Source organism: Seriola aureovittata, chromosome 15, assembly GCF_021018895.1.
Source record: "Seriola aureovittata isolate HTS-2021-v1 ecotype China chromosome 15, ASM2101889v1, whole genome shotgun sequence".
Lineage (NCBI taxonomy): Eukaryota > Metazoa > Chordata > Actinopteri > Carangiformes > Carangidae > Seriola > Seriola aureovittata.
In genome coordinates, this window is record NC_079378.1 from 24,223,299 (window position 1) to 24,331,835 (window position 108,537).

The following is a 108,537-nucleotide window of genomic DNA, read 5'->3' on the forward strand; positions in this document are numbered from 1 at the left end:
CTTTTCTTGACTGAAACAAATTCATGGATGTTTTTTTTGTCCAATGGGGGGGGACAGTTCCCTCAAAGTTAGGAAATACACCAAGGGAGCATTTTATTAGGAACACCACACTGATGCTTATCTGGATTCCACCAGATGTTGAAACTTTCCTCTGAGACTCTGTTGCATGTTGATACGACTGCATTACATCATTTCTGTAGATGTGCCAGCTAGACATTTAAGCTGGGGCGGCACGGTGGTACAGTGGTTAGAACTATCACATCACAGCGAGATGGTTCTAGGTTCCAGCCCCGGGCCTTAGGCCTTTCTGTGTGGAGTTTGCATGTTCTCCTCCTGCCTCACTGAACTCACTGTCACTGTCTCACCTGACGTGGCGTCTGCTGTTGTAGTCCATCCACCTCAAGGTCGGACGTGTTGACGTCTGAGATGCTTTTCTGCTCACCACACCCACAATCATGTCACAATCAGTCACTGAGATCACATGATCACTTGTTCTGATGTTTTATGTGCACTTTAACTGAAGCTCCTGACCTCCATCGACATGATATAATGAATTTATGGAGGTAGATTTGTTTCAATATTATTATGATCTATAAATATAAAACAACTTCCACAAATACAACAAATACATTTACAAATCCACATATCTTGCAGATACAAAACGGATTTGCAAATACACAAATAAATTCCACAAATGTTTTGAAACAAACTTTCTGCTCACTTTCGGAAAACACGTGAGCACCTGCTGACAACGCCATTTCCGCTTTTCAAAGTAAGAGCACGTAGTCTTCTATGTGTTGTTTTTTCCCCCAAAATAATCGGCGACAAGTAACGTGCACTGGATCTTTGTGTCATTTACACCCTGGTGAAACAAACAGCTGCCACTGCCACAGATAGACAAGCAAGTGACAAGGAAGTGACGTCAGAACTGATGACCTGCCTTGATGAGAGGACTGGAAGACAACATTTTCGTTTTCATTTTGACCCCACAAAAGCGTAGTGACATGTAATGCAATGGATGTTAACATCACTCTTAATATAGGGACAAATATGTAATATATATGGAATACTTCATAGTGTATATTAATATGGGATATTAAGGCATAAAAATGTCAGTATAGTGAGGCGTAAACATCAAGAAACTTCACAGTAGTGAGGCATGAAGTTTGATTGAAAAGTAATAGTATAGTAAGGCATAAAAACATTTTAAAAACGTCATAATATAGTAATGAATAAAAACGTCATAAAAATGTCAGTATAGTGAGGGATAAAATATCAACAAAAAGTCATAGTATATTAAGACATACAATGTTATACTAGAGTAAGGCATGAAATGTCAAAAAACGTCATGGTATAATTGTCATGGTTTGCTATGGCAGACACTTTTTGTTAGTTTTGTTTTGGACTTTCTCACTTCCTGTTTTATTTTGTAATAAGGTTTCCTTGTGTGTCTCAGTGTTTTGCTTCCTGTCTTGGTCCTGTTTCTGTGTGGTGATTGTCTGCCCTGCCTTAATGTGTTTCACCTGTGTTCAATCACCTTGCCTCCCTTGTCTATATAGTCTTTGTGCTCCCCTTGTCTGTGTTGGTTCGTCTGTTTATTTCTGGGTTCATCCTCATCAGTTCACGTCATCTGTTCATGTCTGGTTCGTCTCCAAGCTGTTCACACGTCCTGTTCATCTCCGGGTTTGTCCTTGTTCTGTTCTCATCCCCTGTGGTTCCCTGTGCCTGTTTTTTGAAGTTCTTTTGTTAAATAAACCTGCCTGCACCGTCCCCAATGTGTTGGCTGCATTTGGGTCCTACTTACCTCAAAACCTTGACAATAATAAGGCATAAAACGTCAAATATCATAGTATAGTAAGGCATAAAAATGCCAAAAAACTACAAAAAATAGTATGGAAGAAAAATGCCAAAAAACATCATGGTATATTAAGGCTTAAAAGGTCATGTAAAGGTCATAGCATGGTCAGGCATCAAAGAGATAGTATAGTAAGGCATAAAAATGCTAAAAAAAAAACGTCATAGTATATTAAGACTTAAAAGGTAAAAAAAAAACGCCATAGTATGTTCAGGCATCAATCAAGATAGCATAGTATGACAAAAAACTACAAAAAATAGTATGTCAGAAAAATGCCAAAAATAGTCATAAGGCATAAAACGTCAAAAATACATCATAGTATATTAAGGCATAAAAAGTTAAAAAAGCGTCATAGCATGGGCAGGCATCAAACGAGATAGTATAGTATGGCATAAAAATGCCAAAAACTATAAAAATAGTATGTCAGAAAAATGCCAAAAAAATAGTAATAGTATATAGTATGGCATTAAACATCAAAAATACATCATAGTATATTAAGGCATAAAAAGTCATAAAAGCGTCATAGCATGGTCAGGCATCAAATGAGATAGTACAGTAAGGCATAAAAATGCCAAAAAACATCTTAGTATAGTATTGCAAAAAACGTCAAAAATACATCATCGTATATTAAGCCTTAAAAGGTCATATGAAGGTCATAGCATGGTCAGGCATCAAACGAGATAGTATAGTAAGGCATCAAACAAGATAGTATAGTAAGGCATAAAAATGCCAAAAAACTATCTTGTAGTATAGTGAGACAGAAAATCTCCAAAAACTTCATAGTATAGTAAGGTATAAAAATGTGACAAATGTCATAGTATACTAAGGCATAAAATGTCAAAAAACATCATAGTACAGTATTGTATTAAAACGTCAAAAAACGTCATGGTAAAATAAGGCATAAAAACTTCAAAATACGTCATAGTATAGTACAGCACAGAGTCATAAAAACCTAACCCCGCTTGGAACCCATGCAGGTATAGGAAGCACATGGAAAAAAACACTCAAAATGGTCAATGGCAGAGTTTAAACCTTTCATTGTTAGGCAACAGTTGCAACTGCTGCACTGCTATATCACTCCATGAAAATGGTCATAGTAGAATAAAGCATATAAATGTCATAGTACAGAAAGGCATAAAATGTCCTGAAAATATCATAGTGTAAAAAAGGATAAAATGTTATTAAAACGTTATAGTCTAGTAAGGCATAAAAACATCCTTAAAACGTCATAGTATAATCAGGCATAAAAACATTATAAATACTTCATAGTATAGTAAGACATAAGAACACAATGACAGGCATCAAATGTCATAAAAATAATGTGCATGTCTTGCAGGTGCACATGCAAAATCCACACAGATTGGCCTGAGGCAGGTTTTGAACCCAGAACTCTGTCATTGTGACGCAAGAGTTGCAACCACTGCACTCCTCTGCGACCCCATAATTAAGGTCATTGTAGAGTAAAGCATATGTCATAGTATAGTAAGGCAAGGAAACGTCATAGTATATTAAGGCATAAAAAGTCATTGTATAATTTAACTTAATATTTCTTCACTTTAGCCTTTAAATTTTGAGCTTTGCACCACATTTATGAACTGCTCAGCACTTCAAATATCTGCCTATTTAATGACTTATATTATTCCTTATTTTATTTCATTTTACTTTAATCTTTTTCATTTTAGATCAAGGTTTTTAACAATGTTTTATGTTCATTTAATGTCTTTTCTCTTCACTTCATGTGAAGCACTTGGTGCATGTAATTTCTTTGTTGTGAAGCACTTTGTGCTACATTTCTTGTATGAAAGGTGTTATACAAATAAAGCTTATTATTATTATTATTATCATTATTATTATTATTATTATTATTATCATTATTAGTAGTAGTATTAGTAGTAGTAGTAGTAGTAGTAGTAGTAGTAGTAGTATTAGTAGTAGTAGTAGTAGTAGTATTCTCTCCAGGTAGAACAGTTGTAAAATGCAAACACCAACAAACAATAAACAAAAAATAACAATCCATAAATCTCAGAGCGAACAGCAACAGCGGCTCTTGGCATGAGAGTGCGCACCGTCTCCAGCTGTGTGCCTCAGGTATGTGTTTGTGCGTCAGGTGATTATTTCAATGTTGATCAATTTTATTCTGCAAAGTGTTAAAATACATATCTATGGTGTTGTATTTCAGCACTGTAGCCCAGAGAAAACTGTCCATTTGGACAGAAGATGACAGAAGACTGCAGCAGCACTAAATAAATCAATGCTAATAATAGTGTATTTATCAGTAATTATTTTGGGACTTTCAGGATTTTGAGACATTCACCTACAGAAATATGTTATTGTTCGCGTGAAAAACAAAATCTCTACAAAGCCACTGAACTGATTATGAGAGAGAATCTTCATGCCGCCACTTTGCACAGTTACATGTACAGCCTGGCTCCAGACCTCTGAATCATCGCCCACCTCTTAAAGTGAAATGTAATGGAACTTCATTCTGATTATCATGCTGGTATATCCAGCACGTAGCATATGGCTGGTGGCTTGTCATGGAAATGTGGTGTGAAAAATGCAATCTGGGTTACAGCACAGAGCAGTGAATGGTTGGTTTTCAACCATCTGGGTTAGTGTGTTAGCCACTGACGGTTAAGCAGAGGCTGTGGTCTATTCTGGTTTACTGTGATGTCAGTGGTTGGGGATTCCCTGCAGTCTGGTCAAACTGTGTCAAGATGTTATCTTCAGTGTGAATTACTGTTTTATATTATGTTGTATTATTACTGAAGCAGTTTGTTTTTAAAGCAGCAAACACACGTCACTTAATGTTAAGTTAATTAGAAACACTGGTACCTGAACCTCAGGGACTCACCTGGTGTTCTGTGCTTATCAGCAGGGCCAGCACAAGGCTTCAACGGACCCTAACCAGAATTTGATTTGGGGGCCCCGGACCACCTCAACACTGCCAATTCTATTGACCCTTGTCAATACTTGATCACACACACCCATGATCAATTTTACTGTAGGTGTGTTGCGAGGCAGCAGGAAGTGATTAAACCAGTTGTATTAGCTAGCCAGCCTGTAAGCTTAATGTTGCATTTTTGCATGATTACCATTTACATGATATATCACACACACACACACACACACACACACACACACACACACACACACACACACACACACACAAACATTTTAAGCTCTCATGTGTGACATATCCAGCGCTCTTGGTGGCCCTCTGGTGGCCTTGGGGTTCCCTGGGCAGGCACCCAGTCTGCTTCTGCCTCGGGCCGGCTGTCCTCATCAGTTTCTTGTTTTCACCTCCTTGAACAGGCAAAGTGTCCCTTCAATGTTTTGGTGTCCGTCAGCTGAGAGAGGCCCTCGCTCTGTATATAAACTGCAGTTAGACGTCATAGCGTCTGCAGTCTGCCAGACGACCCTGAGCTGAGAGGGTTTGGCTCCATCTGCAGCCAGTGGCTCAGAAATCATAAACACTGCAGGAGTGAGTCTGGACCAAAACCATCAGAGGAAGTCCAAGAGGGTTAGTCCTCTGGTCCTTAGGGTGGACACTTTAATTTTCTGAGTTTGCTCTCATTAAAACCAACTTGAACTTCAGTCAGTTGATATTTCTACCCTTATGCAGCTGCTGTATAACAACACTCAAGCATCTTCAATGAATTCTGCTGTGTGCTGCTTTCTAAGAAAAGAAATGATTGTCACGTTTGACCCTTCACAGTCGGTTCAGATTATCCATGAATATTTAGGGATGAATGAAATGTGAGGAAACTCTTCTGAACATGAAATTGAAAGAACACAGAATTTACTGCTTTGTGTTGAAGATTTGAGGTTCAACCTTTTCACCCATTGATGGATTAAATTTGAGATTTTATCTGAATATTCTGAAAAAGTGGTTGTAATATCAAATACATAAAATATCAAATGTCATATTGCTTTGTGTTTTGATGGATATTCATTGTATATATATATATATATATCCTGTAAATTTCTGTATCCACTTGGAAATGATTTATACAATATGTTTAGTAGATAAGATAATGGTAAGTTTAGTTATGTTTCCTTGGTGATCTATTGGTCACATGATTGATCAGTGGACTGTGTTTGAGGACATGTGGAAACAATCTCAGACACTAAACTTGGTGAAGGAGACATGGACATGACATGTACATTGACCAAGAGAAGAATATAATGCGATTATATGGATGGAAACCTCTCAGTTTCTACTACATGCAACAACTGCTGCTGTTATATAAAAACACAGCGGAATCGAACCTGTTGTTGAAACACGGACGGCCGTTACAGTCAGACCCACAGAGTCTGTAGAGTCGCGCTCGTTTCATTGCTGGATTTAGACTTCCCACAAGTGGTGATAATAAGTGTCTGCAAGTCCTGGTGTATTTTTACATTCCTGTGTGTCGCACTGCAAAGACATGACACAAGAACTTGTGTGGAAAATAATTCAGCTAAATGTCAGTATAATGTACTAATGCTAATAATGTACTACAGCTAATGATGCAATGTGGGCTGATGTTAATATATATTTCTAGCTTGTTTATTTATAGTCCAATAAAAAGTATTCATTGTTATTATGATTTAATCTTTCAAATTTCAGTGATAGAAGTTTTTTTTTTAAATGTTCCTGTTTCTGTGATTAAATTTATCTTATTCCCCTTTTTTATTTTATTTAAAACAGCTGATCTCTGCAGGTGATGGATACATCAGGAGGAATGAAAATGTCTATCTAATATCACAAAGTTTAAAAGAAACATGTATTACTGCAGAATAAATGTATTAATATCATCTACCTACCGTCCTGTCATATCTTGAAGGATCGTCTGTTTGGTCTGTTACAGTGATGAAGACTGACACTGTCCTCTGTTTAACTCATCTGGTTCACATGTGCATGTGTGAGCCCATGAACATTTTAATTGGCATTAGTGCAAATGAAGACTGACAGATTTTAAATTGTCCACAAGATGGCAACATATGAGAGGCAGAGGCAGCAACAGCTGGTCTCATTAGGTGTCTAACAGCGGCACTGATACACAAATGACTCACCCTCAAAACACAAATCTAAATTCCTCCAGTGGTTTTGTTTGCTGTGCATGAAGGATGTGATGCTCACTCACCTGATGGAGAGAAAACATCATCACAGAGGATTCAGAGGAACTGCTGTGTGTAAAAAAAGTAAAGGTCAATTCTTTTAATCTGCACCTAGATTTGAAGATCTACAACAGGGGGCATTATGGCAGCAAACTGGACTGATACCTCATTAACCCCAGTCACATTAGCTCAGTGGGTCTTAAGGCAGAGTGTGGTCACAGCTGCAGCAGAGCAGTGAGCAGCTGAGGGCAGTGTTTAGTGGAATCCAGACCATCCCAAGGGTAGAGAAGGGTGTGGAAGTCATCAGCTCTGCTACCAGCACGCTGAAAAACAAAGGTGGGATCAATTTAACGTCCCCTGACCTGCTGCACCTCCGGACCTAAATGAAATGTTTTCCTCTAACTGCTTTATTGATCACTTTAACGATGAGTGAGATAAAAAATCAAAGTCATGTAGCAGAGCTCTCGCAGGGCTCAATGTGGCATGGAGGCATTAACACTAAATGCATAAATTTAGGCTTGCAGCTCCTCAGTGACGAGCTTATAACAGCAAACAGCTTTGTGATGTGGTTAATGGTGCACAGATTCTGCTGGTCAGGAACCTCTCGGCCTCCTGGCTGAGCTTCTTGTCTGACAGGACACAGCACGTCCTGACATGATACCTTATATCACTGTGATACAGAAGGATTATGATGCATTTTCTGACCGTGCGGACATCTGCACAAGCAATGAAGTTCACAGATGTTGGCTTGTTGTGTCAGACGAACAAAAAAGACACAAACAGATGTGAGTGTTTTAAACTGTTTTAAATAAGCTCATAGAAACAAAGAGACTCTCTATTGACCTTGATGGTGGAAGGCAACAGTGACTACACACAACTCACACTGTCACCAGTCACAGAAGCATCAGTAAGCGCTTTACTGAATATTATTCTACTTTTAATTGATTTATTACAAGCAAGCAAGGTCTGAGAGATCTGAGCGTCTGATTGACCGAAGGCTCAGAAAATGAAGGTGGAAACACTGCATGGATCTAAATGTGCAGAAATATTTTCTATCATACGAGTGTGTGCCAAAAAGTGGCTCGTTGGGACCACAGCGATAAAACACCCTTAACATCCATTGGTACAATGTAGGAGAGCTGTTACCATAGCAACACAAACAACTCCAGTAAGGTTGCTTTTTGGCTTTTAACCAGAAATCAAATGCTCTGTGCCTTTTAAATACAGTTCAGACAGTCCTGGAAGACATCTTCATGTTTCCTGTTGCTGATGTTATGCAGCAGAAACTTCTCTTTAACCAGTATCACTAGTTATTGAAAAGAACAAGGATAAGAATAAGGATTTATATGAAACTTGTCTCCTATCTGAGAGTCCATTTAGCTGCCCTTTAAAAGAAACCAAAATAAACAAACAGCTGTGTAATAACACAGCTGGAACACAAACTGAGGGTAAAAAACATGACACATCAGGACACTGCACACTGCACTGAGACAGCAGGCATTCAGTGTGTGTAATTTAATAAATGCGTCCCAGCACCTGTCCCTCTCTCTAAAAAGAAATCCCACCACAGTGAATCTCATGGACGGCTCTTGGCAAAGAAAAGCACAATCTGTTTTTAGGTAATTTACTTTTAATTTCCATGTCACCCTGATGCTGCTGTTTCAAGCATCTGTACGCTTAAACAGTTTGTGATGTCCTCAAAGATTTAGATAGATCGTGATTTACTTGGTCTTTAGTCGCCTGAGGAATGTGGACAGTCTTTGTTAGGAGAAATAAAGACACGTTTTTATAGGTTCATCCACTTGTTGCCATCCTTACCTGCCGAGTTATATTTCTTCCATCTCCTATTCAGGTTTTAACTTCTCGTCTTCTTCCTCAAACATCAAAAGTCAGGGTCAGAATAACACCACCTAAGCTAGCACAAAGTCAGTCACTTGCTCAAGAGCGCTTAAAGGAGCTTTTTGTAACTTTTGCTATCGCTACATCGCTAACGTTAGCATAAACAGCTGCTTATTTACCAGTCTAGAAGAAACGTTGTGAGTTCAGTATCAAACTTCATTGTTATATTCACAAAGAGCTGTGTCCAGTGGTGGAGAGCAACGTCAACTATTGTTCCTATCACTTCTTTCCAGCTGAAGTTAGCATGCTAACCAGGTAGCCCTGGCCCATTCCTGCCAGTCGTGTCACTTTCCGATAGCGACTCGCTGCAGCCTCCAATCTGCCCTGAAGACATAGTCTGCTCAGAGGACGTAAACTCTTTCATTATTAAAACAACGGCTGAAGCTCTCATTGAAGTGACAATCACCACCACCAGATCCACCAGTGTAACAAGCCTTAGCTGCCTTTAAAGGCAGGAAAAACACATGCTGTGAGAAGAGGTTTTAGGGACTTTTGCATGTTTATCATAAAAAAAAGTTTTGCAAAAGCCCAGACTGTTTGTCTCTGCGAGAGACAACAAAATCTCTTTTTTTGTAACAATATTGTTTCATATACGTTGATGCAATGAGGAGCCAAACAAAATGCATCAAAGTGCTGCAGTCCATGGCCAGAGGGCACAGATGGAGTGGAAATCACAGAAGACCAAGTAGCTGCTTTACAGAAAATAAATCACAAACGCTTGGGCTTGTGGCTGCAACAACATGAATTTCTCTTATATTACATCAGAAAACTAAGGTCCACATATTCCAGCAGTTATTGGACACTCAAGCTGCCCCTCCCACTTCCAAAAAACTCTTTTCTTCATCAATAACGGCATGAGAGAGATAAATATGAGTGATACTCTTCAATGAACTCTTCAAATGAATCCCTACAGATTTTACATGTGGTTTCAAACCATCACACCGGTCCGTGGTGCTGTCCGTGGTGCTGTCCGTGGTGCTGTCCGTGGTGCTGAATGACTGAAATATACTGTATCTGCTGATTAGAACTCACTGGAGAATGTGATACTGTGTGTGTGTGTGTGTGTGTGTGTGTGTGTGTGTGTGTGGGGAAGGACCCATCAGTATCATGAGAGACACTGAGCAGCACCTGCTTCTCTCTCAAGCTATGGGCACATGTACAGTATCACTATCTGACTCTACTGCACAGTGAATGAATGATAAAGCTGCAGTGGTGTTAATCTTGAAAAGATGAACCTCTCTGCTGCAACACATCTGCTGAAATCAATGAGGGTGGATTATTTTACTTGTGTGTCGAAAGGCAGGTTTGGGCACTTATCTGTTTTATCAGCAGTGTCCAGGATGTGTTGGAATGAACACCGTGGTTTACACGACCACAGTCTCCACAGGCAACAACACAAACCCTTCCATGGGTTTCAGCTTGTGGCTTTAAGGTTGTCTCTGCAGGAACAGAAGATTCCAGCAAGCTGCTCCTCCTCATGGTGTTTGGGGTGTTTCCCCTCCTCTGGTGTTTCCTGTCCTCCAGATCTCAGTGTAATCTCTTTTATTTCTCTCCGAGGTTTGCCATAACCATCCCTTCAGCTGGGTAATCTGCAGCCTCAATTCCACCGTTATCACAGGCAATCATCCACCAATAAAAACTAAATGAATTTTATCCAAATGAAAGCTATATTTTTTTAGCTTTACTAGCAGTGTAGCTCTGGGGATGGCGATGTTGTTTTTCACACTGTGGTCCAACACTCCAGTCATGGCACGTAGAGGATTAATCCTAATGATGCTGGCGATCACCTCACAGGCCAAAATATCCACTTGCCTTCAGTTAATGACTGAAAACAGGATCACATGCACTTTGAAATGACTGAGCATGCTAATATGCTAAATGAGACATCAGCATGTTGACACTGAATAATTGTAAATGTAAATACATGTAAACATACTATCTGAGGGCATGTTAGCATTCTACCATGAGGATTCAGCTAAAAGCGTAGCTTAGCTTATGTAGCCTAAGTACAGCATAAATTATCGAACGTTCAGCCAAGTCTGACGATATAGAGAAATACATTTATTTTATTACTGCATTTCTCTAAAGATGAGGGCTCATATCAAAATGGTCAAAATCAAGAGGCGACGATGTCCCGACTTTAAGTCCTTAATATCACCCAAACCCCTAAAACACTGGGACCTACAATTCCCATAATGCAACTCGGCAGCATCTTTATTAGACTGTTGAATACCTTCATCTTTTGAATGCCCGTGGTTTCTTGTCAAATATTTGAGGTCTCAAGCCTAATAAAGTATCTATCTATCTATCTATCTATCTATCTATCTATCTATCTATCTATCTATCTATCTATCTATCTATCTATCTATCCATCTATCTATCTCAAGAAAGTTCTGATGACATCACTATGACATCATCTGGGTTATTTTCTCAGGCTTTAGAAAGACCTACAGAAGACATGTGTCTACTCATGACAAGGTGACTGACCTTTGTGTTTAGTTTCTGACCCAGGCTTTAAAGTTGTGTATCAATGTTTCACCAGTGCAGGAATCTTTACAACTGATCATGTTCTTAACTTCTATTAGTTTTATAATAATATGAATTCATATCAGAATTAATGTCAGGGTGAAACTCAGTATGTGTGTGTGTGTGTGTTTTCTTCTGTAGTACATCTCTGTCAATAACCATCCAGACTTTAACAAAAATCAACCCACAGCAGACCAACAGGCAACAACATCTGGGACTGACTCAAAACGAATATCACATCTCCAGTTTTTAGGTTACAGCAGGTTATCTGTATCTGTGCTGATGGTTGACAGCGATAATGAGCAAAATAAAAGAGGGTTGAGGAGTGAAATGGTCATTCATACTAGACTCCTGATGCGCAGTCAGGAGGACCTGCCGTGCGTGTAGCGCTGTTTCTGAACGTCTCCTCCCCTGTTTCTGCAGTGTTACTGCTTTTCCATCTCGCTCATCGTTTCTTGTGCCAATGCTGCCCACCGCAAGAGTAAGACAAGACTTCCATTTGCATAGCACCACACACTCCTCTTTCTTGTCTGCCACCATCCTTCTGCTATCCATCTTGTCCTGATCCGTGTACTGTGTGGTTTGCGTCCTCTCAATCCCTCACCATTCATTCACGCCTACTCTCATGTGCAGTCCAGTTTGGCTCTTTGCGTTATCCAGCTCAGACAGAAAAGCAAGGGAATTTTTTTCCGGAGAGGGAAAACACCCTCAGAGCCTTTTAAAAAAATGACTATTTTGAAGAATTTCTGACTGATACAAGCGGGACCAATGAGGACAGACACAGTAATTTAATTTATTATTTTACGCATCAACAATCGCACGTAGCCTGGAGAGGATAAAGCTGAGAACGCATTGTGGTTTTTGAAAAATTACTTAGCTTTGCGGAAGGTGTCGCCGCGCTGGAACAAGGGGGGATTTAATAAGAGGAACTAATCCGACAGTGTTAAGTTTGCTGAGGTAGGTGCGGGTACCTGTCAGGAAAAAAATAGCGAAGAAGCACCGTGGAAAGCTACGCGTCATTTCCAAGACACCAGCGCAACAAGCCAACACCATTACACCAGCCTGCTGTGTGAATGGCACACGGGGTGTCTTCCTGTGTTGAACTGGTGCAGGGTAGCCACGCTGTGACCACGGTCCAGCTGAGATTCAGGGCTTTCTGTGAGTATCTGTGGGACTGCTGTGCGCACTAAATGGAGCGGTCTGTTTGTCTCTCTGCAGCCTGCTGATGGGATAATCGCCCTTTTTCCTGCATCTGTAATGTCCAATAATCCAGTTGTCTCAGAACCCATTTGTAACTTAATATATTGCTTTGTCTTTAGTCTGCAAAACTGATGTTTCATTTGTTTCTTTTTCCACTCCAGCTGCTAAATCTACAGCCCCACATATCTGGCTTTTAATAAGCTTCTTAAAACTCTCTGATGTGGAATCCTTTCTGGTTAGTTCTGATGCTGATTTTAAAACTCTCCCCACGATTTGTTAATTTAAGAGAAGCTGTCTTTCCACAGAGCAATATGAAAGATAAGTTCATCTCCTGAGGCCATAACTTCCACACGGAGCTGACTCACTGACAACTGCACCCAGGTGAGTAATACACTTTCTTATAACATCAAGAACAGGAAACATAAACCAACACATAAAGCATATTCCTGCATGAGCACCTGGAGTTTTCTGAAGCTCATACCTGAATGCAAAGTTGAAAACCAATAGTACTTGTCATCTTTGCTTAGATTTCTGTTTACTCATGGAAACCTAGTGTTTGGTCAACACAGGGAATTATGTTTTCTGCTAATAGCCAGTTTCCTCTTTTGTTTACACCTTGTTTCTGCTTCATTTTCCTTCTGTTTCTTATTTTAATGACTTTTCATTCCCAAGATCGTAGATGTGACATTTATGAGGACTCTCATTACTAATTGAGACTGCCAGCATTTAAAAAAACAAACACCTTCTCTCACAAAACCAGCGCTGGCATCAAAAATATGAGTCATTATGTACAAGTGTTTACTTGCCAACCTGAGACCCCTGCTTACCAAACAGGAACACTTCTGAGGATTAAATCAGAGGTATTTATTTAAATATTTGGATAATTTTGGAATGACAAGATTACATGAGAAACTGTATGAGATGGAAAGGTCACATGTTGCTGGGCTTGTCAGCAGTTGAAGTGAGATTGCTCTTAAAAAAGGATAAATGTTAAATAATAGAAGAGGATTAAGAGAATATTAGTAGGGGATTGTGGTTTTGGACCGGTGATATTCCAGCAGGGGGTTTGCATTCTATGAAATGTCTGGTAAAACTGGAGATGTGCATTATAGATTATAAAAAGCTGTTGTTGTGTTAACCAGAAATGACTGTTCTTAAGGGAAAACTGACAGAGTACTTCTAAAAGTATGTTCCCTTGTTAGCTCACTGCTACCTGGTGATCTCAGCGAGGAATGAAACCACTAGAAAGGACACGTTTGTCTCTATAGTAGCTACAGTCAAAAATAAAAAATAAAAAGCTTCATCTCTGCATTCCCACCAGTTGGAGAGCGTTTACCATAGAAACGTCACCCACTCAAAATTTGTGCAGGGTTGTTTGCCAGGGGAAAGCATTATATTATATTATATTATATTATATTATATTATACATTATTGTTGTTCTATCATTGTGGAATATTTAATTCTCTCAAATTACACGAAATACACATCTTGTTCTCTTGGCTCTAACACTATGGGCTGTTGCAGGAGTTGCTGTCCATGGTGCTGATCTTTCCACTCAGCAGACAGGTGTTGAGTTGTTGCATGAAGCTGTTGTTTTGCACAAACGCAATCTGTTCTTCATTTATTTATAAGGTAACCAGAAAAAAAAAAAAAACCCTTAATTTCTAGAGCCGTGCTGCACTGCTTCACCCTGAAATGTAGCCTTGATGGAAACTGATGGAGAACGTGCACTCTTGTTATGCAGGTCAGAGTGGAGATTGCAGCTTTTTCTCAGCTGCATGTCAATGAGAGCATGTGCTGTACATAAAGCATTGTCACATCCTCTCTGCTTCAGGTAGGCAACCTATTTTTGAGACAGAGATGGTCTTAAAAATTTAATTAGGAAGCACTAGATTACATTCCCTGGTGTTTCTTTCCTCTCTTTCTCTCCGTTCACACTGATGCAGATGTTAATCCTCTGGAGAGTATTGATGCTGTTCTCCCTCAATTGTTCACTCAAACTGTGAAGATGGTTGTGCTGCTGCTGCCAAGAAAAACACTGAAATTATTTTAAGATGTCCCCTGACATATTTTAAATGGCTTATGTAAAATGAGAAAAAATATTTGCTAGACTTTTCGAGTATTGAATAGAGCTTTGCTGCACTTCCATGAGAGAACAGGGTTGTTTCTCCTTTAAATAATCTTATAATATCTATATCAGGAGGTCTGGGCTGCCTCAGAACAACTGCTCTTTTCTTGTTAGACTCATTGTCAGTGAAGATTATTTTTGGAATCCCATCTAACCTGACAGAACACTGTGGACTGAGTCAGTGTTTCCCTCAATACTACAGGTGCAGAGGGTAACGTTTTTACCGCTGCTCAGCACACAATGACCACAGTACATGTGTGGGAGTCTGACATGATAGTTCAATGCCAGTGACTCAACGACTAGTAGGTGCCAATATTTTTAGCTTTCCAAATTCGGACCATCCAAGCCGTTGGATCCCACATCATTTGCATACGAAAGAGCATGACTGAGAGGACTTTTGTGATGTTAACCCTTTCCTTGAGTTATTTCAAGAACAGCTGAACTGTAACAATCTGCTTTCTTTTTCTTTTTCAGAGGTTTGTAAAGACCTTCACATGTGACGAGGATTGAACATCAGACGACTCCAAGCCTCATCAGCTCGCCATGTTACTGCACAAGCGTATCCTGAACTGCTCTCCACCTGTCAGCCCATGTATTTTCATGTCTCTTCTGCTGGTTCTGCTCCCGGGAGTCACTCATTTCTCCCAGGGCAGCGCCGGCCATGAAGATGCCGGCAGCGCAGCAGGCAACTGCTCCAGTGACAACAACTGCTCTGAAGGTGTGGTGCTGCCCATGTGGAACCCCCAAAACCCTGCGGTGGGTGACAAGGTGGCGCGCGCCATTGTTTACTTTGCAGCACTTATATACATGTTCCTGGGCATGTCCATCATCGCGGACCGCTTCATGTCTTCTATCGAGGTCATCACCTCTCAGGAAAAGGAGATCACCATCAAGAAGCCCAACGGTGAGACGACGACGACTACTGTGCGCATCTGGAATGAGACGGTGTCCAACCTGACCCTGATGGCGCTGGGCTCATCAGCACCTGAGATCCTGCTGTCTGTCATCGAGGTGGTCGGCCATAACTTTGAGTCCGGATCTCTGGGTCCCAGCACCATCGTGGGCAGCGCTGCGTTCAACATGTTCATTATCATCGCTATCTGTGTCTATGTGGTGCCAGAAAACGAGACGCGCAAGATAAAGCACCTGCGAGTGTTTTTTGTCACCGCCGCCTGGAGCGTGTTCGCCTACATCTGGCTGTATCTCATCCTGTCGGTGTTCTCCCCCGGAGAGGTGGAGGTTTGGGAGGCCGTTCTCACCTTCCTCTTCTTCCCTCTCTGTGTGCTGCAAGCCTGGATCGCAGACCGGCGCCTGCTCTTCTACAAGTACGTCAACAAGCGTTATCGCGCTGACAAGACCCGCGGCATTATCATCGAGTCAGAGGGAGATGCCATGTTCACTAAAATGGACTTGGAGATGGACGGCCAGGGTGTGAACTCCCACACTCATCCCAAAGAGGCTCTGGATGGGATGCTGGAGGGGGTGGAGGAAGGTGGAGGGATGAGCGCGGAGCAAGATCAAGAGGAAGAAGCCCGACGGGAGATGGCCCGCACTCTGAAGGACTTAAAGCAGAGGCATCCGGAGAAGGACATGGAGCAGCTGATTGAGATGGCCAACTACCAAGTGCTCGTCCAGCAACAGAAGAGTCGGGCCTTCTATCGCATCCAAGCCACTCGCATGATGATCGGAGCTGGGAACATCCTGAAAAAGCACGCCGCCGACCAGGCCAGGAAGGTGGTGAGCTGTCATGAGGCCAGCGGGCAAGAGGAAGATCCCAACACCATCTACCTGCAGTTCGACCCCTCTCACTACCAGTGCTTTGAGAACTGTGGCTCACTGAAGCTGTCGGTGAGCCGGCATGGAGGAGAGAGCGGCTGCACGGTGAAGGTAAGAGGCAAAGTAATGATTGGAATATTGTAAATGCTCGGGGTCAATTTAAATTCAACTGAAATATTAATAATTCAGCATTTTATTATAACCCCGGTCACTAAATATTTAATAAAGTTCTCTCCCTCCCTGTGCCACACAGGTGGACTACCGGACAGAGGACGGGACTGCCAACGCAGGCTCAGACTATGAGTTTGCTGAGGGCACCTTGGTCTTCAAACCTGGCGAGACGACAAAGGAATTCACTGTTGGCGTTATCGATGATGACATTTTTGAAGAGGATGAGCACTTCTACGTGCGCCTCAGTAACCCACGTATAGTGCACCGGGCTGAGGTCTCCGTCCTGGAGCCGAGCTCCATCACCTCCAGCAACAGCACGGTGGGCATCTCCTCCCACGTTCCTCCAAAGGCAGCCCTGGGCAACGCTCACACCGCCACGGTTACCATCTACGACGACGACCACGCTGGCATTTTCACGTTTGAAAATAACTCCATGAGGGTCAGCGAGAGCGTAGGCAACATGCAGGTGAAGGTTCACCGGACGTCCGGAGCGAGGGGGAAAGTCGCGGTGCCTTACCACACCGCCGAGGGCACCGCCAAGGCCGGGGAGGACTACGAGGAGGTGTCGGGCAAGTTGGAGTTTCAGAACGATGAGACCATGTGAGCAGATCTTCTTTCTTGATGCGATGTCTTGTTGTTGCCTCTAATAACTTGATCAAACATCTCAGCCCACACGTTGGTTTGTTAAACAGTCCTGCTAGATTACTGTAGGTTGTCTATTCACCCCGAAAGGATAAAAAGACGGTTTTAATGAGTCACAGATACGTTCACTCTGACAAGTTGAGATCTTACAGAGGGACGATGTGGGAGGATAAGAGGATATAATTGTGAGGCAGATAATGAAACAATGTGGCTGATGTAAATGAAGAAGAACAAGGAGAAGGAGAAGAAGCAGCTTTCTATGAATGAGTGCAGAATTAACAGGCAGAGCTGTGCTATCTCTGCGGAGGTTATATGGGAGTTCATTGTATTGCAGAGCAATGAAAACTCCACTGCAGGAAACAAAGGAAGTGTATGTGAGTGACAGAGCAGAGGAAGGAAAATCAGACCAGTGATTTCCACAGAAACAAGGAGGGGATGAGGGTTGTGCAGCTCCTGAAACAGGTGCATGTGTGATCATTTTTACAATAGGGTTCATGGAGGTAGCAGCAGAGCAGCTGATGAAAAGAGCAGGGAGGAAAGGTGAAAGTACGATGTCTTTCCAGCTCTTCTCCTGAGCGCTGTGTGGAAGGGCTGGCTGAATGATGAGCAGGCTTCACTTGTTGTGGTGGGTTTTTTTTATGATGAGATGAGCAAAGAACCTGGCAATTATCCACAGCTGTGATTTTTTTTTCTTTCTTAAAAAAGAAAATGCCCTCAACCACATCAATCTCATCGCAAAATGATGAACAGCAAAACGAAGGACTAAACAAAGGAATAAAATGTGTCAGATGAATCCGTCTGCATGAAGAGGATTCAGGGCTGGTGTGTAGGTGTATTGTGTAGGTCGGCAAAGTGGGAGGAAAGGCAGGTGAATACGTGGTGTCAGAGAGAATGCACATCTTCCTATTTGTCCTTTTTTCTCTCGCAGTGCAGGTGAGATCTGAATATGTTTCTCTCTGTTTTTGTCAGGTTGCTCATGCACATTTATCTGCTTGCTTTTTGCAAGTTTGCCTGTGTATTGTAGGGTGTGTGTGTGTGTGTGTGTCTGTGCTGAATCCACTTTAAACCCACATCAAACCCACATCAAACAAAATGTTGTTCCAAAGGGGGTACTAAAAAGAGCTTCTAGAGTTTCCACAGCAATTAAAGAGAGTGAGATGGGTTAAACGCGTCCCAGAAGTTCTCAACACAGCGCAAAGAGCTGCAGAAGGTGCAGTTAATGAGACAATGGTGTGCAACAATGTGAAATGAGAGGTCGGCAGCTTGTTTCTGCACTCAAATGGAGACTGAGCATTAGATGAAATCCTTACCTACTCAGCCAAGACTCTGTTCATCAGACTATAGCAAGCTGTCGTTGACACAAGCATCATGCACACTTCATATTATCTGTACCCGAACTCCCCGTGACAGTTGCCATTCAGCAGAGAGGAAGGAGTGTGGAGAGCAGGATCCAGCGGAGCAGGACACTGTGCCAGGAGAAACTGATGAAAATAAACAGGAAATGCCAAAGCTGTGCTCAGCTTCTCCTGTGCTCCTTTGAATAGCAAACCAGGACTTAAAGGGGAATGCGGGAGTAGGCCACTCTGATCACAGGTAGGAGGGTTTGACTCAGACCTTGAGTCAGAATTGCCAGGTCTAGCTGGGTCAAGTCACAGCAGCATACTTATCTTTTTAGGCAGCTGAATGTTAAATCTAAAGCACCTGCTCTTAGAGAAGGACATTTTATTGGGCATTCATCTCCATTTGCAACAGAGATATTTATCAAAGCTGGAGTGGAGCCATCCAACTAAAGTTCCCCAGTTGAAGAGATTTTTAAGAGCTCAAGTCCTCCAACAAGATTACATTTTGTTCCTACTTTATGCTTCTCAGATGCTGGAGTCAGACTGAATTTTTCATGAGGTTGGTTAATTTGCAGCGCTCAGTCTATCCTGTGAAAAGATGCAGGTGAAACCCCATCACAGAGTCTCTGCATCGTCATCTCAGAGCATTTCGGCTTCTGTGGGTGCGTGTCTGTTTGCATCTCTGAGAACATGCTGTGTGTTAAATTCATATCTGTGCTCCTTACTGCTCAGCAGGCTGCCAAAGTTCATCCTTCAAATGGAGCTGGCTTCTCTTCCCCAAGTGTTTCCCTGGGCGTTCAGGACAAAGAGCTGACACTCAGCAGCAGGCCTGCGGGCAGCTCTTTGTCTTTTCCTGTGTGTTTGTTACAGTGTCCCTGTCTTTGTGTGTGTGTGTGTGTGTGTGTATATACATCTGCCTGTCCCAGTTGATGTTTGAGCATGCAGAGGAGCAAAAGAGGAGGAAGCCAAGATTTTAAGCTTTTGACACAGAGCCAAGAAGAACGGTTTAACATGTAGGCGTACAGTTTAATAATAATTTACCATCTAAATTCTGCACTGCAGTAAATAGATTATGATGTACAGACACAAACCTCTGAGCCAAAATAAACAGGCTGACATAGAGAACCGTTTTACATTCTGTGTGTATGGATTAGAGGAAGATCTGCACAGACCCTTTGATGCCTGTGTGTAGCTTCCTCCTGTATCTCTTTTTACGCCTCAAAATGTGTGGCACTATACACTAGTTGAGGCAGAAGTGGATAACGGGGGCAGTTACATAAGCTTAGATGAAAGAGATGTGAGGAGATCACTTCTGAAAAGGGAAATCAATACCCTGATATTCTTTATTTCGCATGCCTAATGTTGTCAGGATCAATAACATCCTGAACTTCCTGACAAACACGGATGAAAGTGGAGCAGCAGAGCCATGGTTGGATAACGTCGACACATTCCTGGCGGTTTTAAAACCTTTGCTTCCTCTGTATTCTCATCAGGGGGGAAGAGAAGGTCCGCCGATATGAAGCTTTCATTTTAAAACAATCAGTCTTTCGTTTCATGTTCACAGCAGTTCATCACATCTAATTGATATAATTAGGCTACACTTTCTAGCCTCGCACGACGTGGCTCACTGGGTGGCAGCATTTGTCGGTCGGCCGCTTTGATCCAGACTGAAACATCCCAATAACCATCGGTTGGTTTTCCACGTTGAACAGACATTCATGATCCCCACAGGATGAATCTGAAAGACAAAGAAAGAAAAATGTGTTTTACCCACTTAAAAAATGCCCACAAAAAAAACTAAGATCAGTTGAAGTGTTCACTTTATTCAGAACATTTTCACCTCTTACATTTTTCAACTGTTGAATTACCGTAATCCTACACACAAGCACAACTACGTCAGCTCTGAAGAGCAAGTTTAGAGTGAGCTGCTCCACCGTCGCCACCTGGCAGTGCCTGACTCCGCCCCTAAATCCCAGCTAATCCAAAAGAGCAAAGAGATGCATTCACTCACCCACCTGTCACTCAAAGAGGCCACGCCCTCAATCCTCCATAACTTTAGTCCTTAATAAAACAAACAGGTGAGTTATATAAACAGGTGTCATCAAGGAGGAAATTAGCTCTAGAGACCAAAACAGTTTTGTACCAGGCTGTAAACATGTTTATTTCTGCTGTAAAGTTGGACATTTTAACATGGGAGTCTGTGAAGATTGAGTCTAGTCTAGTGGTCATTAGAGGAACTGCAGTTTTTATCACATTGTATGTTAGCGTGCTGATGTTAGCCTTGAGCTCAAAGCAGCACTGTGCCTCAGAGTCTTGTTATGTTGTATATTGAGTTTCTTCTCATCTCCCTCGTCTCCTCTGTGCTCATTAGTTCCAGTATCATAAAGCATCGTTTCACTGTTATGTTGCCACGCAGAAAAAGTAAAAGTTATCGGAGGTGGGTCATATATCATTATCAATGTCTAAATCTTTTTTTCCCATATAAATATCCTGTACATAATAAGATAATAACACTAACAGAGGAGACTAAATAGTGTTTGTATTTTATCTGCTGCAGACATGAGAAACACACTTCTTATTCAGCTACACTGCAATGTCTCTGGAGCCGGCAGACTCAGTAACTTGCTCAAGGACACTTCAGCATGGCAGATAGGTGCTGACACACTAGTTTGATGAGCTGAATGGCAGTGCCCCCCTCAGACGTGAGCATTTGACATACTGCCATGCATACTGTAGAGGCATTCACTCATTCTCCCTGCTGGCTTCATTTTTGTCAGGGTCTCATGAGGGCTGGAGTCGGCATGCAGAGGGCAGAGAGAAGAGCTGCTCTCCCAGCCTGAACGTAGAGGCATAAAATCACTCACACAATGCCTGTAGGCAGTTCGGAGTCTCCAGCCCTCATGACTTACTCTATATGTCTTTTGACCGTGGGAGGAGACTGGAGCATCCTCACCAAACCAACCCAGGATGTGGAGGAGAGGGAGACTCCAAATAATGAAGGTTCCTGAGCTACTTTTAGAATCACAGCTGCCTGGGTCCTTCTTTCTAGAGATGAGTCAAACACATCACCCCAGGACCCCAGCTCATGTTCACGGGTTAATCCAAGTTAATCCAGCTAATTAATTTACAGATGAAGCACAATACACAAATTCAATACGCTCAGGAAAAGTGAGATGCCCTCAACACTTTTATTAGCAGTTGTAAGAAGACGCAGCCAGACTTTCTGCAGTCTGCCGTTTTTCCTCTCATGCAGAGATTATAACTGCTCAGGTAGAACAGAGATTAGTCCACAGTGCTCAGACAATACAGTCATCTCCTGCACATACGTGTTTGTGTGTGTGACAGATACAATAGCAGGATGTTACTCAGTATGACTTCTCAGAAACTATCCCAGCAACACAGTGAAATGTGATACGTAGTAATTGAGTCTGACTGTGCCTGTTGCAATGAGCTGCAGAGATTAGGAGCTCAGGAGGCAGAGCTGGGGGTGTTATCCACGATCATCCTGATTCTTACAGTAACACTCACTCAAATTTATCGCCAAATTAAAAGGATAGTTTGATATTTTGGAAAAAGTGCTTCTTTGTTTTCTGGCTAAATTGTGGTTTCAGCAGAGCGACACGTGCTGGAACTGTTTCCTAGAAGTCAGGAAATAGTCTCAGCTGCTGGTTGACAGATTTGTCAGCTTTGTATTGTTAAAGCTAAGCTAACCTAGCCACCTGCTAGCTCTAGCTTTGTATTTAGTGTACAGACATGAGAGTCCTATTGATCTTCTTGTCTAACTCTCTGCAAGACAGCGCATTTCTTAAAATGTTGAACTATTCCTTTAACCAGTTTGTTAGCATGTTGGCTAACAGGTAGCTTTATTATGACCTATAGTGACATTTTGTTGCTAGGTGACATCTAGTGGTCGTAGTAATTATGACAGGAGCAAAGGGAAAAGTGTTATGACGTAGTATAAAGAGAGAAAGTCCACGTCAGGAGGAGGTGGTGGTGGATGGATGGGTCAACAAAAAACAGGAATATGACACAGGTGGTCCATTGTGAAACCAGCTGTTTATATTGTAACCATGACAACAAAGACGTCTAATGTTGAGGAAGTACTTTTTTTTTTAACCCAAATCTCGATCTTTTCCTAAACCTAACCAAGCCATGACCGCTATTGTAGTAACCATGGCAACAAATGTAGGTTGCTGTCGGTACAGTCCATGAATTTTATTACTGTAACCATGACAACCATGGTCTGCTACTTCAGGAGAGACTCCTATGGGTCGTATGGGAGGGCTGAAAGAAACGTCCTGTGTGCTTGTTCAGGTTGGAGGAGTTGCTGGTTTGTTACCGGTCGTCTTCCAACATGAGGTAAAGTTACCAAATCAGACATAGATAATTAAGCAATAATACTGCAATAGTTTGATATGTTGATTTGTGCCTCACACTACACTACCCATGAGCCTCAGTGACAATTCTTATTCACAATAGATTCACTTGTCCAATTGTGAATTATTTATTGGATCTACGATGCTCAGCGATCTTCACTCTGCCATCAGCTGAAGGCTGAAGCTCCATGGGACTGATGTACTTGATTATTTCACTGAAGCAGATATTTTTAAATTTTTCCTTGTAGTTGCTCAGTTGTTGTATTTATGGTTCAGTCTTGAAAAAAAATATATATATAAAAACTATATTTGTAAGACTAATTCATGATAACAGTTTAGTCTCAGTTGATTTGTTCATCTTTGGTCTTGTTATCATCCACCTTTTGTCTGAAATTATTTCAAATGATCGCTGGACTCCGGCAGAGGTCGAGATTTAAACGACCAGCTAACGAGCCCGATGCAGCACGTGAACCCTCCTCCCTGCTGCCTTTCATGTCTAGTTTAGTCAGAGGTCCACGAAACGTGAATGTTTGTCCGAGCGCTGACAGATACATTCTGTTCATGTTGAAACGCTGCAGCAGGACAAACAGTATCTGCCCCAAGTGTGATGTAATGTCAAGATGGCTGCTGCGTGAAAACGGTCCATAGCAACTGAACAGTCATATCTTATTTTAAGGCCTCTCCATGATGCTTCAAAGTAAACTCACCTTGCAACTGTACATATAGCACTTGAAAAAGCAGCTTGTTCAAAAGATGAAGTCTTTTGTTTCCATTGTGAGGACTCGAGGCTGAGCTGCGGTTCCCTCTCGCTCCCACCGGCATGACTTTCTCTGACATTTGACAGCCGGTGACGTATCATTCATGTTTAAAATAAACTTCTTCTCTTCTGCAAGCAAAAGCTGTTCCTGCGTGTTGTCGAATCCTGAGTGAATATGTGTAGACAGAAATAGACAGCCACCCACATATCATTAGGGAGATGGAGGGAGAAGGGCGAGAAAGACTCACTGTGACAGTGTGAGAGAACGAAGCGGGCTGAGGAAAACATGTCGACCACAGACTGATGCCACAGCCTAACGTGCGTTTGTCGGGTTAACACTGGCTTTAACCTGCGTGCAGCCGTAGATGGGCAGCGCTTAATTTCCACAGACAACAAGATAAAAATAATTCAATTTCTCATGACTTAAAAGTTGAAGTGTGTGGGAGGGGTGTGGGCTATTTCCCTCTCTATACTCTAATCGGATTAATGGTGTAGAAGGAGTTCGCCCTCTTGTGGGATGCTGGGAAAAAAAATGCATTTCAATATGTCATATAGTACATAGTGTTCTGCACTACAGTGTATTTGTTAATTTCCTTAAAATCTTGAGCTGCCATCTTCTTATCTAACAGCTCTGATTCATGATTCATTGTGTAGGCAGTCTATCTCTTGGCTGCACTGGTCTCATTCGAGTGTGTACAAAAGCACAAGCATTAGAAGCTGCTTTCACTGGTTGCCTGGGATCTATTTTTGATTGGCTTTAGGTAACAAAAAAAAGGTTCGCTCACGTTCCCTGAATAAAGCTAATTAATGAATAAATCTCTCCTTTTGGCTCCATCCTTTTCTTCTTTCTCTTGACCTCACTTTTAGGAAGCTGTTGAATGTGAAGATCATCGACGATGAGGAGTACGAGAAGAACAAGACCTTCACGATTGTGTTGGAGGAGCCCATCCTGCTGGAGGTGGGACAGAGACACGGTGAGGTGAAGGCCGCAGCTGCGAGCTACAGCAGCAGTGTGGTCCTCATTATTTTATGGCTTAAAATACATATTAATTAGCAGCCACTCTCCTTTATATTTTATTTAGATTTTTGGGGCTTGTGCAGTTTAAATCTGAAAGGTTTGGATGGTGGTAAATCCTCACAAACAGGATGGAAGCCAGCAGGACTGAGGTGAAGGAAAGAGCAGCAGCAGGGTTTTTCTTTTTATTCCTGCAAAGAAAAAAGAAAAAACGGTTTCAAAGAGGTGACAAAAATATAGTACAAATCTTACAAGCAGCTTCTCTGGTGCAGCAGACTCCAACAACAGCGGTGACACAACCTGACCACCCCCCCCCGGACACACAATGCTGCTCTCTCACCTGGTATAAATGTCAACTCTACACTGGAGGCTCATGACCACTCCCACTAACTTTAGCAAACAACGTCAACATTTACATACACACAGTACACATGACCTCTGTCTAATGCAGGACAAATAAATGACAACAAACTCAAGAAATACTAATACTAATACCAGTAGCCCCCGGAAGTCGATCTCAAAGGGACGGTTCAAAAATAAAAGCACAACATAACAAGAATCTACTTCCTGTATTAGATTATTTATAATAACATCAATAATAATAATAATAATAATAATAATAACAATAATAATAATTAAAATACATTTTTCATCCTCCACATCAGAAACACAGATTATGTCAAGCGAAAACAAAAGCAGCCAAAATGCCCATCCTGCTAGCTTAGCTTAGCTTAGCTTAGCTAGCTGGACACCAGGGCTCACCTGTTCGGTTTCCTCCTCGTTGGTAATCGTGGAAATTCGAAATCGAAGCAGTTGAAGTTATAAGCAGAGTTAGAAGTTTTTTGTGTTTGAGTTTTTGTTGTTTTTTGTTTTTCTGACAGACACACACACACACACACACACACACACACACACACACACACACACACACACACACACACACACACACACACGTGTGATGTACCTAAGGTTCGATCCCACGTCTCCTGGTTGGCGTCCTTCCTCTCTGGATCAGCTCTGATGACTCTGTGGACCTGACTCACCTGCAGCAGGTGCGCATCAGCTGACAGAGGAGGGCACGTGGGTATTCCATCAGCGCCTCTAATGCGATCTGTGCTGACTTGAAAAAAGCCCTGTTACAATTAACGTCAACTTTCGCTTCGGGCTCGAGCTGCTCCATTAACGCAGTTCAGCCGATGCTCGTCAACGTCAACTCAAACCAGGCCTGGACAAGCTGCAGTATGCGCGCGCACTATACAAGCAGACCAGAACAGTCGATTGTGGAAAAGAAGATGACGTCACAGAAAGAAGGGAAAGCAAGAGCAGAGGAGCAAACCTGCTGATTAGTGTCACCACCTGCCCTGTACAACACCTGCATAATGTAAACACCAGTTATAACCTACAGGTGAACTGGAAAAGTTTATCAGTGAGCAGTAACTGACGAGCTCTGTGTGCTCTGAGAAAACACACCTGTGCTCACCTTCTCAGGTGAGGTCAGTCTGAAGCTCTTCGATAGCTCACCTGACAGAGTGCATGTCATCAGTGTTAACTTATAGGTAACCCCAGTGAGTCAGGTTGGAGTCTGACCCGTGGTCCTTCCTTCAGATCAGTCTCTCACTGTCATCAGAATAAAGGCAATAAGTGTTTAATTGTATATTGCCAAATGTCTCTTATTATAATCAACGTTAGCCCATTTCACACAATAACCAATGTTGGTAAAGAGGCAACAATCAGCAGATTGATCATGCTAATTGATCCACTGCCTAGATTTGGGGCTGAAGGTTAAGAGTTAATTATTCTATAAGTCATAAATATGATCGATAGCCTTCATTATTAATACGACAATTCACAGTTTAAAACCTCTAGATAAATAACCAAATCAATCTGTCCTGTATAATTCATAAACATATACAGCTGCACATTTAAAGAAAAAATGTTTCAGACTTTCCTCTGAGGGGGGGTCGGCCTCTGTATTGAGTCTCACATGGAATGAAGTAATGCGAGACTATGAGACTATCTAAGTCTGTCCCACGTCAGCAGTGTATCAAATCATATCAGGGTCCTTTTCACATAGACTAATTAATTAATTAATTAACACAGTGACAATAAAAATCAATAAGTGCTGGAAAATAGGAACAAGACAATAAATAAATAAATATCAAGTGAAAAAGTAAAACTATCTCTCCCTAAATTAAAAGAATAAGTAAGCAATGAAATAAATAAATAAGCAATGAATAAAGTATCCAAATAAATAAGTATCCAATAGATAAATAAATATATAGCATTATTTCAAACTCCATTCCACCTGTTGAGTTTCTATTTGTCTATTCCATGGTGACACTTGTTTGTCAATCATCCCCTGAGGGCGGGATCATTAGAACGATTATGATTGTTATTCGAGATTCAGACAAAAGCTTGAGTTGGACCCATGCACTGTATGTACTGCTCATGAAAGACCGGCTCTCATTATCATTAGATACTGTGTCGTGTTTTGTAACGAATCTCTTCCTCGGTCCACTGGCTGACAGTTTCTTCTGCCGCAGGAGACACCAACGATAACAAGACAGTGGTGGGACCCGAGGACGTGTCAAAGATGGGCTGCCCCTGTCTGGGAGAGCACACGAAGCTGGAGGTGGTCATCGAGGAGTCTTATGAATTTAAGGTAACTCAAAAACTCCTTTGGATTTTCACAACATTCTAATCCTTAAACTGTTTCATAGACGCTATGAGAGCACACAAACAAACCGAACAGCATGACATCAACAAGTATTCTCTCTGAATTATTCATCAGCACAGTGTTCATCCCCGACCTCCGAAGATGCTTTAACCTCATTCAATTTGTTCATGGTCGACAGAGACAAAGTAAAACGTCAATATTTCTCATTAAATACGTGTTGTAAGTGTTATTTCATATTATGCTGCGTATAACTGCTTGAGATTAATATTTAATGCAACCACAGATGGATGATAAATTATTAGTTACGTGCACATAAGTAATGGCTCCTGCCAGTGGAGACCTTCACTCCTCACGTTCTCCAGCCTGAACAGTCTGATACGTTGAGAAGATTGTCAATTAACTGTAAGTAACTGTAGTTTTAAAGGGTTCTCCACTTGTTTTGTCCTGTCCCTGTAAAGCTATAAAAATCCAAGTTATTATTATTATTATTGTTGTTGTCTTCCACTGCCATAAAGTTGGGGGAAACTGTCAAGATGCAAAAATGACTGAATCAATGAACAAATGCTTAAAATCTGACTCATTGATCCTGATTCACAACTCAAATAGTGCTGGATCCTACATTTCCCATAATGCAAATTTATTAGAGCCTCCCAGTGACATCACCAGGGTTCATTTTTCAGATATTTTCCAATTGTTGTCACAAGTTTGTGAAGTAAATCTCATGATGAGTGAACTGAGCTTCATGTGTAAAGTTGGTTTAATCACCAAAGTTGAAGCTCCATATTTGTGGACTGAGGCTTTGATACTTTCACAGTATTAATATAGAACCTAGACCTGATCTATAATCACACTACACATGGACAGAGACCTTTACACTGGATGGAGCTTTAAGCTGTAACATGACTTTACTGTTACTTAGGGCTCCAGTATCATGTGCTCTGTTCTCTGCACTGGTGTAAAGCAGCTTTACACGGGCAAAGTGCCTTTATCCTGAGGGACCGTGGGGTTTCCTGCTCCCCTGCATCTGTTCTGGTGACTCACGATGCACCGCAGTGGGAGAAGAAGAGACACAGTTAATTCCATCTTAATTCACCACATCAGTGCCTCAGGTCTCATACGACAGTGTTAATATCTCATACCTGTGGACAGAAGAAAGGCCTCCAACCTGTCTGTCTGCTGTCTGCGTCTCCGTGTCCTCCTGCAGAGCACCGTGGACAAGCTGATCAAGAAGACGAACCTGGCTCTGGTGGTGGGGAGCAGCAGCTGGAGAGAGCAGTTTGTCAGCGCTGTCACTGTCAGCGCAGGTGAGTCGTGGCGTCCCAAAGTGTCTCACCTGTTCATCCCTCTGAGACCGGGCCTGTGGAAGACTGGGCCCGCGGGCCGGATCTGGCCCACCTGCTGCCTCTCACCGGCCTCGCTCTTGTTTTGTTTTGGGTTTTTTTTTTTTTTTTGCATGTTTGTGTGTGTGTGTTTTTTTAAAGGTACTTCTTTAATATAATCCCAAATGCTCCAGTTTGACATTGGCTGCATTTTTAAAAAAAGCCCAATTTAGCATAATGAATGAAGGAGCTTAGAAAAACAAAGCCTGTTTTAATACATTTTGGCAGTTCTGTGCTTGTTCTCTGCCTCTTTCTAATCCAGACAAGTTATTAAAAATGTATGACATGGTGAATGCCTCATGTGGCGCACCATAAAAACTAAACCGGCCAGCTCTGCCTGAACAATTAATGGCTCTGAAGAATTTATGTCAATGTACTGTATGTGGTATGGTGAACCCTTTTTATTTTGCCCTTTCGAAAGCCATTCATTTGGCTTTGTGAACCTTTTAGATCTGCACTAGTGCACAAAGCATTTGGGCTAAAAGCTGACTTACCAGAGACGTATAATCTAGTTAATATTCTCTCTTCTCTCTCTGGTTGAGGTCAGTCAGATTTGCATGCGGAGAGTGAATATATAAATAGAAGGTACACTTCCTGCCTATGTGTACGTCTCAATCACTGAGTCATTGCTATATTTACAGATTTAATGTAATGATTTGAAAAGGTTAGCTCCCACACATTCGTCAGATGGATTTGCTGTGGCGCCGTAAGTTTATTCTTGGCTGGATTTTATTGTAAGAGATGTTATTAGAGTTTGATTCAAGCAAGACGCTGGAGCTCTTCACAGTTTCACCATCTTTTTTATGATTTATCATCATTTGAATAAGATGGGATAAAACCACAGGTCTGAATCGGGTTTGTATTCTGCAGGATACGGTCTTCAAGAGGCATTTCTGTGCATGTGTTTTGTAGGCCATGCATCTCTTCTCTGTCTTTGCCAGGTGACGACGACGAGGAGGAGAGCGGGGAGGAACGCTTGCCATCCTGCTTCGACTACATTATGCACTTCCTGACAGTTTTCTGGAAAGTCCTCTTCGCCTTTGTCCCGCCCACTGAGTACTGGAACGGCTGGGCCTGCTTCTTTGTCTCCATTTCCCTCATTGGCGTTCTGACGGCTGTGACCGGGGACTTGGCCTCTCATTTTGGCTGCACCGTCGGCCTCAAAGACTCGGTCACCGCCGTGGTGTTCGTGGCCCTCGGCACCTCAGTTCCAGGTGGGCGTGCGTGTTGTCTCTCAGCTCCGAACACTAAACATGTCCCGGGTTTCCTGGGGGGTTTGCCCGTGCAGGAGAAGCAGCTGCTTGAGGAGAAGTGTAACCTCTGCCTCCTCCTGTGCTGTCAGAGGAATTCTCTCCAGAGCTCTTGAACATTAACAAGCTGTAAACAAAGAAAAACACTGCTTCACTTGTTATTCTCTCCATGGTGCCTAATTGTATTCCCATTTCACTGTGTCCTAAACACTGCCACAGAGAGGCACAAATGAGCGCATGAAAATTAGGTTTTGACAGGTTTTAGCTCAGTAACACACACGCTCTCCTTCAAGCTGCAGACTTGTTATTCTGGGAACTGCCCAACACCAATAAGAAGCAATAATCACAGCGTGGGAGGAACCTCAGGACCTGAGATATGAGTTTACTTTGGTGGGCACAGGTTCAGGATTGTGTGTGGATTTAAAATAAGTTGATTATAGAATATTTTAGTTTAATATGTAAAAGTTGCTCAAAGATAAATATTGTGGAGTGATGAGGTGTTTCAAAAAATCGTTTATCTTATCTTATCTGACTCTGTGACAAAGGTGACGAACTCTCAGTACCACCTCCTGGATCGCTAATTATTTCACAAAGGGATTTTCACAACCTGGCAGCTGTAAACTTGATCTTACTAGTGGCCGACAGATACCTGCAGGTACGAACGGGGTCCAAGCCCCCTGAGCCATTCACACCCGGCCCCCCGTCCAGGCAGCGCAGGTCAGAACTGTTCGTGGCGCCGCCTAGTGGCCAATTAGTGCCAAATTATGTACGGACCCTCAGAGTGACGTGAGGAACTACTGTCCTAAGTTTTGTGTCGAAAGAAGTGAAGTGAAGAAGTGAAGATATGCAAGAGGAAGTTGTCCCTTTGTAACTGCTAGTCCTCATCCAACTTTTGATCTCGAGCATCTGCAGATTCTAGCTTCAAAGTTTTGTGCTGATCGGACTCACAGCCTAGAAGGAGTTCGAAAAATTACATTTCACGTATTTCATGGTATTTCAAGACAGGCAAAAATGGGCGTGGCCTATATCAGAAGACTCAGCTGACACATCCATGTAAGGTTTGTGAATGTGCCATTTTTGCCCAGGGAAAAAGTAGTAGCATTTTAAACAAAGTTTATAGATATATTGATGCGAATTGATCCACATATTGAGAACTGATCATAGATTGCAGTGAGGCAAACATCTGTCAGATTTATTTTGAATTTTTAAAGTTTGAACGATGAAACATGAAGGAATTTAGATTTCCTGTGAGCTACGAAGCATTAGTAAATGTAAATTATATATAACTCATAAATAAAACCATTAGCTCCGTCCGCGTCTCCATGGCTTATTGGTTCAAACATGAATCACAATGTTCCTGGTTTGAATCCAGCCGTGGACGTTTGTCGTTTCTACTATCACTGTCTGATAAAGGCATAAAATTCCCCCAGAAATGATAAAATTACACATATAAGCCTTTAGTTATACTTACAAATATTTATACAAGTTGCCTTGTTATTAAGTTTTTGCCACCAACAGCTTTTAAGCTCCGTATGACTTTATTTTAAATTGTGTGACGCCCTCTGTGTCAGCTCTGATCTCTACAACTTCACCTGCTTCTCTCTTTATGCTTCATCCTTATTTCTCTTGCTTCCACAGATACGTTTGCCAGTAAAGTTGCCGCCATCCAGGACCAATATGCTGACGCCTCCATCGGGAACGTGACCGGCAGCAACGCGGTGAACGTGTTCCTGGGCATCGGGGTGGCGTGGACCATCGCGGCCGTTTACTGGCAGACCAAAGGCAAAGTGTTCAAGGTGCACCCGGGCTCCCTGGCCTTCTCCGTCACCCTCTTCACCATCATGGCGCTCTTAGTAGTGCTGGTGCTGCTCTACCGCCGGCGTGCCAGCGTGTCGGGCGGGGAGCTCGGGGGCCCACGGACAGCCAAGCTCCTCTCCTTCTTCCTCTTCCTGTCCCTCTGGTCCATCTACATCCTGTTGGCCTCCCTGGAGGCGTACTGCCACGTGCCTGGCTTCTGAGACAGACACGACTCCTCTCCTGGTTTTTACTCTACTGAACGTGTTTTCGCTCTGTTTTTGTCTATTTTCACAAAAGTTTATATCTATTTGTATCATTAGTTATTATTGATACTGCACAATATCTGATTGACTTTGAATCTTTTGGACTTTGGAACTTTGCTACCATCCACTGCGCTGTGAAGGATAGCTTTAGCCACTGAAATTCAACCTGCTCTCAACGTTTCCTCCTTTTTTGAAGCATTACACTCCACAGGACGTTATGACCTAATCATTACTATCAGCGTCAAACCTTCCGTCACTTGACATGTAAAACTTCTGGCGTCATGTCCTCCCTGTGTGGGCAATTAATTTGAGTTTGTAAGTGTTAAGAAAGCACAAGAGTGAAGCGAGATTTGAGGGATGTTTAAGAAAAGCTAAAGCTGGTGCATGGGATGACATTATACTTGACATTCACATAAAGGGAAAGACGTTACTGAAGCCGAAACACCCTGTAAAACATAGCCATGTGTTGATATTTATTACTCAATCTATACATTAATTATTCATTGTGTATCATGTATAAGATGAACATTGTGCGTGGGGGTTTTGTGAAAGAGTACGTGTGTTTATTTTTGCACGTTATCAGAGTTTTTGGTAATCTACTTTAAAGTACTGTGTGTGATATTTTGACATGGCTGTTGATGTGTTGATGTATTCCTGTACATGTGAATCACAGCTGTATCATAATCTCTTCACTGCCTGGCGCCCTCTCCCACAAAGCTTTCCTCAGTCAGTATCAAGTTCGACACAGCCAGCGTTTACAAACGCCTTTTTTTAAGAACATAAGTCAACCTGGAGCAGAGTGGCTGCTTTAAACCGTACTATGAACTATAAAGTCTTTGAGCACATTTATTTAACTTTTGTGCGTGTGTGTGTGTGTGTGCGCGTGTGTGTGCGTGCGTGCAAGGCATGGCACTATCTCGTCACAGGTGCAGTCTGAGTGAGGATACGGAAAGGACTCCAGTTTTCTTATCAGTCACACTGACACTGTGAACATTTTTCAGCAACATCACTTTTAGAAGAAGCACAGCGGAGAGCAAAGGGCCACTTCTTCAAATCACGTCCTTATCACAGCACAATCACCAAACAGGTCCATCAACCGAGATGAAAAACGTGCTAAAAGAGACGGCGTGTACAGTATTTCCTGAGAGTGTCTCCTTGTGTCACGCAGCAGTTGATATTGAAGTTTGTTTTTTATTTAACCTAGAATCTGTAGAGCCATATTTATTGTAACAGTATTACAGTAGAGGTATTTATATGATCCGTTTTAGTTTTATTGATATGCACGTTTAATGTATAAAAAGTGGAAATAAATGTTGCTGATTTATGATGCAGTAAGACGCCGTGTTGTCTTAATTTCACCTGTCGAGAGACATTAACCTGTTTATTTCATAAAGGTAGGTTTAACATTATGTCTCTACAACAATAACTCACAAATGTTATGACCTGATTTGGATTTGGGATCAATCAGAATATCTTATACTCAAGTGAGGTTTTTCAAAAACCAGCTGCATGGTAGAAAAGTGAAAAGAAAAAACACCTAAACGGATAAAACAGGATTTTCTGACAAGTTAATGCAACCAACTGCAACACCTCTACAAACACCGCACTCTGTCTGACAGTGATGGAAGAAGTCCTCACATCCTCCACCTCAGTAAAAGTACCAGTACACCAACACAAAAATAACCTCACATCCAAAAGCACAAACGTATTATCAGCAACATATATATCTATATATATATGTATGGCAGCTTCAGAATTGCATGTTATTACTGCTGCATCACTTCACATGAAGACATAATTTCTGTTGTAGGTGGAGCCAGTTTTAGGGGCCCCTCCAAGCAGGGGTGGACAGTATAAAGTACTTTTACTTGAGTACTGAGTATCTACTTTGACTCCACTACATCTTTATGAAGTACTCTTACTTTGAAGCAGAGCTTTTAGTCAGGGAAAGAATTTTATTTTATTTTGAAAATGTGATTAGATACACTGTGTTCATCACAGGAGAGAAAACAATCAAATACTCCAGAACTCAACTCTAGTAAAAATGTGACTGAACAACTTTCACTTGTATTGGAGTCACATTTGACCAGGACTCATCATGCAGCTGCACTTTGTCCACCGCGGCTCCACGGGGCCACAAGACGAGTCTCAGGGTCGTAAAACGATTAGAGATAAATTTATGTTCAGTTTTTGGACTTTTTCTTTCTTTCTTTTTTTGTAAAATAATCTGATGATTTTACCACTTTGGACCTTGAATAGTTATTTGAATGAAACATGTTTGTACTACAGGACAGCAGTTAGCTGGCCGACCTCCCACCACAGCTTTAATAGAACTGTCATAATAATCCTCAGTGGTGTTTGTTTTCAGCACATGAAGTGAATCAGATTATAATTACCAAGACTCACACATTAATCATCAAACACACGGAGGGATGTCTGTGGGAGTGGGGCAGCAGGACGCCACATCTCTATCACGTGATCGTGTAATTACATAATATACAATAATACCGTGTCACTGTATTTTCCACTTTCCTCAGAAGCTGCGAGACGTGAGGCTCAGGACACGGAGTGTGGACTGTGGTGTTCTCAGATCAGATTACTTTCATAAAGACCTCAGTCGAGAGAAAGTGGAGGCGATGATGAGTCGTTGAAGAAAAAGACCTCTGTGATTTTTAAAGTGTCTGTGTTTCATCATGCTGACGGCTCTTTAGCCTGATGCTCAGCAGCAGGAACAAATTACAGAAAATAATGAGGAAGAGAGAAAACAGGGTTTTGATTTATATAAATTGTTTAATCACTTTCCCTGCTGGAGCTTACACGGTGTCTTGATGAGTGTTCCTTTTTTATTGCCACCATAAAGATGTCCTAACTCCAGGCGTATTGGCGGGAAATGAACACCCACCGTGGCAAAGGATTATTATTTTTTTCGTACAGGCACACTGTCACTTGTGTGAATTCTCGGAGCGTGAGATTACTTTGTGCTCCCTCAAAAACCTAAAAACGTGGATTTCCATTTTATGGATTGTCTGTCAGCTGAGAGAGGAGCTCCTTCCTCAACTCTCTGCACGGGTTTGTATTAAAGGTCTCTCCAGCTGTAGAGGATGAAGGTCTGCGGCAGTGGTGGTGCAAATCTATTATAGATTTTAAATGTTCTTGGTCTTTCAGTCTGATTTTTCATTTCAGTCCAGTTTTATGAGTGCATGAGTAGCTTCACCTGGAGTAGTTTCACCTGGAGTAGTTTGTGGTAAGAGATATTCACATTATGAGGAAAACGTTGATTTAAAGAAGCCAAAAAGGGTAGGACGAAAGAATGCATGACTTTAAATATGATCTACAAAACCACTGTTTATTAAAAATCACATATTATACAACTTTCTATCCTTCAAACCAACAAACAAGCACCGGCCAGAAGCAGCATACAGAATACATGGAGTCCCATTCTACAGCCAACAAGCCGTTAACAGCGTGAAAGTGATTAAGTGTAAATGCACAAATTAAAGTAACATAAAGAGTGAGGTGTTGAGAACATAGTCCAAGTGAGTTCTTGCTGGAGGACTGCTGATCAGAGCGAGCACACACAAGCTGCCAATATTAAGGTTTTAAAAACACGGCGTGTCAGTGTGGAGAGTGGGCAGCAGCAGCTAATGTGAAGTCACTCGCCAGAAGCACCAACTGAAGAAACTAAACATCTCCTGCACATTGTTGTTGCAGCACTATAGCGCAGCACAACAACAGCTTTGGGCTTCTTTGGCGATGTGTTCCCTCACAGCACACAACACACAGTCCAGTTGCTCGTTCTGCATGTTGCCGTGGTTACAGTGGCGTTCTCAAGGTGTTCTTTCAACACTCCATTAAGGGGATATCCCGGGATTATCGGAGCTCTCCCGATCATCAAAGGCGCCACAAAATTTCACACGATCGATGATTCTGGACACTAACGCCTCTAACGCCAGTCCTGCAGCCCTGTCTGACTGTTCAGCAATGCTAAGCCGCCAAAACAACTTAGCTTTAAACGCTTGTTAGCTACTTTGCCGTTTGCACTTTGGTGTTTAAGGTCCTGAGTGTAGGCCCGCCCTCGATCACCTGCCAGCCTCAAATATGGAAGTCCGTAGAAAACTGTCCAATCACATTATAAGAAAAACTTAAAAACAATTCCAATTGGCTTCTGATAAAAGAAGGCGTGGCCAAATCTTGAAGTCCACCAATTGAAACGCAGCCTCAGGTCACCTGCTCTGCAAAAGTTTGAGGAGCCTCACACACACACACTCATTTATACAGGAAGTATACGTGATTTAAATAAATACAGTTTAAAAGCGGGTAAAAAATACTAAGATAGATACAGGGAGAAGTAGGATGAGTAAACAATTTTAACTTCATAAGTGTTTTTTAATTAATTTATGTTTAATATTATAAATTCTGTCTCATCTGCATAATTGAAGGGGATGTTTCTGTTTTCAACAGAAGCAAAAAATGAATCGAAGGTCTTAGATTTTCGCCCTCTACTAGACCGATAGGCCGCAACATGGAGGATGATATGGTCATAGTTGATATAGTTGATATTCAGTGGAACACATTTATGACAAATTTGCAATTAATCAAATTACATTGACCCATTTAATACGTAAGAGTTAATCACGCTTTTGTGGCCCCAGGGGGTCTGGGGCCCCGGGGCAGTTGCCTGATTGGTAATCCAGCCTTGGCCCAGTTTCAACAAAAATAACTAAAACAATGTCAAGCTGGAAACATCGCTACAGACATTAAGCCAGAGGCGGATTATTTTAAATATGAATTTTCATTCTAATTCTATTATAAAACTAAATAACTGAAATAAAAATGTTTAATAATCTCCAGTGAAATAACTGTTAAGATCTGATGACATTTATGAAAAGCTGGATCTCCTAAATTACTGTTTGATTTTCAACGGTTCCTTTGTGAAACCATTCATTTCACCAAGGTTTCCACATATTGGATTATCATTTGTCATCCATATTTCTTCGCTCTACCATTTTGCTGTATTGAGTGGAATATGGACTTCATATGCATACAGATGCTGGGGCGGGATGGGCACTGTGCTTGCCGTGCATGCTTGGATATGCTGCAGCCCCCTGTGAATGAAGAGGCAGGTAAAGAGAATGGCTGATAGGCAACTGGCTCTTCACTCTGCATACACTATTAAACACCACAGATCAGCACGGCGCCTCTGGCTGTGTCTTCAGTGCACTTCACGTCTGCTCTTGAAAAGTTGCTGCGATGCGGCTCGATGGCGCAGCTCTGAGTCTCAGGCCGAGGCCCAGCACGCTGCTGCGTGTGAAGGAGAGGACAGTAATTAGTCAGATACAGACCCACACAGCTACAGCTGCGCTTATTAACTCACCTCAGCTCCGCTCCATTAGCCACTCTACCACCCCCTCCCCTGCAGCTGAGCAGAAACCATGCCCCCCCCCCCCCCACAATTATGTAATACTTAATTGATCCTAAGTCCTTTTGTTCTCTTTATGCTCTTATATGGTTCAGCTACAGAGTGACTGTGTGACTTCCACCAAACAGACTCAGTGGACAGTTTTCTGGTCTGACACTTATATGGTTAAAGCTGGACTGATAAAGATTTTGATACTAACAATGGATCAAATGACCATGTTTAATGTGACAGGTGCTGTTTGTAGTGATGACCCGACAGACAGTTATCACCCAACTCAGCCACGGAGCTTTTCAAGTGTCGTTTCTGGTTCAGTCCCGCTGTCGTCTGTGTTTCCCCTGCAGTAGTAAGCAGCTGTTGTCAGTGAATAAGCTCTGATTAACACACTGAACGCTACCTGCAGCACCAGATAACAGACAGACTCGGCACATACTCTGTGAACATAGAGCAGCCTGATATTTCCCCCGTGAGTTTCAGGAGGCTAAAAGAGGAGTGAGTATTGGACTTGTATTCACCAGGTGGCCGCAAACAGACTCAAAATGAAGCTAATGATGCTAATCTCGCCTCAGGTTTGCTGGATGTGTAAATAGGCAGCTGTTTGCTAACAAGTTCACCACCACAACAACAGGATGATGTCAGTCATAGCTTGTTTCACTGCCCCCTAGTGGCAAAGAAAATCTGTTCATCTGTATTTTTAAGTTTAGGCAATTAAAAACTTGGTTGCAAATATTTTTTTGCACACATCCAACATCCAAAACCTTCACTTGCTCCTTCAACAGGAGACGTAACTGACGCCTCTTGGGACCAGATGAGTCGACACATCATGAGGTAAGTTCCTAAACAGATACTAAGACGTTAGAGAAGCAGGTTGAAATTCGACACCGGCCTTCTGTCCCTGCTGCCTGGAAATGAAGGAGAGCTGTGTGAGTATGAACCACTCACTATTTAAACCTCTGTTGTACACAACGTCAGGACAAGATGAAATGTTAGACCATCTCCGCAGAGAAGGGACAATAAAGACAGATCCAGATGTTAGAGACACACAAGCTCTTTGTGTAATCATGAGTCAATTTTACAGCTGAAAGTCATCACTGCAGTGTTTTCATTTCACACATTTACACTCACATTGACTCATTTACAGCGGCAGGTGTCAAATGTGAGATTCGCACATCGTTACGTTAGCAGGTGCAGCCGCAGGTGAGCTGCTGCTGCCCGGCCCCAGCTTCAGGAATCAGACACTTCTCCTCACACGTTACGGTCACAGCCGAGAGTGGGTCTGAACTGAAGTGTCTCCATGTGTTGGTGAGGGGTGAGACGTGCACCAATGTGTCAAGAAGAAGAAGTATTGGTAGTAACAACATTAAGAGGACGAGGTGTGATTCTTCTCATTTCACACGTGCTGTGTTAGAAACACACAGGGGAGACGGGGCACTGATGGTGACTCCTCTGACCATGAGCGAGCTGAGGTGATCAGAGGCGAGGACGTGGGTGTGAGCAGCCTGAGAGACCCTGAGCCAGGGCTTTTTTCCAAGGCTGCAAATGGCATTGTCCAATGAAGTGCCACGTTTCTGACTGGCTACGGTTTGATGTCTTTGTCAAACCTGTTATTGTGTTACGTCTCTGTGTTAATGTCTGCGCTCGCTGCATCTCTCGCCCTCATGATTTCACACAATGAAGACGATGATTTCCTGGTCAGCGTGACATCATCGTGATCGCCTCTCATCCAGCTCATGAAGAGTGTGTGTGGAGCTTTGCCATATAACAGTTAATGGTGTGAGTGTGAGTGTGAATATGTTACAATACTTACAGGGTGAGCGTGACAAAACTGATCAGAAATGCATGTTTGGAAAAATAATGAGGGGATTACTATTTTATCAGGAAAACAACATAATGTCTTTAACAGAAACATCCATTTAAAGAAGCACAGCAAATAAAGAGTCCATGAGCTGTCATTAGTTTGTCAGTTGCCAGCCACAACATAAAAGTCCTGCTCATGTGTTAATGCATATATAATAATATAACTTTACTGGTGAGCAAATATTATTATATTAACTGTGGTTGTTGTGACGGAGGTAAAGAATCTGCCTGCGTCTTCCTCCACAGATGATTCATCAGAAAACAATAATGGTCGCTGCATCTCTGCTTCAAAGATTTAACGTCTTTGTGAAAATATGTTTCATGTGTTATAAACAGTATATTGTTAAAGCGCTGACAGTCATGGAGAAAGTACTCAGATAAATTACTTGAGATAAAACAAAAGAAAGTGAAATATGTGTTTGAGTACACTAAGTTACCACATCTTATCAGGGAACTGTAGAAGTATAATTTTGAGGTACTTTTACTTTCCTTGAATATTTCCATTTCTACATCAGAGCTTTTCAAAGAGAATAGATTTTTCACTCCACTATATTTATTTGACAGCTTTAGTTACTAGTTACTTTACAGATTCACATTTTACATAAAAAACATAAACTTATAAAGTACAGCACATTGTTGAGGCCAATGATGATGATGAACTTTTGTTTGCTCCCGGCAACCTCACAAAACATCTTTTCAGATGGTTGTAGTTAAACACTTTTACCTCTGAGACAGAAAATTAAAAGAAAGAAATCAAATCAAATCCACATTTATCTCATGACGGCTCTAGTCATCGGCAGGGGGGACAATGTCCCATCCAGTCGTCCCACTTCATCCCAAAATTTAAAAAATGATTGAAGGTATTTTATCTTGTCCCTGTAGATTTGATCGATCACAAACGAGCTACATTCAAATGATCAAAGTTACACATATCTGATTGGTTGGTGTGGCTCATATGAAAAGTGGAGCAGTTACTTCTTTATCATTTCACTTCATCAGGTGCTTTAGACTCTTCTCTGATTTATTTGATCACTTGCATACATCGTGTTTTTTGATTTATTGTCAATCCTTTGCAATCACCTTCTAGACATAGTGGTTAGCTCGTTGTGTGTTGTGTTACATAACTTCAGTTTTACACTGATGTATTATTAGATTCTATGGCTGCAGTTTTAGAAAACACAAACTAACCTTTGAACTAAACTACCTGCATGTGCATAGAATAGTTCACAGCAGCTCCAGCTGATACAGTAGAATACTGCTTATTGATGCACGAGTATCAATATAACAACATAATAATGTAATTTATAACAATATATTAGGAACATCTGCAGAGCGACTTCTTCATACTTTAAGTGCATTTCCCTAATAACAGTTAGACGATGTAATACTGCACTTTACCTAATGCTGGGCCTTTATCGAGCATTTTATATGAATATATCAGTAATTATTATATATTTGTACATATTAATATATCGGTACATTCATATTACTGTTACTTTTACTGAAGCACCACTGGTGTTTAACAGTGAGCTGATCTTTCACCCACTTTAAGGATGTTGTATTCAGTGATGTCTCATGCGAACTGTGTGTGAGCTCAAGTGTGTTGGTTCATCATCGTCCCCCTCCTCCCTCCTTCCTCTTCCTCCCCCATCATCCCGCACGTGCTGCGTGCTCGCCCCTGAGCCCCTTCATCCCGTGTGTTTCGCCATTGGTCTGGGATGATGTCATCCACAGTAGAGACAATAGAGCCCACCTCCCCGTCAGTGTCTCCTCACACACGCATCGCAGCTCAGAGTGACACACGCTCAGACGTGACGCCAGCTGAGTTAGCCAAGCACTTCATCTGACATTTATTTCTGTAGCAGGCTTTGCGGTGTCCGGCAGAGCTGTGCATCTTTTACCAGAGCAGGTCCTTTTTTTATTTTTTATTTCAAATCTTCTTGTGGTTTAAATGCATGAAGACCAGAGCAGCGGGGAAGGTGTTACACATCTGGATCATACCGACACATCGGCTCGTGCTCCTCTGGACACACAGACATGAGGATCTCTCAATCCGCTGCGCAGAAATGATGCACTCACCGCGGGACTGCCACTCTTGATGTAAGTGATCTTTGTGTTTTAGTAACGTGTGACGGGTCGGGTCGGCCTGCAGCCTCAGCCCCCCGTCAGCAGGCTGTGCTCAGCGGCTCTACGCTGACGCTGCTCGGGTCCAGCTAACGGCACACAATGTCTCCTGCGCGTCCTGATGCTCGTCGCTGTGTTTTGACCTGCTGTCACACCGATGCCACAGATTTAAACCAGGCGTGTTGTTCAGTAATCAGGACTGTTTGCCGCGTGCGGTCTGTTGTTTATTCAGATAAATAAGTGCAGACATATGAAGGTGCCAAGTAGAGAATAATACATGAAGCCTAATTACCCCCGGCCAGTCACGGCAGAGTGAGGAGCTGAGGGTCCAGGCCTGGTGGCTCGGGCCCTGTCGCCCACATCAGCTTCATTCCTCATCATGGTAAAGGTTCAAACACTGTGCCATTAAAAATAGAGAGAAATTAAAGAGCGCGCCATCTAGCGCCTGTACAAACAGGAACTGGTATATTTTCCATGACTGGCCTGCAGAGCAGTCCATGAACAACAATGCAGAGGAGGAATGTAAATATTAACATCTGGTTTGTGTCTGTGGTGCTGATGAGAGGCAGAGCAGGAGAGATGAGAACAATCTGCAAATGTTTTTAAATCAGCAACAGCCACTGATTTACTGACACACATCTCACCGTCAGTCGTGCACTATCCCAGAAACAAAGGCTAGAGTGAGTGTCAGGATGTGTCCGCCACAGGAAGCCACCTCTACAGAGATGAAGGAGCAGACCCTCGTGTCACTGACTGAGGACGGCGATGTCGAATCACACATACTGTGTCTTTGTGGCTGAAGCTTACTCTCTTATTTTCTTAAAAAGTATCTGGCGGTGGCGAGAGGCAGTGACCTCACACACACAAGAATCACTGCAGTGCATTTACAGGGAGACGAAGTGATGGAGGGAAGTACACAAGTCAATTTAAACCCACATTCACATAAATGTTGTTGATGTTAATGTGACAGGGTCAGGCATAGTGATCATCATCATCCAGCTCTGCAGCTCCCTGCTTGAAGCCGCTCTTACACTCCAGAGACAGTTTAATGTTTCAGTCTAACAGGGTTAAAGGTCCAGGTCATCACCGGGTCTTATACAGTCTGCAGGTCACATTTAAAAACAGCTCTCAATCACCTGGAGTTCAATACAACAGTCTGTTTACAGTGAAACAAAGGGGCTGTCCAGGAAGAGGAAATGTTAACCCTGAAAATATGAACATTACTCTGAAAATGACTCCGATCAAACACAGTGTTAATGATGTTGTAGAGTGACAGGATGGCGTCTCAGTGGATAACATTGTCTCCCAACTACAAGGTCTAAGCTTTGTGTGTGAGGAGTTTACATTAGCTCTGCAACTATGATTGTTAGGTCCACCGAGAAGGTTATTTACACCCATGTTTGTTTGTTTGTTTGTTTGTTTGTTTGTTTGTCAGCAGGATTATGCAAAAAGTAGCTATTAAATTGATTGGCACTAAACTTGGAGGAGGATGGGTCGTGGAGGGAAGAACATTTTGGGGCAGATCTGGTAAAAGCGGCTTTATTGATCAGTTCCCTAAATATTGTGAGATCGGGCCTTTATTTTTTTATTTTCATTAGTTTCTCACAAAGTAATAATTGAATCTTGATGTAAAACAATCAGACATATTAATGTTGAGTGTTGAGACTTTTTGGTGCAGATCCAGTTAATGATCTGGATGTGACAGATGTGTGTGGGATTGTTTTTCCTTGGCGGAGGTGTGAGCTGCTGTGTGATTATTTTCTTAATTACTCTGGTTTGGGCTGTAAACCTAAGAAACAGTGAAAGATGGCCGTCACAATGCCCCAAGGCGACATCATCAAATGTTTTTCGTCCAACGAAAAGTAAGACAAAAGATTTTTAGTTTGTTGTGGTGTAAGACAAAGAAGAGCAGCTTCTCTTCACATTTGAGAATCAACAAAACGTTCGACATTTTGTTTGAAAATTGACTTTGACAGTTTATCAATTAATATAAAATAAATCATAAAATACACCAGTTAATTTTCTGTCAGTCAGCTCATTGTTTCAGCTGTAGTTTACAGACTCTCCGTTTCTCTCAGCGCTGCAGTTCAGTCCCACAGACACACAGGTCGGGAAAGTGCCTGCAGATCCAACTGTTTGTTTATCTGTGCCATGCAGTGGACTGGTGACCTGTCCTGGTTCCCTGCCCACACCCCAGTGCATGCTGGGAGAGTCTCCTGCCCCACATGCTGTGTCCAAAATCCCTATTCGTCTCTCACATATCACATTATATTAACGTACCACATATTAACTTCAAAACTTCACAGATGGCATGTACAGTATGTTCTGCCAACAATCCCACAATGCATTGCATTTCACAGGTTAAACGATCTTACCTGTCAGTGATGATGCTAAATGACGATGATACGTACAAGGGATGGGCATTTTTTTTAACATTTTAAAACCGCAAAGTTCAGATTAATCAATAAGGAAAAAACAGTTAGTAGCTGCAGCCCCTCATTCACTCAGTCACCGCAGGGAGAAGTGAGAGAGTGAGTGTGGCGAACGAGCAGGTAGACAGTGGATGAATTACTTGTGAGAAGTCGAGCTCTGTGATAATGAGGAGCTGAAATTCAAATGAACCATTTATCTTTATTTAGGGTTGGAAAACAATTTGTCATCCATGTTTAAAAATGAACAGTGTTAGATTAAAAACCGGGATTTAATGCGTGTGAATTTGTGTCATCTGCATGAGTTTATGAATGCAAATTAATCAAAGTGAATTCAGGACATCTGCGCCATATAAATATATTTATGAATACCAGCCTCATTACATCACATAATTTTAACAGTTGGAAGATTTTAAATGAAAACATTAAAGTACAAAGGCACAAAAAAGCAGTTTGTAACAGAGCTACATGTTGAAAGATAAACAAGCTGGAGAAAAGCTGCCATTAAAAGACTCTGTGGTGTTGAAACATGTATTTAGATATTTACTGTGTGATTAGACGGAGCAGAGATTTGTAAGAAAAGCAGAAACACAACCCGAGAGTCTCTCCCACATTAATAATAATCATTTCATTAAGCTTCCCTTCCTCTGCATGTTGACGCTGCAGGCCGGCTGTGACGCTGAGGGAGACGCAGGGTGTCCTGTGTTGTTGTTTTCATGCACACTCATTCTGTCTTGGAGGGTTTCTTCGAGGATATGAAGATGGTCGGCCATGAATCCCAGAGGGGAAACTGAAACAGACTGTTGTTTCCACACTGCAGCGAACAGATGTTGCTGTTGATTCTTCTTCTTTTTTGAGCAGCCTCCAGTTAAATAGAAAAGTGTCAGATAGTTTTGGTGCTGTTCTCCTCAGGGCAAAGATCTGCAGGAGGCAAAGTTGTTTTGGGAAACATTTACCCTGTGAATCACACTGAGGAACCTGACTTAATGAGGCCTTGGTTCCTGAGTGTCTGAGGTCTCAAGTTCCACCTTCTCCTTCCCCGGTCCAGATCCTGAATCAGAGCAAAACACACTGTGAAACAACCCCTGATCAATCACTGCCACTACAGCTTCAGTGTGCAATACAAGACCGTGCTTCTTCAGGTGTTACCGTTACCAGTTCATCTGAATGATGACATTCTGTAATGTTGTGTGGAGGGTGCGGGGTGTGAGGTGGTCACACCTCCATGAGGAAGTCTCTGGCTGGAGGAGCAGACAGCGTGGAGCTGCACTGAGGTGGTTCAGATCTGGGACTTCCACTGTCAGCTGACAACAGTTTGGTGGCGGTCATTAACCATGACTGCTGCTTTTTAAAGAGATCATTCTTTGAAGATTTGAAAAATATATTCAAAGCACATTACTGCTCCTGTTATCTTTACGTGGCAGAGGCCTCAGATCCCAACCAGCCACTAAAAACTTTTTCCAAGCTTCTTTTCTCAGTTTCTATTCTTAGTGCTCTATTTTCAGATGTAAGTCTTAATTTGCATTTCTTATCAAATTGTCTCTTTATTCTATTATTACAACGTGCCGTTACACAGGCTGCCATAGCTCTCTGTGAACACTAATAGAAAACAGCATGCTGCTAAAGGTGCTACATGTAACTGATTAGCAACAGTTTCCTTATTATTGTTTCCACCTATCAGACAATAAAATAAGAATAATAATGATGTAATCTTGGATGTGTGAGGACGATGCCACAGCGGGTCCAGAAAACCAGGTATTTCTTGCTGAATATTTCCCACCATGCTGCTCACTGATTGGCCGGTTCGTGCTGCTGCTTCCATCACTTTCTGTCCGCTGACTGTGGAGATTAGGTGATGTAATTATTCTGACTTCCCCCTCAATCGCCTGTAGTGGTGTGAGCTGTGACGAGACGCTGAAACTAAGCAGATTAAAGAGAAAAAATACATTTAGCAAAAGGGCTAACTCATATTAGCGGGAACCGTTCAGAGATTTATCGGCGCTCTCCAGCGGCGCGGGATTAATGCAGCGTTGTGATGTGGAATCTGAATCAGTCTGAATCATTGGAAACAAAAGGACCAGTGTCTCAGACGTGCGGAGAAGTCACGTTTAAAGCTCAGTGATAAACACAAGGCTCATCCCTCTGTGTCATTCTACCATTATCAGGCCGTTGCTGATAAAACACACATTCATTTTAGGCGTGAGTCACAACCAAGTCATCACACACAGCACAGTTAGTCATTTCCTTTGTCCAAAGTAAATCTGACATCATTAGATGTGTGACTTAAGCCTGATTAGAGTGTGAGTCATAATGACTTAAACCCGCGTCTGTTCATTTCTCAGGCGGGTGATTCTCTTTTACAACCAGACTCATCCTTCTCTTTTTAACTTCATTAGCTCCTTTGTTTTCGTCCCGCTGCACAACTCTGATCTGATTTATCTTCTGACGAATTCATTCTTAATGTGATTTATTTTTTCCTGCGATAAGAGAGCAAGACTTTCTTCTGCCTGGAGTAAACACTGCTGCCTCATCATGTGCTGTCAGACAATCCTAACAATCCAGTGGCTTTATTCTTCTTTTTGACCAATTTAATGAAACAATTTCACTTTATTTGACACCTTCTTGAAATCATTTCTGATCTTTTTTGGCAAGTTCAAGTCGTTTCAAGTGAGTTTATGGAAACACCAGAGATGTAAATGTGTAAATGTAAAATAAAAGCTTCAGATCTGAATAATATTAAGATCTTAATACTATATTTAAACGGTCTTTCAAAGCTTTACAGCCTTGTTTCTCAGTTGGAGAGCTGCAGTGGTCATGTAACTGATTCATTGTTTAATCTTGATCTTTATAAAGCCGCTCATTAGTTCTGCCAGAAACACTTGACATCCACCCGCTGACACATGAACTTATTACATCCTGCTGGTGACTGAGCGGCTCTGGATAAAGAAGTTTGGGGTTAAACGTGTCGTTAAAAGATGATTCTGGTCCAGTTTGTTGAGCAGCCGTCTCCACAGGGCGCTGTAGTTCTCATGATCCTGTCACGTCACCCTGCTGTTTGTTTCTGTTTCTTACCAGCAGACTTTAACCTCGTTGGTGAGTTTGGTCCTGAATCTAAATGTTACCCACAAAGCTTTGGTGGTCGGCCAAATGTATTTCCAGGGTTAAGTGAAACATCAGAGCGTCTGTTTGGTTTGTTAAAGGTCAACGTGAAAATCACGCCGAGTGTTTAAATCCTGGTAAACTTCATCATTTTCTGCCTCTCAGCTGATTTGTGAATTCGTTCTCTGACATCAGCGTCTGTTCATTCATTTACTCACAGCTGGAGACTCACAGCTGGAGACCCACAGCTGGAGACTCACAGCTGGAGACTCAGTGTGAACAGCGCTTTGTGTCATTCTGACTTTTGTCTCGACATTCGATCGGAAACCGCGACGGTGGATTTATAATTAAGAGATTATGAAAATGATAAGACCGTATGAAATTATATTTTCCTAATTAATATTTTCCTCCAGGATCCTCACTGTCAATCAAGTTGTTCAGGTGAAACTAAAGAGTAGAAAAGTGACTGAAGACCACTCACAGGTTATTTTCACTTTGACACACTGAACAGACGGACACTCTCACATCTGTCCTTCAGATGTGAAGCTGGAGTTTAGCTTAGCATTAAGGAAACGGGGAACAGCTAGCCTGGCTCAGTCTGGTGTTTATCTTCTGTGTTTATCTACACACACATCAAACTATTCCTTTAACATCACGACTCTTCTCCTCATGTGTTGGAGTTAAAAGACCTACTTTGTAAAGACGTTGTCTAACTGCATTATAGGCCAGTGGCGCTGATCTGAGACACAGTTAACACCATCCAGCGTCATGTTCCTGTGTCACTGACCTCGTCAGTTTGCTGACAGTTTAACTTGAAACACGTGGACGCGGCCGGCGGTCCTCTCCGCGGGGACCCGTCCTCTGATCTCTGCAGGAACAACCTCCAGAGTCTTTGTGTGGATGTGGAGCCAACAACTGTGCTGTCAGGTATATCATCGTGTACATACTACTGCCTCCCTCTGCTGTAACCAGCGCCCGTAGCTCTCGCTGTCCGTCTGTCAGTTCGGTTATGTGTGTGAATGAGTGTTTAGAGAGAGGCGGACCGCCTCCTGTCAGTTTGTGCCAGACACGAGCAGAAACGTGGAGATGTGGATTTGTCCTCTGACGGAAATGGCCTGCTGCTCATCAGCCCCCGGAAACAAACGACTCAGATGACTAATTTTCCTGCCATCTACTATCTCGAGAAACCTTTTTCTACTCTGATGGAGAAAAAAAAATCTTTTTCATTCAGCAGAGGAAGACAGTTTCTAACTCGAGCAATTTTACAAGCCAGTAATTGAGCAGCACATCCTCACATTATTGTCTGGTTTTTGCTCTGGTGTTGTCCGCTCTGCTGCGTGGGTGTTCGGCTGTCAGGTGCCTTTTGATGAAGGAGCTGCATAAAGCCGAGGCGGGGAGAGAGAGAGGGAGAGAGAGGGAGGGAGGGAGGGAGAGAGGAGATTGTCATCAATCTTGCGCAGCCAGGCAACCATCTGCTCCCAAAAACACCAGCCCCCTCAACAGCTTGTCCCCAAAAACAGTCAGTGCACCACCTCTACAGCTGCAGACGCTCTGTGCTGCAGATGCGCTCTGACGGATCACTGACGGCTGCAGAGGCTCTCTGCATGTATATGTCTCACACTGTCCTCTAAAAACCTAAAGTCATGTCATAAAGTTATTCTGAGTGAATGTAGTTTTATGAAATACGACACGCAGCCTGAGCAGAAGAAATAAAAAAAAGATTGAAAGTATTAAAATGAAAAATGTTGCAGGTTTAACGCAGGTGTTTGGGAAAGTGTTCAGTCATCTGGAAAAATATTAGCATGTGCGCCCTCTACTCCTCTGTGGAGCTGTTATCTCTGCTCTGCTGGTGGGGCAGCAGCGAGCCGAGGCCGGGCGTCATGATCTCCCCTCAGGCTCCTGCAGCTCTCACCAACTGGAACTGAGTGGCACTCTTCTTTCTTTCTTTCTTTCTTTCTTTTCTTTTTGATATTTCTTTTCCTCATCACACTTTCATGAGCTGGAATTCAGAAAGCAGCTAACCTGATTGCGAAAGCTTAGCATAAGTTAGCCTTTTCCTTAAATATTAATACATCCGTAATCATGTGCATACATTTGTATTTGCCTCCCCTCTCCTTGATCCGCGCTGCCACATTTGTTTATTCCGCCTCTTATGAGCAGCTATCTGTCAGGACTTTCCTGTGGATCCTCTTGTTACTCCTCACTTCCTCCGAGAGACGCTCATAACTTATTTACAGTTTACTGTCGACCTCTGAAGTCGTATATATTCCAAGCAGATATATTATGCAATCTCACATACTGATATGAGTAGTCTCATACATAATATGCTGCAGTTACACACTCAGTATGGTTCTCAGAAAGGCATGAGCCATCTCTGAAGTAATCACTGTGCTCAGTTGTAGCCGTTTGACAGTTTATTGTCTGATGGTTCTGGGTCAGTAACACATTGATTTGCGACTTCGGATCGATCAGAGTTCCTTTTGTAAACGCACAGAAGTGTTACCTCGCCTGGATGTTTCACGGTGCAGAATGACGTACGTGACGCTGTTTTCACGTCTCGTCGTGGGGAAAGTTTCTGCGTCCTCACCTTGAACATCAGTGAAAGGCGTGAACGTACGGCCTGATTCTGACACACTCAGTCGTGGTCCAATATGAAGCTTGTATGAAGTGTGATGTGGAAATTTGAGATCTCTCTTCTTTAGGAGAAGCAGGAGACATCTTGTGCCTCATAGTTTCATTTTTTTAACGAAGTAATATTCAGAGGGAATTTTTAAACCAGAGGGGGTGGATGTCATTTAAAGAATTTTTAATGAGGCCATTGAACTTTTTTCTTGAGAATCCACGTCAGATACAAACCGGATGCAAAGGCGAGTATTTTCAAATGTCTTAAAATGCTCCTATTAACAGTTTCTTAATGAGCAAACGGTGCTTTTGTCTCCATGTTCTGCCACTGTACAGCAACACTGCTCTCCATTGTGTTGTCAGATTTGCTGCCATCTCAGATGCAAACCGGGATCTGCCAATCGACGCTATGAAGGGGGAAATAATGAAAAACTGTCAAATCACAGACTGAAAAGAACAAGTGTGTTTCTTTGCTCTCACCACAGTTTCCTCATTTGACAAGCATCAAACACGCCTGCACGCTCCGTACACTTTGTACTGTTTGGCTCTTTCTGAAACACAATCACTGCGAACACACACGGCGTGTGTGTTCGCAGTGATTGTGTTTCAGAAAGAGCCAAATAACGCTCGGTGTGCGGACTGTATGTCGGCGGAGCAGGTAGCTCACAGCCTTTATCACATTTCATTAATGTGTTAGAGAGACAGATTAATTAGGACCAACAGACTGGAGTGATTCCCTATAAACAAAGTTAATTACATGCCATTTCAATTAACCTCCTAATCAGCAGAGCTCACACCATTTTCCAGTTCTGTCCTTCTGGGTGAATCCTACAAGGATTACAAACTGCCTTCGTCTTGTTCTGTTTTTTTTTTTATTGTCTTGAAGCAGGACAGCGGTGGAGCTCAAAGCACAGAATCAACAATGTCAAAATACTCCTTCAAGTGAAAGTCCTGCTTTCAAAACCCTCCTAGAGTAAAAGCACAGAATCCAAAAAATCTGAAATGTTCTTATATATATTATATATGATGTTATTATATCATTGGTAGGCTGCTGATGCAGCATCGTGACATTAACCTGCTCAAGTCCAGGTGGACTTTATTCTAACTACTACAAACAACATAAGTCTGTATTTACTCTTTGTCTTTTTCCCTATCTCTGTTTTTCTGTGACACGTTGGATCCGGTTTTTCAGTCTAAGAAGTTGGTGAAATGTCTCTTTAATGGAACCATTAACAACTCAGACAAGTCAACCAGACACAGTCATTAACAATGCACCGGGATCCATGAGCTTATCAGGGATAGTTTTTATGTAAAATTAAATGACCACAAGGGTTCAGACAAACTAATTCTGTCTTTTCCACTAAATGTACCAGTTTGTATTTTTGCATTAACCAACAATTTATGAGCAACAGAGAAATTCTGTCTTGAGCAGTTAAGAATATGAACATGAGGCAAAGAGCTAAGTTTAAAAAATGTACTTTACAAGCCTTTTGTGTTGCTTTTGAAGCATCATTATTAAACTCACCTCTACACAAGAGAATAATTATGGAGATTTGGCAGAATATCTGACTGCAGCTTCAGGGAACAGTCCCACTTGAGTTGACAAAGGAGATAATTATGATGCTCCTCTTTTTGTTTCCCCATTTAAATTATGTTGCAGATTTGAGTGTTTGTAATAATGTGAAATTTCAATACATTTTTACTGTCAAAGAGACTTTGTAATCAGCCCATCAGATGATTTAATGTCTCACTTTTATTTCTTAAATGCTCTGTCTGTGGTTCCTGCTGCGGCTGTGACAGTGAGTGAGTGAACAGGCCACTAGCCTGCAGTTTACAGTGTGTGAGAGAAAAGTGATCAGAGTGATAGTGACTTCCACCATGATAAAACTGGGTCAATGTAACCCCCACCCCCCTCCACCACAGGCAAGGCTGAAAAAGGAAAAAGAAAAAAAAAAGATGAGGACACCATCAGCAGACTCAGTGCGTGGATATAAGCATGGGGACGCAGCGGCGTGGTTTGCTTTCTCTATGGGTCGGTAACTGTGTTGTGTTGGGACTGAAGACATCCCCAGATTATTCTGACATGTTCCTTCCTCCCCTGTAGTCTGTGGTTTACAGTGTCACGTTATAATCTGTCCCCCTGTATTTTCTCTCCACCACCCCCTTATTCCTGTCAGCCAGCATCGTCTTCAGTATCCGTTCCACCCAGTCCCACTTTTAACTTTCTGGTCTTCCACTCCCCGAGAGATTCTTGATTAATGTGTCTTAAAGGACTTAAGCTTAAAATGAAAATTCACCCAAACAAACACTGTGTAAAAACAGTAATATGTGATGTTCCAGTTCGTTGTTTCATCTCCACTTTATCTAATGTGGAGTTTAAAGGGTTGCTTCATCTAAATGGCATAAGAAAAATGACTTACTTCTGATGGTATTTGGTCATGCAGACAGATCGTGTTGTCCAGGGACAATGACAGTGGAGAATATGCTGTCAACAGTTTCCACTGGGACTATTTCATCAAGTTATTCCAATAGAAACTGTTCACAGCGACGTTTCTGTTACACAAGTCTCTTTTAAATTGATGTGAGCACCACAAACAAAATTCTCTGCATGTGGGGAGACGGCAGAAATCTAAGAGATGGAAAATAAAACTGAAAATATCTGCATGGTTACATACCAGTAGAAGTGCATGAAAAAGTATGGGGCATTGTAATGTAAATGACTCTTTAATTTGAGAACAATTAAGACTACAGCCGTGCTAGCAGCCCTGGAAGGCTGCGGTGGTGCTTTGATGCTAACACGCTCATGATGCTAACACACTAACGCTAAGCAGGTAGATATATATCTGCCATTTTAGTTTTGTGTGTCTAATTTTTTGCACGACATTGCAGGTATTCTGTCATAAAGCAAAGTATTGGACAATTAAAGTTTGAGCTGATCATGATGCTGGATAAAAGTTTGAGGCATCACCAAAGTTATTAGCGTTCATCCTGAATGTCTGCACCAACATTACGCGATCATCCGATAACTGTTCACTCAAAACCACGTAGAAAGAAAAACGAGGTGTGGAAAGTCTTCAGTCATGAGAGCGGAGTGTGTGTGAGTGGTACATGTACAGATGGCTGTCAGCAGATGGAAGGGAGAGAACAAGCGAGCACGTGGGCCAGCTTCTAAACTCTGGGCGGCACAGGTGAACAGCATCAGCTGACGAGCCGATGAGGACAAGGACAACCTCCGAGACGACGGGGAGCGTCGTCAGCTGATGCTGTTCACCTGGGCAACAGACAGAAACATCCCCACAGCCATGCAGCTAGCATGACTAAAAGTCTTCTTGAAATGTGAAGTGACCTTTTAAATGTGATATCATTTCCAGTGATCTATAAATATCAGAGGTACAGCTCAGGTTGTGTTGTCAGTCCAGTTCAGTCAATGAAGAAACGCTCCTGCCATGACTCACCGGTCTGTATCAACCCTCCAATCACATGGCGAGAGGCGCAGAAACAAACCTCAACAGTAAAACGCATCACGTTTATTTTCTCCTCTTGTTAATCTCTTAGTTGTGCCTTGAGCTGAATGCTAACATTAGCATGCTAACATCATCCCAGCCGACCTGTTTACACTCCTACAACCTTGCTGCTAGTGAGGCAAAAAGTAAATTAAAGTACTTCATCAACCGAACACCCATGGGTGCCCTGGACATCTCAGATTGATTTTATTTAACAGTGTGTGTATCAGTGGGTGGATTTTCACTTTAACGACAATAATATTTCATCTGAACATTTGAGTGCAGCTTTATAATGAATGACTCGAATGAATATAAAAACCTAAAGTCCTGTAGTAACTGTACCAACCTGTTATTAATAACATTAATCATAAAGGCAATTTAACGTTACAAAAAAACCTCCTGTATGTATTTTACCACGACATGCATATTTATGAGATACACTCAGTTGATGTGTTTTTGCTGTGTCATGGTGAGAAAGCTGAGCTGTATCGTTGTGTACGTGGTGACCTTCTGTTTATACCGTGGCCTGGACAAATGCTCATTTCAAATTGGCCCAAAGGATTCGGTTAATTTAGTTTATACCGGAGGCGGGATGAACGGGCTGGATATCTGCGGGCAGGAAGTGTTTCATTTCAGATAATCTCCTGGCTCTCCAGCATTAAGTGAAGAATCCCACTGAGCCAGTAGCTCACCGCCAGAGCCGCTGAGTCTCCGAGACAAAGCAGCACAAAAGGTTCAACGTGTAGAAAAGCAAGTTCTTACCACGATTAAACAATTCTCATCTGTATCGAGAGCAGTAAACGTGCGAAGTCCAGCCACAGTATATTTAGTCACGGCTCGGCATGCATCACGGGGAGAGTGAGGGCTCCTCAGAGGGATGAAGGGCCGCAGCTCATTTGAAGCAGCTTGTGACTGAGCTTTTAAGAGGCCTCAGTGCCGTCAGGATTAGCTGGGATTATTTGCTGCTAACAGCAAACAGGTACACACTCGCGCACCCTCCGATTTTGAATTTTATAGGCTAAAGCCGACGATATTACTGAGGAACGGTTTCAATTTGTAATAAATGTCAAACTCCTACAAATACAGATGAGCATTAAACGTCTGGAAAGTCGCCCTGGTATAAGCAGGTAACAGACTGTGAGCTGCATGTTTTAATGGATTCTCCCAACGTGATCGAACAGTGTCATCCATTCAAACCAAACATGCAGCTCAGGTGGTTTCCTCTTCATGTACGTACATCCTCCTTTCATTTGCAGCAAATGTCAAAGGAAACTGTTTGTGTGACGCGTCGATGAGATGTAACATCACTGGTTGTTGGTATCTGTATGTTTTGATATAGAGAAGACGCCTCAGAGGTGACTTACAGAAATATGCAAAACATAAAAATCTACTGTTGTTGTCAACGTGTGTTGTTGTCGTTGTTGTGGAGGATTTGGGGCTTTAATTTACATTCCAATAATAATCAAATTCATTCTTTTTTAAATTTAACTACAACATAATGTAAAACACAGCTCTGCTACAGTTACGTGTGTGCACTGCATCATATAAATATTTAACCGCTGCAAAGCTTTGTTCAGAATTTGCATGATGTGCAGTTTGTGTTTAAACTGGTGGAATGTAAAGTGTGCCCCACATTTAATCTATACAGTCGTTTCCTGACGTCTCTCTTTCTGTCTCTCTCTCCCTCTTCAATGAACAGCTTCGCATGAACCCAGATGCCTCCCCTCCCTCTCGACGAGCGCATAGTGGTCATTCAGCGCCCTAAAAACCTAACCCTCTGCCAGGCTTCCCCGCAAACCATCCCGCACCACGCCTCTCAAATATCAGCCTCCTCCAATGGACAAGTCTCCCACCCTCCTAATCTCCACCCGTCTCACTCGCACTTCTACTCTCCCTCCTGCAAATCCCTGACTCTGGAATGCAAGCGCAGATCTTCACGTGTGCAGAAATTCAAGGGCGAGCAGCCTGTGATCCCAGCGGGAGTCAGACACATCCCTAGCCACTGCCACAGCAATGGCACAGTAACACTGGGCCCCCGGCTGCCCTCCCACACTCATACTATTGATATCAGAGTGACTGTGGACAAAGGAGGACGGGCAGGAGGATTCAGCAACTCGTTAGAACGCAGCGGAAGTGTAAAAAGTGGCAGAGGGAAATGCGCCTCTTCGCAGCTCGATCAAGGACAATGTGAGAGAAAGACCGGAACCGCAGGGAGGCCAGGCGGAGCCGAGCACAAGTCGCAGCGAAGTCGCCACAGTCAGCTGTCGACTTCCCCCGGGGGGGTCCTACAGTTCGTCCCCGCTCAGGCGCAGCAGCATAAGTTCAGGAGCGAGAAGGAGAACGCCAGCTTCCTCAACAGAGGCGACCAGGAGTTTCCCTCCCTAGGTCACAAGAAGAATTCCAAACTGGGAACTGTCCATCAAAGCCATAACAGTCACAGTCTGCCCTACCACCACAACTCCGTCCCCGTGCCCCATGCCGCCATCCTAAACTCCAACTATCCCGGATCCCCTCCCTCCCAACCCACCCATGTCCCCGTCTCCTTTCAGCAGCTCAGCCAGCCTCACCCGTCCCGCGCCAGGGATCAGCGCCCCCACATTCTTCATGGTCTGCCCCTCTCCCCTTGCTCCTCCCACGCCGGAGGCTTCCCCAGCCCTGACCATACCTGCACCATCGACTGCACCCACCCGTTCAGCTGCGGCTGCTGGAGGTTGGTGAAATGCAGAGGGTGTAAGGCGCACTCCGCCGGCTGCCAAGGAGGTGGAGGAAGCTCTTCCACCTCGTTCTCCTGTGTTCACAATGTCGGAGCAGTGAAGAGAGGAGGCAAAGAAATGGGCCTGAGAAATCTGGGTGGGTGTCTCTCCACCACCTCCACCTCCAACACCTCCTCCTCCAACAGCACTGTGTCTGACTGCCGAGCGAGCCTGTTCAAACCTCTCCGCTGTGCCTCCTGCTCTGGCGAGGCCAGGAACTTCGAGAGTCCTGCTATCCTTCGCAAAAAACTGGTAGGGGGATGTCTGCCCTGTACCCCTCTGTCCTCCTCAGCCCCTCTCCGGGCGATACAGAGCTGCGTCACGGGCTGCAACCCCAAAGCCTCTCAGACAGGTAGCTCCACCTGCAGCTACTGCAGCAGCGACCCCATCGTGGTCACGTTCAACCCCCGCCGAGGCAAACCCCCGGGAAGAGGCGTCGGAGCGGCTCACCAGATGGGTGTGTTCCAAGCCGACGATGATGACTACAGCGTGCGCACGATCTGGCCTGAGGAACTGGCCAAGAAGATGACCCATTCCAAAGGCCAAAAGAATCACTGTGGCGGGATGGGAGCGGGGGTCGGGCAGTCGTGCGGAGGCCAGGCTCAAAATGGCAGCAACGGAACGGGCCTCGTCCTCTTGGACTGTCAGAACCTTCAAGAATACGCGCCGCCTCAGCTCACAGATCACGCCGGCCGCCGGCGGCTTCAGCAGGGCAAAATGGCCGCGCTGGATTTTATGGGCTACAGGTCAGGATCTGGGTACGACGAAGGCCGGAACTCGCTGAAGAGGCTTTTGAAAAAAGATGGAGGAATGGACGACGGTCTGGAGCAGGACGGAGATGCAGCATATCCTCATTCCCCGTCTCCCCGCTCGGCCTCCCCGCCGTCGCCCGTGTCCTTCTCGCCTCCGCCGTCCGCCCCCAGCACACTCATCAAACCCAAACCCTGGCAGAGGGAGAGGGAGGGGGGGCACTCTCTGCCCTCGGCTCAGTCCCTTCACCTGGCGCTGAACTCCCTGAACAGAGAGCAAGACGAGGAGAACAGCAGAAGTAAGAAGCTCTTTCAGTTCACACGCAACACAGACAGAGAAACTAAACTAAAGCATGTAATCACTCACATAAAGACGCTCAGTAATGGGCTGAATGCATTTTGTTTTCCAACCACAGACGTCCATCAAAACATCCCTGATGGTTACTTTCAGCCACTGCACCGTCTTGTGTCTGTGTTGGTCGTACGCCGTCGTCATTCTGAGCCCAGTCGCCCTTGACGTGTTAAATAATTTTGCAGTTTTTGACAGATGCACACATCTGGGAACATTTAGCATCTCAGCAAGTTGTTTCATTTATGTCATAAAATAAGCAAAGCCAGTAAATACTGCTAATGAGCTTTCACACTAAAACGACCCACGTTTGATTCAGTGATTTAGCTTCAGGAACTTTTGTTTGTTGTTTCAGTTTGAACTCAGACAACGATGCAGACAACACCTCCCCACTCTTTGTCTTGTCTTCTTCCAGTGCACCTCTCTCTGCCTCTCTCCTCGTCACTGCCGGCGTCTCTGTCCGATGAGAGTGTGATGACTCCTGACGCAGAGAACGCCGTGGTCAGTCCCATCCTGCCCTTCCTCTTCCTGGGGAACGAGAGAGACGCCCAAGACCTGGACCTGCTGCTGCGCCTCAACATCGGCTACGTGGTCAACGTGACCACACACCTCCCCCTCTACCATGTCAACTCCGGACTGCGCTACAAACGGCTGCCCGCCACCGACAACAGCAAGCAGAACCTCCGGCAGTACTTTGAGGAGGTGTTTGAGTTCATTGGTGAGAGTCCAGCCTCTGACGTGTGGTTGTGTGTGTGTGTGTGTGTGTGTGTGTGTGTGTGTGTGTGTGTGCGCGCATTCACACATACAGATGTAAAGTAGTGGCCTCGTGGATCGACGTTCCAGTAACTCGTTAAAAACACGATGTAGATATTTTCCTCCATCTTGTTCCAAGTGGACTGGAGCAGTAAACCGCTCTGTCCTTCTGTTGGAACCAAGATGATTGTGATTGGCTCTCGCCTGGCTGTCGTCAGGTAGGGTTTCCACCCGAGAGATCATTCTCTCTTCTGGGCGACTGTCCCGGAGAACTAATATTCTTTCTGTCTCGGTTTTTTATGTGAAGATGAACTTTATATTTCTAATTTAGAAATTACAGTTTCAAATAAAACCTCATTTGTTTCCTTCTACTGCTGTTTTCTTCCTGGTCATGTCCAATCCTGTGTCCGTCAACGTATGAAAACGGGTACGACAGTGACGATCGAGCGATGGCCACGAGTGTTCACATCCACCACAGGATGGAGGATTCAGGCAGTTGAGGTTGAGGCGGCGAGAGAGTTAGTAAAAAACAAGCCTTCACCAAAAGAAGAGAAATAACGAGCTGCTCTCCCAGTAACTACAGTTGTTTTGTTACATGTTCTTAGCTGCTAGTTAGCTCACATTCAGGAATCAGCTGGTGATGTCAGTGAATACTGTACCTCCAAACTGAAGAACGGCTGATGTTCAACTACAATGTTTTGTTTCCTATTTTATGAAAATCCAAAAGCTTTGAGGTGACGTGCGGAGGATGTTTTCTGAGCAGGACGGACTAACGAGAGTAATGGAACTAATGAGTATCTGGAAATGATTAGTCACAGCCCGGCACTGATAATTACAGGAAAGATAATAACGATTATGTGATTATACTCACTACTTACACCGGCGTGACAGACATCTAGATCCTGAAGACTGTGGTCTGTGTTCACCTGTCACTGTTACCTGGTAACCTCGGTTTGTTATGATGATTTCTACACTGAAGAAAAGGAAGAATGAACTGACTGACCTCTGAAATATTTCCTTCCGAAGCCGTGACTGTTGTCACTGTGTGTGTCTGTGTCCCTGAGCCTGGTCCTGCCTCCCTCACTGTGGTGCAGTCTCCCCCAGGTTCCTGTAGTGGCTGCTGGAGCTTCAGTTCACTTTACTTGCACAGAAGTTACAATAAAATATTACACATTAAAAATAAATAAGTAATAATAAATGACCCCCCCCCCCCCCCCCTGTTCATCAGAGGAATAAAATGCTGAGACTTTTGGTGAATTTAAATTTATAGTTTAAAGACAGTGACTGATGTTTGAACGACATCCTACATTTTGGCTGTAAAAAGTCTTAATTCTTTAAATTAAATGACCATTTGTTCTAAGTTTGTATTCCAGATGCTCACAGCCGGTCAGTCTGCAGCATTTAGTCGGTTTATATTCCTCCACGCCGGCGACAGTCACCTCCGCACGTCACCTCAAAGCTTTTGTATTTTTATAAAATAGGAAACAAAACATTGTAGTTGAACATCAGCCGGTCTTCAGTTTGGAGGTACAGTATTCACTGACCATCACCAGCTGGCGACACATCGTTCCAAATTTCACACAGATGTTTCATATTTTATACGTCTCTGGATAAACAGGGACGTAACCTGATGTTCAGTGGCGGAGGGATACGACCACGAGGAGGTGACTCTGGTTCCTTTGTGAATTCAGCTGATCTGCTCTGTTGTTCTCATCCACAGAGGAGGCCTATCAGAGTGGACAGGGAGTGTTGGTGCACTGCCAGGCAGGCGTGTCTCGCTCTGCAACCATCGTCATCGCCTACCTTATGAAGCACACCCTCATGACAATGACAGACGCCTACAAGTACGTGCGGAGCCGGCGACCCGTGGTGTCCCCCAACCTGAACTTCATGGGCCAGCTGCTGGAGTTCGAGAGGGACCTCAACTCTGGGGTGACTCCTCGCATCCTGATGCCTAAACTTAACGGTGTGGAGACGCAGGTGTGAGAGAGGACAGGGGTTTAGGAGCAGGTCGGGTTAACGCAGGTGAGAGATTAAAGTGGCATTAATGAGCGTTAAAGAAGTGCAGCACATTTTAGAAGAGAGATGAGAAAACGTTAGTGCACTTTTAACGCTGTGAGACGAGACAAAAGAGCGGATGGTTGTTTAAGTAGTAACGCGATCATCATCCAGTAAACTGTTTAGAAGATAACGTGCCAATATTTTGTACAGATCTATATCTGACTTCTCTCTCTCTGATGCCTCTTCCTTTTTGTTCCCATCATTTACAGTCACAGCCACACACAGTAACACGGCTGCCGTTAGCCACAAACACAGACGTGGAAAGGGTTCACAGGTGACGTCTCACCTCGCCCACAGCACCACTGTGATGTCTCCACCACATGTAGCAACACACAGGTCACAACAATGCACTTTACTTCCCATCCATGTCTTCAGTTTGTTTCGTTATCACCAACTGAAATGTCACGAGGACGAGAAGATATTTGACGCACAGACCTCCGTCACTGTTTCTGGTCAATATCATCATGTCTGTTTCCTGTTTGAAAAACTGTGCAGTGCAGCAGCGTGGAAAACAAGCAGCTGGTGGAAATGTGTTGGGATGGTTTTATTTCAGGTTCATACGCTGAAATAAGCTCATTATAAACACATTCAGAACTGAGCTGATTTATTTTACACTCACTCTGATTTACAGCTTATTTCAGCGGAGGTGTGTCCTGCTCTTATAATGTGCTTTAAAACAACAGACCTTCTCCAACTGTGCTCTATTCTTCCACCGTTAATTCATGACTGATGATTATTTTTATTCTTTTGTGTTCAGCATGAAAACTATTGTTTGAAATGAAATAGCACATGGAAGTTAATTAATTAGTTGCGCAGAGGCGACATCTAACGACTACTGAACCGGTCTGGTCAGGAACATGTAGCCAAACTATTTCTTTTGTGTTATGGTGAAAAAACTGTGAAAGTTTTTATTTTTTAACTTCTGTTGTTTTCTCGACTTTGGAAAATGTATTTTTTTTCATGGCTGACACCGTCTAACCTAAATCATGGATTCTCTTAAAGACGAATCGACTTTATATTTTATTATTTTGACGCCTTTGTGCAGGAATCAGAAAACGTCATTTCTTTTTAGAGATGGTGTCTTAGCTGACGTCTGTGTTGTTTCTCCCTGACTGTTGTTTTGCCTTATTCTCCTTCCTGAACTTCTTACTGTGTCTATCATGACTATGCATTATTTTTTTATTGTGAAGGATTTGCTTTGATTAGAGAAGGTTCCTTGATTCACTGTGAACTTTTCCTCTGTATTGCTACGGTTCAATCCTGAATCCCGTACACATTAACAACAAATACTCACGTTACAAAACAGCTACAAAATCTAACTCCACAGGAGATACAGATATATTCATACATTAATTATGATGTACAAAGTCAGAGCAGATCGACTTCTGCTCTCGTGAAACAATGAGACACAAACGGACAGTAGCTTCCATATAATATCAATTCATTCATTTTATGGGAAGAATAAGTGAGTCGTGGAAAACTAATCTGGTAGCTGAGGATGACAATTATTTTGCACATTTTCTAAACTGATGCCATACACATTCTTTGATCGCATGCTGTTAATATATACAGTAACTCAACATTTGCAAAAAAAATCACATTTTTTTTAAGCATCAATTGTTAAATGGTATCAAATACTTAGGTACAGAAACATTAAATTCCTTTATGCCAGCGTGTGGAGAGAGAGGAGGCGCTTCTGGATAATTAAACAGGTTACAATGGAAGGTATTATCTTGTGCTTAAAAACTCTATTGAATTAAAAATCAGTGTGTGTGAGTGAATATAAACTTTACTCCTGAGCTAAGAGTTCACAAATTTTGATAATATTTTCTCCATTATTATTATTATTTTAGTGATATTTATGTAAATTGCAGTGTCCCATTTTTCCATATTTGAGCCTGTGATTAACAACATGCCCTGCTACAGTTTTCTAAAACCAGAATGCCTTCAGTTTCGCCTGCTGTCGTTTGGTTCTCCGCTGTGCTCATGACTTTGTAAGACGATCCTGAATTTTGCTTGTTGGATTTATTTTCTGGCTAAGTGACTTTGATAAAGGCTATATATTTTTCTACAGTCAAACTGCTTCATCATGTCGGGTGTACACACGTATCTGTGTATTTACAGTTTTTTTTTTTTTTTTTTTACATGAATCTTTCTTTTATACGAACGGCCGTTTGAACAGAATGAAACTTCCAGCTCTGCGGTGGCGACGTGGATCTTCAGCTGCGCTTTGCGTTGCAGTGTCACGCTGTTATCAGACCTCAGTAAACGTGGGTCAACACACCGTGTTCCTGTTTTTACCTCTCGCCTGTGTTTCAGCTGGGGAGACGTTAACCAAACATGCCGCTGAGTCCTGCAGTCTCTCCGGCTCAGCTCACTGTAGGTGTGGTGTGACCCTTGGAAGAGGGCCTGTTGCTTTCGCTCCTTGATTTTTATACAGACTTTATATGCAAAATGGCTGTGGAAGCAATTTCTTTAACTTGGCCCTGTTCGGACTTTGCTGTGCAGCTGAGTCGATGCTGACCTCAGACGTCTGTACTCAAGAGACACGACGAAGGGAACTGAACATTTTCTCTTTCATTCATATGAACTGAAGGGCCGGAGTCTCTGTGAGTGTCAGTGTGTGTAAAAATCTTCTGTTGGTGTTTTGCACTGGAGAAGAGGAGCGTTGTTACTGTGTGTATGATAACTTTTTCAGAACGTTGTATATCTGTGCGTTGCTTATTTGTGGGAACTGAATTATTCCTCTTTGTATTTTATTGCTGACTTTTAAACGTTGTGTTATTTCCTGTACCAAATATTCAATTTAAGGATTCATGATGATGATGATGATGATGATGATGATGATGAGAGGATTCAAGAAAAAAGCAGATCACCTCCTTCTTTTTCTAATGGGGGTAAGAACTCTTCAGGTATGACTATCATAGTAATGCTGTGCTGTTTCACCCCGCTGCCCCCGCCCCCTCCAGAGACCCAAAAACTCATGTTATCTAAACCTGTGATTCTCTGCAGTCGCCCCCTCCCTTTTCATAATGGATTGTTTCTCTTAAGCAAATGTAATATTTTCATATTGTAGTAACTGCTCCTTGTATTTAGACAAAGTTTTTACCTTCATGTACTGACTATACTCTTCATGATTCTTCGAGGTGCACTGTGACTAATACGATGCTGCTATATCACAAGGACTTTTATTTTGTACGTCACGTTTTGCAGATCAGAGTACCGCTAAAGGTGACCGGTACAAAGCGGGCTCGGACACAGGAGCCCTGCTGACGTTGTTCTGGTTCAGTCCAGGCTTCGCCGCGCTGCCTCAGTGCAGTGTGTTAACCTCAGAGCGACTGTGTGCTCAGCGTTAGGACGTGTAGCTGCTCCTGGTCTTCCTTACGAGCACGACGGACAGAGAGTGACATGTAGCAGTAAGGTGTTTTTAAAAACCTCCTCTCATTGGTCACTGTGGTTAAATACACAATACAATACAAATACTGTGATGTTGCTTTCTCTGCAACAGTGTTCGTTTTGTTTTTCCTTTCGGTGACAGAACATGAGAAAAATGAACAAATATTTGATCTTGACGTCAGTCCAGATATCGTCAGCATTTATCAGAAAAAATGATCAAATGACTTAAAAACTGTCGAGTTAAAACTTAAATCCTGCAACTGAAATGTTAACGAGACAACGTGCATGTGTGTGTGCCGCGGGGATGACGTGTGCAGTATGTTCACATTTACTTTTATTTTTCAATCCGAGTGAAATGAAACTCAAAAAAATCAATTCTAATTCCCTTTTAGCCGTGGTAGCGACACGGATCAGTGTCAGTCGGTCGGTCCAGACTCAAGTAGCATGACAGCTCTTGGATGGATTGTCTTTAGTTCAGACGGTCATGGTCCCCAGAGGACGAATCCTCCGAGTCCGCTGACCGTCCCTCACTATTCCTGTAGCTCCACCATGAGGCTGAAATTGTTTATTTATTGAGAAATCTCAACTTTTGGATAAATTCCCCCAAAATTTGGTCCAGACATTCATGGTCCCCAGAGGATGATCATACTTTGGTTCATGACCAAATACCTGCAAAACTACAAGCCTCAGCTGTACTTTGAGTTAAGTGCTAATTTGCAAATGTTAGCATGCTAACACGGTAAACTAAGATGTTAAACACATACCAGCTAAACATGCTAGCATTATCACTGTTAGCATGCTGACATTAGCATTTAGCCCAAAGCACTGCTGTGTTTAAGCTGCTAGCATGGCTCTGGTCTCCTGTGTTACACTTAAACACGTCTCAAAAATGCAGAAAAGCTGCGTCACAGAGACGTTTGTCCAGTGAAATCTGCTGCATATTCACATCAGAGTGAAACAATCTGCTAATTCTAACATACGCTCACCGCCTCCATGTTTCAGTTGCAAGATTTCAGTTGATTTTAGCTCCGTGGGATGAAACTGTCTGTGGTGATTGTTGTTTTGTTTTTCAACCTGCCAGAAGAACTTCTTTGACGTGACTGAATAAATTGTTCTGTTTAAATTCAGTAGCATCTATATACACTGTATGTAGCTGATCTCATGCTATAATGTGACGTCAAGTTAATTGGTTGACAAAGTGAATACTGAACAACAATAATGCCTATAATGACACATTATAAACCCACATCCAGAGGATAGAGAAGGATGAATTATGGGCCTTTTGCCTTGTATATGTTGCTTTGCCTGAAGTCAAAGCTTATAAAAAACTGCACTTAGAGTATGTTTGGTTTAATTTGTCTCCTTATACAGCTAAATATATTCGTAGCGTAAATGGGCTTTGGGGCTTATAAACTCTGAGAGTAGATCTCAGTCCAAAAAAATGCATCTGTAAATCATCTTGTAGCACAAAATAATATGCAAAAAGTCAAGTGGAGTTTTACTGAAATACTCTTCAGAGAATCTGTAGCTAGCAAGTCATCCAGTGTCAAGACTACTATCTCCAATAAACACGGGCCTTCCACGGACGGAGGATGTTTGAGGTTCACAAGGAAACCTGAGCAGAAGGTTTTGGCGGCAGCAGCATCGACGCTGTGGGAGCCGCAAGGATTCGGATGAGAAGAAAAGCGATGTGTGTGGACATTGATCATCGGTTTAGATGCAACTATACTTTGCTGGCGTGACGTCAAACTCCCATCCAGGCAGAGCAGTTGTGCAATACATATGCACAGCAGCTGCATAAAGAGGTTTGACGAAGGAGGTGTTTATTCTGCGGACAGTCGCTGCTCAGCTCACTCATGTATTCCTCTTCCATTCCTGACATGTCTGATTAGCAGCAGCTCTGATTAATCTGGTTCCTGTGTTGGTGACATGACTGACGATTTCCCATCCAGTGATTTAACTGCTGTGTCGTCTTCTCTTTTGTTGGTTATAGCTGAATATGATAATGTTACTATACTAGCATCCTAAAGTGTGCGGTACAAACCTGATGGCTGGATTGTGAAGTTGTTCTCCATATTCATTTCTAGTAAATGCACTGGAACTGGCTCTTTTAATAAAAAAAAAAAACTGAGAAGTAATGATTTGTGGGAGCATCTGTTGTTTTAATTAGTTGTGATGTTTTTGTGTGAGTGCGCTGACAGCTCCAGTCAACGCCGCGCTGTGATAGGCTGGAGCTCGCTCTGCGGACTGATCCCCGGCACTCTCTCACTGAAGTCACTGGTGTGTATTTGGAAAGTATTGAGCAGTTTCATTACCGTCGATACGAACGGCCGATTGTGATTGACGATTCAGATGATCACCCCACCCAGATCTGCTGCGCTCATCGTTACATAAGAGCTGGTTTGGGATTCACAGCCGCGTGGTGGAGCGCCCGGGGGGGAGGAGGGGGGGGGGTCGATCAGAGAGAGAGGTTAAAACAAATTCAGTATCCGCCTGGCAATAACCACCACTGCAAATAAACAGCAAGAGCGGAGCTGCACAGACTGTGGTTCACTGTCAGGAGCCGGTCTGGGATTCATGATGACGCTCATGATGTCTCTTACTGAAAATCTGTCAAAGTTTTAACGTAAATCTATTTTCAGTTTTTTGACATGACAGTGTGTCCGCGTTGTTCAAGACTGAAATATCAGCACGGACGTTCACGGTCCTCAGAGGATAAATCCTCCTGACTCCTCATGAGCTTCATATTTGTGGTTGTGAGTGAAATATCTCAACAACCATCAGATGGATTTCCATGACATTTGGAGCAGACATTCATGTTCCCCACAGGATGAACTGCAACAACTACTCACTGTTCATCTAGAGCCATCATCAGATCAATAATTTAGTTTGTCCAACACTAAAATCCTGAAACCATGAAACCAGACATGATTGGGAAACGTTTCTATTCCTCCGCGCCGGCGACCGTCAGAGAAGGAGCCATATTGTTTTCATGTTGTCAGTACGTACGTCCCATCCTCATGGACATGATATCTCCGTAACGCCTTGATGGAACTTCTTTAAATTTGGCACAAACACTCTGTAGGACTCGAGGACAAACTGATTAGACTTTGGTGGCTAAAGGTCAAAGGTCAAGGTCACAGTGACCTCACAAAACATGATTTTGGCCTTGTGACACAATATCTAGACAATCCTCAAGGGAATCCCTTCAGATATGGCACAAATGTTCGCCTGGACACAAGGATGGTGACCAGACTTTGGGGGTCAAAGGTCAAGGGCATGGTGCCCACACAAAACACGGTTTTGGTCTCGTGAAAGCAATATCTCCGTAACATCTTGACAGAACTTCTACATATCCGGCTACAAACCTTCACTTGAACTCAAGGACAAACTGATTAGATTTTGGTGGTCAAAGATCAAAGGTCAGTGTGACCTCACAAAACACGGTTTGGCCATTACTCAAGACTTCACAGCAATTATGACAAACTTTCACACAAATGGTTCATATTTCCTGTGACTCTGGATTAACAGGGATGTAACCTGGAACTAGTCTGAGTGGAGGAGGGATACGACCGTGAGGAGGTGAAAATAGTTTATAAATGTATCTACAAAGTCACAAAATGTTCAAGAACATATCTGCAAACTGCAGCAATGACATTTCCTCCAAAACATACTGAACTAGACAAAACCATGTAGTAATATATAAGAAACAATCTGTCAGCTACAATCTGATTCTGAAATAATTCATATAGAGTTAATGCAAGAAGAGCTGGAGATTATCCTGGATGATTCTATAGTAGGACTGCACGATATGCAAAAAAATCATATTGATTAATATGATCAGATATTGTGATCAGTTGGAATCATAGTTTTTTGTGAATTTTGTACCAAACAAACATGTTCCTTTACGTCTGGAGAAATGATTTGTGTCTCTGTAGCACCACAACGCTGATGGTGCCAACACTCGACAATAATGTGACGCAAAACTGCAGCTCCTGAGATTTGGATATTTTCACTTGGCCATATGTGATTTCAATTATATTTCGATTAATTGTGCAGCTCTATTCCATAGTAATGTTTTGTCGGCATGCATCAGCATCACAGCTGTTAGCACATCTGCTGTCACTTCCTGCAGTGCTCAGTCTCTGGTGTAACTCATTGATTCACTGCTTTGCATTGATGAAGAAGAAATCACAAACCGCCATCATCAGTCCACTGGACAATCACAATGCAGCTCATCAGTCACCGCTGCATGATCGCCTGCAACACGTCACCCAGCGCTTATTACAGCGGCTGTTTGACTGCGGTTGAATGTTCATTCTGGAGAATATTTACAGCAGATCTGTTATAAAGCCTCCAGTCATCAGACATTAACGATGCATCTTCAATATCAATATGACTGATGCTGCTGAGCTGGAAACACGTCCAGCATTTCAGTGTCTGTTAACCATCGGGTCCCATCATGGAATCAATGGCCCAAATGGTTTAAAATGAAAATCTTTTACCAACATTGTTTCGATATTTATTGACATCAACCTCGAGGCAGTGAACTGCATTATCTGCTGCATGCAAGTTTTATCTGATACAGCAGTTTGTCTGAGAGAGCAGAGATTATCTGACGGACGAGTGAGACACAGGTAGACAACAAGAAGCTTTCATCCATTTACTGGGACGATCAAACTTTCCAGTGACTAAGATTTACCTAATCATGTATCTGTGTTTGTGTCACACGCTGAAACGGATCTTTTTAATCATGTGTGTGAGACATCAGCGGAGAACAGTCGGCTGTTGTTTCTCAGCTTTGAGGTCTCCAGACTTGAAGGCCCCGCTGAGCCTCCGCACTAATTAATTTCGGCTTAATTAAGGATGATTCATTAAGTAAAATTATATTTAACAATCAGGTTAATTAATTGTAATATTTATAGTATAATAGATAATTAAACATACAACTGAGTTAATAATTGAAATTCAATTTATGTTCTTTGCCTGAGACGTTGCTGGATTCATGAGGCATTGATCAGTTTTATATTGAAAACATTTAAAGTTGACTTTTCTTAAATCTATGTGATTTATCATTTTACACATTTCACCTGTGCATTGCCTTACCTCTGCAACTGCAACACTGACATTACAGCAGCATATTTGAAATGACTTGCAGGACGGCATGCGCCCACACTAATTACAACAGAGTATAACCTGCAGAGATGAAAGAGGAGCTCTTGGGGACCATCTGCTGAGTATTTCAGACGCAGCCCTTGCAGTCATGTATTGGTTTGTACCTGCTGTCACTGTTTTTCAGAGTTTGTGCCAGAAAAAAAAAACCCTTAAACCTTAAATTACAAGCAACGCTGCCAAGTTCCTGCTGTATTAAAATGTGGCTTTATGCCTCAAATGTGTTGCCTCAAACCAGTTTTACTGTAGATCTGCCCGCTCAGCAGAAAAGGCCTGACACAAACTTCTCCTCAAAACAGTCTTTCTGGGAGACATGTTCGTGCTCTCGCCTCATTTTGAAACTCAGATATAGTGATGTATATATTAATATTGTAATTCAAATCAGTATTACAGTTCATAAACCGTTAATACGTGCTTTACAACACATTGTTGAAGTCGAAGTAAGGTCGTCTTAATCGGCTATTAATGTATTTGTCAGCAACTGTAACTGTGATGAAGCATTTTTTATGATCATCTATTATTATTCGTCTCCAGTAGTTTCAAACATGTGTCAATAATCAAAGTTTAAGAGACTTATAATTTGAGTCACCTGGTTTTTAAAGTGTGTTACGACACATTTATTAGCTGTTTATCGACACGTGCAGGTTCACATCTGTTTACATCTGTTAGTGTGAAACTTAATTCTTGACCAAACTCCAATAACCCGTTTCAGCCTTTTCAAATGTAACAAAGGAGCAAAGTCCATCCACTGAGGAGGACAGTGTGTTGTGGTTGAAAGCACCGGAAAAAGCTACCAAGTGGACCTTGGGTTTAGATTTTGAGACGGTTTACACTTGTTTATTTACAATGATATTTACTGTATTATTAAGATTAAAGCCGCCAAACATTTCGCCATCATAGAAATGATCGAGACATTTCACCTCTGACAATAAAATCATCTTCATAAAGAGGTTCACTTGAATCACATGGTTTTCACTTACCTTCCTTACATTTCTATAAACTGTCCTGTCACGTGTTTCTGTCTGCTGCTTCTGTTAACCAAGTTATTTAAAAAATTTGGATAAATGAATAAATATTTACCTTAAAATGAGCTGAGTTCAAACATCTTGTGACTGGTTCATTATGGGTGGGCTTGTTGTTATTAGTGTCGTCACACGTCATGATGATGATGATGATGATGCAGCCAAACCTGCCTGCATCATCCAGCAGATGGAGTCCTTCAACTGTAGCCGAAGGTTTACATCCAGCCGTCCTCGAGGTTCGTCAGCAGCTACTCGCTCAAATCAGTCATTACAGGCAAAAAAAAACAAAACAATAAAGATTTAGTTGAAATGCAGCTCTTTGCTCTGTGATGTTTAAAGCACACTGCGAAAGTTCATGTTCATCACCATCTTGGTCTTGCACAGAAAAAATGAAGCTCCATACATTAACAGCCTCAGTGCGCTTCCACTTTTAATACATCCACCTTGGGACACTTTCTGTCCATCTGCAGTGGTTACTTTGTTAATCTGAAATAAAGTGTTTACGGTGCATTTAAGAAACACTACACAATCTGAAATCTGACATATTTCAGCCCCTTTTTCTCAACATGATTACTGTGAATTGTTCTGTGTGAGAGCTGAGAGGCACACACACAAGAAATAGTTTATTAAACTATTTATTCAGCCAACATACGTATAATATTAATAATATAAATGTAATAATGTGAAATGTTATAATGCTAATAATGGAAACTTTAAAAACTACTGTTAAAATCTTTTGGGGGTTCTTCCATTGTTGGTGCCGTGCATATTTCCTAAATTTACAATTTACTAGAGTACAGTCCTTTCATCTGCACTTTTAACATGTTTTTGTGTCTGCTTTTTCTTTTCTTTTTTTTTACTTGAATTTACTGTTTTCCATTAACTTAACATTCAGTTTGGAGTAATTAAAGTCATAATTATAAACAATAGCTTCTGTTCACAATATTAGGATAATGGATACCACTGACAGCTGGTCAGCATCAACAAACAAACAGTCTAAATAAAGTTCATATTGTTCAATGAACTCACCAGACACCACGTCATGTTTTTAGTAAACTATTCTTGTTATTTGTTATCAACTATTATAAACTTAACACCAAACACAAAGCTACAACTGTCATTCAAACATTTTAAGTCATTATATGTTGTTTTGTTATTATTATTATTATTATTATTGTTGTTTACCCAGTGAGCGAATTAAATATATTACGGCAAGCGCAAAGGACAATTTAGCTGGAACGCGAAACTGCTTCCTCGCTACCAGAGATAGTAAAACTGTAAGATTAGTCGCCGCTGAAGAAGAGAAGAGAGCGACGTCAGCGTAGCGCCATTATAGCCGCGGAGACACTAGCTTAGCAAAAATGGCGTCGGTTAGTTTTCGATACGTTAACTGCTTGTGCCGGTAACGAGACTGTGTACTGTCATTTCACAGGATAGTGAAGCATTCATCTGATTTATTGCGATTTATTTTTCGTAATATAATCTTTATTGAGCAGTTAATGCTCACAAAGAGTTGGTGTTGGTTCAAACAGCGTTACGACCAAGGCGAAGGCGTTATGCTGTTGTGACCGCGGCGCTAAAATCTCTTCCCTCCACAGGGTGTTTGGTCTGAGCGTCGTATAACTGACAAAAATACATCCACTCTGATATTTCAGTTTCTTTGAATTCACATAGGAAAGAAATGAGAGATTCCTATCGTGTGTAGCTCATACATATTCATTCATACATGTAAAAACCAGCAGAGATTTCCCAATTTAAACTGTGATGTAAACCATTAAACCAGACTGCAGCAGTCCCCATAGCAACAGAGGAGAGGGTGGGCATCACCAACGGCACAGAGCCACACAGTGATTCAGGCTTCTGGAGTTCACATCCCAATATGTGTATTGTCTTTTACCAGTAAAACCTGAAACCACACACCACATAGACCATCCAGCTTCATGTCAGAGAAACCTGAGAGATTCTAGTTGGCCCTAATTTCCTATGAGCAGATTTGGTACAATCCACCCTCATAAGAAAACCTTCACCAATTGCCGCCCCCTCCCTCCGTCTGGCAGGTACCACTCACTACTGAGGGGGTGATCGTATCCATCTACCACAAATCTAGTGCTCATTGTGGCAGAATTGCAGTGCATTGGACTGTACAGAGCAGGGTACCATCCAGGCTGTTGTCTGTGAGGGGTGGGGTCCGGCTACACTGACACCACCAGATATAAGCTCACAGAGGGACACAGAGAGGCAGAAAAAAGGGGAGAAAACAGAGAGAGAAGAGGGGGGAAGATTGCACCTGAAGAGGAATATAATACGGGTAAGGAGAAAAGGGGGTGGATGGAGGGAGAAGGAAAAAGACAATGTGGAAAGGTCCAGAACGGTTCAAATAGATTTGCTGCTTTGCTGATCTGCTTTTTTTCCCTGTTGAAAATCCATCTGGCTTGATTTATTTTCCATGTGTGGCACATTTTTTTCAGTTATATGCATGTTTAGTCATCATGTCATCAATGTCCGTGCGGCTGCAGTGCTTATTTCACTCTACATTTGACATCTCTGTGGTTATTCTCGCTCGTAGTGGGAGAATCTGTGGGCCATGGTTCAATAAATCGGACCATTTGGTCCAATTTACATGTTTCTTTGAAAATAAATCTGTGTTTTTGCTCCCATGTATGATGACATAATGTAGCAGCTGTGCCAATATGACACACTATTGACTGATATTTATACTTGATTATTGGAGACTGTCTGGCTTCATGCTGGCTTTGCAACCAAAGCTGCCAAATATATACATGAGCAATAAAATACTGTAACTTTTGAGCATAGCTTTTATCATATATTACATAATAGAGCTACATGAGGGATTGTCTTAAGAGTTAACACATATAGTTCATTTGATCAGACACCTAGAATGGAGTAGCCGATTGAAAAGCTAATTTTGCTATCAGTGAACATGGGTGCATGAACAGGAAATAAACATTTAAGTGATGAGTTATTTCAACCTATAAACCATCCTTTACTCTTTTAGAAATACATTCAAAGTGAAATGTTGTATTTCTAGGGCAAAGAGCAGTGGATCAATTATCCACGGGCAAGCAAGATTATAAAAAGAAAACAAAGAACTAATGAAGAAATGTGTTTCCTTCGAGTTCATATCCATACATGTTGTTGTGTTTGTGGCCAGGATGAAAGGAGACACCCCAGTGAACAGCACCATGAGTGTCGGCCAAGCCAGGAAACTGGTGGAGCAACTGAAGATCGAGGCAAGTTTCTGCAGGATAAAGGTAAGACAAGCTCAACGCCTCCGATTCAGATATAAATCATGATAGTGCAACGCTACAAAGCACATGCAGGTTAAAACAGTGAAGTAATAACATTTTCAAAGGACAGGACAGAAGAAACGCTCATAGTTCACATCGGTTTGCAGACGTAGAGAAGCACCAGTGACCTTCTCAGATGAACTTTAAGTAAATGCTTCCCACTGGAAAGTTTCCAAATGGTATTGGTTTCTCTCATGTTCCTGATGGCATCAAAAACACCTTGCAGAGGCGCCGTGCCTCTTTGTAAAGAACATTTCATCAGTACAGAGATGAAGCAGAGGGCAAATCCTCTGATGGGGATCACATTGTGTTTCTAGAGACAGTTTTCAGCTGTTGTCACATTTTACCTTCATGGTTTGCAGGGTGAGAGGTTTGAACCAGAAGAAGCTTGTTTGAATGAACCAGACGCTCAGCAGTCAGAAAGACTGACTCTAGCACCAGACTTGTTAGACGTTCTGTATTTTACCTGTAAAGTCACCTTTAAAATCATTTTACTCTCCACTCTGAGTCAGTTTTCTACTGTTTTTATCCTCATGTTGTGTTACTCCTGTGTATCATGATACCTTTGCAGCCACAGACAATCTTTCTTCAAATGGATCAATAATTTTCATCCTCTCATCTTGTTTTTTTCTGTGTATTATTTATGGCAGTACATCAGTCTAGACACATTGAAATTGATCGCCATGCCACATTTAATTCTGAATGCAACTTTTTTTTAAAAATTTGAGCCATGTCACTGAAACACACCTACATTTTCAGACTTAGGGTTAAAACACAAGAATGTTTGTGTAAAATGAAGTGGTGAGGGCTCTTAAATGGAGACTTTCATTAGTATGTAGTATTATACACAGGTGTCAGACCGAGACACAGGAATGAACATGAGCTCAAAAAAACATATTCAAAAGAAAACTGAGGGAATCAAGTGGGTAATAACATCCATCCTTACTAGAGCTGAGACAGTGCACTGTTGATGTGTTCATGTGTTCATGTTGATCATTTAAATGATCAACTCGTCCCTCCAGCGCAGCCACACCTGAGATTGTGACTAAAATGATCTCAGCCAGAGATATCAGAGATCTACTTCAGAACACAAAGACAACCAAGATGAAGGTTTTCAATCTGTAAAAATCACTGAGATTATTCTTGTTAAAAGGAGGGAAACTGTTTGCTTTTAAAAGTGGAGGAGGTTATTTCCTGAGGTCTCTAAATGCATCTCAACCTCTGACCTGAGACTGATCAATCAAAGGATGAACTGGCTTCGGTTTAATGGTTGGAGACAGTCTGATCTAATGTAATCGTGTTCATGAACTGCTCTAAATCCGGTCATCCTCTCCTCCAGGTATCAAAGGCAGCGGCCGACCTGATGGCGTACTGCGACGCACACGCCTGTGACGACCCCCTGATCACCCCCGTGCCCACCTCAGAGAACCCTTTCAGGGAGAAGAAATTCTTCTGCGCTCTGCTTTGAGACAAATCAGGGATTGTTGTGATTAAAAGTACAACTGTACAGTATGTACATGTATGTACAGTGTGTACACGTACTTCCAATTGAAATAAGACATCAATGTACTATAGTAACCTTGCATAAAACCTGCCGATGTACAGTACATAATCAACGACTTAATGTCTTGAACTAAATTCTTTAACTGCTAACATCTGTCCCAGTGTTAGAGGGGAAGAACAAAAATATCATGGGAATCTGAAACCTAAACGCTCAATCAACAGAGTGAGGGTTATTACGACCAAGACCCAAAAACCAGACTAGTAGTCCGAAGAAATTTTAGAAACAGAATCACCTGGTTGAAAACATGTACATCTCATGCTCATATATATATATATATATATATAAAATATGTATACATATATATATATAATACAGGTAACTGCCAAAAAGGTCTTTCTGAGCATCACCTGTCTTCACACTCCTCCAGTCACAGGGATCCTGCAGCTTCTGGATCATTTAACTGGGACGCTAAATTCCCACATTAGGTCTATTGATTATGGTGGTGCTACATGTGTCAGATGCTGCTCTGATAGGTCAGGGCTGCAACTTCTCCCCATTATAAACTCCACATCTACATTTGAGATCTGGCAACTGAGAAAAAGACAAGCCTATGTTAGGTAATTAAGTATGACATTTAACATAGATGACACCGTTTCCATTTGGTGATGCAGGTAATAACTTCCATCCTCCATCAGAACAGAGATGCTTTACTTAAACAGAATGTTTTCTCCATTAACATTTAGCGCTGCATCTCATATCATCAATATATTTTTTATATTTTTTCCCTCTGTTTTGGCAGTTACTTGTATCTAACAAGGACAACTATTTATGAGTGGATTATAACCATATAATGTCTTTCTTTCAAGGTTTTATTAAGACTTTAGCATTTTGCTCATTTCTATACTGTTGCTGTAGTGTGGATGTGGAAGTGTGTGTGTGTGTGCAGAGGTGCTACTGTGAAACTTAAGCAACAACTCTGAGCATCTGATCACTGTCATATCAAGATTTTATAGTTCAATAGCACACAGGCCCAAATTAAAAAAAAAAAAAAAAAAAAAACATTCCGGGGTTATGGTAATATAATTTACAATCTAAGCCACTGAAGCAAAATCAGCTATTCAGTTATTGTGATTGTTACATGAACAGTTTTCTATTTCTTTAAGGCAAAAAATAAAAGCAGTAGTCATATTGTACCTTTACAGACAGGTGTACATCATCATTCTGAACTGAGCAGGTCAGAGCTTCTCCAGAGCAGAGGGGCGTGTCAGGGGTTTCCAGAAAAATCAGAGTCTCTACTTACTCATGAAATGAGGGCAGATGAGAATGACCTGGGATTTTCCATTTTAGTTAAAGGTTTCACTTTCTCTGTGGTTATTTCTCCATCTACGGCACAAGCAAGTGTTCAGTTCTGTTCAATCATATCCACAAAAAATTTAAAAAAAAAAGGAAACTGCTCTTCTTCTAGCATCTTCGACATGATGAAACTTTTGGGAGCACCTGCTCTGGACCATTTTAGAAATGAACTTATGTGTTTTCAAAGTCTTGCAAATGTCAAATTTGGAGCTTTGGCAAAAACGTAACCATGGAATATCAAGCATTGAAATAAAACCTCCTGTCATCAAAGGTTTTCTTGTATTTGTGATTTTATTTGATAAAAATTGAATCTATAATGAACATAAAAAACATGCCCCAGTCTGACACTTGCCTTTTATTTTTTAATAATAAGAACAATATAATTTCACAGTCAAATACAAACAGTGTTTTAAAAGGCAGCTGCTACACAACGGTTACATATTCATTTAGCTGGTGACCGGTGGGTGCAAGCATAAATCTATGAGTGGAAGATTATGTGATACGGCCTAGTCATGCACTACTGTCGAGGTTATAGTTCATCTGACTGAATAACATGTTAAAATGAGCATTAAGGCATCGAATGTTTAGATATACAGTCAAAGATAATATCAAGCTCAGCTGTAAAGACCTGACACTGTCTGTGTAGGTGATATTCTGTCTTCATCTAAAGCCACTGCAAACTCAGATCAGTGATTTACCTTTTAGTTGTTTAGATGTAAATCACTCAGCTCTTATTTCTACCAGAATAGAAAGGTTGTGCGTCACTCTTTGATTTGCAGGATAAGATACCAGTACGTTTTCTATTGGAGCTTATAATACATTCGATCATACGACAACAGCATCTAAGCACAGCGTTAATGGACAAACAGGGTGCTAATTCAATATCAGTTATTGGATTGGATTAGGATGGCATCCATGATTCTGTTAAATCAACAGAATCTATGATTTCCGCACATTATGGTAGACATTTAATCACAACCAGTCGCACCAGTCTGGATGTCTGTTATACTCGACCCTGTAGCACTTTAGGCAGATACATCCTTTGTTTACTGCTAACAAAATTAGCACCACTGCCAAACTTAATTATTAGACTGATAAGTTCTTCACTGTAAAGGCTGAAGTCTCACCAGCAACAGACTGAGACCTTGTTGACTGTTTTGAGTTTGTTGCAACAACATCTTTATTTATATACATTTCCATCTTCAGGGTCAAACAATCTTTGAGTGGACTACATGTATGGAGTCTGGTCATTTAGCTTCTTTATTAGCAGGAATTAAAGTTAAAATGGCAAAATGTTTATTTAAAAAAAAAAAAAAAAAATCAAAGTTTTTGCAAAGACCAGTGTCACTAGTTCTTGAGGTTTACTTTTTGTGTGTCACATAAATCAGTCACATTCAATGCAATGAAATACACTTCAAACCAACAATCCACCTCTTCAATCACTTAAACATTTGTAGGTGGATTTAAGAGTATATGATACCAAACTGTGATAGTATGTGCTTTTTAAAAAATACAGCTCATAGCAACTTTTCAAAGGCTTTAAAAACAGCTGAACGGGGCAAAGGCCAAGAGTTGAAGGGGAGTACAAATTTTGGCCTGGACAATGCTAGTAAATCACCACATTACACAGAAGAAAAATATTTAGTGAACTGAAACAGATCAATAGTTTTTCTGAAGGTATCATGTTCAAACAAAGAACAAACTGGCAAAGTTGAGCTTCAAAAGTGATCTCAGTAAATTATCATAAATTTAAAACTCAACAGAAAGTACAAGCAGCATTACAAAGACCTTGGACAGAATGAATGTTATGAACATAAGCAGCTCTGGTATGGAGCAGACATTTTGACTTGTCAAACACAGTTGTAATAACATTAATAAAGCCTACATTTAGGTTTCCCAAAATGTCCCTGACTCGATAATAAACCTAAATGGAGAGAAATCATCAATAATGTCATTAGTTATGCTTTTAGTACAATGACAAGTCAAAATGTCTGCAGGACAAATGGCTACTGACAGACAGGAGACGCATCGGGATGACAGAACTGTCATCTTTTGTGATTCTCCACTCGACTTCCTAATTTAACGTGAACTTGAAGAAAGAAGCTGCCGAGCTGCATGTCACAGACCGCGAGGGGGCCGTGTGTCAGTTGTATTTGGGGGTTTGCAGGATTTCAGAAATACAATTACATCTTTCGGTATAATTTAAAAACAAGTTGACTTTAATAAACCTCAGTGTGTACAGTGTCACTTCATAGATATGGTGTGGCTGAATTGAGTCAAGATCACTGACGAGGTAACGTACAGTTTCAACTTGAGAAGTAGAAAACATTGACTGAATGCTTTATAGGAAGGCATCACACCATTCTTTAAGACAGCCAAAGCAATCACCTTGTTGTTTGGAATTTGCCCCGCAAGTGTCCTTCAGCCAGTCCCGGAAAAGCTCCTCGTCTTTCTTTAGCACTAGAAACTGCCCGAGGACAACGTACGCCTGAGGAGGTATAGATCAACACACAATGAAAAATCTCATTAAGATCGAAAGCCAAGTGTTAAAGGACTTCACACATCAATAGCCCTGATGTCAAGCAGCTGACGTTTTAATTAGAACTTGAAAAACAACACAGGTGAGTATTTCTTTAGAGCTCAACACTGATCACTGCATGAATAGATTGGTATGTGGAAAAGGGAAGGTCCAACAACTTACAGTCCAGTGTAAATACACCTTAAGACACCTCTCACACAGATTTGTTTCACTATCACTTTGGGGACACTAGTTGACATGATGCATTCCCTAACCTAAACCTGTTAATCCAGTTCAACTTTGATTTCAACCTTACCACAAGTATGATAACCTGGCTAAGATGTTAACATAAAAATCATACACTGGTTCGTTTTCTTGTCCAGCCTTATATTTGCCTTTAAAAAAAGAAATCAAGTATGTCACCTTGTCGAAACCTTTCTCCTCCAGTCTTTTGCCAAGGACCTCTCCAATGCCCGCAAGAGCCATCACAGGCTTCTCACCCATGGGCTCGGCCACAAAGTCTTTATGTTTTTGGGATGTCGACGACATGGCTGCTTTGTAGGCCGTCACAGATCACCAACAACTGAGCTGCAACACAAAGACCACAAAATTAAAATACAGTGAAAAAATTTTAATGCTTTCAACGTTGTGTTTTTCCCTATTTTATATATGTGTGTGTGTGTTTTTTATTGGACTTTAGGGACTTAAATATTGGTTTCAGCCGCTGACTCTTCGCTTTCAATTGAGGGTATTTTCATCTACATCAGATGAACAATGCAGCAGTTGTAGCTGTTTTTACAGTCACTGGATGCATTCACATAAACGAGGAAAAGGAACTAGGAAAACAGATCATATCTTTCCCACAGTATCTTCTCTGCATTGGCTCCGAATAAAATCCAGGATAGAGTTTAAAATCCTTCTTTTCACCTACAAAATCACTAACGGTCACATTTAAAAGAACTCATAGTTCCCTATTATCCCAGAAGAACACTCAGCTCTCTAAACGCAGGTCTACTGTGGTTCCTAAAGTTCCTAAAACTAGAATGGGAGGTAGAGCTCCAGCTATCAGGCTCCTCTACTGTGGAACCAGCTCCCAGTCTGGTTTCAGGAGTCAGACATCCTCACTACATTTAAGATCAGGCTTAACACTGTCTTCATTGATACAGCTTATAGTTAAGACTGGCTCAGATGAGTCCTGAACCAACCTTTAATTATGCTGCTATAGGCCTAGATTTCTAGGGGTACTCCCATGATGCACTGAGTTCTTCTTTTTTCTGTCTCTCTGCTTGATGCATTTTTATCATACTACCAAATGCCAGTAACTTTTCTATAACTTTTTCTCTCTTTCCTTTAGTTTGTACTTAGCACCATTACACATATGGATATTGCTATTATTATTTTCAATCAACAGTATATACAGCTGTTTCAGGTTTTTTTTTTTTTTTTTTTTTACCATCAATGAATTACAAAAGTGTACAATAATCTACAGATATCGGTGCACACTTAATATCTTCCTCGGCGAATGTCTCTGTCAAAAAGTCTTAACTACATATGTCTTAGACAGACAGACAGACAGACAGACAGATAGACAGATAGATAGATAGATAGATAGATAGATAGATGTGCAGGTGATTACGGAGTGGCTGGTGGATTTGAATTTGATTTGTGAGGGAGTGGCTGGTACTCCAACTAAAATCCACTTTCTCTTTGAGGTTGAAAGTCCCTTCAACCTCACAGTCACTTTCCTTTTAACCACAGGAACAAAAGAATCGAAAAAACATCCACCGTTTCTTTGTACTGTACTGTACAATTTTATTGTTCTGGATACACTGTGTCTACTGAATGATGAGGCTAAGCTACAGTTGAATAATATATATAGATAGATTTTATTGGTATCCAACGGTTAATGTTATCAATGTGTTAACCAACCTGAAAGCCGTAAACGAACGGGCACAGCTCAATGCTTCACTGATATGGTATTTATATAATGTTAATATTTACCTATTATCAAAATATTTCCACATCTACACCCACCGCATTAGACAGCCCTGTCTGTTTACACTCGTTGGGATATTAACTAGTCATTAATGCGGTACGCTCCCAGTATTGAATTACGCGCGCAATACATTCCATTGCTAACAGCTTTTAGCAACGAGCTAACGTCCACTAGGATCAAACTGCGTAAACGTGTTTCCCTGCGAGACTGTTTCACTACGGGGTTCACTGTTTTAACACATCAGGTATTCCTCAAATATTCCTCGCCAAAGCACAGTCTGAAATCAGCGCTATGAAGAAAGGAAAGTAGAGGCTCAATATTTAGGCGCCTTCTATTCAACTTAAAGCTAATGTGGCTTCAACGTTAGCAAGCTAATCATTCTTAAAATGTAGTACTAGTTATCGTCCCAGGCTACGCTTAACTCACAGTATATTTTAGCTACTTACACTGCGTATTAACTTACATTTTGATGTCTTATCCAGGGTGAGTATTACCGTTGTTAGCTGGAGAGTTGCCGTGTAGTTTCTGTTTGTGTCCAGGCACCGGCGCCGACCACAATGCAATGTGCCTGCCTCCTGCGTCCTTACGTAATGACGTATTGCGTCGTTTTTTTTCCCCCGATTGTGGACCAACAGGATAAACAAACCAGCCCTTGTAACAAGCAGTAACTTTACAACTGCTCGCAACGCATGATTTTCTCTGATAATGCCAATAAACTAGTACTGGTCCAGCTTCATGTCATGAATTTGTTACACATACAACAGCTACCCTGCTTAACGGCTTCCAATTCATATTGCCGACTTTAGGAAGCTCAGTATCAATAAGAGCCCACGTTTGCATGTGAGAAGGTTAGCATCATAAACAATTATATATTCTTTATGTTTATATTATATGCGTATTCTTCACATAGCTTTCCTTGCCACAGACCTATCACATGTCCACATAGATCAGTGTCATTCACATAAATACAATTCACTAAATTCTTATGAAAATTACAATCGCATCAAAGATTAGTCTTCTAAAGTTAAATACTGCAAATGAGTCAACCTACATTTCATCATGACAGTTAAAAATAATTGCAATAATGTACTTCTTAAAATGGAGTTTAAATTAAAACTTAAAATTGATTAAACTCAGTTATTTCAATATTGTTCATATTAAGTCAATACAGTGAGCTCATCTGTTCCATTAAACTTTAGTCCATTTTCAGATGGCCAATGTTGAGCACTGTGGTTGTTGTACTTTTGATATATTCTATGCATTCTTACTTCTTACTACAAGTCTTTTTTGTACTCTAATTCACAACATGAAAAAAATATGAATCTGGGCATATGACACTATGAGCCACACAGGAAAACCTTAGTTATTGCTTTCAGGGTGGATTTTATTTACTCACAAACAACAGTACACAGAAGTTGGTGCAAGTTCCTTTAGAGTGCCGTTCATGTCATAGTTGTGCGCATTAATTACCTTCCAGGTGGGTTTTTTGACACTAGCATCTACATGACACTTGCATCCGTCTTTGGGAAAAGGAGGAAGCATGAAGGAGTTGGGACCGGGTGTGTTAGTGCAACTTTTACAATAACTCGGGGTTTGTAGTTGGGTTTGTTCAGCTCTGAATAAGCCTACAGCTCAGACAGAATATTGGAGGCCAGGCTGCAGGTCAGACCGGTGCCATCAGGCTCCACGTTGATCTTCTTCACAACTCCATCTTCCACCAACATAGAGTATCTGAAATAAAGGATGAAGTAAACACAGACTTTTAACTATGAACTTCAAACGTAATGGTAAAAGCCAGACTGACTCAGACGTGCAACTGCTTCAGACTGATGGAATAAAAGACTTTTTTGTGTATTATGATTCTGACTCCAATTAAGTAATCACCTTAGAGAAAAAGTTACACCAGCATTTAAATAATAATTAATAATAACTACAACAACCTCAATTTATAGATATGATATGCATGAAATATGAAAACATTTATTTTTGGGCTAGAAACTTGACTGTAAACATGCCATGAAATCTAATGTGATCTGTATGTGGTGGTCTTAGTTTTACTCTACTGATATTATCATTGACCCATGACCCACTCAAATAAAATGGTGGACAGTCCATTATCATAGTAAATTTTCAGTTCAATTGACACATGCTACTACAAAACTGAAATAGGCAAAACAATCATTACCTCTTAGATCGCTTATTCCCAAGTACCTGCACAATCTGATCACTGTCAAGTAACAGGTCAACTGCCTGTGAAGCAGAGAAAGACTCATGAGTACACACAGTCACAATACTTTATATTAGGACTTTAACATATCACCAGACATTTAGTTTTACCTTTGTAAATGCTCCAGTAGGATCAGCCAGCATTCGAACCTGCAGAAGAAAAGAGCAAAAGCTCATTCCTAAGATCTGAGCTATCATTGTGAATTTCATGTACAGTGCATTCAGGAAGTATTCAGACCTTTTTCACATTTTGTTGTTAAAGAGTCCTTGAGGTGCTTTTTTGCAAACTCCAAGCAGCTTTCATGTGTCTTCAAGTGAGGAGAGGCTTCCGTCTGGTCACTCTGCCATGAAGCTCAGATCAGTGGAGTTCTGCAGTGATGCTTGTCCTTCAGGAAGTTTCTCCTGTCTCCACATAGGATCTCTGGAGCTCAGCCAGAGTGACCATTGGGTTCCTCGCCACCTCTGCTAGCAATAGACTTTATATAGACAAGTGTGTGTCTTTTCAAATCATTTCCAGTCTATTAAGTTTACCACAGGTGGCCTCCAGTAAAGGTGGAGAAACATCTCAAAGATGATCAAGAGAAATCTGAGGCACCTGAGCTATATTTCAAGAGTCAAAGCAAAGAGTCTGAAAACTGATGTCAATGTGATATTTCAGTTTTTCCTTTGTAATAAATTTGCAAAAATGTTGTTTTCATTTTATCATTATGGGGTACTAAGGGTAGATTGAAGGGGGAAAAAATGAATTTAAACAATTTTAGCATGAGACTGCAACATAACAAAAAGTGAAATAAGTGAAGGGGTCTGAATACTTTCTGAATGCACTGTTCTTTAACATCCCAGACTGACATCTCAAGACACAAAGATAATATCAGTGAAATTAAGAGCAAATAGTAAATTGTAATTCTAAAATACTTCTATTGTGCACACAGCCCAGTACACTGTGATAATGTTCAGCAGATTGCTGGGACTACACACTGAGGAAATGGAAACTCCCAATTTATTTTCCACAAACAAAATGTCTGACAGGAATTGTCCACAGCTCTTAAGCATCTAAGATGGGTGAGCAACAGTATTATTATCATCCTTTGAATGATCACACTATGCCATCAGATGTTCTTTCACAGTTAGACTTTGCACAGAAATTGCTCACACACAAAAACTGTAGTCCATACCTTCCCATCGGCTCCGTGCTCCTTTCCCCACGCAGCCATGACGAACGCATCATTGACAGAAACACATGCCACCTCCTGTATACCTTTGCTCTTCAAGTCCGCAGCCTGCTGCACAAAACCTGGGAGGTGAGTCTGAAAGAAACAAGAGACATATACTGTATGGTCATCTGATACAAAGATCACCGTGCCTCAAACATGACAAGCAGAGTTAACAGTGCGGACTCACCTTGGAACAACCAGGTGTAAACGCTCCAGGTACAGCAAAGAGGACTCCTTTCTTCCCCTTAAAGAGCTGATCCATTGCCACTTTATTTCCTGGCTCCCCCTCCTGGACCTCGACTGCGGGGAGCTGTTCACCAACCTGGTGGAGATCCAGATGACAATACATTAATAAGTAGAACTGCTTTTTCTGATTACTACAGCTAACGATACCAATGTTTTTGTCCATTTAGGACACTGAAAGCTTTCCTCACTGGCAGAATGTGTTTAAGTAATGCTGGTAATGGCTTCTTAAATGATGCTTACTCTGCATGTTCACAACAATACTGTTATTGTGCACTTCAACTGAGACAGTCTGTGTGCAGCATTAAGCTCTGCAGAAAACTTGGCAACGTGTTCTTATGTACTGTCATACAAACCCTTGAGTGCACAGTAAAGATATGAACAACACATATGTGAAAAGAAGAAGAACATTTTTAATTTCACATTTTCTTTTTTAAAATAGTCTCCACTGAGAGGTCTCATAATGCTCAGATTAGAGCCTGGTGGTGTAGCACACAATGAAGAGATAATCACTTAATCTGAACAGGGTTGATATTTGTGGGGCTGTCGCCACTGGAGGGCGACACATCAACACACACAGATGTAGGTTTCTAGTTAAAATGGCCGAATACCTCAACTACATTTAAGAGTGACAATGACGGATTAATAAATAACCCATTTATCACGTTCAAGAATAAAATAATAAATAATTAACTAACTAACTAATAACTAATAAATACATATTAAACGTTCACCATGTTATACCCTTGGAGATATTTTATTAAACTAATATGTGAGTGGCTGCACACACACGCTTTCATGTCACTAAGTTCATTTGTTAACTGAATAATAAAGTTATCCTTACAAAAGCTTTATTACATGAAACGTTGTATTATGACACTGACACGCGATAACAACTTTAATATTGCCCACACAGGCCTTTCAGAAGGGTTTAAGATCAGTTAAGCCCCTGTGGTTGACAGTCAGTGGACCAGCTCGTCTACCATTACTGTAATCATTGACACTGTTTCATGCCCAAATCAGGTCCTGCAGGTGTTGAGGAAGCTGCAGGTAAAGGGGCGACAGGACGGTCACGAGAAACAAATGAATGTCCTGCTAACGACTGTCATGGCGACAGTTAGCACGGGGGGCTACAGAGAGACAGAACAGCGATATAACTGCGTAGTTTAGCTACTTTGCGGTAAAAAAAAAAAAAAATACAACAACACCTTCACGTCTTAGCCATTGGACATGTAGCACTTGGAGCTATCGGTTGCTAAACACCTGAAAGTCTTACCTTAATTGGCATCTTGGCGACAGAAGAGACGTGTAGCAGCCTCACGCTCTGGACGACACGGGCGCTTTTGGTGAGAGAGGCTGTAACTGAAAGCATTTTAGCTCGCTATTTAACGTGCTAGCGGTGGGTACAATCTTACGGTAGGTTTGTGGGACGTGGGGCCGCGAGTCGCGTTTCTGCTCTCCCTCTCTCTCTCTCTCTCTCTCTCTCTTTCTCGCTGTCACACACACACCTCACCCTGACTTTGCGTTTTTGTCACTCCAACTTACTACAGTCACCTGCAGTGCTGTCCCACATCGAATTTGGCTGTTGGGACTTAACCTAGCGTCCAGATTTGGGCCTGCTAAATCTTTTTATTTACTGCGCCATCTGCTAGCTAGAAGCTTCATGTCCGATGTGTTTGTTGGACTGATAACATTGTGCACTGAGGCTAAACCATTTAACATTACATGGAAAACTGCAGATGGTACGACAAAGTGTTAGGGCCACACTGAGGATTAAAAAAGAAATCTGAAATGTCAAGAATAAAGTCACAATATTACGGGATTAAAGTCGTAATATTATGAGAATAAAAATGTAAAATTTCGAGAGAGAAAAAACATTTTATTACAAGCAACCAATCAAACAGGTGAAAGGACAGTCAGTGGCAGCTGCTGTTTTTCTAACAACAGAATAAACTCAGTGTCCTCACAATCTTTTCAAAGTCCTGATGCTTAAAGATGAAAATTCTCCTTATTTGTGAAACCTGCTAAAGTAGAACCTCACAGGGTGCTCCACGTTCCTCATTTTAAAGGTGCTGATATTTCCCCTTGACAGCAGAACCTGGAATTACAACTTTATTCTCATAAAATTATTACCTTTTTTCCTTGTAAAATTACAACTTTAACTTGTAAAATTATGACCTTTTTTTAAATTACAACCTTTATTCTCATATTATGACTTTTTTCTTGTATTAAAAAAACAACAACTTTATTCTCATAATATAAATGCCTTTTTTTTCTTGTAAAATTACCACTTTATTCTCATAATATTCTTTTCGCTGAAATTAGTTTTCTTTTTCCTCAATATGGCATGAGTGTGTCATAACATGGAGACATGCAGCCTGGTTGAAAATAAACCAGCACAGACATGCAAATATCCGTCCATAAATCTGGCAAAGTAAACCTGCATTGTGGACATGTAAAATAGGTTACATCATTAGCTGTAGCAGTTAGTGCTAATTATAAACCACACTCATTCCGAGTCTATTCAGTACCCTAACTTAAGCACACTGGTTTGCAATCCTAAAGAGGCTGGGCTGGATAATCTTGCCCTTCAGAGTAAAGCTTCTAATGCTGTTTCACAAAACTGACACCTGCAGACAAAGGTGATGGTACACAAACACACAGAGGCAAACTGTTTATACAGTCAGCTACTATCATCTTTCATTTCTCCTGCTCAGTAACCGCTGTGAAGTCTGCTCAGTGTTTAGGTTTAGCACAACCTTTCATGGACCGTCCCTCATCCTCAGTGTCCAAACCTGCAGAAATAACTACCTGCATCTAATACAAAAGCACACACACACACACAAATACACAAACATCCACAGGGAGAGATGAGACCAGTGATATGCGGTGGTGGTGGTGTGTCCGTTTTATTACACAACACAAAGCACCTACAATAATCCACTCCCTGTTGCATCAGACAGTGGAAGATCTCACTTTTTTCACAGTGATTTTTATGTGGACATGTTTAGACAAGGACATGAAACTTTTTTTTATCTAAATGGGAAAAAATAGCCTACACACAGAAATTCACAGCCAATATCACACACAAAAATAAAGCAGTGTCAACAAACAACAGTAAATTGAGTAAAAAATAGAATTTAATCATTTAAATAGTCTTTCAAAATACAAACATTGATTTGAACCTCTAAATAATATAACGTTTAGTAGCTATTCTTCATTATAACTGGCAATGTTAAATGTACACTGTGGCTATACAAGGAAATGTGTGAGGTTTGGTAATTTATTGTATTGCTCATTTATATTAATGCACACATATTTAATAGAAACTACAAATGACTGTATAATTTTAAGTGACACTGCAAATGACCCTGCCTTCACCCTAACCCACCGTACCTAAAACATCTGTATGCTAATGAAAAGATTTACCTTTATGTAAATGACAAAGTTTTAAAAGCTGTAGTGCGTCCCAGGCATCTATATTTATTTGTTTGCTTCAGAAATCTGATCACTATTCAAGAAATTAGGTTAGTAAACAAATCAGAGCAAAAAAATGTCTTAGATGACATGAACGTGTGAGCTGTAACCTAAGAAAACAAAACCAAACAGGTGAATCAGAGTCACATTTTTCCAGATACATCAATCCCTGCTCCACAGTGCAACACCTGTGTGTTACAAGATGAACCGTTTTCAATTTGAACTGGCCTCCAGAGTTTCCAAGCTCCACCATTAATCCTGTGAAACCATATCAACTGCAGGCTTGCCCCCCAGTGTGAGATACTTTGTACCATGGAGCCTCGTCTTATAAAGCATGATTAATGAGCCGTATACACCTTAGAGCAATGAAAACAAAGAAAAGGATCTCAGCCGTTCGCACAACTGCGGGACATTCAACACACCTAATATTCAAATTTAAACTCGACATGTCAAAAGATCAAGAATTACATGCGTCTCCACAGTTATTTGGCCATCTGGCTCGCCCTGCCTCCTGAGGTAGCCCTCTGTAGCCTCACCATGCAGCTGCATCTATAGAGCCATGTAAATTGATCCCTAAATGACAATCAGCTTCAGAAAACACACAACTGCGTACATTAACAAAAAAAAAAAAATTAGCATTCAGAATATCATGAATGGAAGCTTCATTCCAATACCAAACCCACAACAGTGCGTCACAATGTAAATAAAATACCCTTAAATCCTAGAAGGAAGATGTATGAAAAAGGAGTTTCAAGTCTTTACAAATTTCAGTACACTGTGAGCTGCACAAATATAATTGTAATGGGGAATTTGTATCACATTTGCTGGCTTTGTTATCTTCCTCCATAAATTGCATGTTTGTGTTTATTTAAATGGAACTGTACATGGCTAAAAGGTTAATGGCCCCTTTGGCCAATAACGATTATTTTTAGGGATCTGATTCTGACATCAGACACTGTAGCTTTGCATTGCACGTAAAGCTTATTATAATGATCGTTTATAGTGTAAGTATACAAACCTGCTGAACAATGAGTAGGACTTTCAGGATGTTGTCAGACAAGGTTTCAACATCCAAAGGGAAGATGTTGCATATGTTGCATTTCTCGTTGCCCTGAGCCCTTCACGGGCACTTACAAGTTAAAGTTCAACAGATGTACGTACACAGAGGAGGGACGTTGCATTGAAGCAAGTGAGATCTTTTATGCAGCGCTCTTCACTACTGCAGAAAATGCAGCAAAATCTCATCATAAACCTATCAATCATACATACGGGTTAGTGTTATACATTAAAGCCCACAAATAAACCGGATCAAATAGGTCAGACCGTTACAGCTGCTGGAGACAAAAAGTAGTGGTTAGATCTAGAGGAGAACAGCATTAAAAAAGCAGATGAGGCAAATGCGTTTCTTTTCTAACCACTGATGTTGCCACACTGGCTTTAATGTCAGAGCTGTGTTCTTCCCTGATCTCAGCGTAGCTCATTGGTTTCAACTGCACATGTACGCACACACTTGCTTGTATGGAAGCCAGTTCTGTGTGCCAGTAGGATTTACATACAACACTGAATATATTACCTTCCAACAAGGGCATCTTATGAGTGCACAACTCCTGGACTTCAAATCAATTGCACAACCTTTCTATAAAGAATCCTGCAACTGCTGTGTACACCAGTGGTTCCCAATTCCAGTATTTAACCCCAAAAAGTGCTGCTGGTTTCCTCTCCTGCCAGGTTTCTAGATCTACTCACCTGGACTCCCCAACCCAAACCAGGCTCGTCTAGAAGCTTGAATTAAAACAGAAATCAGCACCTGGGGTCCCGAGACTGGAGAACTACTGATCTACACACACAATTAGATGTCTCACCATTTTATCCATATTTTAAATGTGACAGACAATAATCGAGTCATTATATTGCTTTTAACATATTGCAAGTAATTCCTATGAATTTGCCTACAACGGCACACTAAACTATAGTGAATACTAGCACTCCATGTGCATGTTGATCTGACCGTGTACTGGACCCTCAAGTCTTTCACCGGATATTTTATAATGGCTTTCATAAGTAGATGTTGCATTATTTTTAAAAAGTTCAAGAGCCACATGACTGCAGTCTGTTCTTGGGTACCTAAAAGTTGTTCTTCAGTGGTTATGCAACTGCAGATTGATGCTGTGATGGAACACACCATGAAAATAGTTGAAACTGAGAAGTTTTCTGGCATTCATGTTAAATGTTTTCACTCGTGGATCTTGGAGCCTTTAACTGAAGTTTGGCAGTTTACATCTTACTGTAAGCTTTCCCGCTTAGAGACAATACATGAGGTTTTTCTTTAGTCATATTCTTTTTCTTTCTTCATGTAGCCTAAAGGGTAAAAGGACCATTTTCCTCATTATTAAATCTATAACAAAAACTTTCCTTTCTCATGAGCCACTCATCCACTGTTGAAGCCGAGATCTCTATTGGGTCTTTCTCTGCAGCCTCTTTACTCCTGCTGCTCTCTGCACTAGGGAGAGTCCATCATGGCTTCCAGCATCTCCAGGAATAGTTTGTGCATTGGGACACCTCCACGGGTCTTGATGCTGTAAAAGGTGGTAAGAGCACGACCAGCAGTCTGTCGGAGGAGAGGCAATGTTAAAAGGAGGCGTCCCGCCCGCTGGGGGTCGTCTGGGCGCCGCTGACACTCCAGCTCCAGCAGGGCCTGGTGGAGGAGGTCCCGCAGCTTTTGCACAGCCTCCATGTCCTCGATGTAAACGGAGTCTGACAGAAGAGCAGGGAGCACATGGTAAGGCAGGGTGTAGGGTTCAGATTTTCTTGGCTTTTGCCACAGAAACATGTTGCCCAGTAACTTACCACAAATACAAACTAATGACAGCCTTTATTTACAGAACAAACAGTGGATCTGTAGCACGAGCAGGACGTGCTAGATGATCTGCTGTTGACAGTAATCTTGAGAGGCTCTCTGAGGGATGTCTACGTAAAGGTTATGAGTGAGGTAAACTTCCCACAACCAGTGGACTCATTTCTATTCTGCTCTGTATGTTTCTGCCTTCGTAGATCTGCCTGCTAGAAGAGTAGAACACCATTAGAAATTTTTATTTTTATTGCTGGTCGATTTCTATTTTGCCCCAGAACTGAAAAAAGCCTTCACTCCACCTGCACAGGTAATAGTCATTCTCCTGTTGTCAAGGACCTTTGGCTGCTGACGTGCACATAATCCCATCAGGCTAAAAACCTGGAAAACAGCCACTGTCTGCCTGCCCCCCCCCAAACACACACACACACACACACACACACACACACACACACACACACACACACACACAGCTAATCTACTGTTTCTGTTGCTACCAATGTCACACTGACTAATTGATTAAACAACTGACATATGCCACAACATACACACACGCAATCTCACACTTTCAGACTGAACTAAGAATAATAATAATAATAATAATAATGATAATAATACATTTTTGCACCAAACAAATAATGGGTGTGCTACTATGATTAAAACAGGGAAAAATACACTTAGTTATCACCTAGCTAAAACTAACAACAACCCTGCAGTAAATCCTATTTTTCCGAAGTGTCACTTTGTTAGAACGGTTCCGTTTTCGTTTCAAAGTGATGTTGACTCCACTTTCTGGTCATTTTGGCGGCTGTGGTTTGTGGCTCTGTTGAATCATATTGTGTTACACTGAGATCAAATCAGGAATCTTAAACTAAATATTAGAAACAGTTGTCAGTGTAAGACAATGTAGTTCAACAGCACCAGAGACTGCAGCCTCCAAAATGATAATACAGATGAGCGACAAAAATCTTCTCTACAACAGTTTCAAACAGAACTGAGGATTCTCACGTTAATGAATGTAGAATTTATTGAAGGCTGTTAATATCAGTCTGCATTAGTTTCAGCTAATAAACTACCTAATAATGTACCTGAATGTAGTTTTTGTTGCACACCATGAGAATTACGCTTAATTACGTGCACGGTTTCCCTTAAGAAATTGGTTAGTGGAGGTGGTGAGCACTCAGCTGTATAAAGTCTAATATTCAATTTCAGAACAATTCTTCCTCTGACATTAGCAGAGACACTTAATTTGAGGTTAGATGGGGTGACTCCATTTAGAAAGAATGCAAGAAACACTGCTTTGTTAAGTAATGCCACTAGAGAACTTGTTGTTTCAGTTTGCTCTACTCATGACTACTGATATGAAATGTGCAACATACAGCACAGAGAAGTAAATACTGGCTTGTGAAAATACTGATAATAATCTATATGTCTGTATGACTGTTCAGCTGCAGGAGAGAAAGTACCTGAGTTAGTGAGTGCGATGGCTTTTAGCATGACAAATTCCTCCCGGTCCACGTTTAGTGCACGGAAACGGCGAGCAAGTTGACTAATTGCTGCATTTAGCTCTGTCAGTCCTGCAACACGTGACATCTCCTCGTCAAGGACAAAATCCTCCGCAAACACCACCTCGTCCTCACAGCCGAGCGAGCGGTACGCTACACCCAGCACCAGCACCTCCAGCCACACTGACTGCAGCACAGACATCTGGTCTGCGAGGGACAGCGACAGAAAGCCTGCGGGGGAACAGACACAGAGAGAGAGAGAGAGAGAGAGAGAAGAATTTAAATGCAGAGGAGGCAAACATGTTTCTGGTGTCAGGTGACGCAGCAAACACAGAACCCATGTCTCTATAGTGGCCAGATAATGGGCTTCATACTGTTGGCAGCTGGTGACCCAGCTCTAGCTTTTAATTCAGTTAGCAGAGGTTCAGTGTCTCCTTCCTCACACACCACATACCAGTCGTAACCTTGTGCAGAGGTCCACAGGTGTGAATGAGCCTGATAACACTAAAAATGTCACGATCTCTATCTGCTTTTAAAAAGAACAGCAGCTGCAACTAAGATATGTTTAAACTTGCCCGAACCCTGAAGTGCTGGGGTCTTCACAACTGGCTATTCTGCTGAGCTACTATTTTTACTCTTATTTTTAATTGCCATTCATTGCTGATTGTGTATCTTGCCTATCAAATTGATATATGGGCTGATGGGACAGATGTTTTGTACCATTTTAGGTTTTAGGGTTTAGATATTTTGTGGCTGTATCTTGTACATGCAGTGACCGGGCTATTATCATGTTTGTATACCTGTACTCTATTATTATTTCTGATTTGTGTGAAATAAATTAAATGAACTGTTCATTTCAACATAAAAACCATCAGTTAATTCATTTCATTTGTTTGGACTATATGTTTTGTTCCAGAGACTTCATTGTACTTATCAGTTACACAGTTCATCCATCAGAGTCAGGGGCCAGTTATAATGATCATCATCATAAACGTAGTGTAAAAAATAAATTGAAAAGTCAGAGTCTGAGTGATAGTGTCTGTCATTACCTCTCCTCTCCTCGTGTCTCCTCAGTGAATCTCTTACCTGGAATGTGTTTGGCCCAGCCAATGATGACAACCAGCTCACGGTCAGCAAGGTCACAGAGGGTGGTGAGCGTCCGCTGGGCTGTGTCAGGCTGCAGAGGGTCGGGCATGGCAAATAATTTTTCTGGCTCTGCCACTAGGAGGTGGGACACAATGATGTTGGAGGAACCTGTGTCGCAAAATGGACACAAAACAACAAATTAATATGATGCACAAATGAAAACTGCAGTTTGTCACGGACACATTGATCCCAAAATATCAACTCGTCATTTTCTAAACTAATAAACTAAATTTTGCTTAATGCAACATGCTGATCTGCACATGTTTTATACAAAAAAAAATCTCCTTTGTCAGATTTATGTGAATCATGAGCTCCAAGTTAGGTCATCTAAATTTATGCAAATAGGCACAGGTTAAATTCTTCACTCTTGTATTGCTGACTGAAGAGTGAGGAAATCTGTGTATAATTCTTCGGCAGCAGAGGGCGCTGTTTTCTAATCAATTCCTCTGTGTGGACAGCTCACGGTGAAGCTTCCCATAATATCTCACATGTTCTGAGCAGCTCTCTCTCTCTACCTCTGAATCAGCGAAGGGATGACCTCCAGATAAACTGACCACCCAACACTTTGATGTGTCTGTTCTTACTGTGTTTTTAACTGACTAAACGTAGCTGCTTTTTTCTTCATACGTGTAGTTTGCCAGCAGAGAATTGATCAGTAGCCGGTTATCCATTGCCTAGCGGCAGCAGGACGTCTCTCGCCACAAATAAAAGCAAAACTCTTTCCCATTAATCAGCACCGAGTGTCAGATACAGTGAATGAGTGAGCTGGCTGCACTTTACAGAGTTGCTACAGAAACGTGGCACCTACAGTCTTGTAGTTTGGGCTGATAGTTACCATTGAACTAATGGCAGGACATGAATATAAATCACACCTTTTTCACTCTCCTTTGTCAGAGGTAGAGGGGCATTCTGGTATGTTGCATTCTCCACCTCTGGGCGCCTTTTGTACTTCTGTCTTCCACCTCGGACCCTGTCGAGACGAACCCCTACATGGTGAAACATCAAGTATTTGTGAGTTGTGGAGGGAAAACAGAGTGAACATACCAGATTTAAAAGATCAGCACAGTGACTCTTCAGATGTAACATCACAGGCTGGCTACACAGCGTCTGCACAACATAAACACTCACCCTCTTTCAGCATGCCTACTTTGAGGCACTTGGTGAAGCGGCATGCCTGGCAAGCCTTTCTGCGCCTTTTGGTGATCTCACACTCGTTTGAAGCTGGACAGCTGTATTCAATGTTACCTTTATGGAGAAAGAGTCAATTTACAGTTAAGAGAATGATTAAGAAATATGAAGATGAATAAACATATGAGATGAGTGAAAACCACCTCCATCAATGTCTTAATCTCTCTCTGATATTTTAATCTATCTACCCACAACAGAAGCCACACAAGCTAACCTCCCCACCACCTACCAACATACATACAGTGACTGCCTAGGGGTCATGGTTTTAGTTCAAACCAGATGGAGTGGTTGTAGTGACAGTGTACTGAGGCACGGGTCCACTCCTTCCTCAGACTCTTTAACCACTATAGTGACGAGGGACTGTTCCAGATTACAGCTGATGAAGGAATATTTTGCCAGATTTATTAAACCTGATCAATTTACAAAAACTCTCATTAGTTATTACTGCATTATTACATGAGTACTCAGCATTCAAACCAAAGTACCATTTTGTGACTGTATGTTGCACAATTGCGATGGTATCACTGTGACAATTTGTCCACAGACATATCAACAACTGCCAAATCACTCAACACCTCCGTGGTACTTCCTGCCACAGTAGACCACATTTGATGGCGCACACACACACACACACACACACACACACACACACACACACACACACACACACACACACACACACACACACACACACACACACACAGATTTACGAGGTGAAATACCAGTCCCACTGTTGTGGCTGGTAAAAATACATTTAATTTGTTCTCTCAACTTCCCACATTTAACTAGTTAAACTGCCTGTTCTCCTCTGTTTGAAGGTAAAGGAAACGCTTTGTGGAATACTAGAATAAAATATATAAATATATTGAACAAACTAAGCAGATAAGTTTCTTCCAAATCTTCTGAACTATATTTTGCTGTTTTGTTTTTTCAAAAGAATGAGGAAAAATCTCCCCACACTAGTTTTACACTCATTGTTTTAAAGAAGAAGAAGCTATCAGAGTCACACAGGAGGTCACAGTCAGTCACAATTAACATGATTAAATATTCCAAATGTAAATACCATCAATCTGTTTGATTACAGAAGGTGTCAGGGGAAAATATGACCTGTATACTGGTTGTTCTGCTTTTCAAACACAACACACACCTTGGATGGTTCTCTTGAAGAACGCCTTGCAGGCCTCACATGACGCCACGCCATAGTGGTAACCTGAGGCCACATCTCCACACACTAAGCAGAGCCTTTTGGGCAGCGTGCTCAGGGCGTACTTGCATCGCCCTGCTCCATTTCCAGTGGAGCCCTCCTCCGCCCCATCACCACCTTCGTCTTTGAAGTGGCAGCGCAGAGCTGGTGTGTAGAGTGGTGGAGAGTAACGTTTAGTGCCGTCTCCTCTGGTTCCTCCACCTCCACTCTGAGAGGAGTCTGAGGAGGCCCCACCAGGGCTGGTCCGACCTCCCCCACCTCCCTCTGGACTGCTTGGTTCTGCCTTTATGTAGACGTCTGACCGGCGCTCCCTGGAAGACATGATGCCTACAGGGGAAACATTAAAAACAAAGAAAGGTCAAGTGAATACAGGCACACAAGCTCACATCTTTGTCTCTTAAACCATCTTCATGCCACCAGAAGAAAATGGCCGACTGAATTTTGACTCAGTCTGATATTCTCTATTGTTTATCTTCTTTGACATCATTTGGATAACGACATATAAACCGTAAAAAAAACAATGCCCTGAAACACAACTTAAAATAACCACACTCTCACTCACACACACACACACACACACACACACACACACACACAACCACCCTGGTGGAGGGATACAAGTAAAGAAAAGAAGTTCTTCTTCACCATGTGTCAAGAACTCAAAGGTTCATAGCAGTAAGTATCAAACAAAGAAAGAAAGGAAATACAGTAACAATATATATAAATAAATACAGTTAAATTGAGTTCAGATATTGAGTATATTGAGTCTCGTTTTTAAGTTGAAATAAATCTTCATAATCAAAATCTACTTAATTCACTTGTTTGTTTGTGCCAGATTTTTTTTCCTCTTTGGCATCTTACGACTGAAAGAGGGGGTGGAAAAGTGCCAGTGGTGCCCCATCATAGGCAACAGGACCCACTGGCCCAGCCGACCCTACAGACCCCAGAACCAGTCTCCAAGTGTTTACACCAAGCTTTACTGTTTATACCTTTTGAGTGGATTTGAGTGTAAACACAGGAATCAAAAGGAAACAGGAAACAAAAAAATCTCCACTTGAACTGTAAATGTTATTTCATCCAGATAGCCTGGTTACTTCACATTAAAAGTGTGGTCATTTTTCTTTCCTGAAAGCATGGACTGAAAAGCACTCAAATTTTTGTATTAACATCACAAAGGGCCCTCTTGTTCCCTCTCTGTTCTTTAGCAGAACTTAGTCCCTGTGTTGTTTTGTGCTATTTTTTCCTCAGCTAGTCTTTTCAATCCATCAAAAAACACCTTAGATTCACCAAACCAGGACCCTTCATGCCTAAAATAAAACTATAGAGTACTTGAATCAACGCCGCAGTGTGAAGTCTTTGTCTGTGACATTTCTACACATTAAAATAGCCAAGGTGACCAGATGGAGGTTGCTGTGCTCATAAGCAGTGCCTGCGCTTCCCTATTCAGACACATAACTTACGTTTGAGTGAGGCAGTGCTGCAGCGAACTGCATGCCTGCCAACTTCACATAGCTGCTGTACTTCTCAGTTTAACTACAGAAACTACGGCGGCTGACCGCAGACACACAACACCCCCAAACAAAACAATCAGTAAATATTGCTTCTGATGAAAATGAAAATAATGTTTGGTTGTTGTTATTTATATTATCGATTAATCTGCTGCAATTTCTTTTATTAAAGCATTATAGAATAAACTTAAAGAATAACATAAAGAACAATTAAAGAATATCTAAAGAATAAACAGAATAATTTAATTATTTTTGATTTTAAAAATTGTCAAACAACGCGCATCACAACTTCACAGAGCTGAACATAACGTCTTAAATTACATTTTCTTTCCACCAAAAGTCCAAATACTTCAAAATTACTTTTAGAAATTAAGAAAATGACTTTTAAACACTGATGACTTAACACTCTGAGAGGATGGCATCTGAAAATAATTTGCAGGGTTTTACTATTTTTTGAAAAATAACTGAAATTACTAATTGATTATCAAAGTCGGCTCATGGAGTATTGTAGCCATAACGTCTTAAGAGAAAAAAAAAACTTTCCGCACTGCAGAGGGCAGCAGGCTTCTACCACTATCCCATCACCTCAACAGACATTTTTCATTTAATTTCTCAATTCAATTTTCTCGACTGAGAATACAGAGGAGCTATTTGTAAGTTGTCTCCAGTGATGGAAAGCAACCCTTTTGTTTTGCTTCTATTTTCTTGTACTGAAGTTAGCATGCTAACCAGCTAGCCGGAGCCTGTTGGCACGTCTTGTCACTTTCCAATACAGAGTCACTGTAGCGTCCAATTTGTCCTGGATAACTAGCTGCTCAGAGGACGTATTATAATTTCCTGTAAACGCCATGATGGCTGAAGTTCTTGGCAAGACTGGGAAGTTAAAATCTGTTAATGGTAATGTTAGCTATGTAGCAATAGCAAAACTTGCAAATACCACCTTTAAATCAAACTGCAGCAGAACGACACAGAAAGGCTTTAATCACTTTGAATTTGTTCTAAATGCTGCTAAAAGTAAAACTCCTTCTGTCAAAAAAAACATGACGACAGTTGAGTGTTCCACCACCTCCACGACCAAATGTAAACCCAGAGAGTAATGTATGGTAAGATCAGCATGAGTAATTATGTTTCATGCTTTTAAGTTGTTACTTAGCTTCCAGTAACTTAGTTGTAATGCCAAATGTCTGGAGCCTTAATGTCAATCATACACTGTGTCCATTTTATATAAGACAATTAGCCTAAGACAGGGGTCGGCAACCTGCGGCTCCGGAGCCGCATGCGGCTCTTTCATCCTTATCCTTATCTGTGTTAGTTCTTTTTTTTAGATTTTAGTTCTAAATTGGAAGATTATTGTGATCTTGAAATATTAAAATAAAATTATATTTTATCATTTTTCATCGCTCAAAATAAACGTCACACTCGGGGAAGCCGGTATACCCGCCGAAACGCCGTCCATTTGTCGAGACTTTCAACCCTTCCTGTCGATCTTCGGATCCACATATGTATGTGAGCAGCTATTCTCCACTATGATTCATGGGATGAAAGAGCCGCATGCGGCTCCGGAGCCGCGGGTTGCCGACCCCTGGCCTAAGAGCAGCCTGACCTCTTTGACACAGGAGGTTTCCTGCAATAAAGCAACTGAACAGGCGGGTGGGTGAATGTTTGTGTGAGCAAAGTGACCACGAATGTCCCTGCCAAAACCAGGGAAATTAATTCAGACTCTTCTGTAGGTGTACCACTCCTGTAATTAATGAGTAGCCATGTTTCATTATACTGTCTGAAGCGGACATTGTTGTCTGGTGTTAGAGACGCAGCCTGACTTTATCAGCAGCTCTTCAGGGATCGGAAAAATGGGTGAAAAGTGAAAAGGGGGATCAGCGGGGCAAGAGTGTGAATACCATGTGTGGTGTCTGTCTCTGGGCTTCAAGTCATCAGTGGAGACATTAATGCAGGGCCTTACTTGAACGACTGGGCTCTTGTTCCAGCTTAATAGATCACTGCGTGAGGACGATGAGATGGGATCTCTGCAGCCTAAAGAGCTTCAATCCAGTTAAGACCTGAAAGTGACTTGTGATTTTCTCCTGCATACATACTGCCAGTCTACTGCAATAACCAACCGCTTTCTTTCTTTGGCTGGAGCCGCAACAGTTCAGTGCTACATCCCCAAATGTCCGTGAGTGAGTGAGTGAGTGAGTGAGTGAGTGAGTGAGTGAGTGAGTGAGTGAGTGAGTGAGTGAGTGAGTGACACCATTGGTTGGCTGACCCTTTAACAACGTTTTTCAAAATAGACATATCTAGTGACTTTTTGGTCAAACATTTGCCATTTTCGAAGAAAGATAATCTGCCCCACGAGCGAGAGGGACACCTCTCTGTGCGTCTACTGTTCAGTGAGTAGCAGAGAGGCAGTTTATTACCCATGCTCCGCCCACATGACTACATTTTCTTTTTAAAACAGCGTTTTCCAACAAAAACGATCTCCATCCAGACTATCACACCTGAAAACACATACATACATGACCAGTCATATATACTGGGCATGTGTGAACCAGTGTAAACAGGAAGCAGATTGTCTACTCTGCAGATGATTGGTTGCAAAAAACACAATGAACGAGGAACAGAAAAGACAGTTGTAGCAAATGGAGAATGTAACTAAACTAGCAAAGACAACAAGGTCAGCAACAATTCATTATCATATTGCATTCACCGCTGGTAGTCCAGGCTGATGAGAGCCAATCAGGAGACACCGTGGATGTGACGTCATCATTTCCAAAGGTCTCAGTTTACACCCGTCCAAACTACAACACAACCCCAGACCCTCCGTCTGGTGCTAGGTCCAAACGACTATGTTTTTCTGTGCGCCGTGTGAGAGACAAATTAAGACAGATATTCTGACGCTTCTAACTTCCTCCTTCCTAACTAACTTCCGAGTGATCATAAATATAGCCGAAATTTTGTCAGAGGACATCACGGTTATAAAATCAGGATTTGGAAGTGACCGCTGGTTAACATGTTGTCTTAATGTGCAGTGTTTCAGTCACTGTTACATACTTGTTCTGTAGTCATGACAACAGAAACACAAAAAATACGTTAATAAGACCAGCTGTATTAAAATACTGTATGAAAGCACAGAGAGAAGAGAAACCAGCGGACACTACGCAGGATGTAAATATGACGCAATGATGTCGTAAATATACTAATTAGCATATTACTTCATCTAGCAACATTTCAAGCAGCTTTAGCTACTTTCCATTGAGAGTCATTGTTTACAACAGTTTTCACCTACGTCCTCAACACACTCCAGCCATATACAGTACTAGGCTTTGATCTAGTCTTGAGATTCATCAGTTGGGCTGATAAACCAGTTACAGCCGATATAAGTGTTGCAATAGTTAAAATGCCTTGCTCCCTGCTCCAGTCCCTCGCCCAGCCCACAATGACTACATTACATGCATGTATGCTCAGTACACACTGGTTTTTCTGCCCTAATTAAATAAACCAATGGGTGTTTGGAATAATTAATAAAAGACTCTTATTTTGTTTACTTTATGGTGTATATAGAGATATTATTAAATTGCTGTATTTGGGGGGATTAATTGAACAATGTGGAGAGATTTTCTCCTTTATTTACTCTGACTACAAAACTATCAGTCAACTGTCTGTGTAAGCGTGCACTCTTAACATGTGCTGTATGCTGTTTATTAATGTCAGTTTGCTGAATTATTAATACGTTTTATATATATATATATATATATATATATATGTGTGTGTGTGTATGCATGTTACCCATTTACTCACAAGAGACATGACTAAGAAAAACGTGAAAAACATCCCAATTACCAATGAGGCGCTGTCTTTGAACTTAGAGGCAATCAAAGCTGTTCAATACAAACAGGGTTCAGCCCACTGAGAAAAAAACAACAGGCTCTCAATGCTTTTACACTGAGCTTTACACATACACAGTGCAATATGCAATAAAGAGAACTATGGTTGTAGATAAAGACTTTCTTATGTGACATCCTGGGTTCAAGACACTCAGCGAGGAATATAATACTTGCTGCAGATATCATTAATTGCAAACCCAGAATGGCTTTATGAAATGTATTGCTACAGCTGATAACCCAGTCCTATAGTGGCTGGTAGTCATATACTTTCTTTGGAGTTTGCCCCCTCTGGACTTGATTGTAACACTCTTTGGCAAGCAGCAAAGGGGGGGTCACAGTAACCTGTTTAAAGTTTAGCTTACTGGGACTGAGTTTACAAGCTCAGTGAATGTCTGAGCCAGTGCCATCAGGAATAATAATACATGAAGCCAGATAATCATCACTTTAAGACCAGCTATGATCCCTGAATGTCCCATGTGCACCGCTGGTCAGCTCGACATCTGCTCTGACTGAGAGAATAAAACGTTGAAACACATAGAGGATAGCTTTGAGGCTGCTGGTTCGTTTGGTTAAAGCAGATTAAAGTTTGTGTTAAACCCGGTGAGACTGGTGTAGATGTTTGGTTTCCTCTTTAACTCACCATAGAAACGTGTCGTGTGTACTTTAAACTGATGTAGCAGCATGTTTGGAGTAGCGTTAGCATTAGCATCAACGACGAACACATTATGATAACTGTAGCTTAGCCCTGCCATTAGCTAACTAAGCTAGCAGTGGCTAGCGTTAATCCTGCCTGACCAGCTCTCTCCTCCTGGGGCCGAGGGTTATTTTTGTCACTCTATCCGGGGCTCGGCTGCATCTTACCTGGTAGCGGTGACTAGTACAGCACTCGAGTCTCTCCGCGGAGTGAAAACATGGCACAGATCTGACAGAAAATCAGTTTCCAGGCTGCCAGCGCCCGCTAGCTCGTGTTGGCTGTGTGTTGAGATGGGCCGGGCTACAGTCGGCTTTCCCTAACAGCTGCTAAATGATACAGGATGGACACTGTGGCTAAAACATATTAGTGCAAGGAGCACTCTGCAAGCAGCTTCATTTAACTACCAAATTAACTAGCTGTTAGTGGTTTGAATGAGTACTAACTTTACATTATCTCACACGTAGAAATGAAATATATATATGCTCATATTATGTCTTATGATGGAGGAACATCATAACAGGTATTTGTGTAGTGATACTGGAGAAACATGTTCAGTCCCAATTGTAAACGTGCTCCAGGACTATATTAACCGTGACAGGAATACATTTACTATCCATTAACTAATCAAAAGTATCAACTTTTACCTGACACAATGCAAAAGAGTCCTAATGATGAATGACAAAGTTTGACTCACATGTAACCTGTGAGAAATGTTCATTTCATTGTTGTTTTTGCAAATTATAAAATTGTAGCCACAAATTTTGATTCTGCTCGATCAAAATTGCTGCAGAAAGATTTTATTTTTTCTCCACGCTTCTTCATACAGCATCTCAAAAACCAAGAGCCTCAAAGTTATAGTATCATTGAGCCCTTTGGATAATGTGAATAGCATGTCTGTAACAGAATCATACACGTTATATTCTATCATTAGTCACTTTGTGTGATGATTGATGATTGAAGTGAAATGAGATGCCAATACCTTCAAAATCATTCTTTACTGCTTATGCTGCATTTCTCTGTCCACATCTAATCAGAAGACATTAATAACCCTCTGTGGTCTGAGGGCATTTTCTTGATTTCTACATTACTTCTTAAATTCACTTTTTAAAAGATACTTGCATACGACACAATACCCAAGTGTTTTATATTGCAATTTTCAGAGCACTGTGTAAACAGATAACTTGGCCCAAATGCTGAAAATTTGAAGCCTAGTTTTTGAAATTCTTCAAATATCTTGTGAAAACACAACTTTGCTGCTGTGGATGAATTGTTTTGGTGCTTCAAATGGGTTTGCCAAAGTCTATAGGTTCATAAAAATAGTGCAATATGTGAGTAAAATAGTAGATAGTAGAATAGTAGAGTTGAAGTGTTGTCTGTCACTCTACTTTAACCAAAGTTTAGAGGCTTTAAGTCACATATGATCTCGCAAGAATTTGTAGGAGAAAGTGGAGTCTACAGATTCTCACAACATTTAAACCATATTTCTACGCTCCACTATACATATTAATTATTATCTCTAACATATTTATGGAAACATCGACTTCAGAGGGTTAACATCGGCAGCTAAAAGTTCATTACACCTGGCAACAGAATACAAATAACCCATATAATCCCATTCGAAGCATAGCATAATAACAAAATATTTCATCAGCATAAAAAGGTGAAGTGAGAACACATTACCTGTTTGGTGAGCTGTCGATTGAAGCCTATATATCCCTCACTCCTGGTGGTAGCTTAATGAAGTGCTATTGCTTGGGTTGAAGTCTGCAGTTCTCAGGACACCTGCAAAATAAGTGATAAGAGGTTTTTGAACCTATAGATAAACCAAGATGATTCATTTTCATGTCAACCTCCCATTTGTGATGTTAAAGGTCAAATCCCTATGGGAACATTGTGTCCAGCCTCATAATGACCATGATGTCTGAGAAGTAGCTGTACATATTAGATTATTAAAAAGCTATTAATAATAACAGTACCAATCTCCACATGAAAACCTCTCCATTAAAGATAGTTTTGTTACCTCTGTGGTAAGACGTGTGTACACTAGAAACAATGACTTTTCCTTCCTAAAATACATAACCCACTGTATCTATCCAGATTTCTGCACGCTGCTGGAGTACCCTCCCCCTTACACTGCGTGACACACTCCAAAGGTCACAGCGACAGGAATGCTTGAAGGACAGACAGAGTAAAGCCAACACCTTGTCTCTTACTCAAAGTCATGAGCTGAAGTTTGGTGATAACTCTCTGTAAATAATTAAAGAGGCTGGTTTTATTTATTTTTTTTTAAACATTAAATGAAACATAATTTCAGTTTGCTTTGAAAGTGTAAACATGACTCTGCCTGTGGACATTTAAAAAGTCCACAACATTAAATGTCAAATTGCAGCAAAGGGGACTTCAGTTTATTTCGAGCTCTTTAACCTTGAGCAACAAGACTATAACAAACAAACTGTGATGCTTTCGTCATTTTCTTTGGAAGTGATCAGAACTGACAACTTCATTTTTAAAAGTCACATTTCATAGAAGAAGTTTAATTTAAATTTAAGATGTATATTCAGATAAATAAATCAGCACAAACTGAAATAATTCCCTGTATTAAACGTTATCTCTCTGTGCACACTTTTCCCCCATAAACTAAAAGTCCAATATCAGCACATGAATCAGTCCTTGAGCTTCTTGTAGTTTTGTGAGGGGGCACCAGTGGCCTTTGTCACTGACAATGCATCACACTGACTGTACATAAAACTCAGTTTGAGGGTTTTAAATGCGGCGCACTGTGGAGACGGTGAGAACAGCACCCAGGGGTGACCTTCATAACTGATCTCGGACCGGTGAAAGGTTAATTGCCAAAGTGGATTATGCCTTAAGATCAGTGATCTCAATCCTGGTCCAGCAGGCTCGGTGACTTGCATAGTTCAGTGTGTTAACACAGAAAGAAGAATAACTCGCGCGCGCGCGTGTGTGTGTGTGTGTGTGTGTGTGTGTGTGTGTATGGGGGGTTACATATAAAGTGTGCACAGTTGAAGAAGTGTGTTATTTGCACATGCAAGACTTGTCTTTTAAGTGAGGGCATGCGGAGAAACATACGACGACAATTATCCGCTGCACCCTGTTCAGCCATGTTTCTGCATTCTTCATTTATTCAATAAATGTCCACGCATCATATTTACTAAGACATTTTGTGGGTGTTTTACAGACGACTCCAGCATTACCCGTCACAGAGAGTGTTATAGCGTGTCTTCAACTGCGAGTCAGTCTGGGCTTCGTGTATGATTGAGGTATTAAAGCTGGACAAGAAGCTTGTGCATTACACAGCGTACTAACTATTTATTCAGCAGCTCGTGCCCCCTACCCCCAATAACGTGGCCACGCGAACTTAAAGCTCTGCCAGGCGAATCGTGCATGCACATCAGGCCACCGATAAAGACAGCTGACACCTCCACGGAGCGATTAATAACCGGCTAAACCCGCTGTGAGCTAGGTGTCTGCGGTGTGGGTGAGAGAGGTACTTACTGGGAAATGTAAAACCATCGCAGGGTTGTTTTTATCTGAAGTCAGTCAAGTCTTTGCGGCGGGCAAGTCCACAGTCGGTTTAACCGGTATAATGGCGCTGTCCAAGCCTCGGTGGGTGTCTCACATCGCATCCCTCCGTTACCGTGTCATAAGGTGATGACAACGACCGGCGACACACTGTCTTATCCGCCTGTTCGGTTCCGTAGCCCGCTGTTATAATTTTTCGTCTTCGGCTCTCACAACTGAGGTTGTAGTTGGAAATTAACGTCAAGACTTCAAGAAGGAAAACTGAATATCCGGTAAGGAAAAAAGTTTCACAATAAAACTCTGTCGACTCTCGCAACGCTTGAACTTTTCTCGAGTCAAACGACGTCACAGAGCGAAACGGAGCGTAAGATGGAAGAGTCACCACCTCCTGCTTTAATGTGCCACACACTCCCCCAGAATCATAACAGTACTTAAATCAGTATTTAAACCACCGTTTTCTTTCTTAAAACTCACACTGTATAACTTCCGGCTCCTCCCGAGGTTTCCCTCGCTAACTTGACGCAGCGCAGTGACGTAGGATATCTATCCCGTGCCTTTACTCCTCCCTCTCTCCAATTTGCGTCCGCTGTGTCTCCGTTACGTCCGTACGCACCTTCCACCGGCGTCAGCAGCATTATAATAATGGCCTGCAAGTCGTGAAAAAAAAATATGACCCAGTCTCCGTTAATCCTCATGTAGTCGAGGTACGCTGTATTCATTTATCTGAGGCTGCTTCCAGATCAGTCTTATACAAAGCTGTTGTGTCGTGCAACTCGACAATATGTGCGGGAGCAAACCCTCCCCCACAGAACATGAGATATTATGAAATTCCCATTTGGACTTACTAATACTATATAAATACTTTATTGTACATTTTATCATAGCCGTTCGTCTTGTTGTGGCATTTTAACTTAAAATTTTCCACCATACAACATAAAATTACAGTACATTTTATTCAATAAATTATGACAAAAGCTTTAGGGAAGTGTTGCTGGAGGAACGGCACAGCTCTATGGAAAATATAGTCATGCTGTCGGTCTTGTGACACTGACCCTGCTCACTCCACAGGGCAGCTGCCAAGGAGGAGGAGATCAGGAGATCACTGCAATGGCACGAGAAAGGCAAATAATCAAGGGATTTCAGACCAGCAACCTGCAGCACAGTGTGTCAGACACCTCATCAGACATGTGTCGGAGATCATCAGGCTTCCTTTAACACACAGATAATAACAATTAAATGGGGTTTCTGTCCAACTTTGAAGCCCGTGCTCTCTCCAACATGCCCGGTGGCAGCTGGCACACCGAGGAGAGAAGTTGTGACAAGAGATAACAACACTGAACACTGGTTTAAAATAATGGAGAATAAAAGTGAGAGCGTGAGATGAAAAGAACATGTAGTAGCCGTGTGATTTGGAGAAATGCGTATCCCCCCAGAAGACCCCAGTATTCTGTAGCTCTAATTATAGACTATTAAACGTTAGTCTAGTCTGTTAAACCAATAAGCGCTAAAGCCTCGCTTCATTGCCCTCTCTGTGTCAGAGGAGCAGGACAACTGTGTGTTTATGTCTTGATGTGATCCCATGTATGCAGCCCGGGCTCGGGGCAGGATTTCCGTGGTGCGCGCATGAGAGGAAAAACTGACGGCAGTGTCATTGCGACCTTGAAACAAGGTCACTGAGTCTCTGCTGCAGACACTGCAATTCTGCGGGGCTGCATCACACTGGTGCAGAGTCTGCATTATCATCCTGTTAGAGGCGAACCGGTCATGCTATATTCATTAGGTTCACCCAGAGAGCGGAACATTGGATTTGTTAGAGACACTTTATGTTTTCAGATTTAGGCTTTACTGCATTATAATATCATGGCTGCAGCATGATAGTGGTGCCGATGATAAACTATGAAGAGCGAGCACGTTGAATGACACTGTGAATGGCAGCTGGGGTCCCCAGGGTGCTTCTTACAGTAGGTCGTGACCTCAGACAGGTGTAAGCTGATAGGCTACATAAATACCTAGAAGCCTTTGTGCCTGTGATACACAAAAAGTATGAGTGCAGCACATGCAATGAGTCACAGATAGCACCACTGATAGAGAACAGTCTCCACCTAAACTATAAACACCATGATCAGTGTGATATCACTATAGCACCAGTGTAGTGAGTTCAAGTGTTGAGTCCTGGTCCAAACAGCTGAACAAGGAGAGGGGTCAATAATGACAGAAAATTAATGGAACACAATGGAAAATATTATTTCTTAAAAAAGCTCAGTGTCAGTGTTGGTACATTCATACATGTTCTTATTACATTTCATGTTTATATGTAATTCAAAGAGTAAATTCCTCAAAAAACAGGATTTAAATGATTCTTTATTATAATAATTACCCATAATAAGGTCAGTATCTATAAATATGGACAGAGTTTTTGCTGAACTGGACATCAGAGCATCAAGAAGTGATGATGTCACCATGTTACATTACAGTCCACTGAAAGGACCAGCTCCATGAGCGTATAGAGGTTTTGTTTAAGATGTGACATGCAGCTGAGTTTGATTTCCATCTGCGAATGAGAAAATGTCTCCCTGATGGAACAGCTCCAGGATTTTCTTCTACATGACCTGATCACTGCAGTCTGTGTCTCTGCTGTTCATCTGAAGAAATGATTCAAACCCAGAATACAATATTGTAGAAGAGCCACATTTGAACTTTATTTAAGGATGGATTTTCCCTTTAACTCCAGGTCAGGAGTGTAATCTACATCAGCACTACAAACCCTGCCAATTATTTGCCCTCTAGTGGCAGCGTGGGGGAACTGCAGCAGCGGTGCTGATGACGTTAGAGCAGCTGAGTGTGTGTCCTCCAGTAAAAGGTCACCCACTGCCACTGCACATCATCACTGCTGCTGACTTCCTGATCACAATGCCAGAGCGCTGCCTTTTATTTTCACGTTTCCTGCAGAAAAGAGTCAGATTTCCAAAGGACACATGAACATTCACACAGTTCCCGCTCCTTTGAGACGTTTTATTCAGTCACTATGAAAACATGAGAGCAGGGGGACAAAAGGCAGACTGCAGTTTGTCTCATTTCAGATCACTCAGACGGTCACTGACAAACAGGTCAGCTGAGATTCAGTCAAAGACCTTGGATGTGTGCTGTGAAGTCTTGGACTGTTGTACAGAGGGAAGTGTGTGGATGTGCGCCACCTGCTGGTCTGTTCAAGGAGACACAATCAGCATTTATTCACTCAGAGGAGGAGGGGGTCATTATGAATTAGCAGCAACTTCAACTTTTATCCATCAGCTATATATTTTGTGACATTAAGGCACATTATCTGACCTTTGAAAATAATGAAAAACAAATAATAAAAGAACTTCAGCAACAATTTGCAGTTGCACCATGTTTGTCCTTGGTGCCATTTTCAGATTGAAACACCAAGGTAGAGTTACCAGACAAGTATCACTTACATGGATCAACTGAGCAGCTAAAGCACATGCTAAAAAGGCCATATTGACAACTTGAAGGGCATTCATACAGTACATCCACGATACAGTACTGTATGTACAGTATGCTATTCAAGTCCTGCAGCACTCATCTTTCTCCCCCGGACTAAACTGCTCTATAGTGATATTAAAGCCACACGAATGTGAAGTTATAACAACACAAGTCCTTCATTTTAGTTCATTTTAGTTTCTGACAAAATTCTGAGAAATGCTAAAGTGCATTAAAAACAA

General features: G+C 41.7%; 5 protein-coding genes across 8 annotated transcripts; 2 read left to right on the top strand and 3 right to left on the bottom strand.

Annotated features, from left to right (window-relative positions):
* Positions 1–11,734: 11,734 nt before the first annotated feature.
* slc8a4a (solute carrier family 8 member 4a) lies at positions 11,735–33,489 on the top strand. 2 transcript variants are annotated; one of them, XM_056398198.1, is made up of 9 exons: positions 11,735–11,864; positions 12,889–12,964; positions 15,186–16,598; positions 16,741–17,258; positions 24,641–24,747; positions 27,332–27,450; positions 28,670–28,769; positions 29,786–30,058; positions 31,733–33,489. In XM_056398198.1, exons 3-9 carry the CDS (start codon positions 15,255–15,257, stop codon positions 32,110–32,112), a joined length of 2,841 nt encoding a protein of 946 aa, XP_056254173.1. In that variant the 5' UTR covers positions 11,735–11,864; positions 12,889–12,964; positions 15,186–15,254; the 3' UTR covers positions 32,113–33,489. The 2 variants fall into 2 exon arrangements, with proteins under 2 accessions (XP_056254173.1, XP_056254172.1); XM_056398197.1 differs by lacking the exon at positions 11,735–11,864 and adding an exon at positions 11,871–12,541.
* A 7,579-nt stretch (positions 33,490–41,068) lies between these two features.
* Positions 41,069–75,895, top strand: si:dkey-175m17.7 (uncharacterized). Its single transcript, XM_056398001.1, has 6 exons — positions 41,069–41,527; positions 54,904–57,005; positions 57,471–57,773; positions 59,529–59,790; positions 72,632–72,731; positions 74,107–75,895. Exons 2-6 carry the CDS (start codon positions 54,920–54,922, stop codon positions 74,233–74,235), a joined length of 2,880 nt encoding a protein of 959 aa, XP_056253976.1. The 5' UTR covers positions 41,069–41,527; positions 54,904–54,919; the 3' UTR covers positions 74,236–75,895.
* Positions 75,896–76,928: 1,033 nt separating this feature from the next.
* banf1 (BAF nuclear assembly factor 1) lies at positions 76,929–80,854 on the bottom strand. Of its 2 annotated transcripts, none has more exons than XM_056397194.1 (3): positions 80,633–80,854; positions 78,566–78,730; positions 76,929–78,112 (listed from the first exon to the last, which is right to left on the bottom strand). In XM_056397194.1, the coding sequence occupies exons 2-3, from the start codon at positions 78,689–78,691 to the stop codon at positions 77,966–77,968; spliced, it is 273 nt and encodes a 90-aa protein (XP_056253169.1). In that variant the 5' UTR covers positions 78,692–78,730; positions 80,633–80,854; the 3' UTR covers positions 76,929–77,965. The 2 variants fall into 2 exon arrangements, with proteins under 2 accessions (XP_056253169.1, XP_056253168.1); XM_056397193.1 differs by having other exon boundaries at positions 80,602–80,736.
* Positions 80,855–81,501: 647 nt separating this feature from the next.
* On the bottom strand, positions 81,502–85,486 carry prdx5 (peroxiredoxin 5). Its single transcript, XM_056397192.1, has 6 exons — positions 85,098–85,486; positions 83,766–83,900; positions 83,540–83,671; positions 82,476–82,514; positions 82,324–82,388; positions 81,502–81,869 (listed from the first exon to the last, which is right to left on the bottom strand). Exons 1-6 carry the CDS (start codon positions 85,191–85,193, stop codon positions 81,764–81,766), a joined length of 573 nt encoding a protein of 190 aa, XP_056253167.1. The 5' UTR covers positions 85,194–85,486; the 3' UTR covers positions 81,502–81,763.
* A 1,220-nt stretch (positions 85,487–86,706) lies between these two features.
* Positions 86,707–105,073, bottom strand: esrra (estrogen-related receptor alpha). Of its 2 annotated transcripts, XM_056397189.1 has the most exons (8): positions 104,789–105,073; positions 102,953–103,054; positions 95,133–95,516; positions 93,926–94,042; positions 93,670–93,783; positions 92,738–92,905; positions 91,613–91,882; positions 86,707–90,052 (listed from the first exon to the last, which is right to left on the bottom strand). In XM_056397189.1, the coding sequence occupies exons 3-8, from the start codon at positions 95,509–95,511 to the stop codon at positions 89,799–89,801; spliced, it is 1,302 nt and encodes a 433-aa protein (XP_056253164.1). In that variant the 5' UTR covers positions 95,512–95,516; positions 102,953–103,054; positions 104,789–105,073; the 3' UTR covers positions 86,707–89,798. The 2 variants fall into 2 exon arrangements, with proteins under 2 accessions (XP_056253164.1, XP_056253166.1); XM_056397191.1 differs by lacking the exons at positions 102,953–103,054; positions 104,789–105,073 and adding an exon at positions 101,440–101,595.
* Positions 105,074–108,537: the final 3,464 nt, after the last annotated feature.

Bases quoted from the DNA above. Each gene is read 5' to 3' on its own strand.
- esrra (XM_056397189.1), bottom strand. From the start codon at position 95,511: ATGTCTTCCAGGGAGCGCCGGTCAGACGTCTACATAAAGGCAGAACCA. The intron at 94,043-95,132 runs GTGTGTGTTGTG...TTCTCCATAAAG, and splicing joins CTTCAAGAGAACCATCCAAG to GTAACATTGAATACAGCTGT. The intron at 90,053-91,612 runs GTACTTTCTCTC...CTCTTCTGTCAG, and splicing joins CATCGCACTCACTAACTCAG to ACTCCGTTTACATCGAGGAC.
- si:dkey-175m17.7 (XM_056398001.1), top strand. From the start codon at position 54,920: ATGCCTCCCCTCCCTCTCGACGAGCGCATAGTGGTCATTCAGCGCCCT. The intron at 57,774-59,528 runs GTGAGAGTCCAG...TCTCATCCACAG, and splicing joins GGAGGTGTTTGAGTTCATTG to AGGAGGCCTATCAGAGTGGA. The intron at 72,732-74,106 runs GTAAGACAAGCT...CCTCTCCTCCAG, and splicing joins CAAGTTTCTGCAGGATAAAG to GTATCAAAGGCAGCGGCCGA.
- prdx5 (XM_056397192.1), bottom strand. From the start codon at position 85,193: ATGCTTTCAGTTACAGCCTCTCTCACCAAAAGCGCCCGTGTCGTCCAG. The intron at 82,515-83,539 runs GTATGGACTACA...TTTCTTCTGCAG, and splicing joins AGCACGGAGCCGATGGGAAG to GTTCGAATGCTGGCTGATCC. The intron at 82,389-82,475 runs GTAAAACTAAAT...TCTGCTTCACAG, and splicing joins CTACTGGAGCATTTACAAAG to GCAGTTGACCTGTTACTTGA.
- slc8a4a (XM_056398198.1), top strand. From the start codon at position 15,255: ATGTTACTGCACAAGCGTATCCTGAACTGCTCTCCACCTGTCAGCCCA. The intron at 17,259-24,640 runs GTGAGCAGATCT...CCTCACTTTTAG, and splicing joins TTTCAGAACGATGAGACCAT to GAAGCTGTTGAATGTGAAGA. The intron at 28,770-29,785 runs GTGAGTCGTGGC...TGTCTTTGCCAG, and splicing joins CGCTGTCACTGTCAGCGCAG to GTGACGACGACGAGGAGGAG.
- banf1 (XM_056397194.1), bottom strand. From the start codon at position 78,691: ATGTCGTCGACATCCCAAAAACATAAAGACTTTGTGGCCGAGCCCATG. The intron at 78,113-78,565 runs GTGACATACTTG...ATACCTCCTCAG, and splicing joins AGGAGAAAGGTTTCGACAAG to GCGTACGTTGTCCTCGGGCA.